This window comes from Nannobrachium achirus (genome assembly GCF_963921795.1).
Source record: "Nannobrachium achirus genome assembly, chromosome: 19".
Taxonomy (NCBI): Eukaryota; Metazoa; Chordata; class Actinopteri; order Myctophiformes; family Myctophidae; genus Nannobrachium; species Nannobrachium achirus.
In genome coordinates this window covers 29,096,112-29,240,290 of record NC_137826.1, presented here as the reverse complement: position 1 = coordinate 29,240,290, position 144,179 = coordinate 29,096,112, and the positions used below count along the sequence as shown (strand labels likewise).

The following is a 144,179-nucleotide window of genomic DNA, read 5'->3' as shown; positions in this document are numbered from 1 at the left end:
TCCAAAATATACAGGTCTGCACACTTGCTCAGGTAAGTCCCCAAGACCTGCTCCTGCTCCTGTTTTAAGGAATAACAAGCGATGTCACTAGAGTGTTAGCCATGCTACCTAGCTACAAGCTAACCACGTAAACAATGGCAGGATGCGGCGGCGCGCAAAGGTATTCATTAAAACATGTATACTGTACCTGGAAAATCATGGCTATTTTCCCCACGCAGACACACACATAATGTCTTCCTCCAACACTGTACGCTGCTTATCTCCACTTATGAGGATACATTTAGCTGCCTAGTAGCATCAGGTTGACTGCTTAAACCACACAGCACACTGCGGTAGAGGTGGGACGTTCATGAACGAATCGAGTCTTTTGAACGGCTTAGTAGGGAGCCGTTCCTTTCTAATGAACACTGAACAGTGGTGCATGGGGAAAGTACTCAATTTCTCTACTTAAGTAAAAATATCAATACTGCAATCAAGTAGATGTTTGGAATGTTGTCTTGAGTAAAAGCAAAACAGTAGTCTATTTGTATCGAAATGTAGGCCTACTTACCAATATTAGAACGTAGGCTACTCATTATGCAGAATGTCCTGTTTCACAGGTTTTCCAATGAGTAAAAATTTAGAAAAAATCATTTGAAAATAGCCGATCTACAAGCTCACAATCCGACGCATTGTGAGCTTGTAGATCGGCTATTTTTCAAATGGCAGGTATGTACCTATTGTGTCATAACCACTTTTATAATCTATTATAGCGTATTATAATTATCATAGTAATACATTAATACTTTATATTGTATTACAATCACTGTTATAATCCATTATAGTGTATTATAATTTAGGATAGTTGTAATACAAATTTATATTGTATTATAATGATTATAATATAATCACATGTTTTCCAATGAGTACAAATTTAGAAAAATCATTTGAAAATAGCCGATCTACAAGCTCACAATGCGACGTATTGTGAGCTTGTAGATCGGCTATTTTCAAATGGCAGGTATGTACCTTTATATGTCCGAAATAAATGTATATAGGTTTGAAGTTATTTGTAATTATAAAAAAACATCTACAGAGTAACTAGTAACTACTAACTAGAATGAGAATGAGTCTTTTGAACGGCTCTTTGAAAGGAACGGATCCCAGAGATCCGGCTCACTCAAAAGAGCCATAAATCCCATCTCTAAATCCCTCCCTCACATCTCACAGACTGTGCTCTCGCTCCCTTGCATCAGACCTCTGCTCGCTCAGATTCGTCTGTACACGCTCGCAAATCGCCATGTACACTTTCTCAAATCAAGATTAGAAGCGCTCGCATGTTTTCAGTGTCCCCTGCTCGCTTTGGCCAAATATTGCATCGACATATCGAGGAATATGTTTCAATTTAGAGAGCAGCAGTTTCAACTAATCTGAGCAAGTGTAGAAGGGATTTAAGGTCGCAAAAGAGATTCGTGAGCGCGTAGAAAGGCAGTTGAGGTTGTAAAAGTACATGTGTGCGTGAGCAGGGGGAAAAAAACACTCTCTACACGTACAGATGTCAGTTTGCAACCTCTCGAATCATCATGTGCAGATGCTCGCATTTTTTCAGTGTCGCCTGCTCGCTTTTGCCAAATATTGCATCCACATATCGAGGAATATGTTGCAATTTAGAGAGCAGCAGTTTCAACTAATCTGAGCAAGTGTAGAAAGGGTTTTGAGGTTGTAAAAGACGATTTGAGAGGTGTTGGAGTTTTTTTTTTCCTTTTCACGTTCAGATTCCATCATACAAGTCTGCAAATTCAGAGGTACGACTGCACAACTCTTAATATACAACTGCTCAACATCAGAAATCTCCTCTCACGAATAAGTTACAATAATAACTCCATAGTTAATTAGCTCACATCCACTCCTGTCTTGTCTTGTCTTTTCAGCAGGGGTGAGGCGTTAGACACTGCTACCTCAAGCTGGCCCATGTCACGTTGATGCTGGTGGACATCATCACACTGCTTTCCCCTCCATCTCCACCTCTCCGCCCTCCATGGCTATGAGCAGTGACCCTGGCTACAGGTCAGACCCTGATGCTGACGAACAGGCCAATGTCCTCACAGACATCATGGCGGCCATAACAACCAGCGAGACCGGTGACTCCACTGCCAACGGAGTAAAGAAGGCCCATCCAGCACGCCCCCGACACTCTGGGAGGAAGTTGTCATTGCAGGAGAGAGGCGCTCGCAGGCCCACCGTGGAGTCCAAGCGTGTATCCATATCAGATGCTCAGGTGAGAGGTTTTTTATAAAGAAAATATGCCTACATATGCGCCCAGACCAGTAGGCCAGCAGGCGCCCCAGGCCTACCTATTTTAACAAGTGCTTTGACAGTCATCAGAGTCATCAGGTCTTGACGATGGCAGATCTGTCTCTGTTAGAAGCCACTACGTGTGCGTTCTTTTTTTTTTTCTTTTCTTTATAATTTTTATCCCACGATTTTGCAACCCATTTTCACCCAGTGCCAATTGCCTATGTAATCCTGGGCTCTGCTCTCCCTCTGCCGCGCCTGGGGAGACAACGGACTGACCTCATGCTTCCTTCAATGCATGAGTAGTCCAAGTTGTTTCTTTTCACCTGACTGGGGGGATTTCCCCGGGATGGACATAGCGCGTGGAAGGAACACGTTATTCCAACCAGTTCCTTTCCCCTCCATCAAGCGCCCCGGCTGGCCAGGGGGAGGCATTATTGAGACCAGGATTACTGCATGTTTTTGTGAGGGTATCAACCCTAGGAGACACGGGGAGAACATGCAAACTCCACACAGAAAGGCCCTATCGCCGACCCCACCTAGGGTGTGGGCGCTGATGACGCGGAGGGAGAAACACGCCCCCAGCACCCACAGCGTCCCCCGGCGGGAATCGAACCCAGGACCTTCTAGCTGTGAGGCGAAGCGCTAACCACTGTGCCACCGTGCCCCCTACGTGTGCGATTTCTTTGTGACAACGAGTCATGAGTGGCTATTAAGTAGCTTTTGTCTCCAAAGGCATGCCCTTCGGGAGTTATTCCACAATTTTAAACCTCAGTTAAGGAGAGAAGAATGCCATACCTGTGCCAGTATTCTGCATGTTGGGAGTTTTTAAGCCACCATTTTTGGCCAACATGTCCCTATATCAGGGGTGGGCAACTTTGATGATGGAGAGGGCCACTACATTTTCACACTCACTCCAGAGGGCCACAATGTATATACATAGCAAAAATAGCCGATCTACAAGCTCAAAACGCGTCACTGTGCGACGCGTTTTGAGCTTGTAGATCTGCTATTTTTGCTATTTTTGAATTGGAATCCTGAAAAGTAACGTCTCTTTGTTTTAATTTCAAATGCATTTATATGTTCTTATGTTAATTTATGAACTTAAATACAAATACATTGGACATAATAAATATAATAACATTTTAATACTAGTCATTTAGCTACTGATATAAACTGAAGTAATTGAACCGGTAAATTTTTCCATGTTTTGAATTGGAACAGCTGAAATCAATAATATATCAGTACTCTAATATCAACCTGAGGGCCACATTAAGTGAAGGTTGGGGCCGCATGTGGCCCCCGGGCCGCCAGTTGCCCATGTACTGTATGCCCTATATGAAGGCTTCACGATGGCCATGTGTCCCACATGGTTTTTCTTCTGTTTTGTGTCATGTGGATTTCTAGTTCCTATCAGCAGAATCTACGTATGTGCCTACAAACAGAGTTAGTGCTTCTCCATTCCTCTCATGTCTGTCCATGTGCAGAAGTAACAGAATTCAGCATGGGGTAGAGTTGATTGGCTTTCTTTATCTGGCTATCCGTATTTGTCCTGATCCCAGCGGTAGTAGTTGTAACAAGAGGTCACAGGAATGGCTTAGTTTGCACCAAATGTTATTGCTTTCTTGTTGCTGACAGATTTAAAATGCTGTCTGGGCTGGTGAGCACTATGCTGCTGGACTGAGAATAATGAAAAAGTGGTTGGGGTCAGGTGTGTGGGCAACAGTTAATACATTGACATCCTAATCCGTCTATGTAGTTGCGCGTGTGTGCATGCCTGTGTGTTCACAGTCACACACAGGGTGAGTGAATCCATGACATCTTTAAGATCAGAATTTGACAGTCTGCTTTTACTCTTGCCACTGTATATTCCGGCATGAAAGCAGCTTTGCAGGTCTGTCACTGATCCATGGAGATAGAACTCATCTCTGTTGCTTGTATTCGCCCACTCCTGCAGGGCAGTGGGGACACAGTTTGACAGACTGGGAGGGAGAACAGTATGCCATGTTGGCACAGCCAGGACTTCTGAGTGACATTTCAAGACTGTGTAGGATTACAGATAGGCCATTTTCCAGACAGGGTAATGAGGGAACGAGTGCAGTTGACAGTTTATCCCTTTTCTTTATTATTAAATCAAAATCGTCCTGCTCTGCATTCTAAACAGGTAAAAACTTGGGAGGTAGCTTACAGGTGTCAGCTGTGTTGGAGTGAGAGGGAAGGACCTGACCCCCATCACAGTTGATGTTCAATAATAACATGACATATTGAGAGGTTGCGACTGTTTCTTTCTCTGAATTTCGAATCACTCTTACAGTAGGTGTGGCACTGGCTCAGGAGGTAGAGCGTCTTTCTAGGAAGTAACTGGAAGGTTACCAGTTCGAACCCCTCCTGGGTTCATGTCAAAGTCAAAGTGTCCTTGTCTTGAGCAAGACACAATAGGGAGTTTAAGCAAGGGCGGTTTTCATGACGGCTCCGTTAGGTGAAAGTACAGCTGCTATGGTGCTATAGAAAGGCAGACCATACATAGTCATTGTTGCATGCTATGTATTCTCTTGTTCGTTTCTCTGAACTCCTATTGGTCTAAGGGTCATCTAATCAATTCCAATTACCTAAGAGGTCCATGTATGCACAGCAAAATGTAATGACCCAAAACCGATTTCCTGTTTCTTAGTAAGAAATGGAAATCTGGCCAGTGATGTATATCGGACCAGTTACCCATATATGGAGACCCCTGGTACCCATATATGGAGATCCATGTACTGTATATGGAGATATGCTGTGAGACCCCAAACATGCTTACTCAGTTATCATTATGTGAAAGTCCTATGACGTCTATGACATCTGACATCATACATTCAAGTAAGACGCCTTAAGGGCGAGAAGCGACTTCAGGGTGCCACTTGAGTCCTTTTTGCCAGACCCATGAAATGGGTAGGCCTACATAAGCAAATGTCGGTCTGTCTGTCCGGGTTTTCTATATAAAGGGTATATATGATGATGACATGATGATGACATGCCTACAAAAGGCATGATGTCATAAATGATGATGACAGACAGGGGGTCTGGCACAACCAGGTTGACCTGGTCTAGTTTAAATGAAAATGGCTATGGCATCATTGTTTTGTTTTTCCCTTTGGACATGCACATAGCATGAACAAACAATAAAAAGCTGAACTACTGTTAACAGAACTCTGCCTTATGCTATTATAAAGCCTGCTCTATGGTGAGGTTGTTTTGTGCTTTCCAGGGAAGAGTAAACGGTGTGTGCACCTATCGATCAGTCGCGCCTGTCTTTCCACCTCAGGGTGACAAAACAAAAACAAGGAAGAAGAATGGTGTTCGGTGCTTGGCTTAATCAGTAAATCCTAATGTATTTTGCTTTCCAATGGAAATTCATGATTTCCCATGGCAACACGTTCAATTATAACAATAGTGTAATGTATATGTATGTATATAACAAAAAGTTAAAAAAGGTTTATTTTCTATATGCATGTGTGCACGTCAGAGTGTGCATTTGTGTGCAAGCGTTGCAGGGCAAGTGTGACAGATTTCTGCTTGCCCGTCCTTTATCCATTAACCTCGACACAGTATTAACTGCAGTGCAGAATTTACTGAGCATGTGCCAGCAGCCTCCCAATCCATACTTTCTCCTCCTGTTTTTCACACCGTCTCCTATATGTGGCCGTGTGTACTGTATGTAGCCTTTATGTAGCCTGCAATACCTTTGCTGACCACACATGTTAAGGGAGGGGCGCTGTTGTTCAGGCCAGGCACACACGCACACACACACACACACACACACACACACACACACACACACACACACACACACACACACACACACACACACACACACACGCAGCCTCCACCGCTCAGTTCACACAGGTGTGATTTTTTTCCCCATGACTGGCAACAAATCTCATCATTTCACTTTGTCTCCGCCTGGCCAAAAGGCACGGGAGTATGTTTTGCGTCCAGCTAATCTCTAGCACCGTTGGCCTGGTCACTTCAAAATTGTGCACACACAATCCCTGGATGCCAATTCAGAACCTCTGCCCCACATTTTTCACATCGGCCTGTTCTAGCGCCACCATGAGGCCGATTTTTTGGACAGTACTCCTACAGATTCTGTCCAGTAGACAGTATCTCTACAGTCATGTGATCGACATGGATCAATTTTCCATATTCCATCCTGACTGGCTAAGATTGGCTTCCAAAGTTTGCAGGATTGGTCCGTTTTGAACAAAATGCCACAAATCACGAACACAGCGTGCAATTTTGGTGAAATTTCCACGCACATTAGGCAGAGGAAGAAATGCCACTTCAAATCTTTCAAATCTGCCTCATGATGGTGCTATAACAGGCCGATTTCTTGTTTGTCCACCATCACTGTAAAACTTACATGAAACTATTACTATGAAAACCTCCATCGGCTGTCTGTCCGTCACGCCACGTCACGTCACACTTGTTGCCCTACTCTTATCTCCAGCACCATTGCCCCTATCCATGCCAAACCTTGCACACACACTCCTTGGTTGGCAAACCACAACCTCCACCCCTGATTTCTCACATGCCCCTCTTCTAGCACTACCATGAGGTTGCTTTTTGCAGACAACATTAATGGACATTTACAGGCCAATTTGTGTATACGTGCGACCTGACGGTCGCTTGTGTCCCGATTAGGGAGTCTTACTGGTATTACTCTTTCCGATTTTATCCAAAAATCACGCAGATCTTTACACAGTATCTCTAGTCATGTGAACAACACAGATCTGTCCGATATTTCATATTCTATCCTAATTGACTAACATTGGCTTCCAAAGTTTACAGGATTGGTTTTGAACAAAATGCCTCGAATCATGAACGCAGCGTGCGATTTCCCTGAAATTTTGCACGCACATTCCCAGTTCCCACTAGGTCGAGGAACAAATGCCACCCTTTTCACATTGACCTGTTATAGCGCCACCAGCAGGTCGATCTTTGCAAAACAAATTTTTGGAACAAAATGCCTCAAATCATGATTGCAGCGTCTGATTGCCGTTACAGGCAGAAGAAGACATGGCACCCTTTTCACATTGGTCTATTTTGGTGCCACCAGGAGGCCACAATAACATACCTGACCTGGTGGAGACCTGTGCTCGGAAGAGCACTGCTTCTAGTCTTCATCTTGAACTGACATTCATTTCCTAATTTTCCTAATTTTTGTACTTATTCTTTTCTTTCTTTGCTCAGTTCTTCGAAATGTCCTTTATCTTTCTTTTGCCAGCAAGGACAATGTACCCCTTAATAGCTTAATTCTACAGCTGTAGTCAAGTGTCTCACCTGACGTATCCTTCTCCCTTCCCTCCCCTCCCCCTCTCCCTGTGCCATGATTTCTGCCTACTTCACATCTGTCTGTCTGTGTGCATGATTCACCATTGCACTGCACGCTCAGACCTTCAGTAGCAGCACCAAAAGTACTGCACAAGCGAGATGTAATGCATATTATGTAACCTTACTTTATATCACACCATGTATTCTGTAATAGCTTGCCTGGTTTTGAATTGATTGCCTCACATTTGGCCCCAGCACAGCAGCAATGCACAACTCTTTTGATGCTTTCAGAGCGCCTGGGCTCCTGTGTTCCCATAAACACATTCACAGCTCCAGTAGAAAGCCCAAGGCACTGCCCTGGCTCCACACACACACAGCCATCGCTTCCCATGCTATAATGAAGGAACCATCTTCCTATGCTACAACTCTATTCCTTTTCTGTCTCGTTCGCCGTTTCTGTCTCTCCCATATAGACGTCTGAATATATTACCTCCGACAAGCAGCTTGCATTTTGGTCCCCCATTTCTCTGTTTGTGAACAAAATATACATCAAGATGTAGTGCGAGGGTTCTCACCAACTTTGCTGTACAGAATAAATGTCAACATGCTTTTACTTTTTTCCACAATCAAAAACATTCTCTTGCTTTCTCCCAATGCGGAGGAGCTACAGTACTGCTGTTGTTACTGCTTTACCATCTGCTCATATCTGTGAAATACTGTACCCCCCACCTCATCCTCTCAACCCCTCTCACCTTTCTGTTCTCTCGGGGGTCCGCACCGCTCTGCCATGCTGGCTGGCTGGGGTCTGTACTAGCAGTGGTTGCTATGGAACTGCAAATCGTCCATTTAAACTGTAGCACTCTAATGGATTTGGAGACTGTAAACATTGTCTACTGGCTGCATCATTGCTTACCTCTGATATAAGACTTGAAAGACACACAGAAACTGGGAAATTTTTCATTCCATTGGCCTAGGCAGCACATCTGGCTTGGTTTGATTGATGATGATGGCAATGATTGTGGTAGTGGTGGCGATGATGATTATATCGATGAAGGTTATGATGATATGGTGATGATGGTGAGGATCGATGACGCCATACATTTGTTACAATGTCCTCTGTTCTGTCTTTTCATAGGATTGCATCCAGTTGAACCAGTACAAACTGAAATGTGAAATTGGAAAGGTGAGTCTCTAAGTGGTTTAATTAATGAATCAAATACAAACAACATTTGACTCAACAGTTTGTCTATAGATTTTTATTTTCCTTTTTCTACATGCCCATCTCATAACGTATTGTTGTTGCTGTACATTGTCTGAGGTCAACCAATATAATAGTTGTGTACACTGCTTGCGCTTGCTGGATTAACTGCATGATACAAAGATACTGTAATAAATCACAATTCATTCATGAACATTCAACCATCAGTTTTTTTTGGTGTATCCGTAGTGATGTCACTCAACATCAAAATCATGCTTATAATGCGTTGTAACAATGCTATCAATTTTTTCATCCACAGAAAAAAATGTATAACTTCATCCTTACACACTGTTGTTCGTGTTATAACCTTATTAACATTATATTATGTTTAGGGATACGTTACATCAATTGATTTAGCTGGGTTTCCAATGTGTTATAGGGCTCCTATGGTGTGGTCAAACTTGCCTACAATGAAGACGATGACAAACATTATGTAAGTAACTGTTTAGTGTTTAGAGTATTTACCACATGAACTTGGGTGACCCGATAGCCGAAAGGTTAGGGCACATACTATACTACAATGGACTGATGGCCAGTGGTGGAAAGTAACTAAGTACATTGACTTAAGTACAATTATGAGGTATTTGTACTTTAATTGAGTATTTCCAATTTTCAATACTTTTACTTCTACTAGCTCCACTACATCTCAGGTCAAAATGGTGTACTTTTAGTTTAGCACTTTAGTTACTAGTTACTTTGCAGACATAAATGATTATATTATAAAACACACATTAATCCACTTTAGCCCTATTCTATACTTAGGCTATTTGAAGATAGCCGATCTACAAGCTTCGCGTCGCGTCGTGAGCTTGTAGATCGGCTATTTTCACACATTTTGTATGCCAATACTTTCGTACTTTTACTCAAGTACATTTTGAATTCCGGACTTTTACTTATTTTACGTATTTCTGTATTGCAGTATTGCTACTTTTACCTGAGTAAAATATCTGAGTACTGTTTCCACCACTGCCGATAGCAAGGCCAGACCATTTGCTGCATGTCACTCTCCAGCTCACTCTCTGTTACTGTCTCTCTCCACTGTGATTTAAATATGCAAAGAGCTTTACATAAAAGACATAAAAAGCCATTTAAACACAGTGTGGCCTTAGTGGACACACCACTGTACCCTTGTGACGCGGATGGAAAATGTTCTTTCTCTCTCTGATTTGAGTCACTCTTTTGTCAGGAAAATGGCCTGTAAATGCATTCTGGTTAAGATTGCGCAACACTCTCCACCCTGGCTCAAATAGACAGGAAATAAGGAAAGATAGAATGAAAGGCAGAGCGGAAGAGGCATGATGAAATGAAACATGTGAGGATAATTCTATTTTGTGACATTTGGAATTGGATTCACACCCGTATTGATTGGATTTGGCATCTGTGTCTGCCAACCTGTGCATTCACCCAGAGCATAGCAGACACACACACACACAGTGCAGGTAGTCAGTTAGAAAGGATGGATAGTCTCTATTAGGCTGCAGGAGGAAAGGCAGAACCCCATATTTAAGCAGAATAATGGCTGTATGATTAAATGAGTAACATTTGATGGATAAATTACAGTTTTCCCTTCACGCCTGTTTGTAGTATATACTCAATAAAATCAAGGGCTTTAATTTAATGTTGGCATTACTGTAGCATCCTGTATTTTACTGTGTGGATTTGTTGGTGCTGTCTCTGCTGTAATTATGTGACAGTTTGATTGGCAGGCTTCTGGTGTCACAACAGCTTTAGCAAGCATAGGGGGCTCGAGTCATTCTAAATTGTGAATTAATTCAGCTAAATCCAAAGTACCATTGGAGCATGATCATTTAAATGACTAATTAGTCACTATCAGAAGGTGAGTCATTGTGCTCTCTCGCAGTCAAGTATTGAATTGCTGCCTCTCCGAATAAGCTGTTGGAAAGTGACCAGAGAAGTTAGGTCAGGGGACATATTCTGTCAGACTCATTAGCTTTTTAAATAGAACTAAGCAGTCCTTTTTGTTGTGAAAGCCTTTTTTTTTGTCACAACAGAATTGTATTATAGTTAAATATAAATCCTAATGCATTCCTTTTTAAAGAGCTTTTTGAAAAGTAAGTCCAAAAGTAGCCTAATTCCTGAAGTCTCTCTCAGCCTGTCGAAAGAGCAAGAGTCAGAATAACGGAATTTTAAAGAGACACGTTTATACACGAAACACAGTATTTAGGAAAAGCCTGTGGAGTAAGGGGAGCCCTCTATGAACTTCAAGCTCAAAGTGAATTCACTATAATTCGTCTCTTAGCCGAAACGCGTAAGCGTTCCTTTTTGGTGTGTGCCAATAAATAAGTGGAAATGTGAGTACTTTGTCCTCCTGATTTAAATTTTTGGATTTGCTACCTTTTTGGAATTCAATTTCTACTTTTTATACAAGGTAATTTTGACCCCTCATCACCCAGTGTTAAATGTACACCTACAGTAGGGCTACATCTTTTAACCGTTCAAGCAGATTGGTAACAGTTGCAGTATCTCTGTAGCCATTAAACGAAACGGGTTTCTTACATTGATGCTCCTACAGTACATCATGCAAGCACCAGTTAAAGTTACTTTCCATCCCTCATATACTGTGTGCACAGTGCACATCCCATAACCCACACACTGCACATCATTTTGGAGCTCATATCTTTGAACGGGTAAGGGCTAGTCTATACTATAATTTTGCGAATGTCTGTCTGTCTGAGTGAGTGTCTGTCACAGCGTTTCTCCTCAGTGGCTGGAGCAATTGATCTGAAATCGCATCACCATTAGCATATGAACACACCTAACATAACTGTGAAGCCCGTTTGTCACTTTCACAAATCATATGCTGTATATTAGCATTTTTATGGTGTATCTACTATCTATTCTGCATCTAGCATGAGGCATATCTATTCTGCATCTAGCATGGGGCAACATGTTTAACCAGCTGTGTGTGTGTGTGTGTGTGTGTGTGTGTGTGTGTGTGTGTGTGTGTGTGTGTGTGTGTGTGTGTGTGTGTGTGTGTGTGTGTGTGTGTGTGTGTGTGTGTGTGTGTGTGTGTGTGTGTGTGTGTGTGTGTGTTTGTGTGTGTGTGTGTGTGTGGGCGGGTGGGGGGGTACACAGTATCTCTGTAGCCTTTAAACGAAACGGGTATTTCTTACATTGATGCTCCTACATATTATCATGCAAGCACCAGAAAGTTACTTTCCATCCCTCATATACTGTGTGCACAGTGCACACCCCATAACCCACACACTGCACATCATTTCGGAGCTCATATCTTTGAACGGGTAAGGACTAGTTACAGTAAAATCATGAGCTAATTTAAGTGTGCTTCAAGGGCTTACGAGTTGTGCTCGAAATTATTCAACTCCCTCTTGAAATTAGGTTCATTAGTGTAGCCACTGTTCCTGCTCAAAACTGTACTTTTAGGAACATTCAGTGCCTTTGTAATTGTTTTATATCCTTTCCCTTTTCCTTTTTTAAGCTGTCTAAAGGACAATAGGTCAGACTCTTGTGTGCTGATTAAGTCATTTATTTTTGATTAAAATGATATGGTAACAGGGTTGAAATTACAGTAACAGGGTTGAATCGCCACATTACTTTTGATCATGGATTATTGTTAGCATGCTCAAGACCACACATCTTTTAATAACTTTTAATAACATAAATATGATTTGAATATATATATTTTTTTTTACTTTTTTTTTTTTTAAACAACAAAGATTTGAATAACTTTTAATGTTACACATAAGGATGGTTGGTAGACAATTACGCAATGAATGTTCCTAAAAGTATGGTTTTGAGGATAGTTCAAAGTTAAAGGAACAGTGGCTACACTAATAAACCTAATTTTCAGAGGGGGTTGAATAATTTTGAGCACAATCTTTACACCTTTCAAAAGTGAGACTTTGTTTTGACTTTGTTTCAATGTTTTAAGCTGCTGTAGCAAGTAATCATATGGTATAAACATCTCCATGACTTATTAATAACAAACCCCCTCTTCCACAGGCCATGAAACTGGTGTCCAAGAAGAGGTTAATGAAGCAATGTGGATTCCCACGTATGTCTATTCTTTTCTCTTGTTTTTTGAGGACTAATTACTTTGAGCGATTTTAAGAGGAAAGGTGACATGGTGTGGTTCAGTTAGATACTGTATGTCGTGGCCCTGAGAGGACATGTCTACAAGAGCCTGATCTCATTGCCACAAGGTTAGGGGTGTCACGATTATGACATTTTACATAACAATTAATTGTCACTCAAATAATTGCGATTACGGGCTAAAAGGTTGAACCACTGATCTAGATCACATGGACACGTCGCATCAATGGGGCTTTTAAGCCGTGACATCATTTTGTAGGCAGAGGAGAATCTGCCCCCAGAGCATTTTCTGTCCCTCGCTATTTCAAAAAACAACGACTAAAAAATAACGACTAAAGTATAATTCTAACACTTTCCTTTCAACAACAAAGAGAAGAAAAATGTGTAAATAGTAAAAATAGTAAAAAGATTCACGGAAACTGGGGGCAGAAATTCTCCTCTGCCTACAAAATGATGTCATACTTAACAGCCCCATAGTGGCCATGGCGTAGCTCACTGGACCGTGCCAGGTCACCCAAATTTTTCATTTTGTTTCTGTGTGGTGATTTTCAGGTCGCCCACCCCCAAGAGGACCCAAAGCAGCACAGGGAGGGCAGCCCAAAGTCTTAGCACCGCTTGAAAGAGTCTACCAAGAGATTGCCATTCTAAAAAAACTGGACCATCTAAACGTAGTTAAACTTGTGGAGGTTGGTGTTTTGTTTTTTGGTCTGTCTGTATCCAAGAGGAAACCCAGAAAATGAAACATAGGTTCAGGTTGGCTTAGTTACTGTAGAGCTAAGCCTGATTGATGCTTCTGCGACAAGGTGCAACAAAAACAACTTGTTTTCAAATGAAATATTCTTTTTTATTTTTTAATACTGTGTCGCTAAACCATGAATTAAGGTTTCAAAGATGAGAGCTAACTCGCAGATAGATGTGGAACCCACTGCTTCTTGTTAATCAGAGAGCTCCTCAGTCTAGGCCAGATGGCGGGTGCAGCACAGCACAGGTACAGTAGGCAGTCAGTGGGAAGGCTTGGATGGTTTAGATGCCATGTGAGCCAGGACAAATTACTTTTAAGTATAAGCGGAGTCGTTTTGTGCTCTGCTGCGCCCACTACTGCAGTAGAAACACACACGCGCGCGCACACACACACACACACACACACACACACACACACACACACACACACACACACACACACTTCTTTTGGACTCCTCTCCAAATTGGGCCGGGGCAATGGACAAATCTGCTCATGCTGGGAAGAAAAGATTGGAAATTATACAGTATGTGTCACAGATGGTTGGGAACAGACTGCTCCTCATTTTTCAGTATTTACTCTGAATTCAAGAATACGATTACATTTGTGGATAGTGATGGATGGATTAAAGTACTGCTACACTTTCGGAGTTCAGATTCTGAACCTATATAAAACTATTACATGTACTAGTAGACAGTAGCAGTCAATGGATTTGAACAGGTAATCACAGAATTAACACCACCAGTAAATACCTAAAGAGCAGGGAGAGGCAATGTCACGCTCCACACTAACATCCACTTCATAACAAAACAATGGATCATTTTGACTTGTTTCAGGTGTTGGATGACCCTGCAGAGGACAACCTTCACATGGGTATGCCCACCATTATGCTCTCTCTCTTATATATTTGTTTTTGTCTCTCCCTCTTGCTGTGTCTTTATCTCTCCATATGTCTCTTTCACCCTGTGGCACTTGGCACAAATGCCATCTTTCAGCCTCTCTACACCACCTCAGGGCTAATGCAGTATGCATACAGAATCCTTCCATCAGTAATGCCAGGTCACTATTGACTGCACAGTTAATGCCAATTCACATTTCGTCGAACCGCCGATCAACCACGTTGTATGATAACACACACCTGTGTGAACTTCACACTAGAAAAAGCTGTTCCTAAAAAAACAGTGTGGGTTCGAGTAGCAAGCTAAGTACAGTATGAAGATGAATATGTATGCATATTGTATAGACCAGTTGTTCTCAACCTGTGGGTCGGGACCCCCCGGGAGGTCCCCAAATAATTTTGGGGGGTCCCCAGATTATGATTAACTTAACTCATTCTGTGCCTATCCCGAACATGTTCGGCTTTATTTCAATCCAATACAATTTTTTTTTTATTAATTGACTTACCCTGAGCTGCTTGTAGAGTCGTGGGTGGTCCTGGCTCGTCCTACGCTAGCCAGCTAGCCATTTTACATGGTCCGACGATATATTCCATTAAAAATGGTTTAAAATACATTTTTGAGCCCCCCAATGTTCACCAAATGTTCAGCGCTGCTTCCGGAACGTAGTCCAGTGTGCCTATCCCGAACATGTTCGGCTTTTTTAATGAAATGAATAAAATGATCCGAGGCCTTCTGAAGCCTGAGCCTAAATTTAAAATCCAGTGGTCCAAATCCTGGGGAAGCCATGCCGGCCGATAGCCGTGAACGTAGCCGCGAATCGCCGCCGAATCCAATGAAAAACCACATCTTTGGAGGCCCATATCTCTGGATTGTGTTTTTAGGGATGTGGCGTGAGGTTTATTTACGGCGAAATCGCCGAAAAATGATCTTTAAAATGACAAAATGGGAATAGCTATTCTGTTAGCATTATCATCCGGGACCTTTCCATGACGTGCACGAACGTGAGCACGCGCGTCACTGCAACGTGAGCCCCCGGATGCTAATGCAGTCCCCTATAGGAGAAAGTCTGGCATTCTTTGGTGCCCTCTAGGGGCTGGCACTGGAAGCGTTAATGTGCATCATTGTTTTCTCACTCAACAGTAAACAAACCAACATAAAGTTTAAGTGTATATAGGGCATCTGCAAATGACAAATAAAAAATTGGCCAAGTTGTCAAATATTAGAGGCTGAAATTGTGAAAATAGCCGATGTACATGCTCACAACACCTCGCCACGTGAGGCGTTGTGAGCATGTAGATCTTCTATTTTCACAATAGAACCGTGTTATACAAAATGTAATGCCTCAACTCTTAGTGCTCGTCAGGGTGGGGGGGTCCCCAGTTCAAATATGATTATTTTGGGAGTCGTGGCCTGAAAAGGTTGAGAACCACTGGTATAGACCTACATGATGTCACAGGAGCAGCTACACACAAAGTCACATATCGTAGCAGCTAGCACCGCTCAAAAATGTCATGATTTCAACTGAAGGAAAGTATCAAGACTTTTCACTTTTCAAAACATTTACGTTCTTGTCGGACGATGCAACCGTTGGACACAGGAAGAAGTGTAAATCAGGGGTCTTCAATAGGGGGTCCAGGACCCCTAGGGGGTCCTCAGAGTTACTACAGGGGGTCCTCCAAATCTTCCAATCCTTTTTATATTAACGACTTGAACCCTAGTGTCTATATTCTGAGAACTGTAGCCAAAAATAGCAGATCTACAAGCTCACAACACCTCGCAGCACGAGGTGTTGTGAGCTTGTAGATCGTCTATTTCCTGCAAATAGCTTTGGTGTACAGCTGCTAGTGTGAGATGTCAAACTCTTCATCTGCCTAATAAGCTAATAGCCTAGTAGTATTTAACTAAGCCTCATCAAGTGGTTTGAATGTGCTGCTAAGGTGTGCCAACAAACATAGTTGTACGAATGCCAAAACAAAGGACGTGGACTTATCTATTGCTGTGTTCTCTCTCTCTCTCTCTCTCTCTCTCTCCACGCAGTGTTCGAGCTAATGGACAAGGGGTGCGTATAACTAATTTTTTCTATCCCCACCATCCCTTTACCTTTGACCCCTCCAGTATGCCTACCACACTCCCTGCTGTGGTCTGTCATTACTGGGAGCCAGGGGCATCACAAGGGGGGGGGGGGGGGGCAAATCTTTGAATACATGTATTTTTTAAGCGAACATTTGTAACTACATTCTTGCTTCTGGGGGGTCCCTGGAACCGAATATTTTGAGATGGGGTTCTGTAGCCAAATACATATCATTTTGGGGGTCCTTCACATGAAAAGGTTTGAGCACCACTGACATAGAAACATAGGTTTTTCCAAAAAGCATTTTGAAGGATTTGAAATATTCAAAGACACACATTTTCAAGATTTTTCAAAAGTAGCAGTGAATCCTTGTACCCATAGCCCAGAATTTGGTGCGACACCTCTGCTGGGAGCTGCCTGGGACATGGCTTCCTTTCAGCCTCATCTCAGACTTCCAATGGCTTCATTATGTGCTTATGTTTTCATTTACTGCCTTCACCTGTGGAACCGCTCCAAGTCACCAGGGAGACTCGCTCTGACGTGAGGCCTACCAGCTTACCCAGCACATCAAGAAGATGCAAGCCAATGCTGTTCTTCTTGTAAATTAGGGCTGCAAATATCAATAATGTATCAGTTATTCTAGCAATTATTCTATTGATTACTTTTTCCATGAATTGAGAGGCACTTTTTTTGGATAATTTGTTTTATTTTTTATTTATACAACAATTAAATGACGCAAAACAAATTCTATTCGATCTTTGATAACAACGTAATCAATAAGTATGATTAACCATTAAGCCCTATTTTATACTTGGTTTATGAAATACTTCTATGCCATGGGGAACAGATTCTTTTATTCATAAAATATTGATCTGTCTGAGTAAATCTCTGCTTTCAGCTTGGGTTAATCCAGGGCTGTCAAGCATCTACAAACATTACATTTAGATTGACTTTAGATTGGATTACTTTAGAATATATTTAGATGGGTGAAATGATCTGATCTGATCTGATGCTGAGCTGATCTGTCTAGAAGTCATTTGCAAGTGAGGGTCTGGCCATTTTAATCCTGTGAAAGTTGCTGCACTTTTCAAATGGATACTGAAATGGGGTTTTGTTGCTTCGGAGGGGGGGTTTGGGTGAACGAGTGACATGATTTCAGTGCACAGATTGGATGCAGAGATGTTCTTGGGTGTTAAATGGCCACTGTGTGAGATAGACTCTGTATTTCAAAAGAATTCTGGTTCGATAATGCCAGTGATGGTGATAAGCTCTTTATTTCTATTTTATGTTACTCTATACTGTATATACTGTCTGTATGGTGTTTATCTAGTACATTATCTGTCATTTTCAGTCCGGTGATGGAGGTTCCCACAGACAGTCCTTTCTCAGAGGAGCAGTCCAGGCTCTACTTCAGAGACATCATCCTTGGCATAGAATATTGTAAGTATAACATTTAGTGTGTGTGTGTGTGTGTGTGTGTGTGTGTGTGTGTGTGTGTGTGTGTGTGTGTGTGTGTGTGTGTGTGTGTGTGTGTGTGTGTGTGTGTGTGTGTGTGTGTGTGTGTGTGTGTGTGTGTGTGTGTGTGTGTGTGTGCGCGCGTGTGCGTGTGCGTGCGTGCGTGCACGTGTGCACCTAACAGAATACTAATAGAACACTAGTGAAATAGCTATTGTCTCTCCATGGCCATGCCCTAGAGGCATGGCTTGTGTCATAAATCTAATCAGTAATGAGCTTCAGGTCAGTAAAAGGGCTTCTCTTTGGATCTGCCCTCATTTTTCTGAAATGGATCCATTTCACAGGGCCATGAGCTCAGTCACTGCTGTGGATCAATAACAACTCTCAGAGAGGTCTGAGATCCACCCAATTGACTATGGTCAGTTCAATCTCTGAAAGTTTAACAGCCGTTTACTGTGTTTAAACCATAGAATGTAAAAAAAATATGGACGATGCGAAGCCATTGGTTTCTATGCGGCGAAAATGACGCTTTTTTGTCCCTTGTATGGGTGTCGCCATCATTGTTTGAATGGTACCCCAGGAATCATAAGGAATGCTATTGGCTGCCAACGGTCACGTGCAACCGTAGGGATACATGGGAGAATGTGGTCGGAGCCTCCCGAAATACAGCACACAAAGAAGAACACAGCCGGCTGGTATTAGTTTAGTTGGCCACGCCCCCCGCAACTTTATCATCAATTTTAACATAAATGGGACCATATTTGCACAAAACGCATATCAAGCTAATTGAAAGGCAGTTTTTCACTTGCGACAGGAACCATAAAGTATGTATGACAATGTTTATTAAGGTTAGAAAATCAAAGAGGAAAATTAATGGGGTCCAGTGGAGAACAAATCTTTTTGGTACCTCGCGGGGGGAAAACTAGCAACTAGCGCCAATCATGGGATCTTTCTCTTCCGGGAAAGCTTCATAAATAATCCAGGCAACAACACCCCTGGTTTAAACCAGTGCTTCTCAAACGTAGTTTTTATTTCAAGGACCCTTGTAACTCTGAGAGTGTACAAATGTGTACACTCTCAGAGTTACAGACCTGTAAGGTTCCATTTGAAACCCCCTGAAGGACCCCACTTTGAAAAGCACAGTTTTCACTTTCATTCAACCTTCAACATCAATTCCTCTGATAATTTGCTTTCTCTGTGGAATTCATAGTTTTCCCACTGACTGCTAAATGATAGCAAAGAGTCATACCAGAGTCCAGTGCATTCTGTAAACTTCCGGTTCAGCACTTTGTCACTATTTACCAATAGATGTGTATGTACTGTAGGAGACCGATGAACTGAACAGAGGTGGCGCAACTCTCCAATAGACTGCTCTGAGTCATACAGTACTAGCCGCTTGAAAAGGTTGACCTTGAACATATTGATAATATCAATATGAACATTGCCCTTGAACATAATACCTGGATTCTTTCCTTTTCCTTTTTGATATGAAGTATATGGTTGCAAGACTTTCTTATGTTTTTCAAAAAGGAAAACAATTGAGGCGTGTAAATAACTACTCATGAGCTCCTATAGCTGTGTGTCAAAACAGAAGATTCCACTGATAAAGCATGTATTATAATGCAATTGAAATAAAAAATGTACCTGTATATAAAACTTTTTCCAAACCCTTTTCCATGACAACATTAGGAGCTGTTTTCAATCCTATTGTATCTTCTCAGAACTAACAGCTGTTTAAGTCATAATGTGTAACATCCATTTTAGTAGTCCTTTGGAGACACCTATCCGTTGTCTGCTAGAACTGTGATTCCCAGAATTCAGTTTGAAATCAGGGAAATATCGTTGCTGCAGGGTCCTGGTACTGATCATATTTTGGAATGCAGGGGCAACGTTTTCAGAAAGGGTATTAACTTGAAAAGACATACATGAATAAATACATGTCCAAGCTATTGGAAACGACAGCCTTTCTCTCCTGCAAAGCACACTGAAATAGAAGCCATTATGCTTGCTTCAATAAAAATAAAATAAACAACAGCTTTGAAAACGTATTTCCATCAATGATGTCATCGGTAGGCAGGTTTTGGAACTGTCCACCGCCCACACTTCTGAGATGCAGAGTCTCAGTGAGTAGACAGAAATGGTGCCTTCTTACGGTATGACAAGCATGAGGAACAATTATATGAAGATAAGGTCAAAAAAGGGTGAAGAGCTCCTTTAAAATCTCAATGCCCGTAATGTCAAGTGTTTCATCTTTTCATTGGTTCTTTAGACTTGAGGGCACCACTTGACCAATCACTAGTGAGTCCACGGTTAAGCAGCAGACGGTTGTCAAGTGTTCAGACTTAGACAACAGTTTAAGTGGAATATGTTCATCTCCCTCTCTATCTGGACTAGAGGGAACTCAAAATTACAGTAATTCACATTCTTTTTTATACTGGAGCTGTCAAGTCAAGGTCAGTGCATTTATAAAGTGCCTTTATCCATTGTGCTTTACAATGTGCACTATTACATTCACCCATTCACAATTTCACTCACATTCACTCGCCGATGGCGGAGGAAACCATGCAAGGCAGCAACCTGCTCATCGAGAGCAGTTACTGTAGGGATAGTGTCTTGCTCACGGACACTTGACACACGGGGAGCTGGGGATTGAATTGGGAACATTTTGATTCCCAAGCAGCCGCTCTACCTCCTGAGCCACTGACGCCCAAGTGACTCAGGTTCTGCTATTAATTCTAAGACTTTGACACTTCTCTCTCTCTCTCTCTCTCTCTCTCTCTCTCTCTCTCTCTCTCTCTCTCTCTCTCTCTCTCTGTCCTTTTTCTCAGTGCATTACCAGAAGATAGTGCATCGGGACATCAAGCCCTCTAACCTGCTACTGGGGGACGATGGCCATGTGAAAATCGCAGACTTTGGAGTTAGCAACACGTTTGAGGGCAGTGATGCCCTGCTCTCCAGTACAGCTGGCACTCCCGCATTCATGGCTCCAGAGGCACTTTCAGACAAACGGCAAAGCTTCAGTGGAAAAGTGAGTTGTTGTCTAATTATAAATGTTTCAAAGAAAAGAGGTCTCACAGCTCGTAGCCATGATGCAATAACAATTCTTTACTATATCAGAACCGTCACAGCTTGTCCGTATCTGACCGTACGGGTAACGCCTGACACTGTGGTTCCCCTGACACATCACTGTGACATCACACAGGTGACATCACAGTGATGTCAGATACTCAGCAGGGATCTCCATATATGGGCATAAACAGGTGACATCACAGTGATGTCAGATACTCAGAGCAGGGCTCTCCATATATGGGCATAAAAGGGATTCTGTTAGGGATCTCCATATATGGGCATAAAAGGGATTGTATCCCAGATGATGCCCTGTTAGGAGAACCACACTAACAGAATCCATATATGGCCAAGACACATGGCGCTTTTAGCCCTTAGGTGTCTCACTGGTATTTTTATTGTGTTTCGACACAATAGATCTTCTTCAGGGTTCATACCATTTGCAAACAAAAAAAGTTATTGCATGGTGGCTACGAGCTGTGCAACCTATTTTATTTGAAACAGTTAACTCCTGTGGTCAGCAACTCCTCATTACTGGTGTGCACTCCTGTTCCATTGTTTGCATAATAATAAATGTTATCATAACCATTGCCATGATAATGATAACCAGAGTGATGCACCAGTCTAGTCAAACTACATTAAGTGCCAGCTGAGCTGATATGCCTTCATAATGTGTCCTCGCTCCTCTCTGTAATGGAGAGCATTTTTAGCACGTTTTAGGAACAATAGGCTTCAAATGAAGTTGACCCCACCCACCTCCACATTCCTTTCATCCTCTGATGAATAGGGATTTGTTGCCTTCGATGGTAATCAATCACTATAGGCTGATCGATTGAGCATACCTATTTTGGATGCGAATATTCACCAGAAATAGACAATCTTTTGAGCTTGTGAATGTTCCGCAAAGACATTCAGGGTAGAGGGAAAAAAGAAAAGGTCCTAGTATAGACCCCAGGGGAATCCAGTCAATGACGTATAGGGTTTGTGTGGTTAATGGATTCGACCATGGAAAGCCCCGCATGTCCAGAAATTACTGACCAGAATAGAATAGTTTGATTAGTGGGCAGAACCCATCAGGGCCTAAGTGGTTTTTGAGTGCCTGAGGCGGTTGGACCTCACAGTTGTTAAGAAAAATGTGAGCCACTATTATTCTGATTAGTACTATGTGATTAGGCTGTGTTTGAGCCTCAGGACTGCTGTGTGTTCTGTTTTCACTATCATCACCTATGTACTTTTTGAGATCTCAATTCCTGAATGTGATATGAAGTGGGGAAAAAAGAATGAAAAAGGCAAGCAATTGCAGATCTAAAAGCTCACATGTTGCAAGCTTGTAGATCAGCTTTAGATTGCTATTTGTAGTACAATGAAGTGTTCAGGACTTAAGTGGCTATGTCAGTACCATGTGTGAAACAAGAATAAATTACATTATGTCGTGTGATGTGTGTGACTGGGATACCAGGTTGTAAGCTCATGAACCCCTTCCGACGCTCTTTTATTTGTAAATGTGTGTGTTATATCTCCTAGCGAATCTCTTAATTACACCAACAGAGCAGCTATAGCGGACACACACACTATGCAATACTGAACAACTATGTGATCCATTTATCGGCTACAATGAATAGTTGTTAAAAACAATGAGCTGCGGCAGTCTTGTCTGTCTGTTCCCAGCACCGACCAGCGAAAGCCGGCCTGTGTCCGGTCTGAGGAGCGGGAACATTTGCAAGCATATCATTGGTTGTCAATCGACCTAATCATCAAAAGGTTGCTGGAATCCAGTGACGTCAATCTCAGGACGTCTGAATGTAGAACTGGTGTTCCAGTCAAAAGGACTGTCTAGGAGTCTGTCCAAGCCACTGTCCTGTGTCCTCAAGCCTTATCCATCACACCATAGAGACAGATTGCTTGCTTCTGTGAAAGCGTGTGAGAGAGTGACAATGAGACTGATGGATGGCCTCAGTGGCAGCCTAGCGTGGCTATCTGAAACCAAATCCATCTCTTACGGGGATTGAGCTGGAGAACTCCCAAAAAAAGACTAGGCCGTCTGAATTGATTTAGGTGACGGGGCACGTTTGTGTGTTTACAGATCTGTGAAATTCCATCCGTGTGTGGTTAGCTTCATCCTGTGATGACTAAATGTCTGGGTTTACACTTTACCTATCATTTAACCTCTCTACTGGTGTTTCCTTTCAGGCGCTGGACGTATGGGCAATGGGAGTGACTCTTTACTGCTTAGTCTTTGGAAAGGCAAGTCGGCACACTTTATCTGACCATTTGAGCCCTCTTTTATAGCTGGTCTTCAACTGACCCACAAGCATTAGCTAATGATTGTTAGTCTGTCTGGTTGTTGTTTTCTATAATGCTATGCCCATTATCAACACATTTGTCAGCCTTGGTAGAATGTCAATTTTTTATGAGTTATTTTTATGATTAGAATGCTAACGTCCCCACATAATCCTGCAGGTGTCAGACTTTTGTGTCTTTACTCTTTTTCCTTCTTCCTGCATGCAGTGTCCATTCATTGATGACTACATCCTAGCTTTGCACAACATGATAAGGGACAAGAGTGTGGAATTCCCAGAAGAGTAAGTCTATCCGTTTATCATTTCTTTCCTTTGTTTAGATAGATAGGTAGAACTTTATTGATCGCAAGGGAAATTTCCTCAGCTGTTCACAGGGAGGTCACTTCTCCTAGATGTACCCACCATCTAAAAGATTAGAAATACTTGGGATATGAGATTCTTTGTTTTTGTCCTGTTACACACCTGGCAGGTTACAATTGAGAACTACCTGGATGGATAATACAGTCAGACAATGTTAGGAGAACAAGAACAGCTGAGAGAGAGGGGTGATGATGGGAGTAAACTGGTCCTCAGTTAATGTTTGTATTTTTATTCTACTGGCCAATTTCATCTCCCCTCTAAGTAAGAGGAACAGGAGAAATAAGTGTTTGCGCACTGAGCTATATATATATGTCACGGTTAGATAGAGAAACGGTTAGATAGAGAAACGGAGCGCTCGCCGTGCGGCACGGGGCGGAACAAGCGGTCGCCACAACAACGTCCTCCAGGCGGAGCCGCTCGATTGTCCACGACATTGCAAGCAGCGCGAAGGCCAGCGGACCTTGGGCCAGGGCCGTGCGGCCGGCGGAGCGCCGCGCGAGTTACGAAGCCGTGGTGAATGCAATCGTTATATTTATGCCCAGGCCGTAAGGCCTGGGCAAGCTAGGCTAGGCTAGGCTAGGCTAGGCTAGGCTAGGCTAGTAAATAAAGAAAGAGAGTCGCAAACGAGTGACGTCAGCGCCTTCACTAGTGAATGGCTGTCGTCGCCATCTGGTGGTGATTGGTGTGTGGTGAACGACAAAACAAGCGCTCTTACCACAGTCTAACCGAGTTACCCAAACTAACCGTAACATATATATATGTACGCACGCACGCACGCACGCATACACGCACACACACACACACACACACACACACACACACACACACACACACACACACACACACACACACACACACACACACACATATATGATGGAACATCTATTCTCTATACAAATCAATATATCTATTACCTTTTCCTTGTCCTCCACTGCCACAAGTATCAGCCCTGGTGGGGGTCACCGCTGATTCGCTGAAGGATCTGTTTAGATGGCTGTACAGCTGTTTATGCTACCAATATAATCACATTCAATGGTGGGGATTTCTATAACACTGCTGTAATTGTGGATACTTAGTCATATTTGCCTTGTCTTTGTGATGTCACGTTGTCATAACTTCCTGTGAATTCTTAACACTATTTGATGCTTTCGCTCGCTACTAGAAATATTTGATAACGACATGACATTAACTTGCTTTATTATTTTACAATCTCCATAAGATCAGCTCTCAAGCAGTCAAAAAGTAAATGCTGCTTCCCAAAAGTTATTGTTCACTTCAATAGCAAAGTGTTTGTTTATAATTGCAACAGCCCCATATCCCCCCTCAGCCCAGTCTTAACATTTCCATGTGTTCCTTCCCCCCAGACCAAAGATCAGTGAGGAGCTGAGAACTCTGGTCTTGTGGATGCTAGACAAGGACCCAGACACCAGGATCACTATCCCGGAGATAAAGGTATAGACACTCCCAGGCTGAAGTCATTGGTTTTAAACACAATGAGCATCAACCATCTGAGCCCCCCTCCTCCTTTAATAAGATGTCATTTATTACAGGCTTTGTGTTGACATGGTTTACAGTGGGACTCATTAACAACATTATGTTGGCATGACTGAACCTGTCTGTCCCTATAGAGCAGATCGTTAATGTGCTTCTCTTGTTAGAGGACAGGTGAAGGATGAAGGATGCTCCCTGGTCTCTTTGTGCTTTTCCATGACACAATGTGATCAGTGAATCTCCCTCTCTCCAAACACACTGTAATTAGGTTGTCAAGTCACACACAAACACACACCACACATACGTCAATTTCCACAAATGGCATCATGGAAAATATGAGCAAGTCATAGATACAGTAGAGATATATATACTTTTGCATGAATTGCATCCAATGGGCATTATGTTCATGCATAATTTATACTTGGCCAATCTTCAAGCTTGTGTGTGTGCGTGCGTGCGTGCGTGCGTGTAGTTGGACCCATGGGTGACCCAGGGAGGTACTGACCCGTTGCCTCTAGAGGAAGAACACTGTTCTGTGGTGGAGGTGACTGAGGAGGAGGTACAGAACTCGGTCAAGTTCGTCCCCAGCCTCTCAGCAGTGGTAAGATACATTTAAATCTCCACGATATGATTATCGTGATTCGTGAGTGTTTTTTTTTTATCACGATAACGATTATCGTCCCATCCCTATTTAGCTCACTCTCCCTCCCTGTGACTTCCATGAAGACTATCACTTCATCAGCCTCATTTAGACTTTGTTGCGACATGTAGATCTTCTGTTTTCTGTGTGTAACACAGTCATATGGAGTATAAATTAAGCAAATGTGTTACCGTGGTGGACTGTATTGCCCCTACTCACCCCTATATTGGAGTATAATCTTCATCCATAGAGATCAAGGGTGATTAGGTCAGTGGCTTCCATAAGTGATGTGTCCCAGGCAGACGTACAGGAAAGTCACTATATTAAAATTTCAAGACACACCTGTCCTGACGTGTTGTGAGCTTGTAGATCAGCCATTTATGATATTTTTTGACATTTAAAAAAAAGAAAAGGAAAAGACGTGCCAAAATTATAATTTAGCGTATATCATTTGCCTTCTATTAGTAAATACACAAATTACAGCAATTAGTATTTTAAAAACATTTTGTATCATCATCAGTGGTTGTCACAAAATACTAAGGCACACCTGGACTTGTCTCATGGTACACCATTTGGGAACCACCGGGTTAGGTTATTTGACTTTTAAATGTGAACTAACCTCCAGTGAGTTTCGATTGTGTTCTGTCTTGGCCTGGCGTTGATTCACCTCATATGCATGTATTGTATGCAAACTCCAGGCATTCATCTCCTGAAATGAAATGTAGCGTAGCCAGTGCTATTGTACTGTACATACAAAAGAATGAGGATGTGGTGGTACTCCTTTTCATTCCGTAGCCATTCTTTTATCCTGATTTATCTGTGTGTTTAATCTAAACCTCTGCAATTTGCTTGTAGTGCGAGCAGATACTGTACTAGAATACTATATGATGTGGCAGCAAATCTTGGCAGCATTTATGCATTACTGGGCTGTGGGGGGATATGTGTGTATGTGTGCGTGCAAGTGTTAAGATTAAGCACAATGCTTATAAAAGGTTAACACTACAAACACTGAGCTTGTAGTGTATGTACTGGTGTGTACACTACTGGCAACCTGTCCACATGATGACATTTCAGATCCTGGTTAAGGCGATGTTGAGGAAGCGCTCCTTCAGTAACCCGTTTGAGGTTCCCAGCAGGAGAGAGGAGAGGTCCATGTCAGCTCCTGGAAACCTGCTCATGTGAGTATAGTAAATACACTAGATAAACAACCTGTGACTCGCCCAATGTCTACACCCCCACTGTTCTTTACCTCAATCCCTGAAGACACAAGTCACAACCCAATGCACGCATGCATGCACGCACGCACGCACAGTGTCCTGATGTCTTTTGACTTGTTATAAAATGGTGGTATTTAGCAGTCTGCCTGACATTTGGTGCTAGTTAAAGACTCACCATTGTCCCTGCCAGAGCTTCCATTTCTAAATCAGGAGCTGCTGATGTCTGTTGCCATAGCACCATAATTCATAAGTCTCGTACCGTATTCTGTGGCGCTTTTATAAGGTCTTTTATAAGTGTTTTTCTGTGTGGGCTTCTTGCAACTTTCAAGGTTATTAGAATGAGACCGAATCACCACAGAGCTTTTGCCACTGGCTTCTGCCGAGGCCTGAGGGTTGAGAGCATTAAAGGGTGAAGAGGTGACCCCCCCACCATGCCGTTTAAACGTATCCAACCCAGGGGAAATTGGAGCATGTACAGTGCAGTGCAGTGTTATGACATAGGAAGAGTAATCTGTATTACTCACTGCTTGTGCATTGGGTCCTCTCCTATGCTTTTCTGTTTGTGGGTCATTGGTAATGGCAGATTATAATTCCGCCAGTGCATAGGCAGGATCATTATATGATTGCTACTGTTCCAAATCCACCGTGGCTTGAAGCGGAGCCCTACTGTATACTGTACAATGTACAGTATACAGTATACAGTGTACATGAACGTGCATATGTGCCCGTCTACAGTAGATGCAAAAAATATACAAACACTAGAAAACATTCACACTCAAGACAATGTATGTGCATAACATGTGTTGAGTGTGCACTGAGCACGCATTGGATGGATGGCCACAACAGAATCAGAAATGGCTATTCATAAACAAACATAAGTGAGGTGCTTTACTTTTAGCCTATGATTTATTTAATATTAACATAAATATACAGGAAAATATTAATTGATATATTCCCCTAAAATTCTCAAATGAGGCTTTCTAGGGAACTAATGTCTCTTTCAGGGGTTTGTTCCTTTTCCCCTGCACCAGGCTTTCAGAGCTAGAGGCTGCTTTCTGAGGTTTTGCTGTGGAGAACTACTGCCCCCTGCTGACAAAGGAAGGAATAAGCCAGAGATCAACATGAATAAATGTTTATGCAGTAAAGCACTCTGTACAGGCATAGAACCAGGAACGGAACCATTTATAGACACAAAATGTCAAACCTCAACGCAGTTCAACAAAGCTAATGAGCTGGTCACCGGTGCAGCTATTTGGCAAGGCAGTGTGGCACAAACTCCTCAAATCTCCTCTGGCCTCCGCAGGTGACCTTTGCCCTCTCACCTGTGACCTTTCAGGGTTGTTGTTTGTTTCCTCCTACTGCAGGGATTCTTGGCCCCTCCGTCCCTCTTTAAAACTTCACCCCTCACTAAGGTAACGGTGCAATGTGGTCTGGCACGCTGTCTGTCCAAATCTACCCCTGCCCCTAACACACACACACACACACACACACACACACACACACACACACACACACACACACACACACACACACACACACACACACACAGAGAGAGGCATGTGCAGGGGGGGGGGGGGGGGGGGTTGGTGCACCTACACTTTTGCCTCAAAGTGCCCTTTTCCAAAAAAGAGAAAAATAATGGCCTGCCCAACATCCGATCAAGACGAGCATTTGACAAATAATTGGAATTTCACTATCATAATTATTATTTATTATTGTTGTTATTTAAATGAGCTGGCTGCCATCAATCAGTCAGTTTTAGTTTCACTTTTCACCTGATGCAGATGTCAAGTGCCCTCCCACCTCGTTAACCTTGCAGCTGCAAACAACTTTATTTGAGACAGGCAGCAAGCATGGTAACTTCACTGTAATAGATTTCTGGTGTGAAATGGCATGAGGGACCCCCACAAAAAGACCACCCCGAAAATCGGCGCACACGGCATGCACGCACAGGTGTGCCCTTTTGTGAGGTTTGAGCACCGGCCCCCTCAGTGCTCTCTGCACGGCCACACACACGCACGCACGCACGCACGCACGCACGCACGCACGCACGCACGCACGCACACACACACACACACACACACACACACACACACACACACACACACACACACACACACACACACACACACACACACACACACACCCCTTATACCCCTCAGCCACTGTATGTCCCTCTCATGAGTAGTATGGGGAGGAGCCTGTTCTCCATCTACCATCCTGAGATCCTTGTCATCTCTGTGTTGTTGTCATTTAACGTTGCGTTAAATGGGTCTGTGGCATTTTCCCACCGTCATTCATTTAGTATGAGTCAGAGCTTACAGTATGTGAGGAAAACAACGTTTGCCTCCGTGTTCCCTGTTGTTTCTGCTGTGTTCGACTCAATAACACAGATAACTTGACCCATGCAGGAAAAACAATGGTGAATAATAATTTTCAGAGAGAGCAGCTTTCCAGCTCAAATCCGTATACAGAGGCGATCATATACTGTACTGTACAAACAGCCATTTTACTGACTAATCTATCTCTCTTTCCTCCCATCTTTCAGGAAGGGAAGCAGTGGAGATGGAGCGAGGGAAGCAGAACTGGAGGACCTGCATGAAGATGAGCCCTCTTGAGTCCAGTCACACTGGCTTCTATTGACGCCCACTTCTCCTCCACATCCATTTGCTCAAAGACAGTATGCTTTCACACTTCACCTTACATTCCATTCAACTCTGAAATGCACTTTGGGCTCATCTTTCCAGCCGCTGCGCAGACACTCAACTTTTAAAATCCTATATATTGCAGATGGTGGTAAATCGCCTCCGCTTTCGGGCTTGCTCTTCGCTTTCTCTGTCTCTTCCTATCTAAACCAGATGATCCTTCCTTACCAAGGGACCTTCCTCAATTCCTTAACTTCTGTCTCAGGCCTCTTAGCACCTCAATGACCAATTTATATATCCTTAAGTCAACCGCTGCACTATTTATTCGTGGGACTGGCACTCAGACAGTGCTAGAAGTGTACAAAATACATTTCAAACGTTAAATACATTGACCTATCACATGCATGGTGAACATCGGCCTCTGCACATCTGCACGCATCACAAGGATCTTATAGAGATTATTGCATGCATGCAAATGTAACTCTAACGCACCAGACACGTTGAAACAAGTCAAACCACAGGGCTTTTCCATCCACACTGATAGGTTGTGTTTAATACTGTACATAATGGTAGATGTGTTGGCGGTTGTTTATCCGCCTCTCTCTGTTTTCCTGTGCCTGTGCCATCTATAACTGCTCTTCTCTTTTTGGAACCCCTGTACTCTTGGTTGGTCATCGGAATGGCACAGGGGCAGCTGCCCACCATTGGAGAAACCTAGGGTTTGATTCCTGCATGGTTGCGATGAACACAATTGGCCATATTTGCAAGTGGGAAGCCAGCAGGAGAGTGCTTTCTATGTCACTGCACTAGTGACTCCTATAGGTTGGCAGAGGCGGCTGTTCAGCAGGTGTTGGCTGTGATGGGGGAGGGGGAATACCGTCCCTGATGTGTATACTGCACATGATGAAATCATGCCATCAAGACATTTGTCATTATCATCACGTGCTCTGTTGGTGAGCAGGCGCCGACACTCTCTCCAGCATCCACACTCAGCCAGGACAGATTTTCTATTAATGAAGATACGTTGACAGGCACAGTGCTTCTATGATTGTGCACTGCTACTATACTATACTATACTGTACTGTGTATGTGCAAGTCATACACTTTGTATTCAGTAAAATATTAACTCATCATCTGGATACTGTACATGTCTAAATGACTAAATGATTTGTTTTCAGTGCATGCTAAAAAGGAAACAATTTGAGACATATTTGTGTTCTCTAAGTGTTGGGGTGTGTGACTATGGCTTCTATCTACCTAGTCATTACCTGCATGAATTATCTTTGCCAATATAGCTTTTCCCAGAATATGCAATTTCAAGTAGTTGGTCTTAGTCATGATTTGCACTATTCTTGACTTTGATGAAGCTTGACTTTTGCATTCCTCCAGTCTTTTATCTGGACTTGAGGGGAACTTGGTGTCAACTTGTCATAATGTGTCAGCTGACTCAGCTTGCAGGAAAACCTTTACCAAAGGGCTGCTTGAACCACCTATGTCAATGATGTGTTCCAGGTATACTTAAAATATTTCTTTTCTCACAAAAGAAAAAATACTGAACACCTCAAAGAACACGTGAGAATGTTGTTAACGGTGTATGGACACTTTGTGTGTTTACTGTTTGTACTGAAAATGTTAATGTAAGAAGTGCAATATTGTTGTGATCGTTGTCATAGTTACATGAATACTTCATAACCCTTATCATATTAGAGCACTCATATTTCTTGTTTTTAATTACTGTAAAGATACATGTTAACATTGGATCTTTTTCAATCCTGACCTGAAGCATAACCTGTGACGTAAGAACAAAGCGTTGTTCACCTGGCCAATGCATATTTCTATGCGCTTGCAAATGTCCCTCCCCCTTTCTCTCTTTTTTTTGTGGTTTCATACAGTTTTGTACTGTTATAAATTCAGACTATTAATACGTTTCATTCCGGCTTCAAACTTCAAAGGGTTGTAATGAGCGCTGCAACAAAATTACACTGACTTCTCTGACTGACTTATCGCCTCTTTCCCGGAACTGTTGATTATCATTTTAAACGTCATACAATTGGGGCACATTTTCACAGCTGAAACGATTTCTTCTTAATAAATTCAAGAAATATGGGCCAGTTACCATATCGCATACATTACAATTAGGTATTATCACTTAATTTGCACACTCCCTCCTGTGGTACAGATGGCACCCTGGTCCTGTGGAATGGAATGTTTCAGTAACTTCCAAAGAGCTACTGCTTTCTACCATGCTGGTTCCCAAACTGGGGGTCGGAATTTTTTTTTCACAATCTGTGGAAACAAATCAAACTAAATGTGATGCCTACAATTCCAAGTCCTTGTCAGGGTGGGGAGTCCTCAGTTCAAATATGATTATTTTGGGGGGTCGCAGCCTGAAAGATTTGGGAACCCTTGTTCTACAACGGAATCATACAGGTGTGACAAAGTATACAGTTAATACCTTGTTATGTTAATTTCACGTTGCTACTGAGTACTTAACCACATAAACCATAGCATCCCCATTCTGGGCATGTTAAAATAGGCAAACATTCTGCAGAAATATTTTGGGCCCTATCTTACCCCTTAGCCCTAAACCTTTTTGCCATTTCTTACTATTTTGAAAACCATTTTACAATAGTTCAAATAGACGATCTACAAGCCCACAACGTGTTGATGTAGAGTCGGATAGTTGAGCTCTTTTAAAAATGTTTTTCAAAATATAATAATATGGCTATACGTTTAGGGATAGGGAAGGCGGCGTGCAAGATAGGGCCTCACGTGGTGTAGAGTGAATAAAGGAGTAGACAACATATCAGCCCCATGTGGGACCCCAGTTGACAAAGTAAGTTTATAAATAGGTGGTAAGTGGTTAAATACTGATATCATTCTTCAACAAACAGTAGATACATGTTTCCATGTATGCATTGAAAGAGGATTTGTGTAAAAGGGAATGTGTACATAATGTTAAGCCATGGATTGCTGCTATGTCTTATGTAACTGTCCTGCAGGGGTGGAAAAAGTAGGCCTACTCACATATTTTACTTAAGTAAAAGTATCAATACTGCAATGTAGAAATGCTGTTACAAGTAAAAGCCCTGAATTCAAAATGTACCCAAGTAAAAGTGTTGGCCTCAAAATGTACCAAAAGTAAAAGTACAAATGTTTGAAAATAGCTGATCTACAAGCTCACAATGCATCACGCAGATCTGCTATTTTCAAATAGCCTAGGTATAAAATAGGTTTAAAGTGGTTAATGTATGTTTTATAATATTATAATTTATATCTGCAAAGTAACTAGTAACTAAAGTTTTCAAATAAATGTAGTTGAATAAAAGTACTATATGTGGATCCAAGATGTAGTGGATTAGAAGTAAAAGTATTGGAAATTGGGAATACTCAAGTGTACTTGAGTACAGTACTTAACTCTCAAATACCTGGAACGCGCCCGAGTCGCGTTAGATTTTAACCACTTTAACCATTATTTTATGCTTTAACTTTAGAAAAATAGCAGATATACAAGCTCACAGCGAGCTTGTAGATCTGCTATTTTTGAAGAATCGTGAAAATGAGTGCAAGACTTTGAATATCTTTGACCCGATCTTTGACCCGACTTCTAAATCCTTCCCCTAAATCATGCTGTTCTCAAACCTTTTCATGTCAAGGACCCCCAAAATATTTGAGTTACAAATGTTAGCTTTTAAGTAGATATATTCAAAGACTTGCAAAAAAAAACATGATTTTTCAAAAATAGCAGATCTACAAGCTCGCAGCGCAGCACTCGGTGCCGCGCTGTGAGCTTGTATATCTGCTATTTTTCAATAGTTAAAGCAGTCAATAATCCTTGGCCTAAATGGGTTAAGTAAATGTACTTGGTTACTTTACACCACTGCTGTCCTAATACCTGTGTTGGGGGTCATTTGTCACTGTGTTTTTGGATGTCTGTAATGTGTCATATTATGTCTCTGAATGTATTCACTGACCTGAGTTGGATCCTACATACAAAAACAAGGAGAAAAAAGCATGGCACCCCTATATGGAATGCATTTGTTACAATGTAAATATGTACTAATAAAAATGCTATTTTCTTTTTTGCATGCTTTTTGTACACCGAGACATAATCAAAGACAATAAAACAAATATCAGCTACTCGATATTCAGTCACTGCTTTTGTCTGCCATTGTATGGTATTTGTAAAATAAATGTCACGCGATACAACCAGCTGACATTGGGTAAAAGCAAAGAAGAAAGACATTTACTGTACACTTTTTTTAATTGATTTCACTTGTCAATCACAAACTGTAAAATGGGGAATGCATTAAATGATTTTGTGGTCTGCTCTGATTGTCACCTATTGGTACAGACAGTTGTATGTGTATTGATTGTGTTTTTGATATAAGAAAATATAAGCGGTCACAGGTAAGAAAAGTGTGGCACACAAAAATGTCACAAATAAATGCAATAAGTGCTTTTCACTTGTAAGGGTACAACGAAGGACACTATCAAAACAAAACAAACAAAAAACACTATTTATGAGCTACCTACAAAAGAACACACAACTGAGCTAAATAAAATACATATGTGGCTCTACATAGAATTGCTAGAGTCATAGTCACCATGGGTGACCTCATGAATGTGATGGCGGTCCTTTGTTCTCGTACAAAGATGTAGATGGCGAGGGTTGCTGAAAACTGAAGACTGGCGGACATGTTGTGAATCTATCATTTGAACTTTGACGAAGTTCTCATATTTATGTGTGTGTATTCATCTATTAATGCTAATCCAGGTGCAGAGTGTATAGTCACAGCAGCATGGCTCATGGGTCGCCTCTTCCATCACTCCTACAATATACACAAACAGCAGGTAAGATAATCATCATACCAAATGTTATCATTATTACAATACAAACTATATCAATTCAAATACACTGAAGGACAATGTAGCTAAATGCCAACATGAGTTGTTAAAGGGGAAGACCACCCATTTTCAACATTGAAATATATCATTAATATACCTTAGAGGAGTTGTGTGGAAATAGACAAAAAGTTCCCCCCTTCTGTGTTGCCTAGAACTGGAAGATTGATTTTGGGGTTTGTATTGTAAAGTACAACGGTGTGATGTCATCAAGTTACAAACCCCAAAAATGGGGTTTGTATTGTATTGAATATTGAAAATGGGTGGTCTTCCCCTTTAAATAGTGGAATGGCAAGAGCCACTTACTTGGGATCCGTCCTTCTCTGTGATACACATGTCTGAATTTTGTTCCTGTAAAGATCCGCAACGTTAGACTCCCTCCCATTTCTCATCCCTGTGTACCTTCTACTGTATCTCCACATCATTACATAATTGTCATCAGATAGAATATATTAAGGATATATATATATAAGGCTATAGATTAACTCATTGAACACATTGAACTCAACATTGGCTTGGTGTTGCCCCGTATTTATATCAAGGCTGTCTAAACCATGTGGGATGGGAGGGTTTCTGTCATAGTAAAGAGCTGTGTTGCCTTGTAATGATGTATGATGACCTAATAGAGTTTGACATGATCTACATAGTGAACATGGTGTTCTTTTCAAAGAACACCAGACAACATTTATCTGATCTCATTCGTGTAGGTGGTGTTATATTGTAGATGTTGTGCAGACGTTAACTTAAGCTCTGTTGCATTCCTTTAAGAGGACTGAGACAGCACAGTGACCTTCAAAGAGACGGCATATAAGCTGTTGTGCCACTAATCATATCTATCTTGTTCATGCCTGCTTCTCTGTAGCTGTACCAGTCTTATTCTGGCCCTTATGGGTCCATGTTTTCACACTAAAGTGTTTACTTAACACTATTTGACTGTGTGCAGCTGTACTTCAATGCCGTTCTGCTGCCATCTTGTGTTTAAACTGGATGTTGGCTGTCTTATCTGAAAACTCTTGTACAACATACAGCTCACCTGCGTAGAGGTATGTGTGTCCCCGTATTTGAATTTCATCTTTTGGTAAAATTCTCTTTTTGGTAGCAAATTTAGCAGCACCAAGTCACAAACCACAGTTGCCTGTAAAGAAAATCAACAATCACTGTTATGCTCCTTCATAGAGGCAACATTGGCCATATCATAGAAAACTGTAACTCACATTGTATTACAGTATATTCATGTTGAAACTCACCACGCCAAATATACCCACTCCAGAGCCTATAGCCGTCAGTGTTGGGATGATATCAAATTTCCTTGCCTATAAAGAGCAGCAAGATGTTAAAATGATCTTTAAATCATATACCGGTATATACAGTATACTTTTTGCATTTGTGTGTTGACCATGTCTACAGACTTGAATGAATTGCTGATTAGAAATGTACTTTAACGTGTAGTTTTAATGCAGTGGCCAGCAGTGTATGTACAGTAGCATATTGTGTGTGCGTGCGTGCGTGCGTGCGCGCGTGTTTATTCCAACACGGTGCTTACCAGTGACTGCACAATGATATCTATCCTGATGCCGAACACCTTCATTAGGGTTCTTTTCTCCTCCTTGTCCTCCAAGAAATGCTTTGCAAACCTACCAATAGGACAGGACCACATGACAGGTCATATTGGGGTTTGCATTAAAGGGTGGGGACAAAGGCTAACAGAAGGCAAACAGATGGTCAAAACGGGTCCTATGACAACATGACAACAGGTATATTGGGGTTTGCATTAAAGGGTGGGGACAAAGGCTAACAGAAGGCAAACAGATGGTCAAAACGGGTCCTATGACAACAGGTATATTGGGGTTTGCATTAAAGGGTGGGGACAAAGGCTAACAGATGGTCAAAACGGGTCCTATGACAACAGGTATATTGGGGTTTGCATTAAAGGGTGGGGCAGGCATAAAATGGACGCAAATAGACAGATATCTCCATATATGGGCATATGGGCATAAAATGGACCCAGAACTATATCTGCAGTGATCTCCATATATGGACATAAAATGGACACCGACAGACAGACAGATACAGATATCTCCATATATGGGCATAAATGGACACAGGCAAACAGATGGTCAAAACAGGTCCTATGACAACAGGTATAATGGGGTTTGCATTAAAGGGCGGGGCATTCATTCTCTATTTACATCGTTCCCGAGTTGGCCAGGTCGCCGACTAGACGCCGGGGCGGCCCGAAGGGCCCGAAGGGCGGCCCAGCTTCTAGTATAATAAATGAGGGAAGGTGTTGGACATTTGTATGGGGAAATCAGCACAGAACTCCCAACAAGGCTGTTCTGAAATTGTCAATAATGGAATAGAAATTGCTTTTAACGCCATTGGCTTGTACCCAACAAATAATACACCAACCGGTTGGTTTCATTCCAAAGATAGGTCCCCCTCCGAAATGTCTCTTAAAAGATTCTATATAGCAGTTGCAGAGCCTGCAGAGTAAAATTGACTGTTCATTTAACCCTGGGAGTGTAAAAATGGACCTGGTTTATTACATTATGGTCAAAGATTGCTGAACAGCCCTACAGAGTGAGTGACTTTGAACTTGAATTTAAAACGTCACCAATTTAAATTTGTCTTGATTTGACAGAAGCCTCATTTAAGCTGAACGGGCTGAACAATTATAGAACATTTTTGACTGGTTTTATTATAATCTGCTGATACAATGAATGAAGTAGTGAATGGTGCCAGGCTGCATATCCTTACATACAGTTTAACTAATTAGAAATGAGACCATGAAACTGAGGCCAAAGGCAGTTTTATACCCATAAAACAAGTGGCTGTCGGTGCGACAAAGGTTTTAATAATTAGCTTCATGGTGACTTAGGTGTTTTCATCAACCAGTGGTGCAGAGGTTTTACTGATGCCGTCCTTTCTGAACTGTTCAGCAATTGGGATTTCAAGTTGAAAAGGTTCATGTAAATGTCAACCAGGAAATCTGGTACACTTCCCCTTCTTGAAATTCAAACTACCTTTTTTGTATTTGGAAATTGTTTTTCCAGAATCCCAATACAATGTTTTCACCTCCAACTTCCAAGTAAATTACAACATTGATGCGTCATCATATACGTCACCAGGTCATACAGTTTAGTGGAACATAATTTAATCATAAAATAATAATAATAATAAAAAGAAAATGGATTTCTAAATGCATGATCAGGGGCCACATGCAATTCCTTCATGGACCACTGAAAACTCTGGCTAATGCATTATAGTCACATTTATAATGCATTATAATGCGCTTATAAGGCATTATAACATTCATAATCATTTATGATTGCATGATGCAACATTTTCACATCTGCCTTTTATAGCATCACCAGGAGGTTGATTTTTGCAAAACACATTTCTTGCTATTACTCCTACAGATTTCATCCAAACATCACGCAAATCGGTACACATTATTTCTGTAGTCATGAAACCAAACGGATCTGTCAGATTTTTTCATATTCTATCCTGATTGGCTAAGATTGGCATCTAAAGTTAGCACGAGTGGCTCGTTTTGAACAAAATGCTTCAAATCAACGCAGTGCTTGATTTCCGTGAAACTTTGCACGCACATTCCCACGAGGAAGACATGACACCCTTTTCACATTGTCTTGTTATATAGTGCCACGAGAAGGGCAGGCATATCTTTGCTAAACAAATGTATAGGTCTATATTACTGTAATTAATCCTACAGATTGTGTCCATACATCACTCAAATCGGTACACATTATCTCTATCTCTATATCTCATGTGATCAATAGTCAGATTTTTCATATTCGATCCAGATTGGCGAATTCCATTCCATTCCATTGCTGGCCCACAATAACCTACCTGAGCTGGCGGAGACCTGTGCTCTGAGGAGCACTTTTTCTAGTTATAAGTTATTATACTTCATGAACCTTGTTGTAATATGCATAATTATAAACATTTATAACAAGTGTTGCCTTATATGTGCATTATAATGCATGCATTATAGACCCAACCTTAATATAAAGTCTTACTGTTCATGTAATCTACAGTAACAGTTCCTCTGGCATGCAAGTAATATAAACTCAAACACAGCATGTACTGTATGGGCTTCAGCAAACGATACAGTGCGAAATAATATTTTACCTGAAGTTGTAGCCAATTGATGCTCTGGCTTTGTCTGTCTCAGCAGGGTTTCCATAGAGACCATGGAAGGTGTACTTGGGTTTACATTTAGTGACATCCATGTCCAGGTTACATGTCCAGTCAACCACAATGCCAATGGCCCCTCCCTGTACCATACACAAACAGTATACTGTCAGCTAGGGCAGTGGTTCTCAACCTGTGGGTCGGGACCCCCAGAGGGGTCCCCAAATTATTTTGGGGGGTCCCCAGATGTTAAGCTAAATGTTAACATTGTTTTCTCACTCAACAGTAAACAAACCAATATAAAGTTGAAGTGTATACAGGGTATCTGCACATTTCTAAAACGACAATTTAAGGACACTGCCAATTAAATATGCCCTCGAGTGGCATTATTGCCAGAAAATCTCCATAGACTTCCATGTAATTTATAGTGCACAGATCATGCACGCCCATGCACAGATCATGCACCATGTTTGTGCAGGCTGTTCACAGCTTTCAAACAAAAAAAAAAGATTGGAAATCCGTTCAGGCATTCTTGAGATAATAGCCATTATGTTTTACATTATGTAAGCAAAGATGGCTGCCCTGTATGAAAGATGGGGTTGTATGGGGGGTGGAACATGCAAAATCGCGATTGAAATCATGTTTACTAGATTTAATGGGGTCCAAAAAAAGTAAAAGTAAGTAAAAGTAAAAGTCGATTTAAGTCGTCTGGCAGGGAAGTCCATAGTGAGAAAGTTGATCTAAAAGTCGTTTGGCACTGTATGAGTTAGACCTTTTTAGTACCTCTGGTCAAAAATTGTCCAAATTGTCAAATATTAGAGGCTTGTGAAAATTTTTCACAATGGAATTGATCGAGTCAAACCAAATGTAATGCTAACTCCTACAATTCCAAGTGCTTCTGTAGGGTGGGGGGTCCCCAGTTAAAATATGATTCTTTTGAGGGTCGCGGCCTGAAAAGGTTGAGAACCACTGAGCTAGGGATGCTATTCCTTGGTGGTTATTCTATCAATTACTTTTTTGATTAATCGAATAATTGAGAACATCTTTTTTAAATGATCTGTTTATATGGTTTACATAGGTCTATCAATGAATTGACATGATGAAATAATAGTTTTAATGTTTTTAAATAATTGACTAAATCAATTAGTCTAATTTACCACAAGCCATTCTACAGTATAGTTTGTCATGAAACCGTGTTGTATGATTTTTTTTTACTGTATTACTGAAGTTGATGATCGATTATCTTTCATGATCAATTAAATTGTTGTGTTTGTTTAACTGTTGCACCGCTAATGTCAGCTCCCACACAAACATCTAAAGTTCTAAACAAAATAAAAGTGTTCTAAGTACAGATGTAATATTGATTTATATCAAATGGAACATTGCTCATCAACTGCATGTCATTCACACATTCATGCACAACCAACACATCCTATGCAGCACATCTTACCACTTTGGCTATTGTTTCGAAATTAAAGCCTGAGTACTTCACTATGTCTCCCAGTCTGAATATGGGACACAGTGGATCCTTCTTTGGTTCATAGAGGCATTTGCCAATGTACTTGGCATCAATATTCTCCACCAAGTTACTCCTGAAAAGACAATTAGTTGTGGTCGTTATCATTAATCATAATGGTTTTCAACCCTTTTCATATCAAGGTCCATTATTTATGAAGCATTTATTATCATTTATTTGTTATTTATTTATAAAGCACACTTGCAAGTGCTGTTCAACTAAAAACAAAAACATCAACAATAATGTGGGAGTGCAACGATACATACTGTACAACAAACAAATCCAGACATAAACTTAAGTGTGATTAAAAGCTAAGGAATAAAGGTGTGTTTAAGAATTTAAGGGATTTAAAAGTCTCAATAGAGTTTGCACTTCAAATAAAGAAGGGCAGGCTGTTCCAAAGCGTAGGGGCGGCTGCGGGAAAGGCGCGGTCGCCCTACTAATCAGCCCGTTGAGCCTATTTGGGACCTGTAAGAGCAACTGATTGGCTGACCTTAGTGCTCTGTGTAGGGTTCCACAAGTTAGGACAATTAGGCCTATAGCGGGGCCAGGCCGTGCAAAGATTTGTAAAAGCATGGATTGCCATCTCCAGCTGTTTTGGTGGGAGATATGGTTTAACCTTTGCTAGTAGATGTAATTGGAAGAAACTGATTTTAAAACAGAGCTCATGTGTTTGTTGAAGGTGAAGGTAGCCTCCTGTCAAAGGTGACACCAAGGTTCTTGACGGAGGAACAGACATTTGAGTTGGATGGAGCAGTGCCAAAAAATATAACTCCTGTTTTGTTTTCATTTAAGTTTAAAAAGTTTGTGTCCATTCCACACCATATGATTTTTCATATATTGTGGTTTGTAGATCTGCTATTTTCACTATTCGGCATTATATATACTCAGTATAGCCTAATAGGGCGAAAATGGTTGAATAGTTATGCAGCCACAGCTTGCATTGCTGCCTTGCTGGTCATATATGGTCTTATCCAGAACAACGTTTTTTATTTAGATTAGTGTGGTGTTTCACCACATATGTCTTTGGAATGTTGTCCTGGAAAACATTAAGTTGGGAATATATAGATTGTGTGTCTGGCTCCAGTCATGTTCTGGTGTCATAGTGTTATTTTATCCTTAAGTAGACACTGAGTATAACATATTTCACCTTCCTACATAAACTGTTGTATATATAAGGAACTGTTGCAGCTATTGATAAATGCTGATCTACACCATCAGCATTTATCCGTATAATATGCCACGCAAGGCACGCACATACTGTACGTATATTATACGCTGATCTATATTTATTATCCTATTACTATTTGTATAAAATTATTATTTTTTTACTATTTTTTTCTCTCACTTTATATTATACACTGATCTATTTTATTATCCTTTTACTATTAGTATAAAATTCTCTTTTTTATTTCTCTCTTTCACTTTCCTTTTTTCTTAACTGTTTATTATTACCTATGCTGCCATATTAGGTGAAGGAAGCCCAACACTTACTCTTATGTATCTCGATTCTATAGTGTGCACTAGATGTAACAATAAAGAACAACCTTGGGTTAGGGTTAGCCTTTCACAAATATCACCTTAGATGAGCATTTCAGTAGTGCAGGAACAAACTAAATAATACTTGAATTTTCGTTTAAAAGCCATTATTGTAACATGGCTACAGTAGTTACATAGCCATACATACTCTGTAGTCCAATCTTAAAGGATCATACTGGTGATGTGGCATTTAATACACTGAATATACACCTCATTGCATACTTGGCATTACTGCTGAGTCTGACTATTTACCAAAACTAAATCGTCAATTGTTTGATTTTCCATTTGATTCTTGACATCTCTGCATTGTTTGAAACTAGATAACTTCCCACACACTAAACATCATTGTGTGATAATGTTTTAGTCAAAGTTATGCTATTGTTGCATTTTAATGCATAGATAACATAGATAAAAACATTGATTTGTGAACAAAATTCTAATGAAACAACGTATTTTATGTATTCAGTTGCTCACACAGCTGTTGACTGGTGACAAAACCTTGTCTATCTTCTGTGTTGCAGCATAATGTCTGTATTTGTTAATGTGCTTTGACACGTTTTGATGACTTAAACAATCTAAGTGCTGCAATTTAACGTGATACAAAGAGTCTGTTACCTTGTAATTTTAAATAACGGGAAAGTGATAGAATTTTTGATGAACAGCGTGTAGTTTTCTGCAGACATCAAGCGGGGAGGACTGGAGGGAATGGAATAACAGAGAAACAGCTCCATGAAGACACTCACATACTGTATACTGTGTGTAGACTGTATAAATATGCAGTCTCATAATATTTTACGATGAACAAAGCCATTACAAAATCCTGTACGTACTCTGGTATGGTGTGGTCGTCTTCCACAGGACACCAGGCTATCACCTCACAGGTCTGTGTTTCATTCACACAGACCCCGGTCATGTGCCCTTGGGGACGGAGGATAGACATGATTGAGTGGCAATCTTTAAAGACGGAGCACGAACAGAGTAACAGCATAACACATGGGGTCTTCAACGTTTTCAGGCCAAGGACCCCTTAGTTGAGAGAGAGATGAAGCAGGGACCCCCATAACTTTCTCCATATACTGTAATTTCATCGTGTGACAGCACAATCGTCAGTGTATTTTGGATTCATGTCAATTTGTGTTTTCACTTTTCAGAAACATATTTAACCATTGAACCGTCAGTACTTAATAAACTTGACATTCTTTTTTCCCCTCTACACCAAACCTCTTTGCCGAAAATAGCCAATCTACAAGCTGCGAGGCGTTGTGAGCTTGTAGATCGGCTATTTTTGGCTAAAGGATTCAAGTCGTTAATATAAAAAAGGAGAAAAAAGTTTCTATCACACAAAGATTTTGAGGATCCCCTGTAGTAACTCTGAGGACCCCCTAGGGGTCCCGGACCCCCTGTTGAAGACCCTTGGCATAACACATGTGCCTAGCACCCGGAGAGGGAAGAGTAAGTTGTCTTTCACAGCAAAAGCTTTTATCAAACGTTGTTCTACTTCTTTTGGTCTTATCTTCAATTAGCGTGCAGACACGGAGGGAAATTGGTTCGGCGAGCTGGAAGCAAATGCAGAAACAGCACTTCCATTTATCTCTGATTTCAAAGTGTAATTTTCTCCATGTGATTAGCATTTCTGTTATCACCATCTCCCATTGTGTGTCGGGGGAGTGTGAACGTCATAGATGGAGATTCATTTTCTTGTTTGACCTTTAACTAGGGTCTACGAGTGCATGTATAGCTAAGGGGTGGTGCCTATGTTTAGATGTCTATAGGGTTAGTGACTCTGACTGCCCCATCAAGGATGCAGGCGCCTCAAGGTAAACATGACTGTTGTGACACAGACAGATCTAAAGCATCAGCCAATATAAGTCTGATTGAAGCTGATGTTTATTGCCGAGATGTGGAAATACTAGGGACAGTGGGGAGTAATGGTCATAGTCCTATAAAAAATATTCATAGTCATTTGTGTGTTTAAGCCTCTCTGTACTTATTGCTACACCTGCATACACCTGTCAATATGCATACATGGGTGTCTACCTGCCTGGGCCACGGCTAGTTGACTTCTGCCAACTTTGCAAGCCAGGGGATAAGCTACTCAAATTGTGTGTGGTTGCCAAGACCAAGGCTGTTGATCCCAATCTCCTTTCTCCCCCCTTGGAGCAGGAGCAGAGGAATGCATGAATAGCGTAAATGTTTATCTTTGCGTATTTGCAATTAGTCATGGCTATGGGAGCTAGATGTGGGATAGCGTGTTTTCGCTTCTGCTGTTCATGTCAACTATGGTTACCAAATAACCACAACCCTCTGTAAATATACTCCTCCAAGACACAACGTGGTCGTTCACTTCATTGACACAAGGGAGATGATGATAGACCTGTCATTGAAGCGTGTCCTGAGAAGGCCGCACGTAATGGGAACTTGTGTCAGGTTTTTTCTTTTTTCTTTCTGATTACAACAAAACCATCCCTAAAAAAACTAAAACAGAATAATAATCAGTAGGTTATGATCAACTGATCAGAATGAGCAGAATCAATAAAAGGTGGCAGAGGTTTCTCATGGTAATGAGAAGCTTGGTGGGTTAGGGTGGGGTTAGGCAAAAGAAGTTTGGCTAAAGAGGACAGACGGTTAGTCAGTGAGCGGTGCTGAGGACACACTGTCACGCCGTCAGGATTTACCATGCCCCGTACGTTTGTATTTCCCTTCATCACAGTCTGCGTCTGAACTGCAGCCATGCTTGCCCGGGAGCTGTAAGACACAATGATGCGTGGTCAGTCTGTATATGTTTTGGTACTGTGCTGTAAATGTGTGAACGCTTCTGAACAGGCACTTGCACACATAGTCATCAAAGGTGGCTTGAGCCCCTGCCCTTTTATCCGTCTGTAAAAAGTGCCCTCTTCAGACCATGAATGTAGTTTTTGCCAGACCCATGAAATGGGTAGGCCTACATAAGCAAATGTCGGTCTGTCCCTTTTCTATATAAAGGGTATATATGATGATGACATGATGATGACATGCCTACAAAAGGCATGATGTCATAAATGATGATGACAGACAGGGGGTCTGGCACAACCAGGTTGACCTGGTCTTGTTTACTATGGTGAAAGAAATGCATAAGCCCTCTTCTCCATGCCATACATGAAAGCAGCATTCAAGAGAATTGCCTTGTCCAACATTCCCTGAACATGAATGCAGCATCTTATTATGTTGAAAGAATTTCACTCTCTGTGTAGAAATCCATGTTGTTACGACACATCTCCAGTATTGACTTGATTATGCTTAGTTCAGTGTGGCATCACGCACCGAAAATAGCCGACCTCCAAGCACACAACGCGTCGCAGTGCGACGCGTTGTGAGCTTGGAGGTCTGCTATTTTCGATATTTTCACCAAAAGGCCCTTTTAGACATTTTAGCCCCTGCCTCTCTAACATTCTCTGCACGTCCCTGCTTCTGAATCTGAACCGGAGGATTCAGAAATTGACATTATAAAAGAGATTTGCGTCAAAGGAATCCTCATACAAACAACCTAGATGGATTAGCATCAATACAGATGACAGAACTCAGACCGAATGCCCAGTTATGGGCATTCAACATGAAACGGATTCAACATGATAAGACCTGTGTTGTTTTCCTTTATATGGACATAATTTCCAAGTGAATATGCTAGCCTAGTGGAAACAGCAAAGGAAAAAAAAGGGAGGTGCATTAAGGAACATGGAGAATGTTCACATACTGTACCTCTGGACATTTTCCCATCTTCTGGCCTTCAGTTAAAATGTAGTTTGTCATCACCACAAAAGAGGCATCTCCCTGAGGTGTTTGGAATGAGAGCGGGAAAGGAGAATTAGGTGTATCACAATCACGTCTTTAGTGGTTGAAAAAGTACTATATGTTTTTTTACTTAAGTAAAAGTATCAAATATTCTGTTACAAGTTAAAGTCTGGAATACAACATTTACTTGAGGAAAAGTACAAAAGTATTTGTATCAAAATTTACTTAGTACTTTACTTAAATGTTTAAAATATCTTTTGAAACTAGCAGATCTACGCATTGTGAGCTTATAGATCGATCGGCTATTTTCAAATGGCTGAAATGTATATAGGCTTGAAGTGAGTAATGTATGTTTTGTAATAGTAATCAACTACAAAGTAACTAGTAGTAACTAAAGTTTTAAAATAATTGTAGTGGAGTAAAAGTATACTATTTGAATCTGAGATGTAGTGTAGTAAGTAAAGTAAAGTAGTGAAAATTGGAAATACTCAAGTAAAGTCCCCTTGTAACAGTGGTTCTCAAAGTGGGATCCGGGGACCCTCATGGGTCATTAAGGAGCTTCCAAGGGGCAAAATCAGTCTAACAACTTTAAAGGGATATCATATTCCACTTTCAAAAACACTTTTGGTCATTTTATCGTCTAATCAGGCTTTTATGAACACCCTGAACAGATTTTAATTTGCTTGATTCAATATTTAGATATTTGATGTAAATGTAATCATAAATGCCTGATTAGATGATTAAAATGACCAAAAGTTTTTTGACAGTGAAATATCCCTTTAACCCAAGACAGGGAATTGTGAGCTTGTAGCTCTGCTATTTTCAAAAGATCTTAAAGAAATGTCATGGGAAATATTTGAAACATTTTAACACAAATCTTGTATGGCGTTCCCTGGCACAAGTATATTAATTTGGGGGAAGAACTTAAAGAAGTATACCAGCATAGAACATTAGGAATCTGAAGGGACGTGTTGACTCACATGTCTGATGTCGTAATCGGAATGTACGTGAAAAAACAACAGTCTACTACAGCATGAGTTTGTGCAAGGACAAACTAGTAATTTGACCAGTTTATCCTCTCTATCATCAGGATGCAATGTTATCACTACATCCAGAGGTATGAATCCCTCTTCAAAATAGTTTATCCTAATAAGGGATATAATGTATGATGATTACCACCAGTCACTGTTCCAGTGGAAATGATCTGCAGACTGGCTATGGGAATAAATGGAGGGACCTTACTTTTAGGACTGCTTCATTTAGTACAAATTAGCTGGCACTATTTTGTCAGGCCTCGTAAATATAAACACGTTTTCCTCAAAGGCAGGATGGGAAACTTTTCCCCAGTACTAACAGTAGGTGGCAAACACAGGTCGAGTCCAATTCTGTTACTGATGTAAATGTGTCATGTGTGGGTATGTTAACCTGCATGCAGTGGTGTGAACTAACTAAGTACATTTACTCAAGTACTGTACTTAAGTACAATTCTGAGAAATGTATACTTTACTTGAGTATTTCCAATTTCCAATACTTTTGAGCGGTGGTAAACCGCTCCTATACGTGGCTGTGCGTGTGTCTGTAGCCTTTTTCCTCAGCGTTTTGCCATAGCAAAATGTGTGTACGTAGCATCATGTTTGTCTAGTGATGTCATATGTCGTATGTCTGTAGCCTTTTTCCTCAGCGTTTTGCCATAGCAAAACGTGTGTGTGTAGCATAGCCTGTATATCCTAGATTTAAATCCTAGTCTGAAGACGTTATGCAAGCACGACCACCGCTCACTTCACATTGGGTGTGATTTTTTATTTGAAAACCTGTGAAATGGGGCATTCTGCACAATGAGTACTTTCTACTTATGGTATTTTAAGTACATTTTTGATACCAATACATTTGTACTTTTACTCAAGTATATTTGGATATTTACTTGTAACAGAGGTATTTCTACACTGCAGTATTGATACTTATGCTCAAGTAAGAAATACTTTCCCACCGCCGCCTGTATGCATTGACAACGATTTGACCTGTAAGGGCCCTGGCTGCCAGTCACCGTGTCAAGATGCTGGGGAGTGAGGTCACATGTCATTTAAGAGGTTAGCGTTTGACCCAGGTGAGGGTCCTCTGAAGGCATTTTTCTGATGCAAGTAATAACATTTTGTAAAGGTCACCATGGAAACAAGACACCGGCAGATTCCCCCTGGGTCATGTCGACCATAAGCGTCCTTATGACAGAGGCGTTGCTGCTGAAGAGCTATTCTGCCTGTGACTATCTGTCACAGTGAGTAACTGTATGACTTTGAATGCCTGTGTCCTTTCTGCAACAAAGGAACAGCTGATGTTTGTACTATATGGTATACAGTATTATGTCAACATTCATCTCGCTCTCACTCTCTCACACATACAGTACACACACACACACACACACACACACACACACACACACACACACACACACGCAACACATTTAGATGGAGAGATGAGTCACTAAAGCCTGCCCTTCCTATAGCTGCTATAGGTCTCCTCAGTATTTTTCTTTTTAGATCTTTATTATTGTTGTTATATTGTTTAAACTGTCTTGCAGACTTTACAGCACTTGGATTTTGCTGCTTGTTGTGAGTAGTGACAAATAATACTCCTTGATTTTTGGGGTGCTGATGATGTTCAAGGGAAATTGTTCTTTTTTTGAAAGATTTTTTTATTGATATGATTATTGATAGAAATGGGGGAGAGAGATGGGGAGTGCCCCGCAGCAGAGGTCGTCGGGAATGGGATTCGAACCCGCAACAAGCTCTCAGGCGGCATTACAGTAGCAGCCTTGGTGCCCAGACGGATACGCCAGTCACCCCCCGGGCCAAGGGAAATTGTTCTGATTTGGGACTTGGGATTATTGGAGACCTCTGGTCATTTGTAATAACTATGGAGGTTGTCTGTTGTCTTAATCCTGTGCATATTATCCCTGTTAATTTGTCAAATAAAGATTCCTGGGTAAATAACCTACTATCTGCTATGTGTGAATCTGCACCTCAGTTTCACCTTTCTGCTGCCTCTTTCCCAGTCAAGAATTATAGAGGCTGCGTTGGAAATTATGGTGAAACATAATCTCTTCTCGCTACAGCATGCACAGTAAAGTCCCCTGTGTTCATTTACCTAAAGCCATTTGGTTACAATTGTATTACTTTCAAAGTGTTGTGGAGAACAATTCATAGAAAGAGCAAGCTGAAATCCATCAGAAAAGCATAATCAGGTGGTGAGATGGACACTTATGCACCTTTATCAATCATTTCCGGGGCATAATGTCAGACAATTAGAGTAAAATATTATTATATACTGTAAATATAAAATACATTTACTTATTCCATGTGAAGGTGTCGCACTAACATCAGGGAGAATTTCTATTACATGGGTACACAATGTAATAAAGTCCCGTGTGAATCAGATCAAAGTGTACAACCTTACATTCAAGTGATGTTTTTATATTGTTTGTTAGTAACTGGTAGGCCAGGTCTACCCATCTGTTTAACCAGTTCTGAATTACGCAGGTGCACTCACCCACACTTCAAAGAACACACAGCTATCCTTGTGTCTTTTTAATTTCTCTGCCACAGTCAACAAGACATTTTAAGCAAACAAAGAAGTATGTTTGCCCACTTTGTTCAACCTCATGCAGGATGCACGCAATGGGTTATGGGAAGGAAGTGTCTTACCTCCAGCAATTCTAAATTTGTGGAGACTTCACTAATTTCATGCGCTCCAACCAACACAATATTACGTATTTAGTTTAAGGCTATTGTGACACACTTTAGGAAAATATCATAAAAAATGTATTTGGTGACTGACTTGAAGCTTGAGGCTCTAGAGCATTTTGACCTTGCTTGACGGCCAAAGTTAATTCAGTTAATGTTCATTCACTTTGACAGTCTTCTTCCTGCATTTTAAGGGAAAAGGCTCGCTCAACTCAAGGACAGTCTGGAGAAGTTTTATGAATATACTGGGTGCAGTTTTGCAAGAAGGCCTGCATGCCGAAACGTGTCTGTTAGGTAGACTGCTGCTGCGGATCATAAACATTATTAAATATCTCCTTTACAAGTCTTGTTCCTGCACACATTCACATAGGCATGCACTTCTCCACATTTAGCCAAGTATGGGTCCTCCTCCAAGCGATCACCAACCTGTGCAGGGAAGACGTAGTCTGCCACATCCCAGACTCTCTCTCTCTCGTGTCCTTTCTCGCTGGTGTAGCCCACACCTTTCATCTTTGTGAAGACAGAACTGATTGCCTGGTCAGTGGACTGGTAGCCTTTCTCATAGATGAACACCCACCTGTATTGAAACAATGAGATGCAGAAGCTGAATGTGTGCACATAACAAATTTGTCTTGGAACATAGGAAGCATAATTATACAACAGGTAAATTAAATACAAAAAAATTGTAATGCTGTAGAGGTGAAACTCATGTATACAGTAAGTATACTGTACTGTACTGAAAGCATAATTTAAAAAATAAAATTAGAGCGCTTTCTAGTAGCAGTGGATGCTGGACCCCAGCGGGTTATTCGTTATTAACATTTGTTAAGCAGTGTAGAACCTATTTTATAGTTCATCGTACAATGGTGTCGAAAATGTGATCACATGAAAAACGATTAAATGGAATGTAATTTGACTTGAAGTGACAACTGGCACCATCCTACGAGGAAGTATAAATTAGGCTTTAGGCCTGTCAGCACAGCATCTCAGTAGCCAAACTCTCAAGGCAAGGGTAGATTAATTGGTAAGCTCAGCGTTTCTGTAACAGCAGCCCTCAAGCAGCATGTTTCACCGCAGCACATGATGCGAGTAATGACAGAAATTGTAGTTACAGTATGTCATCTCTGGTGGCGCACCTACACGTAATTTACAATCACACTGACACAGGCACAAATGACACTGTTGTCCAATTGCACAGATATATAGGCCTCTCTCTCTCTCTCAGTGAATTGCAGCTCTAAATATGTGTGAAATGGGAACCATGTCAGTTTTATAGTAAAGTGTTTTTCTCTTCATTTTGTTTTTAATTTGGAGCATTTTGTGTAACGTGTTGACAGACAGAAATCATGTTTGTGTGCTTCTGTTTGTCTAGGTAGGAGATGACCCTAGACTACCAGGATAACAGCTGGTGGGCAGTTTGAATGCACATTGGCACTGGCAAGGTGGCATCTCTCCCTCTCTCTCTCTCTCTCTCTCCCTCTGCCTGATATGTCCAAAGTCCAGCCCGGGGGCCAATCGTGCCACGAGGGCAGATTTGATATGACCTGTGACTTCCTTCCTAAACATGTATTATTTATGGCCAGCCATAGTTATGTGAAATTCTGTGTGTTTTGAAATTAACCGGATCATATAGCCTATTTCTCGGTAGAATTTGTAAGGGCTTCTTAGTACTGCTTGTTCTCTAACTGCTGTGTTGTCTCATTCTCAAGATCAGAAAGAAAGCCACTTATTTTATTTTTGTAGAGAACCTTTCACACCTGGTTCATTTGGCTACATTGCACCGAACAAAAGACTATATATGTTAAGATAATAGCAATGCCGTGCATGAGTGGCTTACATTTGGCTACACTGCAAAGAAAAGACTATTGATATTGTTGTTATGTGATGCATTTGTGCGTGACTTTGTTATGGTCCAAAGGTTCAGTATGACAGGAGATGCAGCCAGCCCTAAGGTATTTTCGTATTTTCAAATATGGCCCCTTTTAAAATGTTTTGACACCCCTGCTCTAGAGTATTTCTCTCTCTCTCTCTCTCTATCTCTCTCACTCACACACGCACACGCACGCACGCACGCACGCACACACACGCACACACGCACACACGCACACATACAGACTGCTGTTCAGTATCTAGTACATAAAGCAACAGCTTGTTGGCATAAAGCCTCCAAGACAGGATGTGTTCAACATATTAATTTCACCACCAAGTACAGAACCAGCAAACTGGTTACACTAATCAGATTGTGAAAGTTAGGGGAAAAGCAGAGAAAACAGAACTCATAACTATTAAAAAGAAAACTTTTAGCGTGAAATGAATTAAGGATCCTCATCCTACAACACTTCTAGTAAGCGAAGTAAGATCGCTATCTGGTTCCGCACACAGAGAGGGAAGATGTGTAATCTTCATAAGCATTTGCTGCCCAGTACCAGAACGGAAAAGGAGGAAGCCTACGGCTTTCTAAAACTGGTACAACAAAGTTGTTGGAAGGTGCTCTTCGGTCAACAATAGGAGATAAACATCAGTATAATATAAATGAATACAAGGCACTATTCTTTGTTTATTCTTGTTTGCCCAAACCATATTGCCATGCATTTTATTTGTTCCACTATGAACTAGCCATTTATATTAAAGCTTTTCAACTTTTTTGAAGAGTGCTTTGGATGTGTTCCTTTTGTATTTGCTGCCCAGTAGTACTTGTGTAGTATGTGTGGTGAGATGCCCACCTCACTACTTATCACCGCTGCTCAGTTTTTAAGCTAAAAGTATCGTTTTTCACATCATGTGGGCAGCAATTGACAGTGCTGTCCTCAATCTAAAACCGGGGTGAGAGGCAAACCCAACCACCAGGCCCTGCCGCTGCCTTAAGATCCAAACATAGACAACCATAAACAGCCAAGCATGTTTATGTCAAATGAATGACAAGTTCATGAGATTACATTTAGTTAGTGTCCCAGATGTAGAGTATCTAATTTTCTCTAGCGGCAATAATTTCATCATCTCCTCGATCCATAGGAGGAAGGAAGGTGATGTTGTGGATTTCCAATCAGTGAGAATGAGACGTTGGACTAAGTGAAGCAAAGGCTAAAGCGTTTGACTGGTGTTTTGAAGGCTTGTATTCGGAGGGGAGTACCCTGAAGATGGCCGTATATGGATTGGGTTTTATTGTCGTGTTGAAGATATGTGAAAATGTATTATGTATTGTTCCAGAGGTCTAGGATTGACAGGACCAGAACATACGTATGTCTACAGTTGCGGGGCTGTGGCTATATCTTGGGCACTTGGAGTCTGTTTGGATACATTTTAGCCAGTTTCTCCTTTGAGTGGTGTAATTGATGGAAGACCTTAACCTGAATAAGACCATGTCTAATACAAAGTGAATGTATCAATGTGCTTTGATTGAAGACTTTATTAGAAGTTTGCATAGGAAAAGGTACAGTTTCATGACGGTACAGTTCACTGGTACAAGTGCTCAATGCTATGTTTCCAGATGGCATCATCTGGGATCTCATTACCTATGTCCTGCTCCCATGCTGACTTTGTATCTGCCCAGGATAGAGGGTTCAGGTTTTGGACTGAATTGTATAACCATGAGATTTTGCCTTTCTGCGAAGGGTTCAGAGTTAGCTTCGAACTTTGACTTTGGCGGAAGATGTGGAAATGAAGCTAGAAAAGCTATGAATTTGGACATATTTAAATAAATGAGTGTTTGGAATACACTCAGTGACGTCATTTTGTAGTACGTTTTGCGGGTGGATGGGTACAATTAGAGCATGTAGCTGCCTTAAGTGGTTGCAGTTGCAACTTGTTGCGTTGCGAATCATTGGTGTGGACTGAGCTTAACAGTTTCTCAACGTGACAAAACTGTTCAAAACAGCTCATTGCGGGGCGCCTGCTGGCCTAGTGATCAAGGCGCATACCACACACTAGGCTATGATGCCTGCTGGCGTCGCCGGTTCGATTCCCGATCCGGACGATCTTTGCCACATGTCATTCCCCATCTCTTTCCCCATTTCCTGTCAGTCTACTCTCCTATCAAATAAAGGCAAAAAAAAAGCCCAAAAACAAATCTTAAAAAAAAAAAAAAAACAGCTCATTGCATTTGCAAGTGATTAAACTTGTCCAATCGCAAACAAAAAAGTTGCTACATATATAATATAATTGACATGCTATGGAATTGGAGCTATCTCTGCTCCTCGCCTTGTTGCGTGTGTCTGTCACCATCTGTTACTGTCCAGTTTAGGACTGTTTATCACTTATTGCTGTGGTGGAAACTGACATTTGTTACAGCTTGGTGCCTGGATGTGGACTGTCCAGTTGCAAACACACAATTTTAGAATTAAGTGATTGCAACTTTCAAGTCAATTCAAATCATCGCAACGACTTGCTGTTGCAAGTGGCAGAACAGAATCCCCAAACTGCACTGACCTGCAACGGGTGCTGCAACTGGTTGCAAGTTGCAACTAGTCAATTTCATGTGTACTTGGCTTAAATCTAGTCCCTTTGTTTGGCTATGAAGTAGAGCTAAAGAATACACATTTACTCTCTTCTGTTTAAGGATATTGTAGGCAATTATTTAGGATTATTTTACCTCAACAGCTTAATCCATTACTGGTTGTCTGGTTTTGGAAACAATATGAATTAAATGTGTTTAAATCGGACACAAAAGTACTACTACTATACTGTCTACTACTACTACTAACTACCATTACTACAAAATTATAATAATAATTAATCATTAATAATAATAATACTAATAATAATAGTAATACATTGAAATAAAATGTATTGTCAGGCAAGATTAACATGAGTAAGATTCTTTCACTTTGAATCTGCTCACTGCATGTTTGCTGTCTGCTCCTGTGCTCTGACAGGAAGGCGGCTGAGGCTGCTGGCTGCTTGTGAAGAGCAGAACCCTAGACAGTCTCTTCTAATCATCATCTCTCCCCAAAGCCCATCAATGTCTGCTATAGCTTGTGATGAGTAGATGATGGGAAATGGAAGGAAGGGAGGAAAGGGAGGAAAATTGGAAGAACAGTGGAGTGAGGTTTTTCATGACTGCCAAATTATGGGATCCCTGATATTGAAAAACATGTAAATCCTTTACGACTGAACTGTTTGTACTTGTTTGTATTTGTGCAAGCTAAACCCACATTACCATGTCAGCTAAATGAAGGCTCCCGAGGCTAAAGAGTTAACCACTTGACTTGTGTCCTATAGCCTATACTTCCTTGTACGATGGATGAATAACGAATATAGCCATCTACAAGCTCACAATGTGTCGCATTGTGAGGAGTTTTGAGCTTGTAGATCTTTCTTTTTTTTATCGCCTATAAATGACATGCCCTAATGAACCATTGTAAAGGGCTTTGAGTACTTAGTTAGAAAAGCACTATAAAAATGCAATTTATTATTATTCTAATCTTATGACATTGCAACGCCAGGCTGTAAGTAGTCAAGGAATGAAGGATGATACTATGTGTTCTTATAAATATAATTTAATAACTAATAACCACAAGTCATCATTGTTGAACTTCCTTGTCTTAGAATACCATGCTAACCATAGACCATGCAGAAACAAGCTGGATAATGGAAGAAAAACTACGAGGGCCATGTAGTGAATATCTGGCTGTTACAATTAAAACATACATTTATTTTTTCTGGTGGCCTCCAACGTATGGTAATAATACCTCTGTTTGTTGAATTTGATTGTTATCTGTGATAGCATGTGTCTAAGCTTATTCATCACATACAATCCTCTTCTGCCTACAGGTGCAACCTCAGATTACACACATGCGCGCACAGTACACATGTACAACAATGAATCATCTTCCAGAGAACATGTATTTAAATATTTGGTGGCTGACGTGAGTATGTTTGTAGGAATTCTCTATTCTTGCCTTGACTTGACTTGAATTTAGGAGTACGAAAAATGCATGCGTTAGGCAATATTATAAGCGGGGCGTTTTTCTCCTTTGTCTTTCTGGCCTGTTTGCAGCACAGCCAATGTTTGTGGCATAATTTTGCATTATTTCTTTAATGGAGTTAAGTCCATTTTCCATAGCAAGAGTATAGGCTACTTTTTCATATTTCAGTTATGAATCAGGTCTACACCCCGCAAAGTGCACCTATTCGTGAAAAACGGTCACATTTTTCCCCAATATTATAATTAGCGTGTGTGTGTATGTGTGTTTGTGTGTGTGTTATGTATGTGTATATGTATGTATACACACACACACACACACACACACACACACACACACACACACACACACACACACACACACACACACACACACACCTCAGAAAAAAAACATGTTCAAGGAAATGTCATGTTGTACCATTCAGGCGGGGAACACTATTTAGTGTATTACAATACATGTACAGTATGTAGCAACATATTTGTTTTTGTTGGCTAATTTGTGAATAATATTGTTTTTCAGAAAACTTAGGTCAGGCCTAAATGGGAGATGTATTTATTTACATAAAACTTAATTTTATATTGAGATAATGTACATTTATTAGCTATAGTATATTTACTACAATACACCGGAGTCAAATTCCTTGTATGTGCAAATATACCTGTCAAAGCAAAGAATTAAGATTCTGACCCTGATTCTGCATCCATGCATGCTGAAACTCGCACAGACTCTGCAGCCATACACACCAGCCAATGTTACCTCAGTGGCTCTCCCTGTTGTCCCCTCCAACAACACAGAAAAACAATGGTTCTCAAAGTTGGGTCCGGGATCCCCAGGGGAGCAGGGGGTCCCCAGCTAAATGATTGTTAGGAACCAAATGGACCCTTATGGGTCTGTAACTCAGAGAGTGTACAAATGGAAACAAATTTGGTTCCATTTGTACACTCTAAATTAACAACGATTTTACAATATACTGTAAATTGGGGCCCCAGAGATAGAAATGCCATTAAATGGGTGTCTGTAGACTAATGTCAAACTGGTCCTTGAAATTAAATGGTTGGGAATCACTGCTAGAGCTGTAAAAAAGAAATCTTCTCTTCTCTGGCATATCTGGCATATCTTGTCAAATGGGGGTCCTTGACATGAAGAAGTTTGAGAATCAGTGCAATAAACAAGCAAGAGAGACCTTACCCGATGATGTAAGCCAGGACCCCCAGCTGTATCAGTCGGCACACCACTCCCACTCTCCTGTTCCTCACCAGCACCTGGCGCGGGGTCTCGTACTCGAAGAAGAAGTCCGACAGGGCGTTGGTGATTTGACTCTTCATCTTGAGAGAGGAGGGTCTCTCCCCTCCACTCGTGTAGATACAACCACCTGATATAATACCCTCTGCTCTCCCTCTCTTTGGATGTGTGCTTCTGTTCCCTGACTTCCCACTAATGCCAGAGGTCCACTGCCTCCACCCATAAGTAACAGCTGACACACTTCAGCAGTTAGTCTTGAAGTGTTGGGCTCCTTCCCTCCCTCCCTTACTTTCACTTCCTCCCTCTCCCTCTCTCTCTCTCTCTCTCTCTCCCTCCCTCCCTCCCTCTCTCTCTCTCTCTCTCTCTCTCTCTCTCTCTCTCTCTCTCTCTCTCTCTCCTCGTTCTCTACCTCTCTCTACCAATCTCTTACACATGCACTAGTCCCCTTCTCTGTCACTCCTGGACTTGCACATCCTCTTATTCAATTGTGTTGTCTGACCCTCTTATCATTGTCTCTTCCTCTGCTCTCCATTTTTTCCTTCTTCTTATTATCTTTCCCACCTACTGCCTCTATCCTTATCTCTTCCTTGAATATTCAATAGTATGGCGGTTGTTTTTAAGTTGTTTTTGCAGGAAATTAGCGACTTATACACCAGTTCACACAATTCAGTGACTGTCACAAGAATTATAACCTCATGCGATAAGACATCCTCTTGACACACTCTTCCTGTGTGGTATGCAGAGATAGAGACCACATAGCTTACATGACAGGTTTGAATCTATAACAAAAATATACAAACATGTCACAGTTGGCTTTTCTTTTTCTTTCTTTTTTTTGCCTCCTGTCACCCATTGCAGACGTTAAGCCTCTTTATTTCTTATCGTTATTTTGTGAGAGTGTGTGGGGTTGTAGTGGGGGCTGGGGGCACAGAGGAACAGCCTGATGATTCTTATTTTATTTATTAACAGCCTACCTTCTCTTGTAGTGCTGTGCTGTGTGCTTTGATATTTCTGCCACTGGACATGCCTAAAAACAATTAACATATTTACTTAATCCCATTAACAATGTGTTTAACCACATACCGTATAGTACAACACTGAGTGTTAATTTAACTCTGAGAGTCCCTAAGACAGGGGTCTGGGACCCCTAGGGGGTCCTCAGAGTTACTACAGGGGGTCCTCCATATCTTTGTGTGATAGAAACTTTTTTCTCCTTTTTTATAATAACCACTTGAACCCTAGCGTCCATATTCTGAATTTTAGCCAAAAATAGCAGATCTACAAGCTCACAACACCTCGCGCTGTGAGGCGTTGTGAGCTTGTAGATCGGCTATTTTTGGCAAAGAGGTTCAATGTAGGGGGGGAAAGAGCAGGTTAAATATCTGAAAACACAAATTGACATGAATCCAAAATACACTGATTGTGCTGTCAAACAATGAAACTATATGGAATCTATGAAAAGGTCCCTGCTTCATCTCTCTCTCTCAACCAAGGGGTCCTTGGCCTGAAAAAGTTGAAGACCCCTGCCCTAAGACAAATTAACACTCCGGGTTTTACGGTGTCAAGATTTACTTCCATAAAGTTTACAATAAAAAAAACACAGACACATAATAAATAATATATAAATAAATAAAACTGGTGCAGTTTTTTCTGGTGAGAATAAGTGGAGTTTTTCAATTTGCTGTCATGTCTTTAAGCCAAATATAAATGAATAAAAATCCATTTCCAAGACATGCAATTACTTCACAACAGTGGAATTCACCATGTGTCACGGGCAGTCTCTGGGAACAGGTGGCATTGTAGTGAGGATATTCATTCAAGCATTTTCAGCATTACCCTGTGCCATATGTCCCATACATCAAAGGATATGTTAGTTTAGAATGACTGCAGGGCGGGATTCACCTTCCTCTCATCAGAGCATACAGTACAATATACTGTAGTGTATGGATGATGTGACAATGATGACGGCACCCTTAGATGGTAACACACAATGGGATAAAAGAAAAGCCATGCTATTGTTAATAGCAAACGAGATATAAGACGTAATGGCATGCAGTTAGGTGATGCTACTATACTGCAAGCCTCACGTAAAAATATATGTTTTAGCAGACAATGTACTAGCAGGTTTGAGGTATGCTTACCATGTAAGCGGAAGTTATACCATCTATGGTTTGTGCTGCTGCTTTTCTGTATTGTCAGTGTAGTGAATACCTATATACGAGAGAGGGACGATAAGCTCAACTAGCATTGTGATGCATAAAGTGGTTTACATCAGTGTTTTTCAACCTTTTTCATATCATGGACCATTATTTATTCAGCATTTATTTTGAGCATTGAGCATTTTTGATTTAGCCTCTCAGACTCAAGATTTTGTCCAGAATTCCATGCTTGATTGATGTGGTAACAGGCAAAACTTTGATCAAAATAACAATTATTCTACATTCTCTAATTGTGTAGACTTCTTGTAAATTAAGTAATGCATGCTTAACAATAATTTGACACTCACTCACAGAGTGAGTAGATGGAAACTGTGCCATCTTACAATGAGCATTAGTGAGGACCAAAGATATGGCAACTGGGTCTGCCAGTCCTTCTGTTTATATACAAGTATAGTATATAGTACAGAGTATTTTTTATATATATTACATCTAAAAAGAGTCATCTAGTGAGGACATGGCTGCTTTCTTTCAGTGCAAGAGGTGGGACATGATGCAGCTGTATTAGAAGAGATGCAGGAGAGGTGCAACTCAATTGATCTTGACTGATGGTGAGGTTGGAATACATTTGTTTAAATGTTGTGAGAACAGTGTCAGACCTGACAGTATGTTCACCAACCAACACTCTATGTATTTGTGTCCTCAGAGGACCCTGTGAACAGGAGCGCTTGAGTTTATTTTCATGTCAAGGACCCCTAAAAGGCCCACATCTCAAAATGTTTTGTTCCAGGGACCCCCAGAAGCAAAGATTTGAGTTAAATATAACTATATAACCAGTCCTTCTGTTTGTGCTAATGGTTAACCTCTAAAATGGCACAGAGGTCTTCCTGGTTTTAAAACATATTCATTCCACTCTTCCCTATGTGGGAATTATTATTTTGTGTCATATTGAAGTAATTGCACTCGTCCCTATGTGGGAATTATTATTATTTTTGTTTTAAATTTGAAGTAAGGTATACTGAATTAACTGTCAAGTGGGTTCAATTTAGTTTGTGCATATGCTTGAATAACTCCTCTTAAAGGCCATAACAGATTCAAGAACATGATATTTGTTTCTATGGTATGAATCGATGATATTTCTGATCAAATCTAGAGCGTATGAGTCATCTGTTGTACTGCCATTTGATGTTAGGGAGATATTGTACTGACTGGAGCATTACAGAGTGAGTTTTATACAAGCAGCCATTTGTGGATATTTTCTCAAAATTGTCCTTATTCTAATTCCTTGCACTCAGCAGTATAGCGGACAAAGTACTCACCCCCAGTATTTGAGTCAAGTATAGATACTCCTGGTAAAATATTGTGAAAGTACTTGAATAATTGCTTAAAATCTAAATGTAATGTAGCGAAAATAACAGCTTGTAGATCTGCTAATTTAACTATATTTGAATTATTCATAAACTTTTTCCATCAACAGGTATAACATTTGTCTTTGAAGCAAAAGATTTACTTAAAGGGATATTTCACTTTCAGGGTGCACAATGCACACACACCAAAATACCCATGAGAGTGGAAACCGCATTCCGCCAATGCATTTCAATGAGAATTGAGCGTTTTCATGCCAGTAAAGGATTTCTGCAAAAAACACTCAATGCTCATTGAAATGGATTGGCAGAATGCGGTTTCCACTCTCATGGGTATTTTGGTGTGTGTGCAGTGCACCCTGAAAGTGAAATATCCCTTTAAGTAAAATACTCAAGTAAATGTACTTAGTTACTGTCCACCACTGGTAATTATAGGTCAGAGAAAGATATAGAATTGAATAGCCTGAAATGTTTAGGCTATTGAAGAGCATTGGTAAAACAGCAGTATGCTGGTTGGCCAAATTTGGAGCATAGAGATTTTGGAGCCAAGGTGTTGTCTTACAGGATTTATTACTTATTTATTTTCTGTCTTCGAAAGCTGGGACTCTTAGATTTCTGGTTTCTCACTTCTCAGTATGCAAACTGGAATTTATAGATTTTTTTTGATTAATTAGCAAGACAGAATATCAATATCCAAACTAACTAGATCATTATAATAATTCCCATTCAGCCGGAGCAAATTACATAATTAGCCAATAAAAATGAATGGTTTATTCAAATATATTTTGTTTTGAAACTGTGTAAATAAATACGAAACAGCACTGACAGATTTGTCATGTACGTCCACCAACCACATTTGACAAATGCATTGTGAGTGCATTTGAGTCATTCTGCAACTCCCCCTTAGAGCTGATTAGGTTCCTTCCTGAATGTATACATATCATGCACAGCACAGTAAGCTACATTTAGAATTAAAAAGCCTAGCAAACTAGCCTTGGATCAAAACTAACATGTATTTTATCGATTTTGATATTTGCATAGTATATATATGCAAATATCAAAAATCAATCAAATACATCTATGATAGTTTTGATCCAAGGCTAGTAAACCACAGTCAAATGCATGCTCCAAAACTGTCCCACAGGCAGCTGTATAGAGCTGACATGGATGGATTTCTTTAGCTATCTATACCATCAGTCTCAAAGTGGGCTCCGGGGACCCCCAGGGGTCCTTTAGGGAGTTCCAGGGGGTCCCCAGCTAAATGATAGTTTGGAACCAAATGGGTATTAACATAGATTTTTTAAATTGGGGTCCCAGAGATAGAAATACCATTACATCGGGGGTCCGTAGCCTATAATGCATGTCAAATTGGGGGTCTTTGGTGGTTGAGAATCTCTGCTATAGCTGTAAAAAATCTTCTTTTATGGGGGTCCGTCCACCAAATTGTAATTTGGGGGTCCTTGACGTGAAAAGGTTTGAGAACCATTGATCTAGAGCAGGGGTCTTCAACGTTTTCAGGCCAGGGACCCCCAAACTGGGAGATGGAGCAGGGACCCCCTACTTCGTAGGGTGGGGGTGGGGCTACAACATACATTGTATATTTACCATATTGGCACCAAACTAGGTCCAAGCACAGGGCACCATGAAGGGTAAATCCTGCCCTGCTCCTTCTCTGGCCACCTGAAAGGTGAGTTTTCAGGGCAGTTTTGAAGGATGCCAGCGAGTTACATGTTTTAAGGGAGGTAGTCAAGGAATTCCACACCTGGGTGGCAGTGATGTAGAAGGAGAATTTACCCATATTTGTCTTATGGGTTTGTTATCAGATCATTGTGTGCGCTCCCTCTGGTGTTGTGGCTGTGGGTGTCACTAACTTTTTGGAGATGTGGGCAGATTTGCATTGACTTTTGAAAGTCAATTCAACACTGAGACAACTTAAGCTAGCAAAATGTGGATGGGAGAAACATGGGAGAGTCCTGAGGGCACTTTTGTTGACAAAAGTGGAGATTCTGCCCAGGAATCTTGTTCTTTGATTTACTTTTTTGATCACCTTTTTTGATCAATACCAATCCCATTGTTATTTGCTTATACCTGTCTTTACAAACTGCGAAGTGTCTTGGAATTAAGAGTCACAGGAACAAGGCCAAGAAGTCTATTTTGGGAGATCTGACCTTTTTCAAGAACACTGAGTTTCTTTGTGGTGACACCACTTCCCCGTTGTCTGTGATGACGATCGAGTAATGACAAATTCATGAAAGTTCCTCTAAAGACAAATGACACTGTGTCACGAAAGTTCCTCTAAAGACAAATAACACTGTGTCATGAATGTTCCTCTCAACCTATTATTAACCATTGGCAAAGGTATAGCAGGACATTGTGGTATGTTGTATTTGTGTAACTAACAGAAAGCAATGTGAACATTAAGGTACAGTACTACAGTTATAAATCAGTGCAGGCTAGACTCAACAGCCCCCCCTCTGGTCACCCAGTGGTACTCATGCTACATACATACATACATACATACATACATACATACATATATATACATACATACATACATACATACAGGGGCGGAGAAGTTTCAATATTCAAATGGGTGCCCGTCTTTGACCCCCCCCCCCCCCACACACACACACACACACACACACAAAATGCTGGCATGACTACTTGAGTAAAAGTACTGGTATCAATAAAAGCAAAGTAGCCCACAAAAATAAACTGTGGGTGATAAATCAGCAGTTTTCATTTACATTGAAGTTGCTATTAAAATGTCAAACTATTATTTACCACACACACACTGTTTTTTAATACTTTTCGGTAATCATGACATTTTGTGAGAAAACATACGTTTACATTGCCAAAGCAAGTGTCAAAAAATAAAATAAAAACAGTCTATAAGGGAGAACAAGGAACATAATTATACAGTAGCCTATAGGACGGTTGGAGGGGGAGCATTAACAGAGCTACATCACAGACAGACAGCCACGATGTGGGGGTCTGGGGGAGGGCTTTGACGCTGTTTGGGACAAAGCAAAGGTGTGAATTCGGCCGAGTGCTAAAAATGTTGTCTGGTGAGAAATCAATGGTTTCATAGCTGGGTGCTTTAGCTCTCAGGCACCCCCTATATTTTCGCCCCTGCATACATACATACATACATACATACATTACATTACATTACACACACACACACACACACACACACACACACACACACACACACACACACACACACACACACGTGGAGTCTACCACCGCTTCATTTCAAAAAGGTTGCTGGGGACGCCCCACAAGCCCTAAAAGTAAAAACTAAGCTCCAAACAGCCCAAAACAAACTAATTAATTAGGGTCCTGCTTAACCTTCCCTATCAGACTCACCTCACTGCTACTCACCAGTTAAGAGTGGGGTGGCTCAGAGTAGATGACAGAGTACAGCAACTTGCAATGGGCCTGGTGTTCAAAATACACTACACCACTATAAGATACCCATGTACCTGGCAAAATACTTTAAAAACATTAAGGATGTCCATAATTACAACACAAGAGGCAGCGTCACAGATCACGTTCAACCCAAAGTCAACTCAAACAAAAGGTCAAACTCGTTCTTCTGCTATACCCAAAAAATGTGGAACGCCTTATCGAAGGCCTTAAAGGGGTGTGGATCTCTAGCATCCTAGGTTCTACACCATGCATTTATAAATAATTTATATAACATTTTTTTGTCCCAAAAACGTTTTTCAAAAGGTTTGAGGCTAAATTACCACTCCTGAATACAGAGCCCCTGTCATTTCTGCCTGGCTTTCAGAGCATTTTCAGCTGCAGTACCACCTTTTCCTAAGTGGGAGGACTGCGCTATTGCCTATTGAGCCAGTTTTGGCCCCACACTCCTCCCCACCTCCTGCTCAGCAGTCCTGCCCAACCCTCCCCAACCCTCTCCCAGCTGGCCAGCTCCTCCTGCCTCCTTCTCAGGCCTACCCACCCCTCCCCAACCCCCACTCAGCACAGCAGTAGCAGTAGGTCCCGATTGTGATGTCACAATCTGACCTAAAAAAAAACCTGACCCGTCTTTGTATTTACCTACTGTATGTTTTTTTTGTTTTTTTTCCCCCCCCCCCCTTTATTTCCTGACTATATCTACTCCATAGTACTGAAAGCCACAAGAGGCGAGTGGTTACCTGGTATTTTACACCGGCTGAGAGGCGTAGTGAGACACGAGGCGTAGCCGATTGTCTCCAACCCTCCACAACCACAAGCCTTGCGTGGCTTATTGCTTTTCTAAAACGGTTACAATATGGCAACATGAAAAATCATAGACATGTACCAATTAAAACTGTTCTATTTCAATAATAATTCACTATAAGGTCTGCTCTGCAAAAAAGTAGTCCCCACCTACAAGAAAGTAGTTCCAGCCTTTTGCCAACAATACAGGTGCAGATAATTGGTGCACTATAGCTGTGGAACACTGTGGAAAGAAATAACGCACCTAGGTTTGATATAAACTGATTCAAGGTGTGGCTTATTGTCTCATTTACGGTACCACAGCAATTAAGGGAAACCAGCAAATCAGAATCAAAGAATGGAACTAGCCGTTTTAGAATGTGTTCTATCCGTCTGTCATTCAATGTTTATATGAGATACTTCAATGGTTTCCTATGGAAATAAGCTTAGGCCCTGTCTATACCTAAACAATCCCCGGCGGTTTCTGACTTCGTTTTGAAACCTCTACGCCTCCACACGGGCCCGTGTAGAAAAATATGTGTGTCCACACGGTATTATCAAATCCGTTGTCGTCTGGACAGGGCCTTAGTCTTTTCTAGGATCTCCTTTTAGTATACCTTATACCAGTGAACTGTACCGTCATGAAACTGTGCCTTTTCCTATGCAAACTTCTAATAAAGTCTTCAATCAATCAATAGACTCATGGGGCGGCTTGCACCAAGAGGGTTTAAATAAATCTTAGTTTAGGGTTAATCATGGTTTTGTTGATCTATGATTTATTTTAAATCGAGGTGTGTTGCACCACTTAAATTTAAGCATTGCTTAACAAATCTGTGATTAAACCCTTAACCTGTGATTAAAACTATAACCTGCGATTAATTCATGGTTTAAATGTCCTCCATCTTGGATTTGCGATGTAAACACACTGGAATAAACTATTCTCTTGAGCCTAATATCATTAACGTGACTTATATATTTACTTCGGGGAGAATGTGGGCAGGCCAATCACCTTCTATGTTAAGAAGAGCGCCTGTAGCCAAAAAATATTTAATTTTATAACGCTCCGTCATACTACGGTGACGCTCGGCTCGCTACAGCGCGGTGCGGTGCGGCGCGGTGATGCGCGACTATCTAGGAACTAGGAAGCAAAGAAATACACCACAGTTTGATAGTTTTGTCAATTATGAAGCGATTTCGAAAATTAAAACGTCTGCATATTGGTTGGGAAGTCCACTCCCATGACAACCGACTGTGTTATGTCCCTGTAAATATTTAATAGTTCGCTATTTTAAAATAGCCGATGTACAAGGAAGACAACAATTATGATGAGATTTTTGTTTTCAACTGTGAAACGCTGTCTGCAGCTTCAGCTTGCCTGTGAGGCTTCCCTCGCAGAAGGGGGACCCCCATTCATGTCAATGGCATGTTTGCATTTAAACCACCTCTACAGCAAGTTTAAAATGAATCCCTTATTGATGTTTAAATCGAAGTTTAAAGTAGTGGTGCAAGAGGATTAACATTAATCCAGGTTTAGAATGAAAAGTAAAACGAAGATTAAAAGGATGGTTTAAAACTAAACCTGATTAATGAAAACTAGGTTTAAGGTTTGGTGCAAGCTGATTAAAATATAAACCTTGATTTAAACCAGTTTAAGGCTTAAACCGTGTTGGTGCAAGCCGCCCATGCTGTTCTGCTTTTTGTCGCTTTTGTCGCCCCTTAGTGGCAGCACTCGGAGCTCGATCAGTTTAGGCACATAATAGTTTCATGCTCTTTAGTAGCAGATGTCACTGATAATGTAAAACATCATGTAAATCTATCTTGTTTACAGGATTCTTAAAATATATTAAAATATTGTGAATGGGTATTTTTTTTTATCAATCGACATTCGACAATGATAATATCCACACATATCCTCATTCCGCCGAATCAAGGGGTGGGGAAAAAAACTACATGTGTCGTTTCTCTTACGTTGAATACACGCGCCGACGTTTTACCACGTGGGAGGGATTTTGCGGACGTAAACAACTGCATTGATGTCTGTTGTTGGCCATGAAGAATATGTTTTCTTAATCTGCTGCTTTTATAACCGATAGATCTCAAGAAGAAGCGCCGACGTTTCGTTTAATAAGCGTGTTCTTTTCCAGACCATGCCCCACGACCCCGATCCTCCTCCGGCTAAGAGGTTTAAGCCGGGGTCTGCTTTCTTCCAGCGTCTCGATAGGAACAAGCCTGGAATGCTGCTGCCGAGGAAGGGAAATAATGGATCCACTTCCATAGAAATCCAGAGGAAAAACCTTCCGATCCACCAGGCCAAGTCCCAGCTGTTGAGCCAACTCAGACAGCTCCACAATGCTGTCCTGATAGGTAACAACAACGCATCATGACAGTCTACTCTAAATCTAAAGTACAAATAGGCCTACCTCAAAATGTACTTATGAGTAAATGTACTTACTTTACACCACTGCCACGGACACGGTCCAACATATTTTTGACTATAGTTAACTTCCTTGTTAGTTTCGTTTACGGTTTTAACGTTGTTTCGTCTTTCGTTGTTGACTTGATCCCATATTTTATTTTGTATAACAACCATAATACTCAAGTCACGTGTATTACAGTGGTTGATGGAATTAGCTACCTTGCTGCGATACAATCTCCACAGACTAAAAAAAATCGAACCTCTGTTCGAAGTGGAGCTGTGTGTGTGTGTGTGTGTGTGTGTGTGTGTGTGTAGCACCTCTCTGGTCACCCAGGATCATGTGTACCGATTTTTGTGACATTTGAAGAAAATATGTAGGAAAAGGTGCAAAAAGTGTGTTTTGGAGAAAATTCTAGATGGCGGAAAATCTATCCTGGCGCAAATGGGCGTGGCCTATATGGGGAGATGCGTCTTGACCCAAGGAATCCAGGGAAAAAAGAATTTTAATTTTCCGATCTACAGTTCAAGAGTTACGGGGCAAAACGCAAAGTGGGCCGTTATAGCGCCACCATGAGGCCGAGTGATGTAATTATTTTTGGATTCATTCTTAAAATCATTATGAATCTCCTCTCCGAGGTTTGAAACTGTAGCTCCTATGGTTTACGAGAGAAAAATACTTGAATGTGAGTTTTTGCAATTCCCATTATAAGTCAATGGGGAAAATTAATTCACGAATAAATTAATATCAATTAAACTATAGAACCTTTCTCTTAGCAAGTTACTAGCACACGATTCCCGAGTAAGCCGGTCGATTTGACATATGGCGCGAGTGTGTGGTGCAAAAACTGTGGGAGGAGTAGCGTGCCAAACTTTGAGGCAGACACGGACGGCCACACACACGGCCACGTATAGGGAGCTTGTGTTCCACACAGCTCCAAAAATAGCTCTGATAGTAGCCCATCATTGTTTTTTGTTTGTTTTGTTTTTTTCAATCAAATTTGTATTATTTGTTCAGGAACATGGGTCTCCCTGTCTCCAGCTCTTTAGTACAGTGGTTCTCAACCTGTGGGTCGCCAGGGGGGTCCCCAACTTATTTTGGGGGGTCCCCAGATGATTAAGTGCAACATTGTTTTCTCACTCAGCAGTAAACAAAACAACATACAGTTTAAGTGTATTGACGTAACTGCAAATTTCTAAAGTGACTTTGTAATGACTAAAATGACAAATTAATAAGGCATGCACGCACACACGCGCACACAAACGTCATCTTGCATCAGAACTGTTTGCTATAAGAGCTTTTTATCTTTCTATTTTACATCAGGTGAGACTGGCTCTGGAAAGACCACTCAGGTCCCGCAGTATGTGTATGAAGCTGGCATCGGGAGACAGGGCATTATTGCTGTCACTCAGCCCCGTCGTGTGGCTGCAATCTCACTGGCAGGGAGGGTGGCAGAGGAGAAGAGGACTCAGCTTGGAAAGCTGGTGTGTAAACCTTCACATTCACACATTTGAAATAAAGTTTCTATCCTGTCAGATGACAAATCTGCATGCCGTAAATCAACAACCCTCTCTTCAGGTTGGCTACACAGTGCGTTTTGAGGATGTCACCTCTTCTGAGACAAAGATCAAGTTCATGACAGATGGCATGCTTCTGCGTGAGGCCATTGGAGACCCCTTGCTGCTGCGCTACACAGTGGTGGTCCTAGATGAAGCCCATGAGCGCACTGTGCACACAGATGTCCTTTTTGGTGTAGTCAAGACCGCTCAGCGCAAGCGCAGAGAACTTAATAAGTTTCCTTTGAAGGTAGGAGACCTCTGAACATTTGTGTAAACTTTTATGTTGTTCACTTCACTTGTTCACATGCTTATGAGTTTTTGACTGGGGTAACAGCCCAGTCCTACATTTGCTACTATTCCACATCTCCAGCGGAAGGTGGGTGGTTTACGAGGTTATATCTCCAGCGTAGGCCTCACAAACCTCTTGTTGTGATCTCCCATATTGCTAAGGAAGGCTATTTGTTTGTTCCCTGTAAACACTACAGGTCATAGTGATGTCAGCCACCATGGATGTGGATTTGTTCTCTGAATACTTCAATAAGTCTCCTGTGTTGTACCTGGAGGGGAGGCAGCATCCCATTCAGATCTACTACACCAAGCAGCCTCAGTCAGACTATCTCCAGGCTGCACTGGTCTCTGTGTTCCAGATCCACCAGGTAAGATACGCTTCAACCTGTAATTAGAGTAGTTCCTGTTGGTGAAGTTAACTTAAAGCTGTGATGTCACGCCCCGAAAATTAATTGAGGGTCCAACAAAGTTGGACCCTGTGTCCCTCGATTCTAATCTCTGACAGCTTCTTTGTAGAAGACTTGTAATGTTTTAGCGGTAAATATATGCCATGAAGTTGTGGAATCTTTATAATTTTTACATCTCCAACTGCTCCAACTGCTAGTTTTAATTTTCGTTATTCAAATTCACATTTTCACTGCGGTCAGCTGTCTGTTGTGTAGATTCAGATAATATTGATTTTGAGAACTAATTACCTACCCTTTGGGTTAATGGGTTTATTATGTTAGTTGATTCATTAAAAACAGTAAAAAAAATATAAGTATTACTACATTTACTACAACTGACTGATTGGCATGGACCACTGGCGATCCATTGTCTGTTGCGATCTGCACGCAGGAAGCACCTTCGTCTCATGACATCTTAGTCTTCATGACGGGCCAGGAGGAGATTGAGGCTCTTGCCAGGACATGCAGGGACATCGCCAAGCACCTGCCTGACAGCTGCGGTCCCATGATGGTTATCCCATTATACGCCTCTCTGCCCCCAGCACAGCAGCTCAGGGTCTTCCAGCCTACACCCAAGGTAACAGTGAAACTTGAGGCTTGAATTATACTTACTGTAGTTGCTTGCGGGTGTCACACACAGCAAAATAGACGACGATCTACAAGCTCACAATGCATTGCAGCAAGTTATAAGCTTGTAGATCATAATGCAGGTTTGCTGATAGGATTGTATAATGAGGTTTAAACGGTGCAGAACATTTTGGATTATGTAATAAATATTGTCTTGTACACTAATGTTAAGTGACATAAATTAATAGCCTTCCATTTATCTATAGAATTTTAATGAATGATGCATTGTGCCTTGATGTTTTTACCATTGTCCTTTTTACTCTTTGACAGGGTTGTAGGAAGGTTATCCTCTCGACCAACATTGCAGAGACATCAGTCACAATCTCCGGCATCAAATTTGTCATAGACACCGGGATGGTGAAAGCAAAACACTTCAATCCTGGTTAGATAATTTACTAAACCTTTGCTAATCCTTTATATTAACTTTGTAACCACATGCCACTCCAACCTTTACCTAATACCTGCTATGATTGGCGTCTCTCAATAAACCAGGGACGTTCTCTTAAATAAGATATAATGCATGATGAGGTGGTCTCATATGGAAAATGTTACACTAACTTCCTATTTTGATATTGTCATTTTTATAATTATGTTTTGGTAATTCAAAAAAGGTTATCAAATGGTATTCTGCGGTCAGTTTGCTCTGAATGGTTTGTGATTGTACATGTGCACAAACACAATCCATGTGACCTCCAGACAGTGGCCTGGAGGTGCTAGCAGTGCAGCGGGTATCCAAAGCTCAGGCATGGCAGCGAGCAGGCAGGGCTGGCAGAGAGGACTCAGGCTCCTGCTACCGTCTCTACACTGAGGGCGAGTTCGACAACCTCACACCTATGACTGTGCCAGAGATCCAGAGGTAGAGTTGTTGTGTCTTAGGACCATGCTACTGTATGTCTTGTGCCTGATTCCTTTGTTTCATGGAGACAAACGAGTATAATGTCTGCTGACTTAAAGATTACTTATCGATTCCATATATCAACACCTCCTTTTCACTTGGAAATAACATTATTTTGGTGGAGTAACGTTGCTTTGTTGCTGAAGCTTTTTAGAGGAATCTGATTCTCTTAAATGGTTGATTTACTGTATTTAGACCAACATAACTGAAAGCTCTGCTGCTCTGTTCTCTTTTTCGTGTGTACAATTTGTGTTCCTATTCTGCAGATGCAATTTATCCAGTGTGATGCTGCAACTCATGGCCTTGGGGGTTCCAGATGTGATGAATTTTGATTTTATGTCCAAGCCTTCCCCTGGTAAGGTGTTATCTACAACAAATCACCATAAGTCTTCAAATGGATAATAAATCTAATTGTGTTGGTAACTTGTAATGGGTATCGTTATGATCTCAGAGGCCATCCGTTCTGCTATAGAGCAGTTGGAACTGCTGGGAGCTGTGGTGAGGAAGGAGGAACGGGTTTCCCTCACTGCCTTGGGCAAGAAGATGGCTAGCTTCCCTCTAGAGCCTAGATTTTCCAAGGTATTTACAGTATATAAAATGGCTTCAAAAGTACACCAACTTATATAACTACTGCTCTCTGATTTAAGAGAAGTTTGTTCACTTGGGGAAACATCTTGGAAATGCCCCAGAGCAGTACAAGACAGAACTCTATCTTCAGGGGGACATACAGATAGTGTTTTCTCCTGTGATAATAGTCTGAGCAATTAATGAATATGCAATATCAGCTGACCTCCATTAGTATGGGCTGTTGGTTGAAACCGTAAGTAGGCGACTATGCTGCATATAATCCTGGTATACGGTATTATATCAGTATAATTGTTGATATTTGAATGGACTAACAACATTTCTTCCCTTTTTTATATATATATTTTTTAAGTTTTGGATTTTTTTAAACACTAGTGTTGCTCAGACACGTTTTTTGTATTTTTAATTGTATTTATGTTATATCTCAGCTAAGAATCTAATCAATCTGATATATAAACTAAACTAAAATACAAAACGTTCAGTTGGCACTGGGATATTTTTCTGTACAGCACCAGAATAGATAGTTCTTTGTGCCTAGTATGATGGTCGTATGCATCAAACTATAATTTTGCAAACTGCCACTGACTGAATTCTTATCCATCTTATTCTCTCCTCAGACGATACTGTTGTCCCCAGACTTCTCCTGTTCCGAGGAGATCTTGAGCATTTTATCTCTGCTGTCAGTGGACTCGGTGCTGTACAATCCCCCAGCCCGTCGCGAGGAGGTCCTTGCTGTACGGAAGAAGTTTGCCAGCAGTGAAGGAGATCATATGACACTCCTCAACATATACAGAGCTTTTAAAAAAGTCAACGCCAACAAGGTAAGTGGTAATGACTTATTATGGGAATAATACACATGTATCACCGTCCTAAACAAAAAGACAGTTTGGAAATATTGTCTGTATTATCAATGTCATGCAGCCATAGTCCTTTTTATGCTTCTTGATACAGGAGTGGTGCCGGGAGAACTTTGTAAACAGCAGGAACATGGGTCTAGTGAGAGATGTTCGAGCCCAGCTCAGAGACATCTGCCTTAAGGTACAAAACCACAAATCTCTATATAAAAACCAAAAGCCAAGAATTTCCCTTTTGCAGCTGATGCTTTTTCTTTGTATGTTTTGCCCTATGAAAGATCATAGTTTTGCAAACATCAATTTCTTTTCTCCATGTTGTCTGGAAGAATTGTTGGCTGGAAAAGTGCCAAAAGCACATTTAAAATATTGCCAGTACCCAGTATTGTTACCTCTTATTGTAGGTTGTAAAAATTGCTTAAATATGACCTATTAAGAGCCCTTGCAACAAAGCACTTTTTATTTAGCATAAAGGGTTCCTATGTGAACATTTTTAGTACTCAAACACTGATTTACAACAGTTCACTCATTTTCTTCTTTGGGTTTCATAGCTGAACCTGAAGCTTGAGTCGTGCGGGACAGATTCCGTGAATGTCCGCCGCTGCTTGGCACATGGGATGTTTGTCAACGCTGCAGAGCTCCAGCCTGACGGCAGCTACATGGCCCTGGACACGCACCAGCCCGTGGCCATCCACCCATCCTCTGTCCTCTTCCAGTCCAAGCCACAATACGTGGTCTTCAACGAACTGCTGCACACGTCTCGCTGCTACATGCGAGACCTTTGTTTGGTGGATGCAGATTGGCTGATGGATGCAGCGCCGGAGTACTTTTGCCGCAAACTCCGCCCCACCAAAAGCTAACCAATAGAGGAATTGGACTACGCAAATCTCTGCCAAGAGAACTGCCCTTTCTTGAACCAGTGCAAATAAATCCTGAAGAATAATGTAAAGACGACGTTTGTCTTGCCACTCTCTTCTAAGCTCTATGACAAATACAGAAACTACTGTGTACCAGAGCAAAACAACATATCACTGGATGTTTACAGTGGTGGATTTGAATGGTTTTCACTACCTCCTAATTGACAAGCAGCTGGCATGTGTTGCCTGAGCAGAAATGTTCATTAACTGGGCCTCACATACTCTTAATTTCTCTGGACTGTAATTCACATTTAAAACATGCTCTGTCTGTCATCCCTGTTGCCACTCAGTGTGTTCTACTTCAGGTTTCACATTCTTTCCTTTTCATTCTTTGTTCTACAATTTGCATGTTTTTAATCCAACGATTACTTAAAAGGGGCATGGCACAGTTTCCCCAAAATGTTATGGTATTGTCTGGGCTGGTCGTAATTTCAATGGGTGCAGTACCCATTGTCAGAGTACTTGGAGGCCTGTTTATGACCTCAGCCTGCCATCTGTACTCACCTGTTGTGAGTACTTGAAGGCCTGTCTGTGTTGTCAGTACTGTGACATCAGTCATCTCTGTATTTGGGCAAAAACCAGATGCCTCTTGGCACACACAGAATCCTGTATTTCTAGAAAGATAGATAGATGAAAGGTTGGCATGGCTGTGAAGTTTGTAACCTACTAGACCCTCAACTGCGCATAATGTGCTCCCATGCAAAAAAGCCAATGTTTCCCAGGAAAATGCAATGTTTCCTTTCCAATGGATTTGTGTCTTCACTGATAAACAAAAACATGTATTATTGATCATTACATAAAGTGTTAATTGAAATCAAATTTGACACAGATTGTGTCCAATATCATATTTATTCTAGGAAGACCTATAAGGATGTATTGTACGTTAACATGTAACGCGAGTTCAGTAGGGTAGGGTAAGTGATATTTCTTTGTGAAATATTGCTATAGCCTTGACATTACTCATTGCTATAGAGTGTTTGTGCAGTAACTCTGCAGCCCTTTGGTCAAAATAAAATAGCCTTTTCAGATCGGGATACTAATTTTATCCAATCAGGAGAGAGAACTCGCACAGTATACAGGTGAGATTGGAAGTGATGACAAAGAAATGAGCAGACAATTTTTATTTAATGTTTTTCCACATAATTTCATATCCCCACTTCATCACATGCATGTGAAAAACAGTAGTATGCCTTAACATTCACTTCACATTAAATGCAATCTCAAATCATATTACTATTTCACCATGGGTTCTAAAGTACCCTGTTATGATGCACAAACCCCTATACGGTACATACTGACAACAGTGTGTATGCTATGCATGGAGATCATAGTTCTAGATATGAATACTCTGTTTTCGTAGATTGCAAATCACACTTTGTAGAAGGCAAAGATTGGACATTTTTCTTGTATTTTTTTATACCGGACTCAGGATTGTTCAATGATTGCCTGGGTTAGCTGGGAAACATTAATTTCTGGAAACTAATTTCAGAATTTCAAACAAATTTTATCTGGGGTTATTGTCACCAAATAGTTTGTAGTTTTTGAATCTTTTGTGGGTTGTACAACCTATTTGCTTATTTGCCTTTTGTTATTTATGAAGGAAATATACATTTTAAAACTAGGTTACTCTTGAAATGATTCGGTAGGGAAATAAATTAAATACATTACTTGCAATCAGATGCAAGTTAAATATGCTTTTAAGGCCATATTCTGCTATTTATAAATAGTGTTGCTAAAAGCTGCTGAGCTATCAATGTGTTTGGGATGGAAGATTCAAGCAATGGAAGATTCAGACAGGTTTAAGAACTGCATGTGATTTTTCATTTGGACAGCATGTTCAGTTTCATAGTTTTAATGAAAATAAAAAACTGTTCTACTTAAAGAAACATTAATGGTGTCTGGATTTAGCAAAAAAAAAACTGCAACAACCACTGTGCTTTACCTATATTTTTAACCACACTGTACAACAATGCAACTTGGGGAAATATTTCTCAGGGTAGAAGTTAGAACCTTGGAATGTGGATCTCTCACTTTTTGTAAGAAGAGTGGTAAGACTTTCCTTTCCAAAATGGGATTATGTAAGGAGTTGTAACAATGTATTTTTGGAATAGATCCCCATAATTAAACTAATGCTCTGCTGAAGCATGAGAAACCAACCACCCACAGCAGTAGCCTATCAGATAAATCGACAGCTTTTCATTATATTATACAACATCAATTAACTATATTGATCAGCTCTGTGGGGACATTCTTGCAAGGCAGTGTATTGTGTTGTTTTTGACATAATCCATTCTTTCTGTTTTTGTATAGTGGTTCTACAGTATACAGGGGGAAAGCAACACCCGAAACCAAAGCTACAAACAATACTACCTGTGGTGGCCAAAAACAACTAGTACTGCACTACACCATAGCCTACAGTTGGCTATTTCATAGGTTAGGTTTCCAAAAACATAACTATCATGTGATATACAATAGCCTGTGGGGCAACAGTCCGCTGTGTGAATATTTCATTTCAAATGTCACATGACGTCACAAACTATAGCTGTATATTTCCAGATTGTCAGATAATAGCATTGTTTGTCATTTAGCTACACATTTTCTCAGGTCAGTCTGGACATGATTTACAGATTGTACTAGCGCTCCTTCCAACGGGAACATGTAGTACCTGTGCTTTGTCACAAGATGGGGCACTTTCCTTAAATAGTGTGGTTTGTTTAGTTGCTAGCCAATATGAGATGCCCTCTTTCTCAGGTGTTTCGCTCAGGTGGGCGTGGTTTTGAGGCTATGTTTACTTTAGCCATTATCATTTATGTTGGGGTTAAGGTTAGGGTTAGGCATAGTGTTTGTGAGGTTAGCCAGGGACGCTGAGGTTAGTTTTAGGCATAGTTTTACTGATGTTTAGGTTGGGGGTTAGGTAGCTCTGGTCCATAGCGTTAGTGGAGTTCTCCCTAACGCTATGTTCCTCTTCCTCCGTATTCCTTGGCAAACCGGAAAACCCCGCCGTCTGGTCCAAAAATAACAAAAACTGTTTCGCCCCTCATCAAACCAAAGGTATCAGTGGACAGTTGAAAGCTTACTCTACTTAGTGGACGAGGTCTGAGCCCCCCACCACACGATTAAAATACATTTCTAGGGCAAAATGAAAAATATTCCACCGGATGGAGACGCTCTTCCTCGTTTTTACGAAACAGCGCTTCCAACGTCACAGAGTTGAATAACACCCAGTGAGACTAATGCTCTGTGTAATTCGGTCCTCTGACCTGCGAGGCAGTAGTGAGTTGGCACCTTGATGGCGACGACAAATAGTGAAAAACGAGAAGAAATGGAGTCTCCATCCGGTAGAATACTTTTCATTTTGTCCTAGAAATGTATTTTAATCGTGTGGTGGGGGGCTCAGCCCGCGTCCACTAAGTAGAGTAAGCTTTCAACTGTCCAATGATACCTTTGGTTTGGTGAGGGGCGAAACAGTTTTTGTTATTTTCGGACCAGACGGCGGGGTTTTCCGGTTTTGCCAAGGAATACGGAGGAAGAGGAACATAGCGTTAGGGAGAACTCCACTAACGCTATGGACCAGAGCTAGGGGTTAGGGTTAGGTTTATGCATGTAACCACGCCTCCAAGGCGAAACACCTGGGGTCCATAGAGTTATAATAAGAAGGGGTCCCATGGCTAGCTCATGGGCTAGCTAGCTAGCTCGGCTAGGCTAACTACTATTTCCGGTTGAAGGGTCATAGTTTGGAGAGAGGTCGTTCTGTGTCCTTCCTTCCACACGTGTGTTGACGGGGTGCAAGAAGCCGGTTACCTCCTGACTGTTCTCATTCACTGTGGCTCCATAGATACTTTCCCAGTTTAACTGGACGTGTTGAACTTGTTATCACAATGCTAAAGTCTCTTGCTCGCGCGGTGAGCACCGCTGTCCGAGTCTCTACGGCCACGACGTCAACGGCCCGGTGTCTTCCACTCGCCAGCCCGACGCTGTGCTCTCCCAGCTCGGCCACAACTCGGCCGTTCACGAGGTCCCTCTGGATGATGAACAGTAGTGGAGCTTCTTCAGGTTTCAGACCCAAGCTGTTCAGTTCTAAGATACCCAGATCTTCGGTGTCGTGTGGATGCGGGGGGCTGCACACAGAAGGTAACGTTATGGTCACCTTGCAAAATGACGTGTTTGCTAACTTTGCTAGTAGCCAGTGTTGGCTAAAATGTTAACAACAAGCAACGCTACAGACAAGGGCGAGGGTTAGAGCATTGGTTCTCCCCAGGGGCCCTTGAGGGAGTTCCAGCTAAATGACAGTAGAGTAAGGAACCTTTATCCCATAGTGTACAAAATCAAATACATTACATTTGTACACTGTCAGAGTTAAATTAACATTTTTACAATATAATTCTAACATTTGGATGGTGTAATGAACATGTATTCGCCTAAGCAAAATTTCCAAATATGCATGGGTAGGCTACACAATATCTGTAGTTGTTACACAGTTACATAACTGTCTGAATGTCAACGTTGAGAATAATAAGTAGTGTAGGTGGTGAAATAGCCTACACGTGTGTGTATTTAAGTGAAAGACAGGCAATAAGTACATATTCATATTCATTCATATTATTCAGGGTGGGATGAGTTGATATTGTGTGTGATTATTTTGATTACATGGTTGTAGTAACTACAATGTAGTTGCTGAGATTCTCTGATTATGGTTAATGACCATGGTTTTCTTTCCCCATACATTTTGTTATGCTAAAACCAAAAACAAATGTAAGATATTGACTCTGTTGTGTCCTGTGTGTGTGTGTATATAGGAGACAAAGCGTTCGGCGATTTCTTGTCTGATGAAATCAAAGAGGAGAAGAAGATCCAGAAAAACAAAACACTTCCAAAGATGTCTGGAGGATGGGAGCTGGAAATGAATGGCACAGAAGCCAAACTCTCTAGGTCTATTTCTGGAGACAAGTAGGTTTATAACATCTCCCCAGGCTACAAATTAAACTGCTCATTCAGAATATGTTAATGGTTATGGCTCAAATCTGTTGTTCATTTTACAGAGTCACTGTCACCTTCAACGTCAACAACAGTGTTCCTCCAAACTTTGAGGAGGAGGCCGATCAAGGACAGCAGAAGTCTGCAGAGAATGAGGTGAGCTAGACTGCTAGATGTTTAGACGTTAGTGATGTGTGGGTAGGGAATCATGGGATGATATGAACATTTCGTGTCAGGTAGGGCAAGCTCCAAAAGAGCTATGCCACGCTAGTGTGGAGGGCACCTTATAATTGCTTTCTTCTCAACTTATTCAAATACATGTGTAAGTGAAACTCTGTTTCAGTACTGGCACTTAATTGTTTTCCCCCCCACTTTCAGCCAGAAGTTGTGTCTACACCAAACTTTGTTGTTGAAGTAACAAAACAGTCTGCGAAACATTCCCTAGTGTTTGACTGCCATTATCCTGAAGATGAGGTAAGCATTCTCCATGAACAATTTATCATTGCCAAATCATTATCCCTCTGTACTTTCCCATGGATGGTAATTTTCCAAATGAATAATGTTAATGTATTTTTTTCTAGGTCGGGCATGGTGGTGGTGAAGAAGAGAGTGACATCTTTACAATTCGTGAGGTCAGTTTCCAGACTGAAGGAGATGCTGACTGGAAGGAAACAGCCTACACACTCAACACAGACTCTCTGGACTGGGTAAGTACTTGCACTCAGTAAACCGCACTGTTGATATAGAGAAACACAGTCAATTCTCAATAACAGAAATTCATAATGACAGTATTACTAAATCTGGTTTGCCTTGATGACTATCCCATAGCCATGCACACAACTGAGGGAGCAATGGTGTTTTGCCATTAGCTAGATTAGATTACAAGACAATTGACCTAGGTTACTGGCTGTTTGTAGGATAGCCTATTAGCCTACATATTTTTAAGAAAGATAAACCTGCCAAAGTGTTCTGGTGTCAATCTAGTCTAGTGCATGGTCTGTTACTGAGATCTCATTGTTATGCAAATGAATTTCTCAACACATTTCTGTGTTGCTTGCGACTGCTATTGTACCTGCTCACCTGCCGTACGTCTTCCCCACCGGGAAGACGTACCTCTGTCCTACTACTCCCGTTCAACATTCCCCGCTAACAGATGCCACACAAGTCCGTATGAATATGTGCAGTGACAAAGCTCCCTCCCTGTGTTTGTATAAATGCCCCACCAAACCAGTTGTTCTGCGGGGGACTTGAACCCTTAGTTTACACAGTGGTGTTCAGGTACTTTACTGCAGTGGTTCTCAACCTTTTCAGGCCGTGACCCCCAAAATAATCATATTTCAACTGGGGACCCCTCACCCTGACGCACTAAGATTAAAGGCATTACATTTTGTATAACATGGTTTCTATTGTTGCGAGGCGTTGAGAGCATGTAGATTGGCTATTTTCACAATTTCTGCCTCTAATATTTGACAATTTGACCAATGTTTAATTTGTCATTTTAGAGGTTTATAACATCCTTAAATTGTCACTATAGAAATGTGCAGTTACCCCATATAAACTTAAAATGTATGCTGGTTTGTTTACTGTTGAGGGAGAAAACAATGTTGCACATTAAGTTAATCATATGGGGACCCCCCAAAATAATTTGGGGATGTCCCGAACCACAGTTTGAGAACCACTACTTCACTGCACCACCTGAATGCTCGTTCGAGTATTTTGTAATACATCTGGTGAATGAACAAAAAACTAAATTATACAATAGTATATTGACCTCTTTGATCTGCTGTAGCCAACTTTGGAGAAATTAGCAAAAGGAAAATCCTGTGCGCTCTGGTGAGATTGAGAGACTGAGACAATCATAATGTGGTCTTGAGACCGAGGTCGCTCTACAACCCTTTTTTTAAAATAAAGAGAGAGGTCAGTGAAAATGATGCTCACTGCTGCCATTGGAACACGCTTGCTTGGTGACATTCCCACAGTTTCCCGATCTGAGAAAGGAACGTTCAGGAAGTCTTCAGGCTCTGCACGTGGAGTGTAGCTATTGGCCATTTTCACAAGGCTGCCCTTTTGAATGTACTCTTGATCCTTAACATTACACTTTTCTTATTGAATTAAGTCAATTTTCTTCTCCTAAATATATATGTATCTTAGTACAACGTAGCTGTGTTTGCTGATCAGTGTGGTGTTTTTCAGGCCCTGTACGACCACCTGATGGACTTCTTGGCTGACCGAGGGGTTGACAACACATTTGCTGATGAACTGATTGAGCTTAGCACTGCTATTGAACATCAGGAATACATCAGCTTCCTGGAACAACTCGGTGGCTTTGTCAAATGCAACTAATGTAAATGCAAGTTATACAGTACTTGACCTTTGCAATACTGGCTGTTCAGGATATTTAAATAATCTCAGAGCACTTTCTGAATAGCTTATGTTTGCGTCTCGTAAGAATATCATCTTACAATATGTTTGTATTCTTAGTTTGTGTTTTTCTGTGTCTTACAGTAAATTAAGATTTGATGGCTGTGCATAATTCTGAATGTGAAGAGACCCTTACTAAATGGGTGATACTATGTTATTCAATAGGCCAGCTCAATACATACTGTATTTGTGAACATTAAGTACCAGAAAATAAAAGTTATTTCATATTAAAGGCTCTTGATATTTTCTAATTTTAGTTTTTCACTTAAAAAGCCAAGTATTGCACATTGCCACTGTTAATCTGATGTCAGCCTACATTTTCAAGAACAAAGACATGAAAGCAGAGGACAAGGCTTTCAAACAATGGAAGGCAAATTGGTCAATTTTGGGGAAAGATTTAGGTTATCCAAGTTGGATAACATTGCAAATATGATTATTGTCTTTTGATGTGCTTTGCTTGCAGAGAGGTCTTCGGTCACAGTGGTGGACAGTATAGCATTTTCTTTGTATACTTTGACCTGAGTATTTGTATTTGTGGATATGACTGTTATTCCCTTTCAATGACAAATATTGTAGGCTACTCTTGACTCCATTACATTTCTCGGAAAATAAAATAGTACATTCTGAATTAACCACTTTAAGCCCTTTACAAGCTCAGTGTTGTGAGCTTGCTTGTAGATAGACTATTTTCACTTGTCTTGCTGTTTTGATTTTTTGGAGCTGTGTGAAGCACAGGCTCCCTATACGTGGCCGTGTGGGTCTGTGTGTCTGTCTGTCTGTCTGTGTGTGTGTGTGTGTCTGTATGTAGCCTGAACTTCCTAAACTTCGGCACGCCACTAGTCCCACAGTTTTGCCACCACACACTCGCGCCATATGTCAAATCGACCGGCTTACTCGGGAATCGTGGGCTATTACTTTTCTAAGAGAAAGGTTCTATAGTTTAATTGATATTAATTTATTAGTGAATTAATTTTCCCCATTGACTTATAATGGGAATCGCAAAAACTCACATTCAATTATTTGTCTCTCGCAAACCATAGGGGCTAGAGTTTCAAGACTTGGAGAGGAGGTTCATAATGATTTCAAGGATTAAATAAAAAATAATTGTGTCATTTGGCCGCATGGTGGCGCCATAACACCCCACTTTACGTTTTGGCCTGTAACTCTTGAACCGTAGGTCGGAAAATTAAAAATATTTTTTCCCTGGATTCCTTGGGTCATGACGCATCTCCCCATATAGGCCACGCCCATTTGCGCCATGATAGATTTTCCGCCATCTTGAATTTTCTCCAAAAGACACTTTTTGCTCCTTTTCCTACATATTTTCTTCAAATGTCACAAAAATCGGTACACATGATCCACACACACACACACACACACACACACTCACACACACACACACACAGCTCCACTTCACACGGGTGTGATTTTTTATATGGCTATGCATTGATGTTAAAAAGAAAATGTACTTTGTAATTTGTACTTTAAAATGTGTGCTCCACTACTTTAATTCAAGTATTATACCTACAAATTGGACAGAGCAACTTTTTTTTTTTATATAATTTCTTTATTGCTTTTTGACATGAATACAATAAGCAATTATAATTTATAGGGTGTCAAGAAGTTTTTTTTTTTTTTTTTACCCTGTGCACTTTCAACATACCATATACAACATAGAACATATTACAAACAACACACATCTACAGCTTACATTGCAAAGATTATTCTCTTTTTTTTTCTCTATCCCTCTCATTTACCCTTGTTATCCCTCCTGGCACACCCCATATGGCACAGATATGGTGTATTTAAGCACTTGGAAATAAAACAAAACCAGATAGTAAAAAAGAAAAATAATAATAATTATTCAAGTTAGAGTAGGCTATGACCTTAGCTTGGACAGAGCAACTTAACACTTGTAGTTGAGTAATATTTGACCAGGTCACAGCTCGGGTTTAGTCTATTTATACTTTGACGCAAGTAGGCTACTGGGGTTCCACCACTGTCTGGGTCATTAGGCCCTGCTACATAAAAAGGAATAGTAATAGCCTAGCTATCTCCTTGCACAGTAATCTATTGTCAATCTACTTGCAACCTTGAACTGGTGTAGTCTATGGCAGTAGAAGTGTAGATAAGGTGTAGCCTAATAGTCCCTCAGTTACAGCTCACAGATGAAGGCCTAGGCCTTAGTAGAATTCAGTCGTGCTGCAGCAGTGAACCAGTCTTGGTCTTGAATTGGCCGTGAACAAGATTCGTGACATCAGTTGACACGAAAACTTAAGTCCACCCTGGGATTTTTAAACTGGGAGAAAGTTCACGGATCAATAGCCTACTACTGAAATGGCAATGGCAGCGGCAAGTATCTCGTCGGGGTTTTCTGGACAAGCAAAACAAAACCAGCAGGTCCCAGATTCAGAGACATCGGACACGGACCTAGAGGAAGAACACGCACCGACATTCGGTACCGGGCCATCCTGCTCTTTGCGGCGCTGCCAGGTCATTCACAGCGGCCACTTCATGGTGTCCTCTCCCCACAGCGACTCCACGCCGCGCCGAAGGAAAAGAGTTGGATATGATTTTGATACAGTGAACAGGACTTGGTGCCAGACATACAAGTTTGGTCCATTTCGTTCTGGAAGTCTGAGCATAGATCCAACACTTACGAGGTTATTTGAGTGCATGTCACTGGCCTACAGGTACGTATAGCCTGCTATAATTATGTTACAAAGTTTAGTCAAAACAAAACCATGTAATGATGCAAAATCTCGATATTTCGCTCTAGGCCTATATGTCCATAAAATGACCATGGGCCTGTAGGCCTATCTCATTTATTATTAGGCCTATTATTGTTATTATCATCATTATTATTATTACCCCTATTATCATCTAGCATTATTATTATGTATTAAAGCAATTAGGTTTAGGTCTACTTATTTGTGTGCCCAAGCGCCCAAGCCTATACTTGCAGAGGGATTTGATAGTGCTTGTGCAACATCTCTGCAAACTGACAGAAAGATGGACTTTGGCTCCAGTTGGCAGCCAGGGTGATCATTGTTGTAACGGACATGGAAGAAATTCAGCTGTAACTTTGCTGTTGTTTCAGTTTTTCTTCAAGAAAAACTGAAACAACAGCAAAGTTACAGAAAACTGTTTTGACATTAAAGTCCACCAAGCCAAATGGTACACATTAGGCCCCGTTTCAATTCAAACCCTGAATGTTAATATGTCCATTATGTTCAAAGGAGGCTAGTGTTTTCTTTTTCTAAAAGGAATTGCAGCCCAAAACACCTGTTTGTCTTTTCATGCCATGTATTGTCATTGTCTGATATAAATAATAATTACAAAAATAATAATATCAGTAATTTATAACCATCTTTTTGGACAAACATGCTTGAAAAACATATCTTTGGATGTTGCATTAAGAATGCTATAGGCCAGTGTGTTTCTCAAATGGGGGTACGTGTACCCCTAGGAGTACTCAGAAATCTCCCCCCAAAAAGAAAAATAGAAATATAAATCATGCTAATATTACTCATAGTTAAAAAAATGAAAAAAAAAAAACATGTACTGTTATGTTTAATGATGACAAATGGATAAACTTGATATGAGCCTGTGTTGCTAACCCAAATTACATGGTACCAGGCAACTGGGATGTGTTTTAAAGTTGTTTGAATGTATTGAAGTTATTGACATGAAAACCATTTGAAACTCTTTCACTCCATTCCTTATTTGTGATTTTATATCCTTGAAATGGGGGGTTATTATCATAGCCATTGTATAGCATCCTATACCACTATTTATTTATATTTTAATTACAGTTTCATAAGCAAAATGTTGTTGCAGGATAAAGGGCGTACTTGGATGCAGATATCAGGTCAAAGGGGGTACTCAAGCCAAAAAAGATTGAGAAACACTGCTATAGGCTATACTATACTTCTGCCAGATCTCCTTCTTGTCGTTTTGCCAGTCTTATCTTTTATAGTTTAGCCTACTGACAGTTGCGTAATCATTGGCACAATTGCACCTCTATTCTCTACAAAAGTGGTTTTCAACCAGTGGTCTGGGGACCACCAGTGGTCCCTTAGGGGGTTCCAGGTAGTCCCCAGCAAAATGATGTTGGTAACCAAGACTTCTTGTAAGTTAAGTAATGCAGATATTTAACAATAATGTAACTCTCGAGAGTGTAAAAAGAAACCAGTTTCATCACACTCTCATGAGCCTGTCAAACAGTGTTTTACCGAACACTGTTTTTCATTAACCAGTACATTATCACAAGTACTGTACTCAAGTACAGTTTTGAGGTATTTGTTCTTTACTTGAGCATATGCAATTTCCAATACTTTTACTTCTACTCCATTACATTCCAGACTTTTACCTGTAACTGAGTATTTCTACTTTGCAGTATTGATATTTTTACTTAAGTAAAAAATGTGAGTACTTTTTCCACCACTGTTAACCAGTCAGGTGTTTATTAGTTTTTCCTGTTATGTAGTGTCTCTTCTGTTTTGCAGAGTGTTAGGAGTCTAGAACACGCAGGGGCGTCACAAGGGAGGGGGGGGGGGGGGGGGGGAGTGGGACTGAGTTACCAGGGCCCTTAATTATTCTATACTTTAGCTATTAAAAAATAGCAGATATACAAGATCACTGCGAGCTTGTAGATCTACTATTTTTGAATAGTTGTGAAAATGTGTGCAAATCTTTGAATATATGTATTTTTTAAGCGAACATTTGTAACTCAAATTTTGCTTCTGGGGGGTCCCTGGAATATTTTAAGATGGAGGTCCATGGCCAAATACATATCATTTTGGGGGTCCTTCACATGAAAAGGTTTGAGCACCACTGACATAGAAACATTGGTTTTTCAAAAAACCTTCAAAGACTTGCACAAATTCGCACACTTTTTCGAAAATAGCAGATCTACAAGCTTGCAGCGCGGCACTTGGTGCCAAGTGCCGCGCTGTGAGCTTGTATATCTGCTGTTTCAATAGTTAAAGCACAACATAATGCAGTGAATCCTTGGGCCCAGAATCTGGTGTGACACCCCTGAGAACATGCATTAAACTCACTCCATTAAAAGCGTCTTCATGATGCACCTGGCTTCCTAGCAACTCCATGAGTACCTGGCATAAGGAGGGCTTTTCTCACATTATGTGTGCAGAGACCACTGAAGGGGCAAAGTAGCCAAAACAGCATGGCTGTGTATGATGTTGAACAAGGTGACTGGACACAATTAGTCAAAATCAGTACAGGTTTTCAGCATAGGTAATGCAAAGACCCATCATATATTACTATAAATTAAAGTAGTGCAGTAATCATCTGATGTTTTGAATATGATGTGTACTGTTTCATTTTATCCGCGTCTAATTCCTTTGTTAACTTGCTTTCAGTGGGAAGATTGCCTCCCCAAAGTGGAAGTCTTTCAAAGGTCTGCGGTTGCTGTGGAGAGATAAGATCCGTCTCAACAATGCAATCTGGAGAGCTTGGTTCATTCAGTGTGAGTCCATAACCCATCACCCCATTCTGATACAAGCTACATGTCCTCAGAAAACTCACCTCTGATTATTACACTCAAGGGTCACAATTTTAAACAAGACAAAACCAATGTTTCCCGAACAATAGGTGAAGACCAATTTTTGGGTTGGTTAATGCACATTATTTCAACCCAATTTAGTTGTTTCTGTGTTGTCACTGCAGTTGTAACCTACTGACTTACCTACCAGTAAGGAGGGCTAAATCTCGATATTCCGAATGCCTGAAAATCCGACGGCACGGAGATCCGAATCCGATATCCCAGAGAGAGAGAGAGCGAGAGAGAGGGGTCCGGTCCCTCCCCGCATGCGCAGAGGTTGGCATGATTAAACTAATTAATTAAATAGCCTAAAAGCCAGCAAATAGCCAAATCTGAGCAGTGAGCACATATCAATATACAAGGCCAAATCTCATTAAAAACAATAAGAGTATAAAAGCCATTTGAGATATAGAATAGAATCTTTACACACCTGCTGCCAAATAATTAATTATATAATTCCAGTTCACTGCGCAAATTAGGTAATTTCAATTAAGCTCTGAACAGAGCCGAGCAGCTCCCTTAGTTTAAACTAGGCTATAAAATGACATATAGGCTAATAGAATGGATCTTCAGCCAACATCTCATCTTAATGAAGAAGGTACTAGAGACCTTTTTGCTTTTGGACAGATGCAACCTCTCTCGCGTGCACTCTCTCCCTCTGTCTTTTTGCTTTTTTGAGAGAGAGCGACACACACACACACACACACACACACACACACACACACACACACACACACACACACACACACACACGTGTGTGTGTGCTGCGAGCGTCGGCATCCTCAGTCTAACAGCCGCCTCTCCGCCTGACTCGGACTTTAAGGCCATCGGAAAATCACCACGCGCCCGTGAGGAGCCCCCACCGGGAGGACGTAGAGCCTTCGTCCTACTCCTCCCGCACAACACTCCCTGCTGACAGGTGCCGCCCCAGCCCGTAGGATTACATGCAGTGCCAATTATCACCCTCCCCATCCGGCTTCCCTCCCCAGAACACAGAACAATTGTGTTAGTGTAGACGTTCGACAAATCTGGATGCACCACAGTGGATTAGATTTTTCAGAAATGAGACAAAAAGGTTCAACATTTAAAAAATAAATAAATAAATCATGTATGCCATAGCTAAATGGTTACTGTCTGGGAGGCCAAATGTCCCAGGCCTCAGCAATATGTTGAAGAGTCCCTGAGCAAGACACTGAGTGCTACAACCAACGGTTGCTTACTGCTTCTATGGTTGAAATGCAGTGGACAAATTTCACGTATGTGCAAACATACAATGACAAAAACACCCCAAGGAGTCTGGGCTAACTTATAAATCGTTGTTGTCGGGGTGGAAACCTTGTATGTCCAAAACCGTTTGATTTGTATCTATCATTTTAAAAAATGATTTAGACTAGTGAAAATAGCCAATCTGCAAGCACACACCGCCTTGCACCGCAAGGCGTTGTGTGCTTGTAGATCACCTGTCGTGCGGGGACACAAAATACCTGTATATCTTTTGTGTCTCATCTGAAAAAGTTTCGAAACCAGTGAAATAAACTGATTCAAGGATTTCTACTGTCAGAACATGAAGAGAACTACCGGGACATGATCAATTTAGTGTTGTATTATGTGCTTCAGATGTGGAGAAGAGAAAGAACCCAGCATGTGGTTTTGTCACCCCACTGGAGGGCTCGGAGGCTGATGCACATCGCAAACCTGAAGTGAGTCTCCTTTGACCTAACGGAAAGTGTGTTTTATTTGAATCTGAACACCTACCTCCAAAGATTAGTGAGACCAGTAGTTCTCAACCTGTGGGTCGGGAGCCCCAGAGGAGTCCCCAAATTATTTTGGGGGGTCCCCAGATCTTTTGCTAAATGTTAACATTGATTTCTCACTCAACAGTAAACAAAGTTTAAGTGTATAGAGGGTATCTGCACATTTCTAAAGTGACAATTTAAGGACTTTTTAATAGCTCTAAAACGACAAATTAAACATTGGACAAATTGTCAAATATTAGAGACAGAAATTGTGAAAATAGCTGATCTACTTGTGAGCATGTAGATCTGCTATCTCCACAATAGAATCTTGTTATCTTGGTGCTCGTCAGGGTGGGGGTCCACAGTTAAAATATGATTATTTTGGGGGTCACAGCCTCAAAAGGTTGAGAACCACTGAGTTAGACCACCAAAACTCTATATTGTAATTAAACATTATAAGCGGGTTAGTTAGCAAGTTGTCTATTATTAATGTACTATATGGTTTTTAAATTAAGTCTGTCTTGCCTTTTGTATTTGTGTTTCCTGTTAAAAGGCAATTGTGTTAGAGGGCAGCTATTGGAAGCGCAGGATTGAAGTGGTAATCAAGGAATATCACAAGTGGAGGATTTACTACAAGAAAAGAGTGAGTGCATGTTTATCTCTGACTTTCCTGATACATAAATACATTATAAAAGAGTTGTTTTCCAAAATAACATCCATCCATCAGTGCAGAACCATTAAATTAATTTCATTATTTGGTAAAGAGGATCCAGTTTGTAAAAGTGCTACCATTTTGGTAATCCACAAGTATAGTAACCTACTATTAATTTATCTCTTGTGCATCTAAATTATTTTGTTTATAGGCTATGAATAACATGTATGCATTGTTTCTTTGTAGCTTCAGAAAAATAAGGATGACCTCTTTTCCATACTACAGCAGGTAATGGGAAAACCAATTTATATTTAACGCTTTACCAATTCTATTACATTCATCTATAAATATCCCCATAGTGTGAAAAGATCTTGCTGTTAACCTAAGTTCTGCAGGCTGAAGCTGGCTTCTCCATCCCATCTTGTTTTCATGTGGGTGCGTGCGTGTATGTGTGCATCTTTGTACTAAATGAGACTGAGAGATTGACCCAGTAGTGTTTAGGAGAAAAGCTAGAAACGTGCGAAACAACTTGCGTCATTGACTGACATTTGTAGGCAAACTGACTCACATTGATGATTGCTCTCCTCCACAATACCCCTAACCTCTTCTCAGGCTTTATCTTTGTTGAATTCAAATGGCTTCCAAATTTAATGTCATTTAATCAAATCTGACCTACTTCTCAGGATGCTTTTGAGAGCAGGGTTTTGATGGGGACACTTTAACCGTGTCATCACACATTGGAAAAACAAACAAATCATCAAGACATAAAGAGTGGTTTAGACAAAGGGGAGAGAGGAAAACAGGGCCCCCAGGGGAAACACCTCACTGATGACAGTGCTCACTTGACTCCTTGTGGGTGATTTATACTGTATATATAGGGCTTTTAAGCCGTGACATCATTTTGTAGGCAGAGGAGAAATCTGCCCCCAGAGCATTTTCTGTCCCTCGCTATTTCAACAGATCCGAGACAAAAATAACGACTAAAGTATAATTCTAACACTTTCCTTTCAACAACAAAGAGAAGGAAAATGTGTAAATAGTAAAAATAGTAAAAAGATTCACGGAAACTGGGGGCAGAAATTCTCCTCTGCCTACAAAATGATGTCATACTTAACAGCCCCATAGGTGTGATGTATTCTCACTCTCAACTCACAATCACAATTCCTTATCTTAGTCTTTTATGGCACATCATCGCCTGTCTTCATCTGTTGTGTGTCTGAAAAGTTTGGTCATTTAATTGTGTTTGACTTGGAGGTCCCGGGTTGTCATGAGGTCAAAATCGAGACGATAATATTGGACTGTCTGGCTGGAGTCCTCATACACTGATTGTGCATTTATATAGCCTGCTACCTGAGCGGGGTTCAAAGGAACACAAGTCAGCAGATAGTTCACAGGTTAAAGATCACTAAGCTATTGTAACGTACAATCATGTAGCCCTCAACACTTGACTAAAAACTCTTAATGCAGATATTATGCTCTAACTTTGTAATGCTTAGCCATGGTATACTCCAGTGGCTAGGCTTTCAAAGACAATCATTTGAAATGGGTTCTCTTTATGTAGTTAAAGGACAACTTTTTTAGCTGGTCAGCAGGACCAGCTCTTTAAACAGATTACATTGTCCTGAGACATTCAGGGGACCTAGGGGACCTATTTGCCGATTGGCTGTCCATGTCACATGGTCACCGAGCTCATGATCCATTGGCCAGGCCCTCCAGATCTGTACTGCTGTAATGACATATTTTGTCCAGCAGGGAGCACCATTCCTTCACACTGAGGCGGTGCCTGTGGCCAGCCTGCTTGTGATAAATGAAACAGAAGAAAAGAGAGGTCTATACTTGAGTAAAAGTACAAAAGTATTGGCATCAAAGTACAAAATGTTTGTATGATTGCTTGTAGATCGGCTATCATTCTTTGATTTTCACAAGTCATTGTTGACATCATCATCCATTTAAGCTTTATAATTAGCTTCATACTAACATTAACATTATTTTTCTTCTTTCAATTCTAAACGTAGAGATTAGGTTATGAAAGGAAGGTGATTAGGTGATGAAAACTAGCAAAACTATAGCAGCCATTCACTTTAATCAACGCGATGCATCCAATGTAATTGTGATGAGGATGTCAAACAAACGTTAATCACGTCGTATTTAATTATACTTCATCTGTTACAGATGATTGTCCAAATAAACCGTACGTTATTTAAACTGTGAGCCATTTATAGACAATATGCAGTGTTGCCCTGGGCATCGTTGTAGGCTGTAGTAGGTGATGTGTCACACCATCTGCATACCATCTGCATTAACATATGAACTGAACGAGTATGCAAGTTGTCAATGATTTAACTCTATGACCATGATATGGGCTTTGGTGTGAAGTCATGAAAATATCGTACCCTACACAATTTACAAAAGCAACACAAAGTACATTCATTGATGAGCTGCTTCTTCCTGTCATCTGATCAGTGTCCACACAGTAGATTAATTCGAGTTGCATTTTAATATCAAATGAAACAGAGCAAAAACGATGTGCTGAATGAACCAATGCGAGTCTTTGAGAATTACAGTTAGTATCTTCACAAATAATGAGCACATTTCTAGAGACACGGTAACACATTCATTGTACTAAATGACAAGAAAGCATATATTTAGAACGATATGTAGCAGTGAAATACCACAAGATTTTGGAAAATGCCTACAATCAATACACTTATTTGAACACCTTGGTTACATTAAGTTCTGCATAATGCGTACTTTCTGCTTTTGGTACATTTCAATACAAATACTTTTTATACTTGTACTCAAGTAAATTTTGAATACAAGTCTTCCACTTGTATGATACTTAAGTAAAGAATGCAAGTACTTTTCCCACTACTGCCTAATAAGCATGCTAGTTTTAGTAAAATCAGACATCACAGATAGATTTATAGAGTAATAGGCTATATGGCAACTGTAAACTTAGCAGGAGTCCTCCAGGCTATGGGGGAAAGTAGCTGTTGGAAAAAGTACTCAAATGTTTTACACTTGTTTTTTTTAAAGTATCTTAAAAGTATCAATACTGCACTGTAGATGTACTCAGTTATAAGTAAAAGTCACACACACACACACACACACACACACACACACACACACACACACACACACACACACATACACGGGGGGGGGGGGAGTGACAAAATTCATAGATCTAGAACACAGACTTCATAGATATAGAACACAGAATATGTACAGTACAGTACAGTGAGGTACAGTATACAGTACAGTAAAGTACAGTAAGGTAATACGCAGTTATTACTGTTGTTTGAGCACGCCCGAGTTTTTTCAAAACTTTTTTTTTCCAAAAAACATTTTTTTCCAAAACTTTTTTTTTTCAAAAAACATTTTTTTTTTTTTTTTCAAAAAACATTTTTTTTTTCATCTGACCAGCTTATATATTGACTGTGTCAATTCTTGTTTTTACAACAAGGGTTCATATTTTATATTGTAATTAGAAAAAAGAAAAGATGAGTTTTAAAATGTTTCCATTTTATTATGTATATCTATTGCTTTAGCGATTTTGGTATAGTGTGTGTGTGTGGGTATTCGTTTTTTTTACAACAGGCTGTTTGATCCGGTCTAGGCGTGGCCGTGGCTTAAACTGGAAACAAGCAGAAGAAGCAGCGTCACTTTGTTTTGGTCCCCTCTGTTTGTTTCCCCAATCCCTATTTAAATGCGTGTGAAGTGTTGTCTTACCAGTTGCTACGAGTTGGACTAAAAGATGGATATAACAAAAAACTTTTTCTAAAATAAGCAAAACTACACCGCATCTAGGGGTTTATTAGGTAGGCCCTAAAACATGTGTGTGTGTGTGTGTGTGTGTGTGTGTGTGCGCGTGCGTGCGTGCGTGCGTGCGTGCGTGCGTGCGGGCGGGCGGGCGTGCGTGCCTGTGCCTGTGCCTGTACATGTGCCTGTGCCTGTGTGTCTTTAAAGAGGTGGTGCCATGATTTCCCTCCCCCCCTCTAAAACATGATTATCAGGTATTATGATTATACTAGGAGAAAGATTTCTTTCCAAAAAATTATACAGAAAGAGTTAAAATTGGGTTTTTATGTGGCCACACCCCCAGTTCATTAAGTATGCATGGATGGCATGGTGGGTGGTGACCCAGCTGATATAGCCAAACCCCACAGTGTTGGGTGAATGGTAAATAGGGGAGGAGTTGATACTGTGACACACTTAGTATCTGTGTTTTTTAACTGACACTTTTCACCACAAGGTGGGAGCCTCCAAGAGAAAACAAACAAATACTAAGAGAATACATCATTTCTAAAAATAAAAAAAACACACCAGGGGGTCTAATGAAGTACTTTCAACCTCCTAGTCACATGAAAAACAGAAAAAGTACAAAACTATGGCACCACCTCTTTAAGTAGCGTGCTGTGTGTGAATGGTGCACTAAGTATAATGTGTGTAAAGTCATTAAACTGCTGTTTCAATTAAGTTATCTTGAGTATAACAGTGAGCATGAAGAAGATGTTAAGAGTGTGTCACAAGGATTGTGTGACAAACTCCCCTATTTATCCGCCTGAATGTGATTTTACTGATTAAATAGCTTCTTAAAATTAATAGGCTATGTAGAATTATGTAGGCTACATAGCCTATTTGAACTTGCAAGATTAACTACCCATAGCCTACAATAATACACCCAGAGATAACACAAACAAAAATACTTCATAACACTACTATATGTATAATTATGTAACATAATACACCATATTCAAACTATACCAATATAACTATTATAATAATAGGGAAAAGATGCCGGTACGTTTCCAAGGGCGGGTCTTGGGAAAACGCAGTTGCAGTTAGTAAACACTCGTACTGTACGCCCAGGAACATGTAGGTCGCTACTATCTGTCAGATATACACAGAAAACCATCCTATCAATGGGGGCGAGGTAGTAGCTAATTGCGACCGAAGGTCACAGTTTACTATGAGAAATGTCACAGCTTGTCCGCATCCGTCCGTCCGTCCGTCCGTCCAATCTAGGAAAGGATCAAGTTTAGACGATCACTCAAAATAACTTACGTCACTCATGCACTTACTTAGGAATGGTGAAGGATGACTCATACGATATGACCTTATCACCTTTTTACACATCTCTGTGTAGACCAATGTCTACTCTACATTTCCATCATTGAACTCTCAAATGTGCCTTTAACCTTATGTGTATTAACACCTAGTAATGAGTGAGGTGTGTTAATGCAGTGGTTCTCAACCTTTTCAAGCAGCGACCCCCAAAATAAAATTTTAACTGGGGACCCCCCCACCCTGACGAGCAAGAGTTCTATTGTGAAAATAGCAGATCTACATGCTCACCACACCTCGCAACTATTTTGACAATTTGGCCAATGTTTAATTTGTCATTTTAGAGTTATTAAAAAGTCCTTAAATTGTCACTTTAGAAATGTGCAGATACCCTCTATACACTTAAACTTCATGTTGGTTTGTTTACTGTTGAGAGAGAAAACACATTAAGTTAATCACCTGGGGACCCCCCAAAATAATTTGGGAACCCCCCTGGGGGTCCCGAGACTCCCGACCCACAGGTTGAGAACCACTGTGTTAATGCACTACAACCGTACTATCCCTCCTTATAATGTAGTTGTCGATGGAATGTTCTTGCTGACAGTTTGATCATGTCCTGCATTTTCAGTCACCCGAGGAAGACTTTCTCTTCCATTTCCCTTACTTACCACACTAATGCACGAGCATCACAGACATTTAATGTGAGCTTTTGACCACAATTTCCAACCCTATTTACTGTGGTCTTTTCCATAGATGATAATGGGTCACAGTCACAGTACTTATTGAAACACTAGCCATTTGAGCAATCATTGTGATGGCTCCTGCCATCCATGCCCCAATGATGACTCTTTCCTAGTCGCTTACATCTTTTTATCTTGCGATCTTGTGCCTGCTCAACATTTCTGTACTTACCGCTGAGTGTGATAGGATCTTAATTGTTAAATTGTATCATGCAGTACACCTGTAACGAAGCAGATGCATTTGTTATCTTTTTCCAAGTTATTCAGGTTTTTTTCCTTTAACTTGTTACCTGTCGGAATATATACTATCTGTTTTGTAACATCCTATGACTGTCTGCGAAAGGGAGCTACTAGACATAATGAAAAGAGTTCTCTATAGCATCTCATCTCACCCTCTCATCATCACGATGTTAATCAGCATCTAACCACAAACTAGGTTAACTTAACCTGACTTATGGAAGAAACATAAACAATGTGACTAAACATGATGGGATCTTTGATTAAAAACTGAAGATTATAACAAAAATGGTATAAAATGTTTCAGCTGAAACATTTATTGTGGGTAAATGTAATGTACAGTACAGTACATCGAAAGTGACCATATGGGAGGTTCCAGTAGTATTTCTGTGATTATTTTCAACAACATGTGTCTCCGTCTCTACATGTGTCGTGGAAAGGCTGTTATGGGAGGGTTTGCTTTACTGTTGGTCCACACGTGAGTGTGATTGCCAGAATTAGGTCGAGGACAAAGGTCTGCTGCTCTCATTGAAATGGTGAGACATGAAAATAAAGAAATGAACAAAACCAACATAATGATGCCTGGTAGGTGGTTAGTGTTTTTTGAACAATATGGTAAAACAGCTTTTTCAATATGTAGTGATGTAGTGTATGCGCGCCGCACGCATGCACGCACGTACAGACACACACACACACACCCACACACACACACATAGAAAAATTCAATTCATTACTACTCCACACCCTTTTCCCTAAGATAGAGCGTAGATACAATGAAAACAGTTTCCGGCTCAGTTTGGGCTTCCCTATAAATGTAGCCTGTGACTCAGTATCTTAAAGACAAGATGAGGTGAAGTAAAGCACCCCAGACAGATAAGAACAGCTGGGCCTGGATCCACATTTTCTGTAAGTGTTTTCATTTTGTTTGATTTTTGGAAAACCTTGGATGGTATGCACTGGCTACAAATGCACTGGTTTTATCGAGAAATATCACGTGATTTGGGAAGAGATGCAACTGCAATACTTTTTGTCAATTTGAAGCTACTCAGACCCTGCACTTGTTTTAATTTTTTTTATATCGTCCTGATATTGATATTGATTATGTCATTGGTAAGTGGATCAAATATTTTAACATGTATCAAATACATGCATAGACTAGGTTGTACATAGCCTATACAGATCAGAGATCACCAATATTGAGTATCTGGATTAATAATATTCATCCAGATACCTCAATGTTGGAGATCTGTTGACAATATAGGCTACACAGATATCCATTCATATATTTATTGTTGATAGACTGTTCAAAAATCCACCTGTATACTCATTGTTGATAGCCTGTACAGTACTGTACATACATTCATATATTCACTGGCAATAGACGTATGGGGGTAGAATGTACAGTATATGCATTCATATATTCACTACTGTATACAATCATTCATATACTGTGCAGTATATTGATAGATTGTCCAACATGTTGACATATTCACTCATTCAAAGATCCACAGCAGCTCAGTATTCTATTTGAGCTTTATATGTATTTTTATTCTTATTCATCTTGGATTGGTTTCTGACTCTTACTCTTACCTGTACCTCTCCTGTGATTCCCTCTCACTGCTGTTGCTGCTATGACACCTGAATTTCTCTCTGAGGATTTATAAAGGTTTATCTTATCTTATACCTCCTGATTCAACATTGTTATCTTACTGTGTTCTGTACAGTGTAATACCTATCACTTTAGTTTTTCACGATAGAGTTGTTAAAATGACACTACTTGTCCCGAGCCAACTGGGGAGGGGTAAAACCTTTCTCCTCCTCCTCACGCCTCTCAGCTGTTGGGCTATAGATATTTAGTGTCCTGCATGCCATTTAAGAGCCCACAGCTGACTGGCAAAAACACGGTTGTGCTGTGTCTGCTGTGTTCTTGCTGGGGCCCAATTTTTATTCTCTACCCTGCACTTCAAGCTAAGAACTTTACTCTTGCTGCCCCACTGCCTTGTGAGTTAGTCCGGGAAGACAAAGGCTAAAGGAGTACCCCTGATAGAAAAGTTTTGGAAGACAATGGCTAGGGTTACAAGGTTTAGGGATAAGCAAAAGAGGCATGGTTGAGATGGTTTGGACATGTCATCTGCAGAGGAGGGATGATTTGTACATTGGGGGAAGGATGCTAAAGATGGAAATGCGAGTCTGCGAAGCAAGAGAAGAGGGAGGCCGAAGAGGAGTTTAGGGATGCGGTGAGAGAGGACATGCAGATGACAGGAGTCACAGATGAAGATGGCGTCGCAAATTACTTTGATTTATATTGTAGTTGGTACTTTGGACTTTTCATTCATTGCTGGTGAGGAAGGCAGGCTCCGTCGTTGGATCCTCCTTGCAGGGGGTGGAGGAAGTAGCCAAGGTGCGAACGGCTTGGAAGCTGGATGCCGTCGTGAATAACTCTTCCCACCCCCTCCACCTTGAGATCACCGGTTACTGGAGTAAGAGAGGAAACGACAGGTTCACCTACCCAGGATGGAGGTGTGAGAGACTGGGAAAGTCCTTTGTGCCGGTTGCTCTCAAGTTATACAGTGAGACACACAACGGTCGCTTGCCAAGGACAACTGTAACCTATACACTCAACTGGAATATTAGTTGTTACTGACACTGACCTCAAATGACATTCCTAGAGAGGGGTTCTTGTGCTGTTGAGCACATGAAACTTCTCATGCTTTTTTTGCACTGACCTATGGACACTTTTGTTTGGCTCTGCACTATTAAGTAGTATTTATGTATTAGTACTTGTGTTATGACGAGATAACAGTGAGATACTTATGTAGCTATTCTTTGGCACTGGATTGATAAGTAGTACTATTACGTTTCTATTTGTGTTATGACGTGATAATGTTGAGACACTTTATATTATTTGGTTTTTACCTATGTTTATGCTTCTTTTTTGCTTTATTTTTTCGCTGTACGCAACGGTACTTTTTTTGGGCGACTGATTTTCCCTCTTGGGATAATAAAGGTATCTACCTACCTACCTACCCACCTACCTACCCACCTACCCACCCACCCACCCACCTACCTACCTATCTATATATATAATATGCCTTCTAATTGTAGGATCAGTGATTCATTTGTGGGTCAAATAAAATGGTGCAGTCAATGCTTATGTATTGTAGGGTGAGATCATTGACTCCCTTGCTTATGTATTGTAGGGTCAAATCAGCCGGGCTGATCTGGAGAAATGGTCCAACCAGATGTACAATGAGCCTGAAGCTGTGCCAGCAGAAGCCCACATGTTTGACCTGGACTGCTTCCTGTCTGACATCTCTGATACCCTGTTCACCATGACCCAGAAGCCATGCCCCTGGACAAGTGACCATCACAACAGTAAGTATAGGCTATATACTCTCTTTATTCAATAACAGAGGATCACACTGATGCAACATGATTTATTACAGATTGAATAATGAAATACATTTTGGCGATTAGACTCTGTTAACATTAAACATATATGATTAGCTTTTAATTTACATTATACATATAAGATTAGATTTAATAGGGAGAGCCCCCCAATGGAGTCTAGACGCTGGTGGTGGCAGTGCAGGTGAACCTCCGTCTTAACTCTTGACGAAGGTGGAGTTGGGGATGGAGGTGGGTTGCTTGTTGCATGCTGAAAAGAGAATGACAAGGTTCAGAGGCAGTGGGGATATTTAAAGGCGGAGTCCAATCGCCTGATTGGCTGACTGCAGATTGGCTAGAAGTGCACACCCTTTGAGCTGAGAGTAACAACTTAGATCTTTTTATTGAAGTTATGCTGAAAGCTACATAGCATTGATAAGAGCATAGGTGGCACGTGTTTGCTCCTTTATATAAAAAAAATAATTAAGCAACTAACAGTGCTTAGAATTATAGTTTCGCGAATTTTTGTTTTGCACAATTTGTATAGTTTAATCCTGGGATTAAACTGGTTATGCAATACTCATATTGTACCCGTTGTAGTGGTTATTGTCAGACTACTTAATGCAATATCATGGTTCTTGGAGGCCTATGATGTCATATTGATGACATCAAGGACAGAGATCTCCATATATAGGCATAAAAGGGACACAGAGATTTATGACAACAGGGATTTCCATATACCGTATGGGAATTTGCAGATCTATCAATATTATTTGGATAACGGTTCTTAAGATTTACAAAGGACAGATAGATACATACACAGAGGTGCAAGTTGGAATGCATGATCCACCAGGTTGTCCAGCACAAAGTTGTACCCGTCTGTCAGTGTCCGTTTTTTGCCATTATATGGAGATCTCTGTCTGTCTGTCCTATGTTTTCAATTACATCTCAGATACTGCAGACCTTATACTGTAGATAGATAGACAGATCATTAAGTTATTAATGAAAGTAATTCATAAATAACACCGCTCACTTCACAGATCATTATTTTTTTTAACTCGAACTAATCTTCACATAGTGTTATAGTTGGACTTTAACAAACTCACTAACAGCTTGAATACAACATATGATAGATCTATTTAATGTATCTAAAGACGTTGTTCAGCAAAATGTGAAGGACACACTATGTACGTATACGAGTGTAACCTATAGGACAGAAGCATCACATACTGTCTGTATCATCATCATCACATTATTCATTGTGATTATCACATTCCCATTTATTATACAAGTGCGTTTTGTACATAAACCTTGTGACTCTCTCCTGCTGTTATCCAAATTACTGCCGGTGTCTACGACGTGTTGTAAGCTTGAACATCTGTTTTGTGTGAGACACGATATGCAACCAAGTGTAAATAAGCCTTAACCCATTTAGGCCTAACCTATAGAATAGGGCTAAATCAGAAATTAGCCTACAAAACAAATATGTTGCTACATACTGTACATGTACTGTAAGCCCCTCCCAAACAGCAAAATGTGTTCCCGGCCTGAATTTAAATAGTCATGGGAGTCTATAAGAACCCACCCCACCAAAATAAGGACATTTTCATGTTGAGATGAACTTTTTGTGAAACACACACCAAAACATACATTTACGATTTTACGTGTATATATGTGTGTGTCTAATATTGTGTCTTTTCTTTCCTCAGCCTACATCAGCAATGCTGATATGATCCAGCCAGGCCTGACACCCCTACAGCCTAACCTGGATGATTTCATGGATATACCAGGTACAGTACGTCACCCTCAGTCTGTCTCTGTTATCCTGGTGTCTCAAAGGGGGACATCTCGCTTTTTCGATGGGTCATTCTTTGGACTATGAGCGTCGGCAGGTTAGCTACTCACCCGTGTCACGGTTACTGAGGTTAGGGTTAGGGTTAGGTTTAGGCATAGAGGTTAACATTCTCCCACGTCGGCAGGTTAGCTACCCACCCGTGGCGGCAGGTTAGCTTTTCACCGGGATAACATTCACCCGTGTCAAAAGAATGGACCGTCGAACAGATGCTATCTCGCAATATCGACACGCTGCCATCTCAAAGAGGATCTTCCTCCTACCGCTACAGAATGACTGCATTATTTGGCACGTATGCGTCTCCTACTGTGAGGGTTTCTGGTCTGTATGCATATTTATGACACCGTTTTTGTTCTGTGATCCAAGCGGGCTGCTTGTATGCTTGATCTGATAACGAGGCCTAATCTGATAAATGACAGGAGGTCTTTTGATCCACCAGAAATGACTCCTGATAAGAGCTTGTGATACTGTAGCCGCCTTATCAGTATCTTTATACCCTGTAATACCCCTAAGAATGTCCCAACCTTTGGTTTCTCCATGTATTTTATTCCTATTGTGTGGTCATGGTATTTGACATAGATTCTCTGAACTCTTTTTCATTGTTCACAAGTGAAACCTTTGGGGGAACTAAAGTACCATGCATAGTAGTACTTAAGGACCGCAGGAATACACAAGAAACGGAAGGGAGAGTGATTTAATCCGGTTCCTCCGGCCGTCCGGACGTAATTGATTGTCTCCGTAACCTTACGGACAACACTCAACCCTACGGATAAAAACCGATAAGAACGTACGTACACATGAACTACCCGTGGCGAACTTGTGTCTGTCAACCGTGGGGGCAGTAGAGGGAGAAATGTTTCGTCTTTTTTTCTTGTATCCATTTCGTAGGAGGAAGTAAAAAAAACAAACAAAAAAATCACAACTACACGCTGAACAGTGAACAGGCCAGGACGCAGACCTGCATGTCAGCCTAATCAGCGCTCTCTACCAGCTGAGCTCTCTCGAATGCGTCTCTCTCCACTCCCGTGCACGCGATTTTTGCGGTTTTGGGTCGGTTTGGGTGGCTACCGTGGCTCATTAACTGTCGGCGGCGCCCCCCCTTGAGATTGCGCTCTAGGCGGTCGCAACGGCATGTGTCCACGATCCATTCTCCAGTCCTTTTTATATTATACCCAGACAGCACAGTGACTAGCGCCGATGGTTAGTGTTGTTCAATCCGAGTGTATCCTCCAAGGGTGTCTATAAACCTCTCTGTCAACAATGTAGGCGCTATGTATGTAGCATGTAGCATTTGCTCATTGGGAAGATGCATTTGGGTGCCATCTAGTGGATATAGTATGTACATATAGGCTTTATTGAACCCTGTAACTGTTACACAGAGACCGTACGGTAGTATGAATGTCAACGCAATTACCGTACGTACTGTCTCGCCCCCAAACGTACACAAAATCAACCATACGTAACTATAAATGGCCCTTTAGTGGTGTAGCTGATGTGACCTGGCATTTCCCAATGAACCTAAGCACAAGGGTGGGGGCCAGTGGTGGGTGGGCAAGGAGGTAGGGAGCGCTTCGCTGTGTTCACTTGGACCGTGCGGAGGTGCCGAAAGTCGGGGGAACAAAAATGTACTATTCTGTCCATAACGGCACATAACTCAGTAACGACGCTTAGTCGGCTCATGCGACCGTTGCAACGCTCAACACGGCGACTTGCTCGCTACCGCTCGCTCGGCGCCGGCGGTGTCTCACTCACGTGGCTCATGGTCGCCTGAAACGGCGCACCTCCATCGTCATCACCGAAAACAAGCGCTCCTTTCCCTTGCAGCCCCCGTGCCCCCACCGCCGCGCTTAGGGTCATTGGAACAAACGTGGACGCGTAGCTGTTCCTGGGTGGGTGACACTCCTTTTTGTTGTTGCTGTTTCTGCAGTAACTACTGGCTCCCCAGAAGTCAGTGGGGGTTCAATGGCTGGGCTGAGCCAGTAGAATGAGGAAGTGGAAGAGGATGTGGTTCACCTTGAGCCTGAACCTGGGTACCACCACAGATGTTGTGGTTAACCTCTCTTAGATCCTCCTGAGATGAGAACTAACCTTGATCTGTTCTATGGTTAGCTAGTAAGCTAATTAATAGAACCAATGTGTTATTTATGGCTCTGTCTGCATTCATCATTCAATGTCTTATAACAATGTTATTTTGGATAGCATCATATTGACTATCATGTATGCCTGCTACTGCTGCAGCTAAAGGGGGAGTAGCACACGTTGTCCAACATACTGTATGTATGGGTCTGCTTACCAAACCCCTGGAGATCCTCAGCTGGGTTGGCCTGGAGCTTTATCTCCCCATGGGCTTGCAATGATAAGGATCGTGTCCTGTTGTTACCTCAACGCATCCTGACATGAGTGCCGTTGGCTTTACTGTGTGTGTGTGTGTGTGTGTGTGTGTGTGTGTGTGTGTGTGTGTGTGTGTGTGTGTGTGTGTGTGTTTGTGTGTGTGTGTGTGTGTGTGTGTGTGTGTGTGTGTGTGTGTGTGTGTGTGTGTGTGTGTGTGTGTGTGTGTGTGTGTGTGTGTGTGTGTGTGTGTGTGTGTGTGTGTGTGTGAGAGAGTGTGAGAAAGAGAGAGAGATAATATTTCTCTGAATCTAGCCAAGTGAATACTGGCAGGCTGCTGAAGAAGCAGCTGCCTCTCTCTCAGTCACAAGGTGTAGGCAGTCTGTGGGTGTTTGTCACAATGGCACTGCCATGCATTTCATCTTTGCATCAATAGATTCTTCCTGCTACTCTGAACAATATTAAGTACAGTACTGGTCAATACCAAATAGTACTTAATGCCAGCATTGTGTCCTTACTGAATAGAAAGTGCAGACACATGGTATGTATTGTCAGATTGCTTCACATTTTCCTATGTTTACTTAAGGTAATATTATTATACTGAATCTTTGAGGATTTTCCATATATTTATGTTCTGTGAATATTTGCTCTTTGTCAGTTGAGAATGAAGGTCCAGTGGAATTTAATGATTTAAGACATTGCTAAAAGATACCATGGGTTTTGGACATTTCAATTATGTAAAACAATGAACACAGTTTTGACGTCTTCAATGTGTTTATTTGCACATAGTATCCACTGCACTTGACCTAGATAGTAGTAAAGTATTTATAATGCCTAACAGTTTATCTCCAGATGGCATAATATATCACATCTCTTGCCAGCTTGGCTCCTAGATTCTATGTCACGTGAGCTGGCATGATCACCAAATACTCACTGTTCTCCCAAGCCTTTTTTTTTGCTCTCTGTGGAAGTCAAATGAAACGTTGTCCATAAAATTACACTGGATATTGTCAATTTGACTTTCTGATATGTGATATGTTACAGAGCTATACTCTAGCTATTTATGTATAATATATGGTTGGTCCATTTAGGACACATAAATGGACATAATATAATGGACAAATCTTGTCATGGACACATCTTCAAGTCAAGTATGCAACTGATCAAACATCTACAGTTTACAGTTTACAGTTTAGGCATTAATCCAGAGCCCCTTACAATAAGCAACGTGATACATACATCAATACAATAAGCAAGGTAATACAACAATATATTAACGTAAAAAATTGCAAAAGAAACTAGATTCCATGATATCTCATGCTCGAGTTTTCTTCTCCCAAATTTCTATTGGAATTCAGAGATACTGTTGATGCTTGGCTTTGTTATGCTGCTGTTGTACAGCTAGTCCATTCATAGTTATTTATTAATACATTTCACACAGTAGTAAGAGTATGGACCCAAATCATCAGTGACTGTCTTCTGTTTCTCTGTGTGTTTCAGATATATTTATGAACTATCGAGGCCAGCCGTTGGAGCAGGCTTTTCTTTCAGACTGTGGTTACTTTGAAAGCTCATCCAGTGAAGCATTTGCACCAGTGTTGTCCCATGTGGTAAACACTCCACAGCTTCTCATTGACACCCAATTAGCACAGGTAGGCATACTGTTGTCTGCTGCTTTTCATTTTGTCCTGTACTTAGACAATATATAGCCTACACTTTTCTAAATTCAGTTTCAGCTGTACCAAGCTGATGACTTCTCAGATAGTCATGATGAGAGCTTTGGGGGAGCTGGAGGGGTTAAAGGAGTAGTTCACCCCAAAATGTAATTTTTTCTATCGATTACTCACCTCATGAAGACTTGAGTTCAATAATATGTTTTTGTTTTTGTTGCATTCCAAAGCCAATAATTTGAGGAGACTCTTTGATTCCGGATGGAGACCCAAATGCAATCAATGGGGTAAATTTAATATAAACCCCCCCGTTGGGTGCCTCGGCTGACCAGAGGGGGGCGGTGTGGAGACCAGGATTGCTGCATGATATTTGTGAGGGTACTCCCCGCAGGCTATGGCATAAATGTTAACTCTGCATTATGTGTATGTGTGACGATTGCAAATAAAGATTACTTAAAAACTTTTTTTTAAAATTATAATCCAATTATTGGCTTAGGAATGCGACAAAAACAAAAAATATTATATAACTCAAGTCTCCATGGGGTGAGTAATCGACAGAAAAATAAATCATTTTGGGGGTGAACTACTCCTTTAAGTGTCTTTCTGTCCCTGTATGACAAATAATGAAAATAAGCTGCTACAAGCTACTATTTTAGAACTGTTTTTATGTTCACCAACTGCAGGTTGAAAGTAGTTAAACAATAATAAGACAAACTTCTTTTTAAGCAAAAAAACAACAACAAAAACATACAAACAATAAGAAGATCTCTCTTTTCCAGCCTAACCTCTCATCTGGCACTTTAACTCATCCCACCTCATCTAATGTCCAGTCCAGTCCAACCCAGGACTGCAATGAGTACCACACAGCCAGCATAATATCGGGGGTCATGTCCTATGGACATCAATCTTACCACGAACCACCTGTTTCTATGGCAATTACCAGCATGCCACAGCCTGCCTCTGCAAGTAGTTCTTTCATGTATCCACCACCATGTCACAAGTATGGCTATTATGTGACAACATCCAGCACTGTGCCCTCCACTGTCATCACCCACACAACCTCCAGTATGGGCAGCCTGGGTCCTGTTGCCCAGGTCCATGGCTACCCTACCAAAGAGGACGTGTACCTACAGACACCCTGCCACTCCCAGAGTTACCTGTCTGCGGTGTCTGACCCAGCACATGGGACCTCGCCATCTGTCAGTGTGGCCCAGTGCTTCTCAGTCCCCGAGCAGATTGCCGCTGCTGGAGCGAGGGCAAAGCACAAGCAAAAGATGGCAGGGATGAAGATAGTACGACCCACCGTGGCGTCGCCTGGGCCTCCCCCCACCGCACCTCCACAGATCAGCTGCCTTGCCAAACTGCTGTCCTCCTCTGCCCAAGAAAGTCAGTACATTTTTCCTCTTCTTTAATTGTCTCCGCCAGGCCGAAGGCATGGCCGAGGCTACAGTACTGTATGTTTCGTGAGTAGCTATTAATCTCTGACGCACAGTCCCTGAAGGCCAATTAAAAACCTCTGCCCCAAATATTTCACATTGGCCTGTTATAGCGCCACCAAGAGACAAAACATTTTTTTTATACTACTACAGATTTTGTACAGACATCATGCAGATCGGTACACCATATCTGTAATAGTCATGTGATTAAGACATATCTGTCAGATTTTTCATATTCCATCCTGATTGGCAAAGATTGGCTTCCAAAGTTTCCTCAAATCATGAATGCAATGTTCAATTGCCGTGAAAACTTTGCACGCACATTCCTGCATCATAATGCAATTTATAGTCCAGATAACATTTTCCGAGTGCGTTTTCTTCAAAACACACTTTTTGCTTCTACTCCTACAGACAAAACTCAATGAAACCGGGACACACTCTGGGATCATGTGATCAAGATGTATGAGGCAGATTTTTCAGAACCATTCCAATTGGCTAAGACCGCCTTTCAAAGTTTGCGCTCTGTGGTAGGCAACATGGCCTGGTGGAGACCTGTGCTCTGAGGAGCACATTTTTCCAGTATTCAACATCAATTACCTGTGTGATTTATTTATTCTTTTTTTTTTCTGAATAATCGTATTTGTATTGTCATATGCAATCCTGTTCATGTTCATATTATATTCATTCAATCTTTTTGAGTTACAGTTACAGTCATTTTCTCAGTGACAATGTGCATAGTGGCATACTGTACCATCTGACAGAAACCTTTTATCTCCATATTTTATATTTTTATGTTTTTTTCATCAAGTAATGCCCTATTTTATACTTTGTCGTATGTAGCAATAGTATCTACAAGTTCACAACAAGCGCTTGTGACAAAATATTAACAACATTGGATTTGGAACAGAATTGGTTCTGGACAGTGGTGGAAAAAGTACTCACATATTTGACTTAAGTAAAAGTAAAAATACTGCAATATAGAAATAGTCTTTACAAGTAAAAGTCCAGAATTCATAATGTACTTGAGTAAAAGTATGAATGTGTTGACATCAAAATGTCCTTAAAGTACCAAATATATGAAAATAGCAGCTTGCTATTTTATTTTATATTTTATATAGGTATAAAATAGGGCTAAAGTGGTTTATGTATGTTTTATAATATTATAATTTATATCTACAAAGTAACTAGTAACTAGTTGTAGAAACTAAAAGTTTTCAAATAAATATAGTGGAGTAAAAGTACAATATTTGGATCTGAGATGTAGTGGAGTAGAAGTAAAATGATTGGAAATCGGAAATACATATAGTAAATGTACTTAGTTACTTTACACCACTGGTTCCGGACATACAAGGTTTCTGCCCGACAACGACGATGTGCCTGTTTGTTTCATCACAAATGTTGTAACAACTGAATGGCTTGTTTGTAGGGAAACCCATGCTGGGATTTGACCCACCATTAGGGACAGCCAATGGACAGAGGTCTTCTTCTCCAAGTTCCCCAGTAAGTCCCAACTCATCACTAAAAATGACTGGGGCATTCACCTTGCAGAAAATATCCCAGAAATCAAATATCAATATCCTCTCAAACGTCCTTAGAATGTCCTTCTATTTGTCTGCACTTATTACTTAAGTCAAGGAGATAGTTCAAACCTGTACAATGAAGCGCAGTGGGCCAACTTTGGTAATGTTGTTAGATGCATGCATGTGCAATTCAGAATCTGCCGGTGTTCACAGGACGTTTATGTGTGTAATTACTTATTATATGCATGTGAATACAGTATGTAGGGAGTAAGTACTGGGCCAGTTACTAGAGCTGGTATGACCTCTGCTGTTCCTCTGGCATAAATGCAAGGCAGTTCAAAGTAAAGATTACAGAGAAGGCATAGATCTTTCCAACAGGATCCCACCAGATTTTAACACGCTCATGATTAGATTTGATTTCCAGGGTTCCCACGGTCGTGAAATTCCTGGAAATATTTTGAAATTAGAAAAATATTTTTTCCAGTACTGGAAAAGTTTTGGAATTTATCAAGGGTCCTGGAAGGGTCCTGGTCCATATCTTTGCATTGTCTTTGGTTATTGATTTTGTTAATACCTCTGAAATGACAAATTATAAACATGGGCCAAATTGTCAAATATTAGAGGTAGAAATTGTGAAAATAGCCGATCTACATGCTCACAACGCCTCATCTGCTATTTCCACAATAGAACCGTGTTATACAAAATTCCTCAACTCTTAGTGCTCGTCAGGGTGCCGGGTCCCCAGTTAAACCATGATTATTTCGGGGGTCACGGCCTGAAAAGGTTGAGAACCACTGGCATACACTACCTGTCTTTGGGCATATTGCGCATAGGAGTAAGCGACCTGTTATTGAGCTGAATTATTGTTTTATAGTCTGGAAATTGGATTAAATATTTTGGAAAAGTTTTGGAAATTAATTGGTAAAAATGTGTGGGAACCCTGGATTTCTGAATAAAGGATTTATGTTGTTCAATAGTCAGGTAGCGGCATGCACGTCCAAGCAACTACATCTCAGCTGCAGCATGGAATTGAGTGGCCGTCAGGGATCCCACTGTTGACGCCGCTACAGAGCCAGGGCCAGACCTTGGTCCTCGGTCGCAATACTCCCAGCACCAGCACCTCAAGAGTCTCCGCTGTGTCTGCCTTGCTCGCTCAAGGCACCCCACGCGCCAACACACCCCTCTTAATCCCTAAGAGTGAGAAATTATCCCCGGTACAAATCTACGGCACAGATAGGAGGAGCAGTTTATCAGGTTGGATTTCATTGTTCTAACGCATACATGGGCAACTGGCGGTCCCAGGGGCCACATGTGGCCCCCACCTTCACTTAATGTGGCCTTCAGGTTAATATTGGAATACTAATAATATATCATTGATTTCAGCTGTTACAATTCCAAACATGCAAACAAGACCCGCTTTCATTACTTAAGCCTATGTTAGTAGCTTAATGTCTAGAATTAACATAAGAACATATAAATGCATTTGAAATTAAATAAAAATTGTACTTTTCAGGATTCCAATTCAAGAATAGCGAAAAATAATGTAGGATTCCAATTCAAAAATAGCAAAAAATAGCAGATCTACAAGTTCAATACGAGCTTGCAGCTCACGCGTTTTGACTGATATGCATTGTGACCCTCTGGAGTGATTGTGAAAATATAGTGTCCCTCTCCATCATCAAAGTTGCCCAACCCTGTTCTAACTGCACAAGAAGATGAAACACTCCTTTAAATGGATGAACAAAAAGCTGCCACTGTCATGTTTTTTTTTGGCATTATTAAACACTAAAGCCCTATTTTATTCTTTGTCATAATGATGTGGTGAAAATTGTCGATCTTCAAGCTCACAATGCGTCATATCGTGGCGCAATGTGAGCTTGTAGGTCAGCGTTTTTCAGCTATTTTTTTAATGTTTTGAAAACATATAACAACTTGCCCAAAGTAGGGAAGGATTAATGTGATTAAGAGAGGATTTGAGTATTGTCCCATACATAAATCCCCCAAATAATGAATGTCATGTTTCCCTCTAGAAATGCTCTGTCCTCATCTTTTTTTCTACATTTTAGCTAGTTTTTCAGGGCATCCAGACCAACATCCAGACCAACCAACAAATCCTATTGACAAAGCATCCAACCCGGAGTCCCCGCTGTCTTTCTCTGGGCATGGTAAAATAGAGTCACACAAGGTAAATATACAGATACTTTACCATGTTTCCCAAAGGTATGACAAAATTAGATGGCGTATTTTCTTTTTGCAGGATTCGCTGTGAGTATGAAAAAGATCTCACTATGATGTCTAAACTGTGCTTTCTGTAGCATGTAGAGACCAGGCGGATAACTCACATTTCAGCTGAGCAGAAGAGACGGTTCAACATCAAACTGGGTTTTGATACGTTACACAACTTGGTGACAACCCTCAGCTCTCAGCCAAGCATAAAGGTACAACTTTTTGCGTGGTCCCATGGACAGACAGCAGTAGCCTACAACCTAAGATTGTGCTTGTGATGTTCATATGATAGATACCATTTAAGTGAAAGGTCTATGACGTCTGACATCATACAATGACACAGAGCATGACCTTTATGCCCATATATGGAGATACCTGATGTCATCAATAGTCACATTTGCAAATTTGTATGATGTCAGTGTGATGTAAAACGGATGTGTGCCCATATATGGAGATCTCTGTATCTCTCAGTCCTTGTCCCCTTTTATGGGCATATTGGTTGGATCGGCGGTTCTACTGAAAAAAGTAAGAACAGTAACGGCAGAGGAAATAGCTAAGAACGTAGGCAAAGATCTGAGCTATCTGTGTGCGAAAGTTGGAGTCTGTAGAACCAACCATGTGCTGTGAGACCCCTGTCATGCAATTCGGGCCTCGCCTTCAATTAGTAGTTGGGATTTAGAACCACTGTGTTAATCCGCATCTGTTCACTGGCACAGATCAGCAAGGCCACCACATTGCACAAGACAGCTGAGTACATCAGTAAGATGCAGCAGGAGAGGGCCCAGCTCCATGAAGAGGCTCAGAGACTCAGGGAGGAGATACAGCTCCTCAACTCTGCCATCAAGTGAGTGAGACAGCTTACTGCCATTTGTTGACTAGGGTTCATGCCATTTACTCTGATGTTGTATGTCACTAAGAGCATCTGCTAAATGTTTACATTGTAAATTGAATACTAGTAACGTAGCCATGACCTAATTTATGTCATTGCATTTAGTAAAATTACATCCAATATCAAATGTCTTGTGTATACAGTGTATGCCAGCAGCAGCTGCCTGCCACTGGTGTGCCAATCACACGCCAGCGCTTTGACAGTATGAGGGAGAAGTTTCGAGAGTATGTCCGGGCACAAACACTGCAAAACTGGAAATTCTGGATTGTATCCTTCATAATATAGATACCTCCTGTTATAGGACAGAAAATGAATGTTTCATGTCTGTGGTTAAGAAGGTTCTGTTCAAAGTGCAGGTTTTAAGACAACTTGGGTATCTATTGAAACATGCATCACATTGCAATGATATCATTGTCACATCAGCTTGCCAAGGTATTAAAAATGCCCTAATAATTGCTTAAATGTGAGTTTTAAGGGAAGCGGTTCACAAATTATTTCTTGCATTAAAAGTTTATTTAAAATCTTGCCTTATTGCCAACTTTGCGCCATATATGCAGAATATCCTTATTTTAATTAACTATTAAATGTATTTTATTGGTGTATTTGGACAGATAAGACATGCTATAATTCAAATTGCTTTCCTCAACCATTGTCAGTTCAGCATCATCATTGAGCCCTTGTTTGAGTCCTATAATGGGATGGTGTCCACGGCGAGTGCGGAAGACCTGTGTCGATCCACACTGTCATGGCTAGAACAACATTGTTCCCTGCCTTCTCTTAGACCCAGTAAGTCTGTCTGTGTTTTAGATAAGACTGCCACAGATCCCTCACGTTGTTGTGCACTGCATCTGCCTTTACATAATCACTAACTATCATCTGTGTGTGCATCCCCTCAGTGGTTCTGAGTTCACTCCGTCTCCTGAGTACATCCACGGCTATCCTGACAGACCCCAACCTCCTGCCAGAGCAGGCCACCCTGGCTGTCACTCAGGGCAACGCTGCTGCTGCTGCCGTCTTGGATCACTCCTTGCAGCTCACTTCTCGGGACAACACGCAGCCCATGTAACCGTGAAGGACACATCATTATGGAACACTATGTAACACCGCCTTGCATCTTACAGAAACCGATGCTCGCCTGCAGAGGAGACCTGTTCACTTAATAATGGACAATCCTTTTGCGATTTCTCATGCTGCACAACCTATTGCCCCTCCGGGGAGAAATAAAGTTCTATCTTACCTTACCTTTAATACCTTACCTGAGGCCCTATGTACAGTATAGGCTTTATCCAATATTTCCAAGAATGTTATTTAATCAAGTTTATAGCATCTTCTTACAATTATTTTTAAGCTTAATAATCAATCTTATATTTTAAGGCTCATTCGTCTCTGTCAAGCAGAAATTCAGGTAGTGTTAAAAGATACAGTATCTATCAATCCACAAGCTGTGAACAGATTGTTTTCTTATCGAAGATGATAACAGCAATGGCTTTAATCTCTGAATGTTTTTTTCCCCTTCTTTTTTATCTCAGGTTATCATTGTGTGATAATGTAATATTACATATTGACGCTCAGCATAGTGTCATGGAGGCAATGTTATTGATAGAGTAAACATCATTTGTTTGTCATAATCACATGAAATGATGTGTGTGCATGCATTTTAACGTTGGGCAAGACGAGACAAATCTATGAACCCATTTTTATTTTAATCCCCTTTTAAAAACGAAACAGAAAGGGCATCCTTGTCTTTAAATTGCACTAGATGGCGCTACCCATTTGTCTCTTTGTCACAAGATGATGCCATTGTTGGTTGGTAGGATGCAGGAGCCCCTCCAATCCAGCAGGCGGTACTGCGCTGTAAGTAGGACGAGAAGCGCAGTGGATGTGTGTTTTTTACAAAGCTCCTTCAGTGCGCTGTCCACTTCAGCACCACAGGCAGCGCAGAGAGGAGACACCATAACCACAACATCAGTACCACTCGCTGTCCCAAATACAGAACATTCACCGCGGACAGACGGCCGCCGCCACGACGCCAACACGTCCCAAAGAAAGACAAACACTGGATCAGGTAAGAGTTTATCCATGAGAGCCGTCATGGTTTCCGTGCAAATAGGATCAAGTTGGCAAAGCGCGTGCTAGGAGGGAGCAGAGCAGCAGCAGAGATAATCTCACATCGGCTGCCTTCCTGGTGTGGCAGCAGGGCAGCTATAAACAAACACTGACTTGAATTTCTTTCTTTTTTTTTAAACGTTTGTTTTGTTTGTGTTTTGTGCTTGTGTTGCTTATTAAAACATGGCGTTGTTTAGTTCACTCAGAGACGCTGCGAGAGACGGTAGATTCAAACCGTACCGTTACCGTAGGCTTACCGTACGGTACAAAGACCGTTGTTTTGTGGCGTTATTTGTGAATCTAATCGTCTCCGCTTTGCAGATGTCCGTGGGTTGATTTCCGCTGCCAGCCAGTCAGCAGTTGTCTGCCGTAAACAGTAAACCCCTTCTGGGTTCTTTTAAACCCGCAACCAGGGACGTGTTTTAATGAATAACAAACCGGCATTGTAACGAATCTGTATGGTAGATGGTCCATCCTTCTATGAGCCATCTTCAACCGCTTATCCGGAATCATTGTTACGGGGGTAACAGATTGTGTTCACGCAATATAATTAGCACATGCATCTATTCTGCAGTGGTTGGAATCTTGGAAAGGAGGCGATCTCCCTACTCGGAGAATTGTAGACCCTGGTGTCGGGTAGGACACCTTCCGGTTGATAAGTAGTACTACCTGAAGCCCATAAGTGCAATATGTGGTAAAGAAGGGAATGAAGGCGCTGAAATCCTGGGTGGACATGAAACTCACGGATTGCTGCTTTAAATGGAACTCAAACTAAAAAAATAGACCTACATGTTTTCTGACTAAGATGTACACATTGAAATATTAAGTGATGATTTTACTGCGTATCTGCATGCAGTGAGAGTGAGACTGTATATTTAGATTTCTCATTGTTGCAATAATTGTAACTGCTTTGTAATAGATTATGATATAGAGGAAAAAAAACGTTTGCAAGTGTACTGCATTCTCTTGTTATTTCATGCACAGCAAGAAAGAGCTTTTTATTTTCATGTTAATTCATTGACATTATTCTGAGCTCATACTCTGTCTGCAGTATTGATGGCAATAGAACATACATACCAGCTTATGCAGACGTTGCCTTTATAATTTATATAATAATTGGTATGATTAACTTTTTGTCATTTTATCTGCATTGTGTGTACACGTGTAGGTCTTTTCTGGTGTGCCCGTAGGCTAAACATAGAAGGCTATACTTTCAAAATGATGGTCCGATCATAAAAGGCACAATTTCACCTACTGTAACTATATTGCTTGTAATATTTCTTGGTATTGCTGACTTTTAAACAAGGCAATCCTGTTTTCCCAAATTGTGAGTGAGTTATACATTAGCCTATAGTTCTTCTTGTGCTCATGGATGATTGATGGAACTACTAACCTAAATGATGTGCAAATGTTTTGAACCCCACTGGCACTTTTCAATTGTCAACTCATTGGCTCATGCTACAGTGCTATGCACATATATAGTGTTGTGTTGTGGATCATGACATTGTATTGTGATGTACAGCAACAGAACGTATCAACAATTCATATCAGTATTACAATTAATTCCCTAATCATTAAGTTATTGTCTGCTTTAACAGATATCACAGCCAAGTCCATGGTGTCTTACTCTGATAAAGAAAGGGGGGAAAAGAGTGATAATGATTCAAGGCAGCCGATAGCGTTAACTTAATGTTCAGTATTTTCTTTGGGAAAACTAAAAGAAAATATTTTCTTTTACATGGATGTGCCTAATGAGTTGAGGCTTATTTATAGTTTAATGTAGGCCTACAACGGTATCAGTTGCCAAAAAGTAACTGATTTTCAAGTTAAGAAAATAAGTTATTTTCCGAATTAAGCTTTAGCCTTCACAACCCTAACTATGCACCCAGGGAAGATATGCCCTAGTTGGGTAAAACTGATATGGGGATTAAGCCTACTTTGTATTGGAATATGGCGGCACACATGAGGGTGAGAACGGAACCATAACACGTCTGCCTTCTCCTGCATTCTTTGCATTAACAACATTTATGCCTGTCACAATTATTACATAATCATCCAATCGCAATTATTTGACATAATCACAATTATTTTGTCATAATCGTCATAATCGTTTCCATGTTGAAAAATGTTCATATATATATTTTTTTAAATAGACGATCTACAAGCTCACAACATGTTGCGACACGAGCTTGTAGATCTGCTATTTCCACTATCAATGTTATTTGATAGAAGTTGAGCCTTAAGTTGTCAAATATGTCAGTAATTTCTTTGTATAGTTAGGTTATGCGTCATATCTGCCATGTGCAAATTCAAAGCCTACAAGCCAAAACTGAAATGTAATTGTCAACAACAAAAACACAATTACATCGTTAATCGCAATTATTTGAGTGACAATTATTCGTCATGTAAAATGTCATGATCGCGACAGCCCTATATTTCGAACGTGTACACATTATTGTGTATCATTATTTTATGCTTTAACTATTGAAAAATAGCAGATATACAAGCTCACAGCTGCGAGCTTGTAGATCTGCTATTTTTGAAAAATCGTGAAAATTAGAATTTTGACCCGATTCTATAAGTGTCTTTTGAATCCTTCTAAGATGTTTTGTTTGTGTTTCTATGTCAGCAATCTGGCCAGCCATCGTCAAAGAAAAGGTCCTTTTCACTTAACTGGAGCTCAGTTAGTCTGTTCTCGAGAGACTACTATGTCAGTGGTTCTCAAACCTTTTCATGTGAAGGACCCCCAAAATTATATTTATTTGGCCACGGACCCCCATCTCAAAACATTTAGTTCCAGGGACCACCCAGAAGCAAAATTTGAGTTACAAACGTTCGCTTTGAAAATACATATGTTCAAAGATTTGCACACATTTTTCACGACTTTTTCAAAAATAGCAGATCTACAAGCTCGCGGCGCGGCACTCGGTGCCCCGCTGTGAGCTTGTATATCTGCTATTTTTCACTGGTTAAAGCATTCAATAATTCTAGGCCTAAATGGGTTAACATTGCTCTTTGGCGAGCAGTGATATGGTTCTCCACCCCCCATTCTCACAATGGCGATCTTCACTGTCCCTCCTCAGCACCCCCATCCTCCCTACAGACACACACCAGGCCCACTCCTCCTGTCCTATTTTCCTCATCCCCATCCTCACTGAAGGACACACAGTATCCAAAATGTGGGCTAAAATGGTAGAGCACAGCAGGGCATCTGCTCAAATTCAAGGAGAGTCCTTATATAAACAGACACTCTGATCTGTCTGAAACACTATTCTCCCATTCCCCTTGAAATGGGAAACTGCAGTTTGAACAGGACAGGGTTGTATCAACTGCTGAAGTGTGCAAGGATGTTGGGGCTGGCCAGTATGATGATGTGGTGACATTATAGTTATTGGGACAATGACTCTGAAATGAAAACACTCACCAAAAGTCCTATTTACACACAACAGTAATGTAAAATAAATATTTAATTACATTATTTAGAGCTAATGAGAAGAAACAGAAATGATGAGGACATGTTATTGGAAAAGGATTTGGCCTTGCTTTATAACATTTTATAACAAAGAATTTCTAGTATTTAAATGCTGAAATGTTGAGATATTGTAAAGTTTGTTGTGATTATCTGCTTTCAAGAAGAATGAAACTGCTCAAACATTGACGCCTTGAAAGAAATCTGAAGTGTTATTGCTTTTATGTGTGGAAATCAGCAATAGAAGTTAATTTTACATAATATTTTTCTACTGTCAGTTGTGTTGTTTCTAAAGCTATTTCTTCCAAATTGCTCAGAGTTCTGCTTTGCTGTGGAATTTGCTGTGATTCTGCATGCTCTGTGGACAATGACCCCTAGTACAGATGTTGGTGAGCTCATGACCTTTATTCTAGCACCACCACCCTTGGGCCAACATTTCCACTTGCATAAAAGTGGTTCTCAAGATGGAGTCCAGGGACCCCCAGGGGCCCTTGGGCGGGTTCCAGTATCCAAAATGTGTTAATACAGCATCACAATCATTTTAACCACTTCATCCGTATTTTATAATATGTTGGCTATTCAAAAATAGCAGATATCTAAGCTCACAGTGCGCCACTTTGTGCAACGCTGCAAACTTGTACATCTGGTGTTGTGAGCTTGAAGATCTGTGTAAAATGTTGGAAATAGTTTGCATTATTCAACAGGGAAAGTAATAATTGTGACTGGCCAACCTATATTATTTTTTCTTCTGAGAAAGCAAGCCTGGCATCAGAGGTTAGCATAGGCATAACCTCGCATCACCAGGCTTTCCGCTGGGGGAAAGCCTGGTCTTCGTTTACTAAACGGGCCGTTTGATCCGGTCGGGAGCGGAAGAGCTCCTACGTTTTTCTGTAGTCCAAAACGGACTACACTTTGGCCGGAAACAACGACCGGAAACAGTTTCAACCCAGTTTAGCGCATGCGCAAGTAGTTAGCGCATGCGCAAGTACGGGTTAAAACTGTTTCCGGTCGTTGTTTCCGGCCAAAGTGTAGTCCGTTTTGGACTACAGAAAAACGTAGGAGCCCTTCCGCTCCCGACCGGATCAAAAGCCCGAAATTGGAAGCCAGCCCAGGCTAGCATAGGCATAACCCAGCCAGCGCGATTTCCTCATTCCTCTCTGTTGCATCCTTATATTCCTTTGTCGTTTTGTTTGATGGCCTACATATTTTTCCAATGCATATCCATGCCTGTTTGACGGATTGGACGAGATTTCGAAGCTCTGGGTCCAAAACGGAATGAATATTTAATGTGTAAAAATCTGCGGTATGTCCATTCAAGTGAATGGTTCCATTAGAGGCGGCTGTGATTCTCCAAGAGCATATGGCTGCAGGGGTGGAGTCGGCTCCTCTCAGATCTCTCTTGTCAGATCTCCCGTCTCAGGTGCAACAACGGCAAGTCTACAGGGTAACAAATCCTAAAACAGTAAAGAGACGTATCCGACTTTAACCGCAAAAATGACACCTCCAACGGGGCTGCTCACGGGGAATTCCCGGGGACCACTGCTCCAGGGACCCCTGGAACGGACGCAAAAGTGGACGCGTTGCCTAGTGGAGAACGGTTCGAACCTTTAATCGGGAGTTTACACTGACTCCGATCGATTTAAATATGAACCATGACTACAAGTACAAATACATTATTTGTTATATTAAATAGCTACTGAGTATAGCCTAATGTAGGCTGAATGAACAGGGGTAGCCTAAAACGCTAAGTGTTTCAGCTCTGCCTTGGGTAGCTGCATTGTTGGAGGCTATGGGCAGGGGCGTCACAAGGGGGGGAGTGGGACTGAGTTACTAGGGCCCAAGGTGGAAGGGCCTTAATTATTTTATACTTTAGCTATTGAAAAATAGCAGATATACAAGCTCACAGCGCAGCACTTGCGAGCTTGTAGATCTGCTATTTTTGAATCCCCCGATGAAGAACATTCATGTGGGCCCGCAGTGAATCCTTTGACCCAGGGCCCAGAATTTGGTGCGACGACTCCCTTGGCTCCATCGAGCTAAAACTTTTCTGTAATCGCGACCATTTCACGCCAGAGATATCATATGTTATAGATTTATAAGCAATCGGCATGATAAGAAACATGTAGGCCTAGCCTACATTTGAAGCATTTTATTCTGGTTGTTGTGCAATGGAGAGAATAGCCTACCCCATTTGTCGCCATATAGGCTGTTTAAACACACCATCATCACAGATCAAATAAATACATTAACACCGTTTAGATGTTAAATTCACTTGTAGGTATATTCATTAAGTGCTGCTATTTGTTGTCTCAGTTCATATGACAAGACTTGATGAAATTCACATGCCGCCCAGGTCAATGACACTAATCATTATGGCATGAATCGATCTAAAGAATAAAGTCTGTGATGATAATGTTGGCAATGCATGCTTTTGGCTGATGTTAGGCTTAATCAGTAGCTATTTAATTCTCTCGAGACAGAGTAGTAGCGAGCGACCGAACTTTTCCTTGACGATGGCTAGCCACATTGGTAGCTATTTAACATAACAAATGAGGTGTTGGGTGTTATAGTCATGGGGCATATTAGCCAAAACAGTGTATTCATATCGATCTGAGTCAGTTAAAGCCAGAGAGCGATTTCATTTTACAGTATTCCTCTGCTGTTTTCTTTTAATAGTCAAATAGTTTAATATTTTTCCAATGCATGCCAGGCCTTGTTGACGGATTTGGAAGAGATTTCGAAGTTCTGGGTTCAAAACGCGATGGGCAGTGTGTTGACATACATCCTCCATGCTGACAGTGAATGACTGAGTGACGGGCTCTGACAGAAGTCAGCTTCAAAGCTTGTCGTACGTAGCAACAGTAACGAGGGCGGAGAGGTGGGGGCGCGGCCTCCGGGAATCATGGATTGTAAGCATGTTTATAATCACAGCTCATCATATACCCCCTCGCTCAGCTGACCCAGCCGGGGTGATCAAGTCCCGACTTTACGTCCCAGTAGCTACCCCCGATCAGTCCCATTAGGGCCACACACCCCGAAACTACTATGTCGAGACTGGGAGGGGCAATCTGGCCCCCAGAGTTAGTGTCGAAGTGACCTTGAGCAAGACCCTGAACCCCTAATGGTTCCCGATGTGCAGGTTGGTGCCTTGCATGGTTTCCTCTGCCCCTGTATGAATGGGTGAACGTAACAATCTATGTAATGCGATTTGGATAGGGTTAGGCTATATAAATGCACAATTGACCATTTTGCATGTACTCCTCATGGTCATGGTGATGCCATACCAAGCCACTTTGCGTTTTGGCCTATAACTCTTGAACCTTATGTCATACAATCAAAGCAGAAATGTTCTTTTTGTTTTCATTGTATTTATTTATTTACAAATTAGGTACAGTTTGTCTGTAATTGGCTTCACAAATGTGTGGGAGAGGTCTATTTCTTGCAAAGAAACGGCACATGAAAGTAACATCCAATCAACTGAAATAGGAAAGCTTGCTTCTAACCTACCCTCACATTCTTGCATCGCTTGTAGTGTTGTATATGTGTGGTACATGTGTATATATGGGTGTGGGTGTGTCTGGACTGTTTGTCTGTACTTCTGTACATCTTCTTTCATCTTTCCTGCACTGTGTAGCTCTTCACAACTAAATCAGGTCGTCTATACTGTAGGAACTGACAATGACTCTAAGATTAGATGCGGTATGTCCCTTCAAGGGACTCTCAAGGGACTCCCTTGAGAGTCTGAACGAACTACTCAGAAATCATCCTTGACCGTCAAAAGTTCATTAGGTTTTACTTTGCAAGAATTTGGTTTTCTGAGCCCATATCGGCAACTTTGCATTTGAGGGCAGCCTCCCTGTGAGGGAGGGACTTAAGCAACTCAAAAAGATCAAGAAGAAGCCTGATTTATCTTTTGATCAAAGGGAGTTATAGCCCCACATTCCCTCTCATCAAGCAGTGGAGGGAAAAAAAATGATAAAATCTAGAACAAGGACCAGAACTGCATAATTCCATTTTAAATAGCCTGTTTTTGTCCTCTTTTCTCCTCTGTGTGGTGGGGGATTGACTTTGCCCTCTGAAAGTTGATAGTTGCTTAATCTGGAATTAATTAAGTAGGCATCACACAGTATTTTACTCAGAACTATTACTCGATGAAACGTTGGCCCTGTTTATTTCCTATGTTTGTTTGGGAGCAAGGCTGTTTTCTATCAAAGGCAGTTTTCTATAAAGTCGGGACAGTACACAGGTCGTGAATAGTCAATACAGTCATGAGAACTCTCTCTCTCTCTCTCTCTGTGTGTGTGTGTGTGTGTGTGTGTGTGTGTGTGTGTGTGTGTGTGTGTGTGTGTGTGTGTGTGTGTGTGTGTGTGTGTGTGTGTGTGTGTGTGTGTGCATGTGTGCTTGTATTCACTAGTGTCCTCTGGGGATCCCTTTCCTCTAGTCCACTGACTTCAGATGTGCTTTGAAGTTCCCCTCACTGGAGAGGTGGGGGTGGGTGTATAAGGGTGTGTATGTGTGTGTAGTGTAGTGCAGTGGTTCTCAATCTTTTCAGGCCCGACCCCCAAAATAACCATATTTTAACTGGGGACCCCCGCCACCCCACCCTGAAAGGCATTCAGAGATGAGGAATTACATTTTGTATAACACGGTTCTATTGTGAAAATTGCCGATCTAGATATAGTATCTAGATCTGCTATTTTCACAATGTCTGCCTCTAATATTTGACAATTTGGTCAATGAGGTTCAGAGTTACAGTATTAAAAAGTCCTTAAATTGTCATTTTAGAAATTTGAATATACCCTCTATACACTTAAACTTTATGATGGTTTGTTTACTGTTGAGTGAGAAAACAATGTTTTACATTAAGCTAATCATCTGGGGACCCCCCAAAACCTCCACCGGCTGTCTGTCTGTCTGTCAGTCTGTCTGTCTGTCTGTCTGTCTGTCTGTCTGTCACACGTCACACGAGGCCGATTCTTGCAAAACACATTTTTGGACACTGCTCCTACAGATTTTGCCCTAAAATCACGCAAAGCCGTACACAGTATCTCTACAGTCATGTCATCAACATGGATCTGTCCCATTTCCCATATTCCCTCCTGATTGGCTATTATTGCCTACTAAGTTTGTGTATGCGACCTGGCGGTCGCTTATCTCCCGATTTAGCGAGTCTTACTGGTATTGTTAATGTGTGAGCAGTTGGTACTTTGAAGACATACGTATGAAGAGAGGGAGTAGGAGTTTTGTGAAGAGGGACAGACAGACAGACAGACAGACAGACAGACAGACAGACAGACAGAGGGACAAGTAGGAGTGGTGTGTCAGGGTTTTTCACTAAGCTGCTCATGTAGCTCATCTCAGTCCACCGCTGAATAATGGAGGGGAGTAGTGTCCGGTTCCATCAGGTGATCCAGGGTGTGCTTTTTGGAAGGGCTTTGTGTGTGTGTGTGTGTGTGTGTGTGTGTGTGTGTGTGTGTGTGTGTGTGTGTGTGTGTGTGTGTGTGTGTGTGTGTGTGTGTGTGTGTGTGTGTGTGTGTGTGAGTGTGTGTGTGTGTGTGAGCCATCTTTAGACTGACTGTGAGTGAGAGAGTGTGTGTGTTTGGGTGTGGGCGTGTGTGGGTGAGTGAGAAGAATGGTGAGATGTGATGAGAACAGCTGCTGTGCCCAACTCATCCTCAACAGAAAGCCATCTGCTGGGGTGCTGACTGTAGATAACCCCCCCCCACCACCACAACCCCTCTCCTATTGTCTCTGAAACACACTTAAACACTTAAACCCTCCATGCTTAATCAAACAGTACTTGGTAATGTCTTTTTTTCATAATTCACCAAATCTCTTTGGCGATCTACAAGCTCACAAAGCGTTTCAGCAAACCATGTTTGCCAAATCTTCCCCGCAGAATAGGTTCAAGTGTTAAACACACTTCACTCACACAAAACACAACCGCAGCGGTCTTTTAGGTGAAAATATTATTCTATAGTGCCTACTGGTAGTGCATTCAGTTGCCCTACAAAATCATATATACTGTATGTAAATCAGAGCGACAAACATAATCAAGACATTTACTGTATTTATAGTTGTACTTATTATTTGTAGCACTGAAAGGTAAATTCTGTCTCATAAGAAAAGCTGAACATGGATGACTGTTATTTCGGTTCTGTTTAGCTCAATGTTTGTCCAGAGCAGAGGTCAAGCGTATTGCAAATACAGCCCAATTACCTTCCTGCAAGTGAGAGCCCAGGAATCAATGGCAAAATATGATTTCATTAACAACTTATATTTACCCGTAAGCGAAATGTAAGTAACCAAACAACCCAAGGTCATATTTCTGCTCTTAAGCTCTGTAACAGAGATTTACACAATACGCGTGCGTGCGTGCGTGCGTGCGTGCGTGCATGCGTTCGTTACTCTAAAACACAGGCTACAGTAACATACATACATACGTTATAGTGTGTGGGAATTTATTGTTGCATTAAAATGCATGTCAATGTCATATTTCACTTTGACACAAGGGCGACATTAGTCATGCTAATCTCATGCTAATAACACACATCAAATTGTATCTTGGAGATGGATGGATAAGTAGACTGTGAATGCAAAATAGAGGTTGACAGAGAAAGATTGCAAGTGCAAAGGAGAGTCACTCAGTCCCACTTTCAGAGCTACCATGGAGCTCTGGAGAGGACCAGAGGATCCACTATAAAATTCTGAGTGTTCAATTAACTCTGAGTGTACAAACGAAACCAAATTTGTACGCTCTCCAAGTTACAGAACCTTAAAGGGATATTTCACTTTAAAAACACGGCCTGCTCACCTATTGCGAGGGTAGTATGAGTCACCAGAAAGAATAATAGGTGTTTTTAATGAATCGATCATGGTTAAACTGGAGTTTGAAGTTAAAATGGGTGTGTATATTTACATAAAATATCTAAATATTGAATCAAGCAAATCAAAATCTGTTCAGGGTGTTCATAAAAGCCTGATTAGACGATAAAATGACCAAAGGTTTTTTTGAAAGTGAAATATCCCTTTTAAGTGTCCATTTGTGCACTCTTGGAGTTAAAATAAATTAACTACACTAAGGATTGTGTTGTAAACATTGGATGATGACTTGGGGGAGGGGGGGGCTCTTGTACAGGGTAATGACATGATGCCTCCGTAACCGCTTGTTTGGTGAATTAGAAGCTCTTGTCTTGTATGTTAAAAACAGGATTTACGTGAGCAAATAATGCTGTAATCCCCCTGTTGTGGGGTTTATGTGGTCTATTTCAATTATGGGTTAGGGTTATGGTAATGATGGCATTTACTTGCATCACGTTCTACTCTTTGAATAAACAACTTTATCTTTATTGCTTGCCATTTTCAATAGGTATGTCTTAAGTTTGTGTGTGTGTGTGTGTGTGTGTGTGTGTGTGTGTGTGTGTGTGTGTGTGTGTGTGTGTGTGTGTGTGTGTGTGTGTGTGTGTGTGTGTGTGTGCGTGCGTGCGTGCGTGCGTGCGTGCGTGCGTGCGTGCGTGTGTGCATGCATGCGTTTTTGTGTAACCAGTTGGTGCCTCACCTTAGGTGAAACCAAGATGGATGTATTTAGCAGGAAACAAAAAAACAAGAGCAGAGATGAACTGGGTGGTGAAATTCCCTTTACTTTTATCTCAGAGAGATGGAGGGGATGGGGAGGGGGTGTGTGGGGGCATGGTGGAGAATACATAGAAGCAGGAGACATTGACACAGGGAGTTAAAAAGAGGGAGGAAAAGATGAATGCTTCTACTGACCGTCAGGGGCGTCACATGGGGGGGGGGGGGGGGGGTAGTGGGACTGAGTTACTAGGGCCCAAGGTGGAGGAGCCCTAGTAACTTTAGCTATTGAAAAATAGCAGATATACAAGCTCACAGCGAAAAGTCGTGAAAATGTGTGCAAATCTTTGAATATATGTATTTTTCAAGTGAACATTTACTCAAATTTTGCTTCTGGGGGGGTCCCTGGAACTAAATATTTTGAGATGGGGGTCCGTGGCCAAATACATATCATCTTGGGGGTCCTTGACATGAAAAAGTTTGAGCACCACTGACATGGAAACAGTTTTCTTGCACACATTTTCAAAAATCTTCAAAAATAGCAGATCGTGAGCTTGTATATCTGCTATTTTTCAATAGCTAACATTCATGGGGGGCCCGCAGTGAATCCTTGTACCCAGGGCCAAGAATTTGGTGTGACGCCCCTGCTGACCGTTTCCATCCACCTCCCCCTCCCCCCCTCGCCCCCCAACATTGTGGGAATTCATATCAGGCTCCCTGTCTGCAGTCTTCTCAGTGCCTTTCCAATATTTAGACTGGCACACTGAGGCCAGACTTCAATCAATCTGGTTCCTTTGTGAGAACATGGACTGTCGCGGTGATAGAGTGTGTGTGGGGGTCTACTCTTGATAAAATCCCCAGCATGAACGAGGGATTTGGACACGTAGGAAAGCTGGCCCTGTTGTATGGGGCCAATGCTAAGCCAATGACATTTTGATTGACCTTGATAGAAAGATTGAACAGGTGCTTGGTTCGAGTTCAGGCCAATGTTCCCTTCTGTGTGTTGTGTTTGTGTGGAGGTCAAAGCTATGCCTGTACAAATATCTGATCCCTGTCAGGGAGATTTGCACAGCTGTTGTGGGGGAGGAGTGAATCAATCAAGCAAGTATGATTATTCATACGTGTACGTGTGTGTGTGTGTGTGTGTGTGTGTGTGTGTGTGTGTGTGTGTGTGTGTGTGTGTGTGTGTGTGTGTGTGTGTGCGTGCGTGTGCGTGTGCGTGTGCGTGTGTGCGTGTGCGCGTGCGCGTGTGCGTGTGTGCGCTTGTGTTCTCATCTCAGTTTAGACCTAAATTATGGCTGCCTAATTTTACTGCTGAAATTATAATCTTGACTATCATGCTTGACATTGTGATATGATTACTTATATGTTTAGTTTTTTGTCTATCTTTTATCTTATGTCAACATTTTGAATATTTAACTACATTAGATGATAAGTAACATGACTGTAATACTATTGCATTGTTTTGATGATTATTGATTGTGGAAACTAAAATAGACTATTAATTGTGCAACCCTGGCCTGAATTCATGGGTGAAGTCCCTTTGGTGTGTCAGTAGTTGCTCCAGAGTACGTCAAATTTAATTGGATATAGTCGCTGTTGGGCAGAAACCTTATATGTTCATAGTTTCTTTTTAATTTCTTTAAAAAAATAAGTGCCCTATTTTATACTTTGTTGCATTACAGCGTTTCACAAAAGTAGCAAACATAGCCGATCTAAATGCCCACAACGCATCGCATTTATTTGAAAACTTTAGTTACTTGTTACTTTGTAGATATTAATTATAATATAAAAAAAACATACATAAACCACTTTAGCCCTATTTTATGCCTTGGCTATTTGAAAATAGCCGATCTACAAGCTCACAACGCGTTGCGATGCAACGCGTTGTGAGCTTGTAGATCTGCTATTTTTATTTTGGCACTTTAAGTACATTTTGTACTTTCTTTTTCTTTTTTGGTACATTTTGAATACAGGACCTTTACTTGTAACAGAGTATTTCTACATTGCAGTATTGATACTTTTACTTAGTAAAACATGTGAGTACCTTTTCCACCACTGCTGTAAAACAAATTGTTTCCATTTTCTGAATAATAACGGTTTTGCACATACAAGGTTTCCACCCGACAGCGACGATACCAATTCAGATATCTGATTGGATGCCCGGAGGCCTTCATTCTCTGTCTGACTACAGAGAAATGATGCATAACCTCTTATCCTCAGTCTTGTTCAAAACATAACAATGTGTGTTTGAACTTGGCATATTAACAACCCCTTAATTTCTCCATTGTATTTCTTTTATTAAGGGGGTGTTAAGAATCTCACAGTTAAAAGGGCTTTGGGGAACTGTGGTTCTATTGTTTTATTAATATTGGTGAACAATGCAATTTGTCCCTAATTACCAGGAAGTCCATGGACTGTAACATTCAGAATGTGTATGCATCGATGCCTAAGCCCTCACTTTCTGCTTTTTCTTTTTTCTACCCCTCAGTCAGTTGCACATATATTTGTCATGGAAATAACACACACACACACACACACACACACACACACACACACACACACACACACACACACACACACACACACACACACACACACACACACACACACACCCCGAACACAGCAGTGGCAAGTGTTGTTAGGGATTTCATATTTTAAGCCAACATGGAGAAAGTTTATTTAGCTTTTACTCACAATTACAGTCTCAAAGAGCTTAAGAGGCCCTCATTGTTTATTTTATTCTTTAAAGACATTTTTGCAAGCACACGTGTCACTTTGTGAGCTTGTAGTAGCTCTACTATTTTCAATAATTCTTAATCTTTTTATGTATTTATGGAAATTATTTTCCTTTTGTTATTTTATTCATGAAATACTTCATTAATTAATTGTTTTTAATTATGAAAAGTTGCAATTTTTTGTTATGGTTTAAACCTTTTTAAATCTTTTGAAAAAATGTATGAAACGATAAAAAGGGGATATTTACTCGCGACCCATAAAAATTGGCCCGACCCACTGTTTGGGAAACTAACTGGCTGACCCACCAGGCAACTCACAGGCTGACATTTAACCAAGGAAACAAAACACCCTTAAGTTAGGCCTAGCATTATTGAATGCTTTAACCAGTGAAAAATAGCAGATATACAAGCTCACAGCGCGGCACCGAGTGCCGCGCTGCGAGCTTGTAGATCTGCTATTTTTGAAAAAGTCGTGAAAATGTGTGCAAATCTTTGAATATATGTATTATTAAAGCGAACGTTTGTAACTAAAATTTTGCTTCTGGGGGTGGTCCCTGCAACTAAATATTTTGAGATGGGGGTCCGTGGCCAATACGTATCAGTTTGGGGGTCCTTCACATGAAAAGGTTTGAGAACCACTGACATAGTAGTCTCTCAAGAACAGACTAACTGAGCTCCAGTTGAGTGAAAAGGACCTTTTCTTTGACGATGGCTGGCCAGATTGCTGACATAGAAACATAGGTTTTTCAAAAAGCCTTAGAAGGATTCAAAAGACACTTATAGAACCGGGTCAAAATTCTAATTTTCACGATTTTTCTAAAATAGCAGATCTACAAGCTCGCAGCGCGGCACTCGGTGCCGCGCTGTGAGCTTGTATATCTGCTATTTTTCAATAGTTAAAGCATAAAATAATGATACACAATAATGTGTACCCGTTTTAAATGGGTTAAACCCTCAATCAGCTGCGGAAAAACTCCCAAGAAAATTGATGCTTAAGAGTCACAGGCAGCATTACTAGCTCTTCTCCTTTGTCAAGTGCTTTGATGCCTGGCATATCTGTAGTAACTAGTCTCTCTTGAGAGAGAGATTACAGGTAATGGACATTGATAGCGGCTAGTGAATTATTTAGAAGCTGTACCAGACAATGTCTGCTAGACACACAGTCCCAGACAGGGATTTCAAACCCTGATATTTGACTGATATGAAAGTATAGGCAGAGAGATAAGATGGCATGCCCACCAAGGCGTCTATCTTCCACTTAATCAACCCTCTCAGACTACAGGCAGCACTTGAGAATCTCCAGCCACCATTTGAGAGGGTGAGCAATATGGGAGAGACGTAGCACTGACAATATCAGGCTTTTTGGAATACTAGTTCTAATCTACTTTCCCGTAGAATCATAAATATGACTCGGGTGATAAAATATCAGCTTCTTTCTACTTACATATCTATCAACAATATAATATACCTTTGAGAGAGAGGGAGAGATGTGCTTTACTGAAAGAGAGTCGCATAGGCTGATGTTACTAGCTGGATTCATTCTTGATCAATCTTCCCCTCAGCTGTGACTGAGCCTGTGAGTGACATCCAACGGTAGGCATGGCATAAGAAGACATTGCCGTTATCAACAGAGGACATTCGACTGAGATCCGATACTGTCACTTCCTTTTACAGTATGTCCCCAAACCTCTGTCAGCATTCTGATAAATCGTCCATAAACAATTACTCCCGATTTGTGAGAGCACTGGCAGCATGGGAAGCATCTTTATCAAGCCTGTGACAGGAACATCGCTCAGAGTAAAATGAACTCAATCTTGCTATGTTGTAGTTTCCAGAATCCACGTTTTGAAAGTTTAGAGGTTGTAGAGGATAATTTAACAAAAATCTAAGTTGCCCAAAATGTAGTGATTTGTGATCTCTCGACTCTTATTATTTGTGATTTTACACTTCAGTCATTATTGGAAATTTGCTTTTTAGAAGATCTTCAAATCCTGTAAAATATTGTTTGCCACATACATTCAATATTGATTTTACACTTTACTTGCCACAAAATATAGGGCAGGGAAAAAGTCTGATTTTGTAATCTACTAGTTGGTATAAGTATGCACTGTTTTAGTTAAATGGGGTATCAACGCCCTCTACAGGCTCATGAGTTCACTTCATAATGCCTGAAATGGGGAAAAAGAAAAACCGTTGGTATCACAACAAGCTCTTTATCAGGTACTCTGCAGTCCATGACAACATGAAAAGGGAGCTTAATTTACTGCCCTTTTTTGCATTCCCAAAAATAAGAAAAGATTAACCTACATGAGTAACCTTCTTTTTTCTTTTCTCCTGAGAGAAAAGAAAAAAAGCCACTGTCTGTAGCTTACAAGGTCAGGTAAATTTGGGACAAGCTCACTAACTACCTATCTATTTAGCTCAGGTTGTTTTCACGCTTAGTTTCAGTCTCTCTCACGGTTCATGAATCAAGCGTTGTTTTAGATTTGAGACAAAAATAAACATTATTTTCGACTACAAAAATAGCAGATCTACCGCCTCATAGACGCACTATGAGCTTGTAGATCTGCTATTTTAGAATCTTTTTTTGTGCAAATCTTCAAATAGGTCTATATATTTTTTATATATACTTTGCTTCTAGGAGGTACCTGGAACAAACAATTTTTTTTGTAAACTCTACCCCTTATGGGTTAAAGTTGAAAAATATTTGATTTATAAGATTGTGTTGTGTCAAGGTTTGATTTGACTTCTTTTAAATTGACGACTGGGCTGTGCTTGAGCATGCTTTCCATCCTATATTAAAATTGCTTTGTGGGTGGACGGTGGTGGTCGGTGGGTGTCACAAATGTAACATGCCCATATATGGAGATCAATTTAAACTAGATTTTTCAAGATGCATCAGTCAGATTTTTCAGATTCCATTATTATTGTTATTATTATTATTATTATTATTTGTTTTCATGTTTCTGGGAAGGACTGGCCATCACAGACATTGGACTAAATTTGCACCTATGTCACAAGAATCAAAGTTTTTATTTACAGGTTTTATTTAAAGTTACTCATCATCATCAGTTACTCAATAATTTTTCAAGAAATAAATTCAGCATGGAAAAATCTACTAACAATGTTGTAAGATCAAAACAACCAATTAATTGGTTGAGAATTCAATTATGAGGGGACAGCTTTATGCCACAAAGTGAACATTTGTATGTCATGGCTATTTTGGTGGTGCAAAAACAAAAAAGCATCAAATAATAATATAATAATGCAAAGCCATTGTACTTTTTTGTCATCTCTACAATCATTTGCAATGACACAGAGCTCACCAAACAACATAGGCAGGGCAAACAGCAGAGAGCTGATGAACATTCATGGCCCCCGGCTGGGGAGAATGTTTGGCTTTATTGCTCCCTATGGATCTCTCCTGGGAAAATTACAAAAAAGCGTATTGTTTGAGGTGGAGATGGAGGTATGAGGTGAGAGGTAGTTCAGGCTCTGAGCTCCTCTGAGGCTGCTGCTTCACCCTCGTTAAGTCACAGGGCCGCGATAGCAGGCAGGAACTGTGGAAAGAAGATGAAGATTAAGTGGGACATTTTACTATTGCTATTGTGTTCAACTGAGAGCATTTGTCGCTGGCAATATGGAGCTACGATTTACCAGTATTACCACCGAGGCCTGCTTATATTACCAATCTGATAAAAGAGACACTCTGACAGCCTTTGTGTCTGTAAGCCTCTCGTGCCTATAAAAGATCTTTTGTTGACTCTCACTTTAAAGGGCTGTCATTTCAAAGTCCCGCTTTCTCGCAATAAGCAGTTGCTGGTTTTGTAGCTTCAGCAATGTAGCGTCTTATCCTTTATGACGCTGTGCAGTGCTGTTATTGGATGATAATTGTTTAGTAGTGAGGAGAATGTGTTACTCTTATCTGCTTCTCCCTGACTTCAAGGTTGCAGTTGGAGTGAAGAAAGCAGACACACTCTTCCTTGGGGATGGATGAGTAAAAGTGTATCTTTAAGAGACAGTTTTCCTTTAGTATTTTATTTTATTATCTAACTGGTGAAATGCATGTACTGTAGCTCTCCTTTGGCTCTATGCAGTTCCATGCAATATGCAACATGACCTGACGAAGATGTATTAACATGTTTGTCACGTTTATTTACCTGCACCCTGTTAATAAAGGAAAGGCTTCAATTGTCTGAGTTTGCTCCAGTGCCTTCTTTCTTCATGCCTCACGAGACCTGCTCCTGAGATGCACCGGAACAGCCTGAACGTGGCTCGAGGCGCGGTGGAACCTTCCATTGTTCCTACTATGCAATAATTCCAACAATACTTTGTCACTTCCATACACGAAACAGTATAGGGTAAATAACAGTATAGGGTAAATACCTACTGAACAAAGCTGGAAATCTCTGGTATTTTCCAGTTTAGTTCAGCTTCATGGTCTTCGAAGTGTAATACAAAAAATGACGAACCTTGTAGGCACAACCTTCTGAAAGTGAGTGCATTTGTATGATATAAATATTGTTATATCTGTGACTTTACTGTTATCACAGTACTTACATAGCACAATTGACCACAACAAACTACTGGTCTGTTGTAGCAATTGGGTACACACACACACACACACACACACACACACACACACACACACACACACACACACACACACACACACACACACACACAAAGTGCTAAATCTGACCTTTATCAGCCCTCGGCCACCAGTGTGTCCCTCGTTCAATGGGATTTGTCTGAGTGTCAACAGGCCTAGAGCTCTAACAAGGACGAGATGTGTGGCAGATCGTTGGCCAGACTAAGTTTAATGACCTTGACTTTGACAGAACACTGTCAGGGACAGTTGCGGAAGGACAGAGGTTGGCTTTTCTCCCCCCACCTTTCTTTCTGAATTTCTCCTCTGTATTCTCTCCCTGCCTCCACCCCACCCCATTGATTAACCCTGCAGTATAGAGCAGATTCTTTACTGGGGCTTATACTGTAGGAGTTGGCTGTCGGGGGAAATGTCATGCCTGCTGCCTTTTCCATTTAGGGAGAAACAGTCAAGTCCACCTCCTTGGGGGCATGCTGTTCTGGAGCATGAACCCTATAGGCCCTTTTTACAGCTAGTGCCATAGAATCAGAGAGCCTGAACATGTGAAGTCAGGAACAGCACAAGTTATTTAGTCCATCCAGTGGGCGTTGGGCAGTCTGCTTAAAGCAACCTACGCTACTGGCAGTCAATTATAACTATGATAATATTCATTATTTTAATTATATCACACTGCAAATTGTATTAGGCTATTGTGAGAGAGAGACAATTAGGAATAAGTGATTGAAAGAAAGAGAAATACCTTTGCTCCAGATGTGTAATTCAATGCTGCAGTATAATGTTTATATTGACTGGGCTGTTGCCAATTCAAGTGGCCTTTCAATAACTCTCCAAAGAATGTCAGCCAGGGAGCTATAGCAACCAGCCAAGGAGTAAAAGCTGCCTGGACAGAGTGAAGATGACAATACACCATAGAATGTACTCAGGAAATGTCAAGCTTCTTGACACTTTCTCAGACTCGAGGATGTGAGTTATCAGGTAAAGAATCATCAGCACAGGGTCCGGAGGAGCTCTAGTATTATTGATTCATGGAACATACGTATACCAGTCAGTATGCTGCTTTCAGCCGAAGGTTTCATTTTAGATACACCACCTACTATATTTAACTGGTCTCATCCACTCTTGAGTGCACGGAAGAGAGGTCCTCCCCATAAGATTTTCTTTTCAGCAGTGTGATGCTACAGATGTCACAACTGCTGAGCAGGTCAATTTCCTAAGTGAGCCGGAAAAACCAGAAGAGACCGAGGTTCGCTAGGGACTTTAGCCAGAGTGCCTGGCAGGAAACAGATGGCTGCAGTCGGGGGAGGGGTGCACAGACACACACGCAGCCTGGCCAGAGGATATTAGAGCAAGCCTGGATACACTCATTCGTTGTCCGCCACTTCCCCTGGGATTAATAAGCCTGCCATGGTAGCTGCCCATAGGGAGAGTGGAGAGTCAGGCTACTCTGATGCTATAGTATTCCAAGAGAGCAATTCTACAGCAGCGGGTTTGCCATTTTGTCTTATCATCCTGCCTCCTCTTTGGATCATTTTCCAATTTTGTATTGTTATTACTTTTTGAAGCGGTGAAAACCGCTTCCTATGAGTGGCTTTGTGTGTATCACGCCCATATTAGGGATGTGAAAAAAAATCGGAAATCGACGCGTCGATCGACTCACGCTCACCGCGACTCAAAAAGTACGAGTCGAAAAGTCGAAGAATATATATATTTTTTTATTTTTCAAAAGTTTTTCCCACAAAAAAGGTTTTAATCGTTCAAAAACGTTATAAGCGTTAATGTTTTCCATATGTGAGAGGACCGTGTGTGTGTGTGTGTGTGTGTGTGTGTGTGTGTGTGTGTCTGTCTGTGTCGGAGACGAGTGCATGCCGCCTGCATGTGTTGTGCATTCGCATGCATGCGGCGCTAGTCAGGTCCGCGGACTACTGGTTGAGAAACACTGCTGGACCGTGCTGATGTGCGCGTCATAGCAGTGCGCGCTGACTTGCCTGACTGTATCTCTATGGACTGGATGCTTTTGTTTACCTCCTGCCTCTGCATGCACGCTTGACACGAAAGCTCGCTTGTTAATGGCAGCGTCGCCGTTGTGTGCGATGATCACAAACCACACTACTCGTCGTTAACGTTAATGCGACACACCGGGGATATATGAGAGCGAGCGGTCAGCGCTCCCGCACGTTCCATGGACTTATTGTCACTCCGCTTCTAGTCTCTAGAGAACAGACTCCATGCTAACAAGGAAGAGCAATTATGTATTATCATTATTATTAGGGCTTTGATGCAAGTTCTGGTGGGTGCAGCATACGTTGTGTTGTTTAAAGTAATGCGCCGTTGTGCTGCTCTCCTCTCAGCTGCTGCTTAGCGAAAAAAAAAAGTGAAAAAAGTCGATCGACGCGTCGATTTTCGGCCGCGACGCGTCGATTCGCCAATAATGCGTCGATTAACATCCCTAGCCCATATATGGTCATTTTAGTCCAGAATGAACAGGCTTTTTCAAAAACAGAATGTCCGTTTAATTACCATATATGGTGATCTCAGTCCAGAATGAACAGGGTTTTTCAAAAATACAATGTATGTCACCTCATGTCCATATATGGTCACTCCAGGCCAGAATGAACAGGTTTTTCCTGTCCCGTACGTGCAAAATATCAGTCCAGAATCAATAGGCTTTTTCAAAAAGCAAAATGTGTGTCCCATGTCCATATATGGTCATTTCAGTTCAGAATGAATAGGCTTTATCTGTCCTGTACGTCCAGAATATGTGTGCGGTGTCCCTCCCGGTCAGATGAATGGATACTTTGAGGATTGGTCAAGCTTCACATGATAATTTGGCCTTCAGGTTTTATCTGTCTTGTACATGCAATAGGTCTCACCTATTGCAGCAATGACAAATAGCCGCATAAGAGCAAAAGCAAAGGCACAATAAGAATATACAGATGCTAACAGAATGGTAAAAAGGAGCATTAAGGCAGACAAGAGTAAATACATTGAAAATCTAGCAGAAGTTGAAAAATTTAGTAGGCCACAATTCTATACTAAGATTCACCGCTTCACTTCGAACCGAGGTTTGATTTTTAATGTACAGATTCTGACTGTTTTTTTTATTTTATTTCTCCTTCTTTTTTACCCAGTAACAGAGAGCAAAGAAACAAATGCAGATAAAGGTTAAGGTTGTGACTTTCCCATAGAGAGAGTACATAGAGCACAGGTGTTCATTCACCAGGATATTTTTATACGGTCATAGCGAGCCGGGTGGCCTGCTTCATGCCAGGCATAATATGGAAGGAATACCTTTCCATCTCTTTTCATTTTATCTCACCTGCTGTCTATAGTGAGACGTACCGTAGGGTGACTTGACCCCCCACTCATAACCTTGAGTGAAATGGAATTCAAAAAAAGGCTGTGGTAATGCTGCTTAGTGCCGGTATTGACCTTCAGGTCTATTGGACCTGGCAACATTCTTCACATCACCTCTGGTGCAGCCAAGGGCTCTGGATAACCTTTGAGGCGCCAAGCAATAGCCGTCTGTGGGGGGGGCTCAATTGACCTTTATGAGTCCTTTGGCTGTGTGTACACCCCCGACACCCCAACCACCTTCACTTTCATTCCGCTGACAGCAAGGGCGATCTCTATTCGCGTCCCCGTCCCCGCACATAGGGGACGGGACGCAGTTTAGCATTTCATCAGGTTAGCTTTCACCAGCGTCGGCAGGTTAGCCACTCACCAGGTTATCTTTCTCCATTGTCGGCAGGTTAGCCACTCGACAGGTTAGCTTTCACCAGCGTCGGCAGTTTAGCATTTCACCCGCGGGGGGACAGAGCGTCGGCAGGTTCGCATTTCACCAGCATTAGTTTTACTGAGGTTAGGGTTAGGGTTAAGGTTTGGTTTAGGTGCTGCTATCTGGCGGCGATCCGTCCTCCAGTCCCGTGGGGAGGGGACAGGGACGGGACGGGGACACGATTATCGCATCCCCGTCTCCAGCTACCTGACGGTATTCCGTCCCCACGTCACCGTTGGGACGCGTCTCCGGGACTGGGACAATAAAAGAGATCGCCCTCCCTTGCTGAGTCCTGTAGACGCCATCTCCCACCTTTAACTTAGGCCTCTCTCTGAGTTGACAAGCCAGGGTCACTGCTGTCCTCGGGTCCCCAGAGACATGCCAAGTCTCCGAAGCCTGTCTCTGAGGGTAGGGTTGCTGCAGGAGCAGAGTGTCATCCAGATTCCAGACAGCAACAGATACTGTAGATGGTTACAGACTCTTTAGTACTGTGGGTCTCTCAGTCCATATCACTATTACTGGTGTGTGATCGAAGTCAATCTTCATTTAAGACCCGCTGTCATACTTAAGTATGGCACTCTCATAATTACGTCTGACAGCGAGACCCTTCCTTGGAAAGGTGATTTGTTCAGGGCCCTGTATTCCGAAGACGTCATTCAATACCTCCTGCCTCACCTGGCAACACATTTCACCACAGATTATCACCCGTCTATTGCTGTGGATGGAGGATAAATACATGGCACACAGCGCTTTAAAGACAAGCATGTATTACTGTATAGTATGGTATCGCTTTTGTGAGGCCAGTGCAGTGTAGCCTGCTGGATAGCATAGTATTAGTATGTACAGTATACTGTATATTGCCCCATGCCATCTGACAGATGGACGGTGGAGATGTGAAATCTGAGCAGGCACGGAAATCATGTGGGTGTTGGTCCAGGTTGACAATACTGTCACAACCCCTGCTGCTTCACTCTGCTATATGCATGGCTGTAGATTGAGATGTAAAAGTACAGGGAAGAGGGTAACGCAAAGGGAAGGCGTGGCTCTCTTGTTCCTTGTTAGACACTGCTAAAGTGTTTCTCTTCACTCCATGCTCTCCAGGAGCAGAGTTGCTGTACATGCGTCAATGTGTTGTGCAATTGGGTATGGTACAGCGTGCAAGGCACTGATGATAGGTGGCCATTGTCATCCAGTCACAGAAACATATCTGTTGGATTGTTTTCATCCCTCTCCCGGTTCCATCATCAGAAGTAGGACAGCCTTCTCTCCTTTAACCCAGAACATATCTGTACCGCACTGTGTTAAATCAACCCTGAGAGTGTTATTGGGACCTGTATCAATGTCTACACTCTCAGAGTAAAATTAATTAGATTTTGCAATGTGCTTTTTTCCCCCTTTTTTTCACAATGTGGCTTCCTCTGATGAGATCCGAGAAGATATAAGAGAAGCTAGAAGTATTGACTCATTTCTCCATCAATCAATCTACTTATTAATCTTGCTTTCTCTCTCCCTGTCTCTGACATTCCACCGTGCCCTATCTATCAAACCTCTGCTGTTTTCACCCGAGGCTCTCAATATCAATATAAATGTCAATATCTGTGGCAGATTACTTTTCTTTACATCCAACTATGGCTCCATTAGCTATTTGTACTGTAGCTTTAAGCTGCCCTGGGTAAGGCTATTTGGTATGAGCAAAGCTCCAATTCTAAACAAGATATCTCAAAATATTTTCTACCGATTGACATGAAACATGCTGAGTGCAATCATGGTCCCTAGACAATGGACCCTAACCATTTCAGTGACCTTTTGTGTTGTGCACAGGGATAGCAATGTTAATTGCGACCGTAAGGTCGCAGTTTAGTATGAAAACCTCCACCGGCCGTCCGTCCGTCCGTCCGTCCGTCCGTCCGTCCGTCCGTCACACACGTCACACCTTTGCCCTGCTCAATGTATACGTGTAACGCCTGATACTGAGGTGATGTGTCACTGTGACATCACAGATACTGAGGTGATGTGTCACTGTGACATCACAGGTGAGATCGCAGTGATGTCAGATACTCAGAGCAGGGATCTCCATATTTAGGCATAAACAGGTGACATCACAGTGATGTCAGATACTCAGAGCAGGTATCTCCATATATGGGCATAAAATGGATTCTGTTAGGGATCTCCATACTGTATATGGGCATAAAAGGGATTAGTGATGTCAGATACTCAGAGCAGGGATCTCCATATATGGGCATAAAAGGGATTAGTGATGTCAGATACTCAGAGCAGGGATCTCCATATATGGGCATAAAAGGGATTCAGATGGAGATTCAACTTCAATGAGTAACAATGGCAAACTGTCAACTGCCCGTATGTCTTGATAATTGGTAAAACAAACTTTTGGCCTATTTGTGGCTTATCATCACATCCAACCATCTTAAGATACTCAGCTAGTGGGGAATGCTCTCTTCCCTGGTGAGAATTGCCCCTTTATATAGGGCTTGTTTGTGTATTGTATGACATCACGCCACATCATCAGCTGTGGACTCTGTGATGTCATCGTATCTCCATATATGGCCATCTCCGTATATGGAGATATAAGTCGTCCATGCCCAGGTATGGGCTGGTGAGGTCAGACTTTGTGTGATGGGTAGGTTATCTCCATATATGGAGATTCAACATTCCAGGTGTAACTATGGCTGCCCGTATGACGTGAGAGGTGGAGGCTGTGATATTTGTGGAGATAAGCGACCAACGGTCGCTTATCTCCCGATTAGGGAGTCTTACTGGTTGCGACCGTCAGGGAGCAGTTTACTATGAAAACCTCCACCGGCCGTCCGTCCGTCCGTCCGTCCGTCCGTCACACGTCACACCTTTGTTTGTGTACGGTGTGATGTCATATATCTTCAGTATGACATCACACCACATGTGTACACAAACCTTTGTGTACGTTGCTGTGGCAACAGTCTGTTGTTGCTGGTCTGTTAGTGTACGTTAGCAACCACCTTAGCAACCATGGTTTTACCCTAGCAACCAACTGTTTACCCTAGCAACCAACTGTTTACCATAGCAACCATGTTTTTTTACCCTAGCAACCAACTGGGCATAAAAGGGATTCTGTTAGGGATCTCCATATATGGGCATAAAAGGGATTCTGTTAGGGATCTCCATATATGGGCATAAAAGGGATTCTGTTAGGGATCTCCATATATGGGCATAAAAGGGATTCTGTTAGGGATCTCCATATATGGGCATAAAAGGGATTCTGTTAGCTGTTAGTGATCTCCATATATGGGCATAAAAGGGATGCTGTTAGGGATCTCCATATATGGGCATAAAAGGGATTCTATTAGGGATCTCCATATATGGGCATGAAAGGGATTATGTTAGGGATCTCCATATATGGGCATAAAAGGGATTGTGAGAGGTGGAGGTTGTGATATTTGTGGAGATAAGCGACCAACGGTCGCTTATCTCCCGATTAGGGAGTCTTACTGGTGTCAGTCACTTTGGCCTTATAGGATATGAACCTGTCGATGAAAGGAAAAGAGGAAAAAGATTTTTTGTAAATTGTTCCTTAGTGACACTTGTTCAGTCTGTGTCCGTTATAGCAGTTAAAGTCGCTGGACCAGAGATGAGGCTTAGGGATAGATATATCATTGGCCAATAACCCTGATTGGAATGTGCATGCAGATAATATCTCGGTTAGAGTAACTACATCCCCAGCTAGACAGACGTGAAATAAAAAATGTTATCCTACAAGATCATGCTGGTCATCACTAGAGACAGGATTTACTTGTACTTTACCGGCTTGCAGATATGTGTTTTTACATATTTTTTATAATACATTTTTGTGTTTTTGTCAGGGAATATACTCCCCCCCCCCCCCCCCCCCCCCCCGAAAGTGAGAAGTTTGATAAGTTGACAAGCTGCTATGGGAATTCTATTTCAAAACAATATATGACTGTTTTACAATAAAATTATGATCTGAATCAATATTGTAGCTGTGCATCGATCAAAATGACCACTGTGGCAATTGAGTACTATGCATGACGACACACTCACCACGGCTATCTGCCAGATTGAAGTGACAGCAAACCTCTACATTGATTGTAGGAAATTCATTTTTCCAAAGCAAAGACTAAATATTCCTGCATTTGGATATCCCGGGTTCCTACAGTCCAGTTTCATGACTCCAGATGTAAATAATGCAGTCCTGTTGGGTGTTTATTTTGCACCCTGAGTGAGTCACAGACATTCATCCATTCTAAGTAGTTCATTTTAATGGTTAACGGTTAATGTTGGCTAACAAGGGTCGGATTTTGGTCATACCTTTCTTTCAAAATGTGTGTCCCTACTACTCCCTAATGGCTACCTAATGAATTACAATGAGCACACATCATAGCAAGTGCATTGTTGCTGTGTGTCATTATTGCTCTGCTTATACCGTCTCCCAGGCTCTGCTAGATTTCCTTTTCACTGTACTCTCCTCTAATTAGCAGAAAATGGAAGATCAGCTCATTAGGAAGCGAAGGCTACAAGCTCCTCACGCGCTGTCGTGTGGATGTTCCAGATGTCATTGCAGTTACTGCAGCCTTGCACTGGCATCTTCCCATATGGACCCTATATGTAGCCTACCTGTTCTTGATTTCCTGGCCTGTCACACACAGTTGTCCAATTAGCCAGCTCTCTCGGCCATAGCGAGACTCGCCTTCACACTCCCTGTCTGTGAAGGCCTTAGCTTAGAGACCTATGGCTATGTGGAAAAGAATCATGATAACTATCAATAAATATCACAGTAAAATGATCTAGTTTATGGATCACATTCTGAGAACTCTGAAGTATTTTATAAAACTAATTTACTAATTACTAATTGCTGTGTAATGTTCATTTAGACAAATAAATTACCAATATCAAATAATCCCACGATAAGGACTACAGTGATAGATGATAAATATCAATATATTGCCCAGCATTACTTTAGCTCCATGGCAGCTGAAAGTTAACTACAAATACAGTCTAATAAAATAAGCGATGTATAAACTGACTCCCACAAACTGGTATGTCGGTAAGAAAAAACCCATTAGCATCACTGAGAGCATTTAATGACCGATCATAAATAATGATCCTCAGTTGATGGACCAGACTTTTCGGTACCGAGTTTATGTTCCTCTCCTCCTTTTTCATAAGTGCTGGCTTTTTGGGAAAACGTGAAACTGCTCTTGATTTACTCGCCTCGGCTCTGAAGGCTTTTGCTGTCTGCTGTGAGTGCCATGTCTCAGAGGAATTGGAGAGGGGAAAAGGTAGATTCCATGACCAAGTACAAGCACATACAGTATTACCCGGAATTGGTCCTCTGAATTGAACTCATCCTAAGAAGTTGGCAGCTGTTGAACAGCAGCCTGGGATTAAACCCCTGGCTCTTTCACTCTGAGCAGGACGTCCTGTGTGTGGTGGTACAGTATATAGGGGTAGAGTGTGAATTTGGGAATGTAGGATTAAATCCATTGCCGGCGATGTTGATCTTAATATTGAATTAATCTTCATAGATCCACAGTTACGATTAAATTGTATCATCATTACATGAATGAAGTGACTAGAAAGTGAAGAAACCACGAAAATGAAAATATTTGATCATATCTAGAGACATCCAGTTTTTTATGGATTCATTCATATATATATATATATATATATATATATTTTTTTTTTTTTTTTAGGTTTTTGATCTTTAGTTGGTCTTCATGGACTTTATTCCAAAACTGAATTTCCACTTTGAGGAAAACGTTGCTGGTGTTAAGAGAAATCGCTGCAGTCATTTAAGGAGCATATTATATTTGAAAGGGATAATTTTATGCAATGTGGTAGCCTAATTACAGTAATCAGAGACAGAAGATGAGGCAAGATCGACTGCTTTATTGCCATGGCAACTCTTGCAAGGAATTTCATTTTGTGAGAATACATTGAATGCAGTACGCACACACACACACACACACACACACACACACACACACACACACACACACACACACACACACACACGCTCACTGACATGCATACATAATTATGATCATATGATTTCGAGTTTAGATCAGTAATGAAGAATGTGACATTGACATCATCAGATTGTGTCTGTGTATCGTGCAGGTTGATTGAAGTGTAGTCTCTCAAGCCAGACAACTATTCCACAATCTTTGAATGCTATCTACAATAGAGTCTGTAACTGTGCCTCCTGAGAGCCGTGAACGGAAGCTGTCATGTCTTTGTCATTTCTGCTCTCGAGAATATATCGTAAATATCTTTAAAATATATTTTTTTATTCTCATTTCTGCTAAGCAGCAAACTATATATGCGTAGAATTTTTTTTATTTCTGTTGGACACGTGTACGCCACTGTAAAAAGGAAACAGAAGTAGGGTGGGAGGCGGACATCTGCTGTAGTTCCTTTGCCTTGTCAGTTCCGTTGCACAGATGGAAGCATTCATAAATTGTGAAAATATACGTTTGATTTCGAGCCTCTAGTGTGCCAATAAGTAGGCCTACACAACAAAAGTCCTGAGCATTAATTTAACTGAAAATGTAAAAATGATGAGTTCAATCTCTTGCTCTTGTAAGGCTTTTGTTGTCCACAAGTGAGCCACACCATTATTAGACCATTATTAGACCCTGTCTGGTTTTCTTTTACACTCATTGACCATCTGCTGCAGCATCATCATTCCTACAGTATAAGAGGGCTCATCAAGCCTTGTAAAGAAACATCAGCAAGTTGAATGATCCTCCTCACTGATGGCCTTTATTAGATCATTAACGTACAGGCAATAGAGCAGGGTCAATAAGACACGGCCACCCAGAGCACCTACTGTATGAGGGGGGACGTGGGCTAGTACATATAGTTTGGTTCGGCCTGACCGACTGTGTCCTCTGAAAGGAAATCCAATATCCTGGGACACAGTGGTGGCCAGCCCCATCAGCTTGTCAGAGAGCTTAAGGAGAGTGATTTTGTGAAGGCTGGACTGTAGTCTGTTGGCGGTCGGGGTGGAGGCTGGCAGGGGTAGATAGATAGATAGATACCTTTATTATCCTACTGGGGAAATTCAGTAGTAAAGCAGTTAAGGTTACAAGTTACAGAGAAGTAAGAAAAAGAAAAAGAATACTGTAGTGTACAGTCCAAAGAGCAAGCACGAAAAAAGATTAAAAAAAACAAAGTGTCGAAAGCTATTGCAAAAAAAAGAAGAAGAAGAATATATACATAAAGTGACCACGAAACATTAAACGCTCATAAGTGACAGTGCCAAACAAAAGAGTGCACATAACAGTCACTGCTAGTCAATGCAGTCATGCAACACAAGTATCACACCGCCATATCAACACCGCAATAATACACAGTACAACCAACACAACCCAATAGTGCAGGGCCAGAAAAAAAGTGACCTAAGTCACTGGAAATAAGTCAAGAATAATATATATATATATATATATATATATATATATATATATATATTTTTTTTTTAGGGGTGTCGCACCAAACTCTTGGCCCTGGGTACTTTAACTATATATATATGAATATACAAGCTCACAGCGCGGCACCGAGTGCTGCGCTGCAAGCTTGTAGATCTGCTGTTTTTGAAAATCGTGAACATTTGTGCAAGTCTTTGAATATTTCAAATCCTTCTAAGGTTTTTTGAAAACCCCATGTTTCTATGTCAGTGGTGCTCAAACCTTTTCATGTGAAGGACCCCCAAAATGATATGTATTTGGCCACGGACGCCCATCTCAAAATATTTAGTTCCAGGGACACCCCAGAAGCAAAATCAAATGTTTGCTTAAAAAATACATATATTCAAATATATATTCTCCTTGTGACGCCCCTAGAGGATGAGTAGCACATTTTGCAGTACATTGTTGAGACCAAGAAGAGAGACACCATCATTCACTGATTTGTATGTTCTCACTTGTGAAATGCGAGTCAATTCATTATTCAGAGTCCACATTGCTTTTTGTGTTTTCACAAATTTGTTTTTGGCTTCATGTTACCATTTGTTGTTTCTCCAGTACTCAACTTTAATACTGAGTATTACTGAATACTATTACTGAATACTATTACTATTGATGTTGCAGCCAGTAAGAGCAGTGAGACTAGCTGTGTATTTATACTTTATATAGGTCATGGATTATGGATAATACAGCTGATCATTGATCATTCCTCAATCTCATATCTACAGATAATATGAATGACTTCATCATTGATGTGCGTTCATTGTAGGTTAGGGAATGATTGTTGAGGGCCTGTCAGAGAAGAATGATTGAAGTCAACATGTTGTATTGGACAGGACAATGTTTTTTTTATTTAGATATAATATATTAGTGATTCATTATTGTAATTACTGTACACACACACACACACATAACATAAGTTGGTTTCTGTAGTTAAACTAACTAATCCCACAAATTAACCATTTATTTTTTATTTCCTTGTAAATTTACCACACCTGAATAAAATCTTTGTGACAGGTGCGTTGTTGGAATATACACGTACAAAAAAGAAAACACATCCGCACACTGTCTTCACTTGCTCTATTAAAGATAATAATAATTTTAAATAGCTCGCAACATTTCAGTCATTGGCCTTCTGCAGGCATCATTTGAATTGATAATTCCTGAAGAATGTCCTTGTACGAAACAAAAAAAGCTTTGTTGGGCATTCTAGACAGTGTGCATGTTTTTTCTTTTTTTATATATTTATATTTATTTATTCTTTGGTTTATTATTGTATTTAGAATGTTGGAATCAAAGTGAATAATCCCAGTTAAGAATAACTTTACTTAATTGTGTATCATTTCTCTACAGCTAAATGACAAAGAGCCAAAGTCCCTGGTGTAATTAACCAGAAGTCTCAGCTGATGACTCATCAGCATTCAATCTGTTATGTTTCTCCTCCTCATTGTGCCTGTTGGCTTGCAGTAGGTGGTGGCTGCTGGTGGCTGCTGATTATAGCCCCGTTTTCATAGAGCAAAACTTCTGGAAGTTTTTTCCAAAATTACGGCAATTTTGAAATTCACGCCATGTGAAAACGGCCACCTATTTTGTGTGCCGGAAGTTTTGGTGCCCCAAACGTGACGTGAAAATACCTAGTAATTTTCGCTGAAAGTACCGTGACAATACACATTTCCCTCCAGTGAAAACGCATGCCGCGAATTTGCCGTTTTTTTTACAACCAGGTGCATGAAAGGAGCCAGTTAACAGTTTAAAATATTGTATCTGGGATTGAAAACGACCTGAATGTAAAGGAATATATAGAAATAAAGTAGGTCTACAGCTTCACCTTGTATAGGGGATTAATTATTTAGGCTAGAATCGCATTGACAAACACAGCAGAAGTCTCTTTCTTTCTCTGGTCATCCATCGTTTATGGTTTATGGTGCGTGAAGAAAAAAAAAACACAGCTAATAATCTACAAGCCCACAAGTGCAACACGTTGCATCATGCAGCGATCCTTTCTGAACCTTATGTGTTTTTGCATGAAGAATATGTCTTGTAACTTGTTAAATCCATTTGAAGGGTTCAGGAACCGTTCAGGCCGGGTGAGAGAGAAAAAGAAAGACAGAAGCGAAGACTCGAAGCACCCGTTACGGCTGCTCAACAAGCAGTGAGACTGTATGGCGTGTTGCCATGCCTGCTACTTATAAGCGACTATGGGCTTGATTTTCCGTAAAGTTGCTTATATATAATTTGATCGTTTCTGGTTGCGTTTTATTTGTTGTAAGCTTCTAGATCACTTTTCAAGTAGCTGATGCGGCGATGCGTTTAGTTTTAAAGTGCTCTTGTGGCCTAGATAATATCACTTTTTGGGCTTATTTTTGTACACCTGGTTGCTTATTTCTCTCGCAAAGTCTGGCAACACGGACTTATACCGTGACAATGGTTTTAGTGAAAACGATGTATTTTATGGCAATGCCTGCATTTTTGCTCATGTGAAAACACCCAAAAAACAAAACTCCCGGCAGGTTGAAAATTATTATGCTAATTATTTTGCAGGAAAAATTCCGGAACTGTAGTGAAAACATGCCTTATGATAGAGGAAATATGTGGGTGGTAAACCTGCATTTAGAATCAGCCCTATGGCAAACGCAATAGAAAACAATACCTCTGTATACTCCTGACAAGTTCTAATCCGCATGGGAAATGAAAGGTGCATCATATGAGACTCTTGAGAGTTATTTTCTCAGCTGCTGTTGTGGTTGCTGTTTGTTCTCGTGCAAGTGCTAGGCTGTTAGTCGATGTTGTTGTGTGGGATGTGTAAGTACATAAGGCGGCACTGGAGAATGTTTA

The 144,179-nt window shown here is 41.0% G+C and overlaps 5 protein-coding genes across 5 annotated transcripts in view; 4 read left to right on the top strand and 1 right to left on the bottom strand.

The window, feature by feature from the left end:
• The window catches only part of camkk1a (calcium/calmodulin-dependent protein kinase kinase 1, alpha a), a 69,618-nt gene extending 35,799 nt beyond the window's left edge, over positions 1–33,819 (top strand). Inside the window, exons 2-16 of the mRNA XM_080748926.1 lie at positions 1,911–2,257; positions 8,723–8,770; positions 9,225–9,278; positions 12,830–12,881; positions 13,472–13,605; positions 14,495–14,531; positions 16,595–16,616; positions 17,980–18,068; positions 20,912–21,111; positions 23,340–23,393; positions 23,658–23,731; positions 25,174–25,261; positions 25,773–25,901; positions 27,015–27,118; positions 29,706–33,819. Coding sequence (XP_080605052.1) covers positions 2,018–2,257; positions 8,723–8,770; positions 9,225–9,278; positions 12,830–12,881; positions 13,472–13,605; positions 14,495–14,531; positions 16,595–16,616; positions 17,980–18,068; positions 20,912–21,111; positions 23,340–23,393; positions 23,658–23,731; positions 25,174–25,261; positions 25,773–25,901; positions 27,015–27,118; positions 29,706–29,775 — 1,395 coding nt within the window. The 5' untranslated portion in view covers positions 1,911–2,017 and the 3' untranslated portion in view covers positions 29,776–33,819. The remainder of the gene's footprint in view (positions 1–1,910; positions 2,258–8,722; positions 8,771–9,224; positions 9,279–12,829; positions 12,882–13,471; positions 13,606–14,494; positions 14,532–16,594; positions 16,617–17,979; positions 18,069–20,911; positions 21,112–23,339; positions 23,394–23,657; positions 23,732–25,173; positions 25,262–25,772; positions 25,902–27,014; positions 27,119–29,705) is intronic.
• An 809-nt stretch (positions 33,820–34,628) lies between these two features.
• Positions 34,629–56,698, bottom strand: p2rx1 (purinergic receptor P2X, ligand-gated ion channel, 1; the record flags this gene model as incomplete). Its single annotated transcript, XM_080749366.1, has 12 exons — positions 56,532–56,698; positions 49,849–49,999; positions 45,653–45,724; positions 44,593–44,662; positions 42,748–42,835; positions 42,533–42,613; positions 40,313–40,454; positions 38,860–39,005; positions 36,251–36,341; positions 35,955–36,020; positions 35,741–35,842; positions 34,629–34,634 (listed from the first exon to the last, which is right to left on the bottom strand). The coding sequence occupies exons 1-12, from the start codon at positions 56,666–56,668 to the stop codon at positions 34,629–34,631; spliced, it is 1,152 nt and encodes a 383-aa protein (XP_080605492.1). The 5' UTR covers positions 56,669–56,698.
• A 9,637-nt stretch (positions 56,699–66,335) lies between these two features.
• On the top strand, positions 66,336–74,648 carry dhx33 (DEAH (Asp-Glu-Ala-His) box polypeptide 33). The gene is made up of 12 exons (XM_080749028.1): positions 66,336–66,681; positions 68,055–68,215; positions 68,310–68,537; positions 68,776–68,946; positions 69,416–69,601; positions 69,922–70,033; positions 70,348–70,507; positions 70,813–70,901; positions 70,998–71,125; positions 71,749–71,952; positions 72,083–72,169; positions 72,534–74,648. The coding sequence occupies exons 1-12, from the start codon at positions 66,465–66,467 to the stop codon at positions 72,840–72,842; spliced, it is 2,052 nt and encodes a 683-aa protein (XP_080605154.1). The 5' UTR covers positions 66,336–66,464; the 3' UTR covers positions 72,843–74,648.
• A 2,014-nt stretch (positions 74,649–76,662) lies between these two features.
• Positions 76,663–80,503, top strand: c1qbp (complement component 1, q subcomponent binding protein). The gene is made up of 6 exons (XM_080748526.1): positions 76,663–77,030; positions 77,696–77,846; positions 77,939–78,029; positions 78,252–78,347; positions 78,455–78,580; positions 80,067–80,503. The coding sequence occupies exons 1-6, from the start codon at positions 76,778–76,780 to the stop codon at positions 80,214–80,216; spliced, it is 867 nt and encodes a 288-aa protein (XP_080604652.1). The 5' UTR covers positions 76,663–76,777; the 3' UTR covers positions 80,217–80,503.
• A 1,817-nt stretch (positions 80,504–82,320) lies between these two features.
• Positions 82,321–110,845, top strand: mlxipl (MLX interacting protein like). The gene is made up of 17 exons (XM_080749812.1): positions 82,321–82,987; positions 85,679–85,785; positions 87,478–87,560; positions 88,150–88,239; positions 88,495–88,536; positions 97,490–97,664; positions 99,386–99,466; positions 103,357–103,508; positions 104,306–104,912; positions 106,389–106,462; positions 107,460–107,736; positions 108,549–108,667; positions 108,798–108,920; positions 109,425–109,552; positions 109,741–109,864; positions 110,254–110,383; positions 110,494–110,845. Exons 1-17 carry the CDS (start codon positions 82,632–82,634, stop codon positions 110,661–110,663), a joined length of 2,838 nt encoding a protein of 945 aa, XP_080605938.1. The 5' UTR covers positions 82,321–82,631; the 3' UTR covers positions 110,664–110,845.
• The last annotated feature ends 33,334 nt before the right edge of the window (positions 110,846–144,179 follow it).

Bases quoted from the DNA above. Each gene is read 5' to 3' on its own strand.
- dhx33 (XM_080749028.1), top strand. From the start codon at position 66,465: ATGCCCCACGACCCCGATCCTCCTCCGGCTAAGAGGTTTAAGCCGGGG. The intron at 66,682-68,054 runs GTAACAACAACG...ATTTTACATCAG, and splicing joins CCACAATGCTGTCCTGATAG to GTGAGACTGGCTCTGGAAAG. The intron at 70,902-70,997 runs GTAAGGTGTTAT...TTATGATCTCAG, and splicing joins TATGTCCAAGCCTTCCCCTG to AGGCCATCCGTTCTGCTATA.
- c1qbp (XM_080748526.1), top strand. From the start codon at position 76,778: ATGCTAAAGTCTCTTGCTCGCGCGGTGAGCACCGCTGTCCGAGTCTCT. The intron at 77,847-77,938 runs GTAGGTTTATAA...TTCATTTTACAG, and splicing joins AGGTCTATTTCTGGAGACAA to AGTCACTGTCACCTTCAACG. The intron at 78,581-80,066 runs GTAAGTACTTGC...GGTGTTTTTCAG, and splicing joins ACACAGACTCTCTGGACTGG to GCCCTGTACGACCACCTGAT.
- mlxipl (XM_080749812.1), top strand. From the start codon at position 82,632: ATGGCAATGGCAGCGGCAAGTATCTCGTCGGGGTTTTCTGGACAAGCA. The intron at 104,913-106,388 runs GTCAGTACATTT...GCTTGTTTGTAG, and splicing joins GTCCTCCTCTGCCCAAGAAA to GGAAACCCATGCTGGGATTT. The intron at 106,463-107,459 runs GTAAGTCCCAAC...GTTGTTCAATAG, and splicing joins CTTCTTCTCCAAGTTCCCCA to TCAGGTAGCGGCATGCACGT.